This window comes from Liolophura sinensis, chromosome 7 (genome assembly GCF_032854445.1).
Source record: "Liolophura sinensis isolate JHLJ2023 chromosome 7, CUHK_Ljap_v2, whole genome shotgun sequence".
Lineage (NCBI taxonomy): Eukaryota > Metazoa > Mollusca > Polyplacophora > Chitonida > Chitonidae > Liolophura > Liolophura sinensis.
In genome coordinates this window covers 27986269-28097295 of record NC_088301.1, presented here as the reverse complement: position 1 = coordinate 28097295, position 111027 = coordinate 27986269, and the positions used below count along the sequence as shown (strand labels likewise).

The 111027-nt window shown below is 39.4% G+C and overlaps 8 protein-coding genes across 9 annotated transcripts in view; 3 read left to right on the top strand and 5 right to left on the bottom strand.

Moving 5' to 3' along the window:
- The first annotated feature begins 10263 nt into the window (after positions 1-10263).
- On the top strand, positions 10264-12074 carry LOC135471606 (glutamyl-tRNA(Gln) amidotransferase subunit B, mitochondrial-like). The gene has a single exon (XM_064750897.1). The coding sequence runs from the start codon at positions 10357-10359 to the stop codon at positions 12016-12018; it is 1662 nt and encodes a 553-aa protein (XP_064606967.1). The 5' UTR covers positions 10264-10356; the 3' UTR covers positions 12019-12074.
- Positions 12075-15340: 3266 nt separating this feature from the next.
- LOC135470807 (large ribosomal subunit protein eL37A-like) lies at positions 15341-18807 on the bottom strand. Its single transcript, XM_064749850.1, has 4 exons — positions 18748-18807; positions 18090-18225; positions 16521-16605; positions 15341-15570 (listed from the first exon to the last, which is right to left on the bottom strand). Exons 1-4 carry the CDS (start codon positions 18805-18807, stop codon positions 15489-15491), a joined length of 363 nt encoding a protein of 120 aa, XP_064605920.1. The 3' UTR covers positions 15341-15488.
- A 3614-nt stretch (positions 18808-22421) lies between these two features.
- LOC135471413 (F-box only protein 4-like) lies at positions 22422-28764 on the top strand. Its single transcript, XM_064750642.1, has 6 exons — positions 22422-22896; positions 24116-24327; positions 24743-24966; positions 25762-26025; positions 26803-26969; positions 27416-28764. The coding sequence occupies exons 1-6, from the start codon at positions 22528-22530 to the stop codon at positions 27494-27496; spliced, it is 1317 nt and encodes a 438-aa protein (XP_064606712.1). The 5' UTR covers positions 22422-22527; the 3' UTR covers positions 27497-28764.
- Positions 28765-31712: 2948 nt separating this feature from the next.
- Positions 31713-47399, bottom strand: LOC135470510 (general transcription factor IIF subunit 1-like). Of its 2 annotated transcripts, XM_064749493.1 has the most exons (13): positions 47365-47399; positions 43896-43945; positions 43324-43396; positions 42568-42779; positions 41123-41293; positions 39559-39688; positions 38379-38466; positions 37907-38060; positions 36871-37043; positions 35496-35584; positions 34057-34144; positions 33374-33464; positions 31713-32424 (listed from the first exon to the last, which is right to left on the bottom strand). In XM_064749493.1, exons 1-13 carry the CDS (start codon positions 47380-47382, stop codon positions 32217-32219), a joined length of 1545 nt encoding a protein of 514 aa, XP_064605563.1. In that variant the 5' UTR covers positions 47383-47399; the 3' UTR covers positions 31713-32216. The 2 variants fall into 2 exon arrangements, with proteins under 2 accessions (XP_064605563.1, XP_064605564.1); XM_064749494.1 differs by lacking the exons at positions 43324-43396; positions 43896-43945; positions 47365-47399 and adding an exon at positions 43133-43317.
- Positions 47400-47610: 211 nt separating this feature from the next.
- LOC135471476 (uncharacterized) lies at positions 47611-56264 on the top strand. The gene is made up of 5 exons (XM_064750727.1): positions 47611-47677; positions 48539-48573; positions 50510-50584; positions 53259-53439; positions 53886-56264. The coding sequence occupies exons 1-5, from the start codon at positions 47611-47613 to the stop codon at positions 54422-54424; spliced, it is 897 nt and encodes a 298-aa protein (XP_064606797.1). The 3' UTR covers positions 54425-56264.
- Positions 56265-58874: 2610 nt separating this feature from the next.
- On the bottom strand, positions 58875-97550 carry LOC135471359 (arrestin domain-containing protein 3-like). The gene is given in 10 exon segments (XM_064750568.1): positions 58875-61438; positions 61887-61998; positions 63126-63326; positions 64766-64945; positions 66292-66339; positions 66341-66522; positions 66895-67017; positions 68654-68784; positions 93247-93496; positions 97501-97550. Coding segments are annotated over 8 exon segments (1821 nt in total). The 5' UTR covers positions 68766-68784; positions 93247-93496; positions 97501-97550; the 3' UTR covers positions 58875-60575.
- A 577-nt stretch (positions 97551-98127) lies between these two features.
- On the bottom strand, positions 98128-99150 carry LOC135470806 (uncharacterized). The gene is made up of 3 exons (XM_064749849.1): positions 99108-99150; positions 98670-98897; positions 98128-98573 (listed from the first exon to the last, which is right to left on the bottom strand). Exons 1-3 carry the CDS (start codon positions 99148-99150, stop codon positions 98128-98130), a joined length of 717 nt encoding a protein of 238 aa, XP_064605919.1.
- An 8098-nt stretch (positions 99151-107248) lies between these two features.
- Positions 107249-111027, bottom strand: part of LOC135469580 (CYFIP-related Rac1 interactor B-like) — a 26176-nt gene continuing 22397 nt past the window's right edge. The window contains 4 exon segments of the mRNA XM_064748068.1: positions 107249-107846; positions 109564-109634; positions 109867-109932; positions 109934-109994. Of these exon segments, the coding sequence (XP_064604138.1) occupies positions 107783-107846; positions 109564-109634; positions 109867-109932; positions 109934-109994 (262 nt within the window). The 3' untranslated portion in view covers positions 107249-107782.

Genomic DNA, 111027 nt, shown 5'->3' with positions numbered 1-111027 from the left:
TGCTTCTGTTATATCCATTTTTCGTTTAGTCCATATGGACATAATATCGTGGATCTTTCGTCAAACACAGAGATGCCTTTGATATGTTTGACAGACAAATTCGTTCTGTAAAGTGCCTTGTCGAATGGACCTATCGCGTTTTGGAATTCAACGATTAATCGTTGAGGCGGGTAAATATCAGAAATGGTTGAAAATAGACCTCAACATTTAATTTAACTGAACTAAGATGTACTGTTTCGGTGTACAAAGTTTCGGCGGAATGACATAATTCAACCACATTAAATGTACTACCAGTACCTCCATATTTTATATAAATCATTTTTTTTAACAGAAATGTCGCGGGATCTCGCATTACACGGGAACTGGATGCTAATTTTCACTCAACAGTCTGTTTTAACCTAACGGCAGCATGCTTGCTACATTAAATAACTTAAATTCTGCATGGGAAATCGTGTGCCCATTTGCAGTAACATATAGTAAAAAAAAAATGGAAAAACTGAAAACACTATGTAAAAAGTGTTACTTTGAAAGCTTGCCGTTTTATTGGCCGTGAAAAGCAGAACTTTCAAAGGCCACTGTTCGTAAATGGGTGCTAATTTGATAAAATCAATAAAATAATTTGCGAGTGCATTAAGGTCCTTGCACTGATAAATAAAATTACGCTACTGTCGAACGACAAAAACTCGGTACCCAACGGATACTGATATAGGGCCTCTTTTCTACTTGTAGATAACACGTCGCTGTTGTACTGTCTTTCCATGTACCGTGGATTTCGCGGCTTTGTACTGTGCCATTTGATTGGCTCAATGGCGTCCAGCCCTACCCTGTTTGTAAGATACGATCTGATTGAGTTCAACAATTTGTGGCCAATCTACTAATAGGCTCTCATACACGGAACGCTTAGGGTCTTATAAAAACCTAAACCGAAAAACATATACCGAAAAAAAAACCTCTATCTGTACATGATTAGCTTGCTTAACGTATTTAATTGTTTATTTTTCTTATCGAACATCGCTGAGTATTGTTAAAAGTTCACAGTAACACTCCTCTGAAAGTAACCGAATTTAGTGATGTATCATCTCTTGATTTGGTCAACAGTATTCGTCAGCCTACATCCACGAGGGGAACGGAAGTACATTCACCAGGAGAACGGACATCCATCAGGAGGACGGTGTAGAGCGCATGACCACACATATGGTGCGAAATGCAAAGTAGTGGGAAATAGTTACACATTTGTGTTCACTAAAAAGACATACGGATTATATCACTGTATATCTCATACCATTAACTTAAATTTTATTAACTACAGCTCTTCTCAAAATTATCGAACTATCGACAACAGATGATGAATAAGACAAGGTATCTTATAAATTATCGGTATAAATTATCGAACTATCGACGACAGATGATGAATAAGACAAGGTATTCTATATCATAAGGATACAACAGCCCACGGTCTCTCCAGACCCTTTTTCCCGACATGGGGTTCATAGGCCTATAGGACTATACAATATACAGGTACTTGGTATGTTGTGCAGGACGGTGGTTTTCCCCCGGCATCTATACAAAATGTGCCTGTATTTATCTTCATATAGGTATAAAGTACAATATCCACGAGGAGGACGGTTGCTAATTTACCTTCCTGCAGGTATCAGGTACAACATCCACGAGGAGGGCGGTGGCTGATTTACCTATCTATAGCTATACAGTGCAACATCCGCGAGGAGGACAGTGGCTAATTTACCTTCCTGTAGGTATAAAGTACAACATCCACGAGGAGGACAGTGGCTAATTTACCTTCCTGTAGGTATAAAGTACAACATCCACGAGGAGGACGGAGGCTAATTTACCTCCCTGCAGGTATAAGGTACAACATCCATGAGGAGGACGGTGGCTAATTTACCTTCCTGCAGGTATAAAGTACAACATCCACGAGGAGGACGGTGGCTAGTTTACCTTCCTGGAGGTGTCAGGTACAACATGCACGAGGAGGACGGAGGCTAATTTACCTCCCTGCAGGTAGGCCTATAAGGTACAACATCCATGAGGAGGACGGTGGCTAATTTACCTTCCTGCAGGTATAAAGTACAACATCCACGAGGAGGACGGTGGCTAGTTTACCTTCCTGGAGGTATCGGGTACAACATCCATGAGGAGGACGGTGGCTTATTTAACTTCGTGCAGGTATAAGGTACAACATCCATGAGGAGGACAGTGGCTAATTTACCTTCCTGCAGGTAAAAAGTACAACATCCGCGAGGAGGACAGTGGCTAATTTACCTTCCTGCAGGTATCAGGTGGAATCTCCACGAGGAGGACGGTGGCTAATTTACGTTACTGCAGGTATCAAGTACAACATTCATGAGGAGGACGGTGGCTAATTTACCTTGCTAAAATTGTGAAGTACAACATCCATGAGGGGAACGATGGCTAATTTACCTTCCTGCAGGTATAAGGTACAATATCCACGAAGAGGACGGTGGCTAATTTACCTTCCTACAGATATAAAGTACAATATCCACGAAGAGGACGATGGCTAATTTACCTTACTGCAGGTATCAATACAACATCCACGAAAAGGACGGTGGCTGACTTACCCTCAGAGGTATAAAGCACAAGATCCACGAGGAGAACGGTGGCTGATTTACCTTCTTACAGGTATAAAGTATAACAATAACGAGGAGGCCGGTGTGTAATTTTCCTTCAGAGGTATAAAGCACAACATCCACGGGGATGTCGGTGGCTAATTTACCTCCCTACAGGTATAAAGTACAATATCCAAGGGGAGGACGGTGGCTAATTTACAATCCTACTGGTATAAAGTACAACATCCACACGGAGGACGGCGGATAATTTACCTTCCTACTGGTAAAAAATACAACATCCATGAGGAGGACAGTGGCTAGTTTACTTTCCTACTGGTATAAAGTACAACATCCACACGGAGGACGGTGGCTAATTTACCTTCCTACTGGTATAAAGTACAACATCCACAGGGAGGACGGTGGCTAATTTACCTTCCTACTGGTAAAAAGTACAACATCCACGAGGAGGACGGTGTGTAATTTACCTTCAGAGGTATAAGTACATCCATCCACGGGGATGTCCGTGGCTGATTTACCTCCCTACAGGTATAAAGTACAATATCCAAGGGGAGGACGGTAACTAATTTACCTCCCTGTAGGTATAAGGTACAACATCCACACGGAGGACGGTGGCTAATTTACCTTCCTACTGGTATAAAGTACAACATCCACACGGAGGACGGTGGCTAATTTACTTTCCTACTGGTAAAAAGTACAACATCCACAAGGAGGATGGTGGCAGGTTTACCTCCAGAGGTATAAAGCACAACATCCACAAGGAGGACGGTGGCTAATTTACCTTACACTGGTATAAAGTACAATATTCAAGGAGACGATGGTAGCTAATTTACCTTCCTGCAGCTATAAAGTACAATATCCACGTTGGTTAATTTCCCCCCACAGATGAGTGAAGCCCAACATCAACGAGGACAAACCCAGTTTGCCTTTCTCTACATAAACGTATATGAGAAAGGATTCACAGTACCTTAGAATATAATCCTAGATTGGATATATGTATTGTAAGGAGCCCTCGCGCAGTGTCATAACCCACTTCCCAAGGAGAGTTTGCAAACAGAAACTCTAATTCAACAAATTCCCTTCCCTATAAATGATTACAGCATTGTATTCTTCCGGTTTGCTAAAACCTTTACAGAAAAACTATTATAAAATGAAAAACGAATGCAACAGTACCCTAGGCAAGTTCATTAGTGTATAAACTCTCTTGTACATTCTAAGATTCTATACATGCGTAAAGGAAACAATGAATGGTATGGAGGTGGAATGCAAAATACATTATAGGTGTAAGCTATATGTACAAGGCATAAAGCCATGATAAAATACACACTGTGAACCCATCAGTCATCTATTATTTACGTACACAGCATGCCAGTTACGACACAGTAATGCTGATTAAGCGGTCTGCTCTTCATTGTTCACTTATTTTAAGTGCCCTGTGTAACGATGAATGTGCAGTCTGACAGCATTTTCGCCTTGCTTCTGGTAAAGATATGTGCAGTTTGTTGGATACAAGTAATACAAGTAGTATGACTACATCCAGAACCAAAGCTTCCTTACATTTCCTATTCCCAACAGTCCCTTCGTACCTTCAAAGAAAAAATGTGAACAGAATGTAATCCTGTCAAAGGCTTCCTATTCATTTGTAAAAGACTGAAATCTGGAAATGTATACAGATGACTACTAATTAAAAATATATGCCCACGCACTTTTTAGCAAGTCACGCGCGGAACAAAATTATGAAATTATAATGATAAATAATTAAACACACATCTAAATGTAAATGACTATATGATGACTTCAATATTAGTTACCTTACTTCTTTTTTATGGCTTAAGTCTTGTCAAATGTTTATACACATTTAAACAATCTATAAATAGACTAATTGAGTAACATTCCGTTATTAATCCATGTATAACTGGAGCTGTAATAGCCATATCTAATTATACCAAAAAATAAAAACAAGCAGATAAAATACAAGGTAAATACAAACCCATCCACATTTAAAATCCTTTGAATTCGCTCGGTTCCTGGTAGCTGGACTAGCTTGTGTCAGATCCAGATGTGGCGGGCGCCTGAAGCAATGTTTTTACACAAGAATATAATCACAAAGACAGACATAATCATGGTCCATTTCCAATGCAAATATACAGAAAAGGTATACAAAAGCATATACAGATTGTTTCACATAATTTAATCACGCTCCATGTAAGCAGCAATGAATAAGTCACTTTCTTCTTCACTCTTGAACCAAAATAAGCTGTGACAACAAACAAACAGAACATCCCAGTTCTGTGCTGTAACAAAAAACCCTATAGACATGATTATTTGAAACATGCATGGAGTAAACCGCGATTACTGGTAACCATCCTAGCTATATGTACCTATACGTACCTTTTGGCCCTAAGCTTCAATTTGAAGGACTTTTTTTCACATAGGCATCGAGATATGTTTAAGCCTAAAAGAGAAAATCTTATGAAGTACCATACATATACCCATTCCAAATAACACCCTGAATAACCAAAATTTACTCATAAAACATTTATAAAATTCCAAATTCTTGCAGCCTTGTTTGTGGTACGTCAAACATATATAAATACAGTAGCAGGATTTATACACCGAAATCACACCTTTACGTACCAAGTCGAGGATATAACAGAAACCAAAACCCTTTAGAAATTCCCTTCTCGGATTTGTCAAGAAAATCTCCAGCTCAGAGCTCTCGGGCCTAGATAAACACATAATTATGTACACAGTTGTACGAGGAAGGGGTTAGGATAAGATATCATCATAACACTGTGAAACACTCTAAAACACTCTTTTCAGATACATAATAAAAACCCCGGGCGATGAAGAACATGGAAATCTTTTTGAAATCACTCGCTACCATCAGGTCTGGCTATATGATGTAAAACAATACATTAAACTATATGTCATGTAACAGATTAATTATTTGTTCCACAGCATCTATTCTTCAAATAGCAGTGAAATCTTTCGAGTTTGTGTGATATGAATGTACAGGGGTGCTGCACGTCACTACAGAAGAAAAGAGAAATACAGATATGATCATATATTTAAAACTACTGTATATAGTCAAATACAAGTGTGAATTAAATACACTGTGTCTGTAAATTATAACAGCGCAAAAAATATGTAGATATTCCTAAGCTAATTGTTGTTCACACAAGTGACTGTGCGAAACTTCCACCGAGAATGCGCGTATGCATATGTGGAAATATAGAAAAATATGTAAGATACAAAGAAAATAATTGAAGTGTACAGATTTAAGCTGTACATACCACTTTGAGCCTCTCTCTGTCAACAAGCCTTCCAGATACTGGTCTGTTACACCAACCTGAAATTTCAGCATTATGCGGCCTATATATACAATCCAAACATTGTGTTTAATTCGGTTAAAAATCCAGTTTAATGGTATTTTTTCTACTGATGCTGAATTCATTTTTAAGTTTTCTTTCTCTTGAGGCTTAGACCCACCTGTTATTTCTAAACATTTTGAGTATACGCGTTAATGTCACCTGCATGACAACTGCTCCCTTATCCATATCTGTGAAATGACATCAGATACACAAATAGACATGTTGGAATCCTGCTCCTCATTGTTGAGTTTCTCGTCCGCAAATGGAATAATCCTGGACACCAGTATGTCTTCTGACGAAAACCTGCAAAATCAAGAAATCACAAAAGTTGAACCTTTCTTGAAAACATACAGGAAATGACTGCAACACCTATCATAATCGACGCCCACATCGTTACACATTCTAAAGCAAAACGCATTAGAAAGAATGTGGTCAAGACAAAGACCGTAACCCTAACACATGCAACAATGTTCAGTCATGCCCAGCATTTCTCTCCCCAAGCACCACAATGCAGATATACACAAGTATATTATTCTATTCAAATTTGAAATGCATCTCTTAAATTAGTGGTCAGAATTGAGGCACTCTAGGCGGACGGGTAGGATCATAGCAACGGTACTTGTTGCTGCCTTGCTTGGCCCTCAGCACTGAGAGGTTAGAGCAAGGAAACAGGACTGTTCGGCCCAGTGTCAGTATAATGTGACTAGGTGGGGCGTCACGTCTGGTGTCTTCGGCATGATGTTCCAGTGGCGGCAAACTTTGGCGGCATGGGCTCGCCCTACCACAAGAAGACACACTATATATGCACACACCATAAGGACTCCTCGTCGTCATACGACTGAAAAATTGTTAAGTACGACGTTAAACCCCAAGCACTCATTCGCTCACTCCGCGTGTAGTAATATTTATTTATTTATTTACTTGTTTGATTGGCCATTTACGCCGTACTCAAGAATATTTCACTTATACGACAGCATTATGGTGGGAGGAAACCGGGCAAAGCCCGGAGAAAACCCACGATCATCCGCAGGTTGCTGAGAAGCCTTCCCACGTACGACCGGGCAGGAAGCCAGCATAAGCTGGACTTAAACTCACAGCGACCGCATTGGCGGAGGCTTCTGGGTCATTGCGCTGCGCTACGTGTAGTAATAAGGTTACCCTTACTGTGGGAGCTCTTCGTGTAGCACGTGATGCTATTTTGTCATCTTCTGTTCTACAGGGCGTCTGTGTAACAAATAAAAAACTGTCAAAAAAAACCCTGCAATATGCAACTTTGCTCTTTGTCATCTGTTATAATGTGCATAATTTTTCCTCAGTAAGAATTAGTTGGAAATGATTTGCATGTGAGAGCTTGCATTGTGGAAGTCTCAATTACAGTCGACGTATGTATGGAGGAAGGTTCTGTAATAAAATTATGAAATATATGAGAAAACTGAATGAGAGTTCCATACAGTAATATGCAGGAAAGTAAATGAACCATTGAATGTAGGCCTATACATACTTGCACTACTGCAGACCTACTAATCTTTCTCGTCTGTCTTGTTTTTTTTTAGGGAGATTGTCCTGAAAAGGTAGAAAACTTTAAACGACGAAACGCGGAATACAATGGTTCTTTTGGCATTGACGATATTGGTGGATTGGGAGAATATTTTCATGAATTATAGTCATGCATGAGTTTATAAAGTAAGTATAGTCACCAGACAAGTATTGCAGACGAAGTCGGTAGGGTTGCTGTCTTCATTGTCGTCCATAGAGCCTGGGTGAAACCACTCTGCACAGCCCTTACATTGACAATATGTTCTGAAGAGCAAACATCAATAAACAGATCCATAACTGCGAACATTCTCTCTCTTCACCATGGATATCTGTTTTGCTTAAAGAACTGATATCTGAGTAATCAATGTCATAAAATGAATTCAGAATGGAATGTTGCCGAACAACTTCAGAATTGCTCTCCGTCAAAAAGGTTGGGATGTTGTACCTTATACCTGCAGGGAGATAAATTAGCCACCGTCCTCCTCGTGGATGTTGTATGCTATACCTGCCTGAAGGTAAATTAGCCACTGTCCTCCTCGTGGATATTGTACCTTATACGTGCAGGAAGATAAATTAACCACCGTCCTCCTCGTGGATGTTGTACTTTATACCTGCAGCAAGGTAAATTAGCCACTGTCCTCCTCGTGCATATTGTACCTTATACCTGCAGGAAGGTAAATTAGCCACCGTCTTCCTCATGGATGTTGTACTTTATACCAGTAGGAAGGTAAATTAGCCCCCGCCCTCCTCGTGGGTGTTGTATGCTATACCTGCAGGAAGGTAAATTAGTCACTGTCCTCCTCGTGGATGTTGTACGCTATACCTGCAGGAAGGTAAATTAGCCATCGTCCTCCTCGTGCATGTTGTACCTTATACGAACGGGAAGATAAAATAGCCACCGTACTCCCTATGGATGTTGTCCCTTATACGTATGGGAAAGCAAATTAACCACCGTCCTCCTCATGGATGTTGTATTTTATACCAGTAGGAAGGTAAATTAGCCACCGTCCTTCTCGTGGGTGTTGTACTTTATACCTGCAGTAAGGTAAATTAGCCACCGCCCTCCTCATGGATGTTGTACCTTATACCTGCAGTAAGGTAAATTAGCCACCGTCCTCCTCATGGATGTTGTACCTGATACCTGCAGGAAGGTTTACTAGCCACCGTCCTCCTCATGGATGTTGCACTGTATAGTTATCGATAGATAAATCAGTCACCATCCTCCTCATGGATGTTGTACTTTATACCACTAGGAAGCTAAATTAGCCACCGTCCTCCTCATGGGTGTTGTACTTTATACCACTAGGAAGCTAAATTAGCCACCGTCCTTCTCATGGGTGTTGTACTTTATACCTGCAGGAAGGTAAACAAGCCACCGTCCTCCTCATGGATGTTGTACTTTATACCTGTAGCAGGTAAATTATCCACCGCCCTCCTCATGGATGTTGTACTTTATACCTGCAGGAAGGTAAATTATCCACCGCCCTCCTCATGGATGTTGTACTTTATACCTGCAGGAAGGTAAATTAGCCACCGCCCTCCTCATGGATGTTCTACCTGATATCTGCAGGAAGGTTTACTAGCCACCGTCCTCCTCATGGATGTTGCACTGTATAGTTATCGATAGATAAATCAGTCACCATCCTCCTCATGGATGTTGTACTTTATACCTGCAGGAAGGTAAATTAGCCACCGCCCTCCTCATGGATGTTCTACCTGATACCTGCAGGAAGGTTTACTAGCCACCGTCTTCCTCATGGATGTTGCACTCTATAGTTATCGATAGATAAATCAGTCACCATCCTCCTCATGGATGTTGTACTTTATACCTGTAGGCAGGTAAATTATCCACCGCCCTCCTCATGGATGTTGTACCTTATACCTGCAGTAAGGTAAATTATCCACCGTCCTCCTCATGGATGTTGTACCTGATACCTGCAGGAAGGTTTACTAGCCACCGTCCTCCTCATGGATGTTGCACTGTATAGTTATAGATAGATAAATCAGCCACCGTCCTCCTCATGGATGTTGTAGGCCTACCTTATACCTGCAGGAAGGTAAATTAGCCACCGTCCTCCTCATGGATGTTGTACCTGATACCTGCAGGAAGGTTTACTAGCCACCGTCCTCCTCATGGATGTTGCACTGTATAGTTATAGATAGATAAATCACCCACCGTCCTCCTCATGGATGTTGTACTTTATACCTGCAGGAAGATAAATTAGCCACCGACATCCCCGTGGATGTTATACTTCATACCAGTAGAAAGGTAAATTAGCCACCGTCCTCCTCATGGATGTTTACCTGATACGCGCAGGAAGGTAAATTAGCCACCGTCCTCCTCGTGGATGTTATACTTTATACCTATAGAGAGGTGAACTAGACAACGTCCACCTCGTGGATCTTTAATATCTTTTTTTTTTCCAGTTAGTGATGGGGAATTATTAGGTTATTAATTAACTATGACACATTAGAAAAGGTCTACAGGGTTATAGTAATGTCTGTGTTATCTGATATTAAGGGGTTGAAAGTGTTGAGAGTTTATCTGCTCGGATATAGGCCCATATAAATATACAGGCCTATGGTCTCGTACCTTGCCGAGTTATTTGAAAACGAACACGTTACATGTTCCGGTCTGCTCATGGATGTCCGTTCTCCTCGTGGACGTGATGCCCATGTTTATAGGCAACGATTTGGGTAAGAGTATTGCAATGCCGGCTGTATTTCCGGTAATAACCGAGTTGCGGAGAATGTCGTGCAGAGGCATACTGCAAGATTAAGGCGCGTGTACTCAGTTGTTTAGATCCGAGGTGATTAATGTTGTTTATGATAATTAGACGACTATGACAGCAATGTTTAGAGGTTGTACTGGTCTTAATCCTAGCGTAACACAAAAGATTTATCAGCAAGTCTTCTGTGGAAGACGCGGGCTGAAAAGCCAAGCATGTGTGCACCTGAAATCTGAAAACGAAAGTGATGCAAGGAAAAAGACAGTGGATGTCAAACACAGTTCGAAGTTGAAAGGCGTCATTGGGTTAGAAATTCACGCCCAAATAGCCACCAAAACAAAACTATTCTCATCGTCTCGTAACGAATTTGGGGGTGCAGTGAATACACAGGTGTCCTACTTTGATGCGGCATTGCCGGGTACTTTACCAGTGCTGAACAGAGAATGTGTGATAGCTGGGGTTAAATCTGCTCTGGCTTTAAACTGTAAAGTGCAGAAAGTTTCAAAGTTTGACAGAAAACATTACTTCTATGCTGATCTTCCTGCAGGCTATCAAATTACCCAGCAGAGAATGCCTTTAGCTGTTGATGGCAGGTTGGATTTTATAGTTTATAACCCAGCAGTTCTCAAGATGCCATTTGAGAAATCTGTGCGTATAATACAGGTTCAGTTGGAACAAGACAGTGGGAAGAGTCTACACGATGAAGATGGGGGTTATAGCTTAATCGATCTTAACCGAGCTGGAACAGGTCTCATGGAAATTGTTACACATCCTGATCTCTCAAATGGAGAAGAAGCTGCTGCGTTCGTGAAGGAATTACAAAGCATCCTTGTGGCAATTGGGGCATGTGACGGGAAAATGGCAGAAGGATCAATGAGAGTGGATGCGAACATCTCTGTCCATCACCCTGGTGAGGCTTTTGGGATCAGGACAGAAGTCAAAAACATCAACAGTATAAGAAATGTTGCCAAGGCTATAGAATTTGAAATTGCACGGCAGATCATGGTGATAAGCGGAGGTGGGGAAGTGACCAATGAGACACGCTCATTTGACATGGAAACAGATGAAACTGTGCCAATGAGGGACAAAGAAATCAAACAAGACTACAGATTTATGCCTGAACCTAACTTACCCACATTGAGACTGTATGACAATACAGATAATGTTAAGGGAGTTAACCCTGAACAGGTCATAAACATCGACTCTCTGCGGAGTTCTCTTCCAGAATTACCTGGGCAGACCAGAAGGCGTCTACAGGAAAAGTATGCCCTGTCTGTGGAGAACAGTGTATTTCTGGTGAACAGCGAAGGAATGGTTGAGTACTTTGAAGATGTTATGGAAACTTCTGCTAAAAATGCAAAAACTGTGTGTGATATTCTCAAGATTGATCTTACGTACTACTTAAAAGAAAGACAGATTAACGTGAAGGACTGTGGTGTAAGTGCAGAGAAATTTGGAGAACTTTGTGCACGAGTTGACAATGGGCTGTTATCTAAGAGTATGGCCAGTAAAGCTCTGCTCCTAATGCTTGAAAATTCTGCAAAGAGCTTAACTGAAATAGCCATTGAGAATAACCTGTTTTTGATAACTGATGCAGCTTTAGTGGAAAAATGGTGTGTTGAAGTAATAGAGGAATACCCAGGGCTAGTTAAAAAATATAAATCTGGGAAACAGAAAGTTTTCCACAAATTGGTGAATTTAGTTGTGGTGAAATCTGAGAAAAGAGCGAGTGGAAAACATGTAGTTGAAGTGATGACTAAGCTCCTGAATGGTTAACAGCTGGAGCTCATAGTATTGTACATTGGTCAGATTTGCTTATATGATGTTCTTTTGGTAGGCAGTGACATTAAATCTTTCATTTGGTTTTCATATGAATAGTCACTTTGATTTGTTTAACAGTAACAGTATTTAATTATTTATTCGTATTTATGACTTAGTGTGGAAAGTTGGTCAAGACGCCTCACAGTATGGCACCTAATTGCCACAAATTACATGTTGACTGTCAAGGCAACTTAAGACTGTCCAGCCAACAGACCTCAAGGGCTTTAATTTTGAGTGAGTGAGTGAGTGCTTGGGGTTTAACGTTGTGATCAACAGTTTTTCGGTCATATGACGACGACTTTAATTTTGACCCAAATGCTTGAATATCTGCCAAGAACTTTAAGCCTCTTATAGACATTTGATATAGTACCGAATTAGGCAGTGAGTTATGATTTTATCATTAAAGGTGCCTCTCCAAGACACACAAAATGCAGGTTAAAAATTGGCCTGGGCAGGGAATTTGGCGATTCCTCCACTGTTTGTTGGGGTGACGATAAGAAGTCAACAACCCTTTTGTGGATGTTTGGGCTGTCTGAGGGGTTGTTGAAACCACTTGCTGTGCATATCTCTGTACATCCCCGTAGAAAAGTGTGTCAGAAACTTGCTAATGGTCAGTGGTTTTTCCAACTCCCTTAATTAAAATCGAAATCCGGAAACGTTTCTGGATTAGGACCTAAGTGTCCTATACAGGAAACTTTCATGAATTTTATATATTTGTTTGTAAAATGAAAGATAGTAAAGTTTGGTTGACCTAGTACGTACATTTATTTTTATAACTTTACATGTATTTAGGAAATATTAGAATTCTGACAATAGGCTGACTACATAAATGTCATTATAAAAATTCGGTTTCATTTTTCTCCACAATGAACTCTTGCACAAAAGTAGTCACGTATATACTTGTTATTATATAGCACGTGTCTTTGTCGTTAGCCTTCGTTAATTTGAGATATTTAATTTTTTAATGGCCGTTTCCGAAATTGGACACATTCCATAAGCACAGACATTTCCTCAACAGGAAACATATCGCATGTTGCCTGAATAGGAAGCACACATCGAAAAGTTGCCTATTTAGTAAACTCTTTAATGTTTCCCACTTAGGCAACAGTTATACGTGTCCAATTCAGGAAACAGATGCTTGGGTCCATTTCAGGAAATAATGAACACAGTTTCCTGAACTTGAAATATGGGACCAAACTGAGACCAGTATCGCCAGTTTTGGACTTGGCTCGGATTGATAATACGGCCCGCCTTTGAATAAGTCAAAAACTCTAGAGCACAACATTAAACACCAGTCAAATAAGTATGACTGAAATATGACAGTCCAGAAATATCATCTCCATTAAGTGTCTGAGTATCTTTTTTTTTTATAATTTATTTATTTGATTGGGGTTTTACGCCATACTCAAGAATATTTCACTTATACGATGGCGTTCAGCATTATGGTGGGAGGAAAGAGCCCAGAGAAAACCCACGACCGTCCGCAGGTTGCTGCCAGACCTTCCCACATATGGCCAAAGAGAAAGACAGCATGAGCTGGACTTGAACTAACAGCGACCGCATTGGTGAGAGGCCTCTGGGTCATTACGCTGCGCTAGTGCGCTAACTAACTGAGCCACGGCGGCCCCCTTTTTTTTTTATAAGGCTGTACCACTAATTAGGATCTCCCCATTGACATCATCGACAACTATGTGAATGATTCCCACTGCGTGCCCATAGGTTCTATTTATTTATTTGATTGATGTTTTACGCCATACTCAAGAATATCTCACTTATACCGCGGCGACCAGCATTATGGTAGGAGGAAACCGGGCAGAGCCGAGGGGAAACCCACGACCTTCCGCTGGTTGCTGGCAGACTTCCCCACATACCCAGACCTGGGTTCTAGGTCAGTGCCTTGCAGAATGGGATATCTCCTCTGAGTGTCAAGGAATGTGATTATCAGAAGGCTGTACCACTGAAAATGACCTCCCTACAGATTGTCCATGGCTATGTTCTCTGCAAGATGACACCACTTGCTACAACATTCATAAATTTGATCCACTACAGTGACTGCAACACACCGAAAACAGGCCAGAACACACTGAAAGCAGGCCAGAACACACTGAAAGCAGGCCAGAATATACTGTGATTTCCCTTAAAATGGAAACCAGAGGGAAAGCAGATAGAGCCCTGTGAAAACGAGGGCCATGTTGATAACAGGCCGAGACCTGTCGAAACTGGATACAGCCATGTCAAAACCAGGTACAGCCGCGTGGTGTTCAGGTACAGCCATGTTGTGATGTTGTTACTGGTATAGCCATGTCGAAATCAGGTACAGGTATGTGGTACAACCACGTTGCCATCAGGTTCCACCATGTTGTATGAACCAGATACAGCATATAGTAATCAGGTTCAGCCATGTAGTAACCAGGTTCAACCATGTAGTAACCAAGTTTAGCCAGGTACAGCCATGTCTGAACCATGTACAGCCATGTTCTAACCAGTTACTGGCATGTGGTAGAAGTATAGGCATGTGCTAGTCAGGTATAGCTATGCTGCCAACAGGTAAAAGCATGTTGTAACCAGATACAGCCATGTTATAACCAGGTACAGGCATGTTATAACCAGACACAGCCATGTTATAACCGACTAGAGCCATGTCAGAAACTGACACAAGTATGTTGTGACTGGGTTACCATGGACAGCCATGTTACAGCAATGTACAGGCATGTTATAACCAGATACCGCCATGTTGTATCCAGGTACAGCCATGTTAAAACCAGATAGCCATGTTATAGCATGGTACAGGCATGTTCTAACCACGGACAGCCATGTTCTAACCAGGTACAAGCATGTTGTCACCAGGTACAGGCATGTTCTAACCAGGTACACGCCTGTCGTCACCAGGTACAACATGTTATAGCCAGGTACACGCCTGTTGTCACCAGGTACAGCATGTTATAGCCAGGTACAGCCATGTTATAACCAGACACAGGCATGTTGTCACCATCGTAGAAACCAGGCAGAGGCATTGTGGAAACCAGGCAGAGGCATTGTGGAAACCAGGTATGAAACTGTCTTCTTTTCGTTCAACAAACTGACTTCAACTAATCTCACAGTGTGAATGCGGCTTTAGGAATCAGGCATTGAAAAAACGCCACTTCTTTGGTGAAATGCTAGTTGTTGTGGCTTTCCATGCTAAAAGATAACCGATCCAAAAGATCCCAGACGTCCACCCTACTAACAAGGCAACCCTGCCATAGGTAAAAACAAGAACAAGAAACACAATAAAAAGCATTTTTGAGATTTTTCACTTTTTTTTTTCAACTGGATTTGGGCACCATACACAGGTTCTGGATGTTTAAAACGAAACAATATCAAGTCTTTTATAACACCCAGAGTCTAGTTCGTAAACGTATGAGCATGGTGTACAGTAAGGGATTTTATTTCGTGGCCACTGTAGCACTGGGTGCAGCTGCTACCCTCTTTCGTGGTTTGGCGACTGTGCCTTCCCGGAATCCATTCCTACAGCACAAAAAGGAATACAATGTTGAAATCCTGTAATCTTGAAAAGGTTCACCCTGATCCTAAACATCAAACATCTAAATCAAAAAAATAATAATAAAATAATGTCCTGCAATGTTGCAAAGTGAAGTCATGATGCAAGGGATTTAATCTCTTTATACAGAAATCATGTATTGAATGTAAACCATAGAGGTTTGTTTCAAAATTGTCTAAGTGTGCACTAAGCTACTGTTATCATTCTAATATTACAGCAATGAAAGAAAATGTAACATCATAATTTACCTAAAAAGTAAATTTTTGAACCATTACAACGTGATTTGGACAAGAGGGCGTAATTGGAACCTGTTAACTGCCCAACAGTAGGACCAGCTCCTTGACGCAATTTTATTGACATCAATGTTCATTTCCCAGCTCATTACGTCGTCACCATAAAAACAGAGCCGTGTTAAAGTAGAAATACACTGCAACATTGTAGACATTTCGCCACAATCATTTTTGGACGTAACAAAGATCGTGGCCCTGGTTCACATTAACACCATCTCAAAGGATTAAAAAAATATTCTGCCTTCAGGGTTTGCATTAGAGTTAACAAGATTAATGCATTAAAACTTTCTTAGAGGCGACTGCTTTGTTATTCTAGAATTGGACAAAGACCCTGGTGGAGAATAGTTTAAAAAAACTGTTAAGTAAACCTCAAACTTACCAATATGCTGATGTCAGCAGCAAACAGATTCTAACCAAGAACCTAATATGTAAGACCCAGCCTCCTGTCAACAGCTTAACCTAGGCCTCCTCCCAGACTTTTCCCACAAGAATTTATTTGATCTTAATCTTTTAGTTACATCGTACTACAGAATTTTCGTTCATACAAAGGTGGTCAGTATAATGGGTGGAGGAAACCGAAGTGTCCAGGGGACTTGTATGTGTACATTTCATTTTCTCAATCTTACCGGAATTTCCTGAAGACAATTTTGAGATGTCGCATTCTTCCTGTACCAGTGGTCTTCCTTCTTTTGGCCTTGATACTCCAGTTATCTGCCATTACAAACAACAGCAAGCTAACAATGAATTAATTTACAATAAATCCTTCAGGAGATAGATTTAGAATTCACTTAGTTTGATTGCTGTAATGGCATACTCAAGAATTTTTCAATTATGCGCCACTGGTCAACTTTTTATTTAGAGGAAAACCCTGAGCGCCTGGAGCAATCGACTGGAACCTGACAGTTACCTGATAATCCTCTCAACTTAAAGATGCAGCAAGAGCTAGAGCCGGATTCAGGCATTTAGCTAGACCTTACTTGTCTCTTTAGCTTCACTCTGTGCTTTCACTACTGGCCAGAGATAACCTGCTTGCTTACCTCTTCCCTTGAAGTTGGGATCATTTTCATCCCACCCCTAATCAATACTGCTCTCCGTACAGAGACTCAAACCAAACTTTTATCCTCTTATTAGCCATCATTAGGAAGGAATTACAAATCCCAGAATACACCTTTTCATGAGCAAGGGAGACTATTTCGGTGATGCCAATACTCAGATGATGTTGGAGGCAGCATAAAAATATACCTCTGTGCATTAATGTTGAAGTTTGATTGCTTGTAATGAGGAGCTTGAATGTATGTAATGAGAAGTTTGATGGCATGTAATGAGGAGTTTGATTATGTGTAATGAGGAATTCGATTGTATATAATGAGGAGTTTTGATTGTATGTAATGAGGAGTTTGATTTGTATGTAATGAGCCAATTCCTGACCGGATGCTTGCCCCTGAGTCTAGGCAGGGTACACATCAACATTTTTGTTACAATTAGAGTCAGACAAAATGCTGTGGACTCGGTATGAACAGGAAAGCAAGCAGTCTTGAGTGTGTTCTGTGGATAGTACAAGCACATACAGGGGACTCCCATTTCAGGAGTCACAAGCTCAAATATACGCATGAGCCAATACTGTGGTTGCAATATGACAAGGGACCTGGGGATACAAGTCATAACATTCTGTAAGTGAGGGAGTTTCACTGACAGAAAGTAAACTTCATTTGTACATTAAATACTAAGAACCTTAGTATGTTTATTCCTTGATAAAAATACATTTTTTTTTTCAAATCATAAAGGAAAATCTGCATGTAAATTTCAAACCACATGGAAGACTTTCAGCCCATGTGTACATTATTCCTGATAGTATAGGGCCGTACAACCACTCCGATTCACTCGACTGATCTGATTGCGGTTTTACAAGTGCTCAAGAATAGTTCACTTACATAATAGCACTTACATACTTACACTGTTTTGCAGAGCTGTTTGAGTGCACAATGCACCGATGGTGAGGCAAGTTACTGACGTGCCACGAACAGACTTGCACCCCCTACTGATGGGAACAAGTTTTTCAACAAATGCCCAAACCTTCCCTTGAGGACCGCCAATTGCTCTACGAACGAGAGCAGGGTAATCTACAAATTCCTGGTCTAGGGCCAGAATTGATCCCGTACAACCAATCTGAAGCGAAGCTTCGAAAACATACTTACAATGCCTCAGCCTGGGGCTTGGGTAACCGCATGATGCGCAGACTTTCTTCTGGATGTGATAGGAACGGCGCCCACACCGCCGACAGTGGCTGTGGGTCTTCTTGTTCCTCTTACCAAAGCTGGATGTACCCTTGGTCTGTCAACAAAACAGTGTTTTTATTTAGTGAATATTTATTTATTTATTTGATTGGTGTTTTACGCTGTACTCAAGAATATTTCACTTATACGACGGCGGCCCAGCTTAATGGTGGGTAGAAACCGGGCACAGCCCGGGGGAAACCCACGACCAATCCACAGGTTGCTGACAGACCTTCCCATATATGGATGAAGAGGAAGCCAGCATGAGCTGGACTTGAATTCACAGCAACCGCATTGGTGACAGACTCCTGGGTCATTACGCTGCGCTAGAGCGCTAAACCGGCTGAGCCACGGAGGCCCATTAATTACTGAATAGGTTTCTTGCATGGCAACATGTTTTAATTACGCAGCAGACAGCCAGACCCCTAGCAAGAAATCAAATTATACATTTCTCAAATTAGAGCCCAAGGCCTATGAAAAGGGTCTACTGCTCTTCTTCTAATTTCATTTTTCATGCAACTACATGTAAAGAACTACATGTACTGTCTTCCAGTACAATTAGTTGGTCTTCTCCACCCACAGAGTGCCTATCAGTTATTCTGTCTGCAATCGAGGACCCGGCAGAAGCACCTAACACCATTTTATCTCAATCTCATCTTTCCCAGTCTCGACCGTGGAGATCTACGTTCAGGTACGTATGCCATACCTTTCAGGAACTGCGGCATACACACCAATCTTCGGCAAATACAGTACACTCTGTTCTAAATTTAGAAGTGTATCATTTAATATTTCAGCGCATTTAATTCTGCACAACACTTATCTGTAGCACTGAGGTCAAGGTCAAACGGTCATCAAACCTGCCATCAGATAACTTCAACATTATTCCTTATTTTCACCATTTTGATGACTAAGCGACAGCCGTAAGGTAGGCCCCATGGTTACTTGCTACAGAAGACTGAAGCTGTCACAGATGGCAACTCTTCCCTAAAGAATCATGTGAGCCTGCCAAGTCTGATAATTTCCTCCCTGAACACGGACACGATAAATCCCATGTACATTCCTCAACATAACTGCTAGTCCAATATAGCAAGTCGCTATGCACAGCATTCGCTGCGATAATGGCTGGAAGTTATTTGTTGATTTAATTTTTTTCTATGCACTGATGAAAAATAGGAGTGACGGTTTTCCTCAGTGCCAAAACTGGCCACACTTGCATGCTATATTTAAAGGCCATTGCCTTTCAGTCTGTCATCAATGGCCAGTCCCACCATAATTAGGGTTCCCAAAGCTCACCAGGGGGCGCCATCAGTTTGTTTTGTAAAATGGCTGAAAGCAGAACCCATTATACCTGGTTGCAGGACTTTTTTTTTTACACCACGTTTTTCTGTATTATTATTATTATTATTATTATTATTATTCATTGGTCAACGATCGACTTTTAGGGAGGATTTAAATGAGGACCCAAGTGATTTTAGAGATGTTTTTGATGGTTGTGGTTTGACAGCAGAGAAGTAACAAAATGCTAAGTTTGCATGCGCTGAAACCGTATGTTTAAAACTGGAGCACGATGTCCAGAGCATTGCTCAAGGATCGTGTTCAGTTGTCTGGTTCTACATTCACAATGGCATACTAACTGCGTGTGATCAGATCATATAATCAGCTTATATTGAAACAGAATTATGTGAGATAAGCAAATGCTTGTGATTATATGAGTAAAATAAATTTGAATTGCAAAGGATGGAATTCATATGCCTTGAGAAGCAACTGAACTATATAGAAATACTTGACAGCTGATTATAAGTGAAAAGATTACGTCATTTGCTCGGACCGTGTAATGTGACATTTTACATATGAATAATTGTTAATATTCAGGTAAATAATTGATAAATATGACACCAACACTACTTTCTTTCAGGGCAAATATTCACAGGGTGGATTTCACAAAAAAAATGTCTGGCTTAATTTTGAGTTAAAAATAAAAACTTCAAAATCATCAAAATAATACTTTATTGCTGGAGGGAGATCAAGTAGTTACAAAACCAATCTTCCCCGAGTCCCTCATGCATAGACACATTCACACAAAAAGTTATTTACGCGGGTATACAGTATATATCATATGTAGATGAACCTGTTAAAGGATGATATCCGCCTATATATAATGTAGTGCATCACAGACCATTGTACACTTAAATCAAGAGGCATATTTTGACATAATAAAAACTTTCATTTTTTTTTTTTAAAAAAAAAAAGACATTGTGATTTTTTAAAATGTATAGGGAGTCAGGTCCACAGTGCCACCCCAGAATACAAGTTGTGAAACAAAACTCTTAAATCGAGCAACACAAAGTGTTTGGAGATTTGTGGAGAGAAACTGCTTCTAACGTGTCGGATTGACATTATGGAACACTTACTGCATCTTCACACGCGCATTAAAACTTCCCTAGCGTAAATCTATGTCAACCGAGTGGTCCCAAAATTTAACTAACTTGTTGGAGTCTCGCCGAACCGCCATCTCTGCGATGCATGACAACCACAGAAATTCACAAAATAAATATATTTTCAAACACTACACCCACTGTGGCTGTAAGCCGTCTGTCTTTAGTGTTTAAATCCGATTTTGTATACTTTACATTCAAAATTTATGATTCACTTTGTGGGGTAAGTCTACTTGGAAAACTGCCACGGATCTAGGCTGTGATCTTTTAATATGGGGTTAGGCATAGATCACAGCCGAGTACTTTTCCAGGTTAAAATATTGGTATTTAAGAACAGTTCCGCATGGAGAAACTCTCCGCAACAAAAATCCATGTAACATAAAACAATACAAGCATTACACTAGCAAAACTCCAATTAACTATGTTCACAAAGACATTCTCTGCTCCTCTGCCAATTCTTTCCAATTTCTGTAGCCTTTACGACCAGTAAATCCAAGAAAATTCACAGTTGTGACTTAAGTCTCACATACCATGTTGACATCATGACCAATAAATTGGGTTGTTCCTCCCACGCATGCGTAGTTGACCTTTAGCGATGTCACTATGTTTTGACAGACAGCAAGCCATGTGACCGCGGAGACGTGAATTTGTAAAAACCAACTGATTTGAAGCCTATGGTTTAGAATGATGGACACCATATTTTGTGTGCAGTCAAATTAAGTTTGGCAGTATAAAAGGGGATTATCTTTGACATTCATTCCATTCCAAAATCAAAACAAAATCAAGAACAAAATCACGCAATGTCAAAGCATTGGAGCAAACGTCACTTTCAGCCACTTCGCTGGCAACCAGTAAGTCCTAGTTGTACAAAAATAACATTACGAAAGCTCTGCAGAAATACTCAGGCTATCCGGAAAGCTGAAAATGCTAAAAATCCAACGGATACAAGATTGCTGTCAACAATTCAAAAATAGGGAATTTCCTATGCAATAACCTTGGGAGGACCGTTTTTCTTCACCCACACCATTAGTTACTAAGTAGATCAGGTGAGTATTAATGTGGTCTCTAGCTTCCGATCCGTCCTTATCCCATTCTGATTCAGTACACAGTGTGTGTAGAGTCTGAAAATGTATTTAGTTTGTGATTGTGCCGTTGTCATGGATTGTTTTTAGTTCGGCGAGACTCAAAACAAGTTAGTTAATTGTGGGGATCACTCGGTTGACATCGACTTACGCTTGGGAAGATTTACTGAGCGTGTGAAGATGCGGTAAATGTAGCTTACTGCTGATCCAACACATTAAAAGCAGTTATACTCCGTAACTCTGACACTTCGTGTTGATCGATTTCAGAAATACATTCCGCAACTATGATCCACTCATTCAGTTGTTCATTGTGAAAAGCAGCTTTTCCACGCAAGTAGCGTCATATCTTCAACCACATGACCAAAACAGCACCTTAATCTTTACAACACCCATGTTGTTGTTTTTTGCACTCGTACGTATCAACGTTGCATGCTGAGACACTTTGTAAAAAGGGTGTATTGAACATCCGTGCAATCATTCTATCCAAAACGTCACTGGACATATTTACATTGATTGATTTCACTCTCAGAAACAAAATTTATTCAAATTTCAAAATACGAGGAGATGTTGGTCGATTTTTATCTATGACACCTCCGCCCTCACCATTGTAAATCCAGCAAGATGGGGAAAAGACCGAAGCCTCGTTGTGGTAACCGGAGTAGCAGTCTGTCAAATGTTGCGTGGTGATTGTAAACAGTGGATCTCGGCCACGCTGGAAGTTTTCAAGTGTCGTCTGAGCTGTCGTCCAATTCCGCGCATCAAAAAGAAGAAAACTGACTCAGTGTAGGTTATCTGAAGATAAATATCGAAGCGGCGACACACAGTTTATGTTTGGTAAAGAAGATGGCAATGATTCCAAACTACGAACAGCTTGTTTTCTCACCGCCTCCATGTGAAATATTAAAGATTGTTTCGGAGAAGGAAAATGAAATTTGTGAATATGATGACGGGTTGGAAGCTCGTTTTGAGGGAGATAAGTGTGCGTGGCTTTCTGACAGAAAAAAACTGACTTTACCGCCAGAATTGTGTTCGAAACTGGGATGTTCCGCGGAGGAAATGTCATTTGTGACAGGTGGTGTTCAACAATATTTGAACAGACATCAGAAATTCACTAAAACGATGGACAACAGCAGCTGTTTTCAAGTCGATGCTCAACCAAACTGTGCTCAACCTCGTCGATTAAACTCACCAACAAATTTCAGTTCACTGCCTGTAAGTATTAAGTAGTATTACCAAAAGAAATCTGAATAAATTACATATAGAAACAATAATGGTTCGAATTATAATCTTCATAAAATCATGATGTACATGTATATATATATATTTATGTTTTTGTAAAGCACAGAATGCACATGTTTTCCCATTGTCTGTTCTTTAAAAGGATACTTTGGCTAATGAAGAGAAAATTATGCTGGTATAATGTGACATTTAATTTTGATTGTTGTTTAAAGACCTATGGTCACTCTAGTATGTCTTTACTTACTGGTTAAGTGTAATGGTTGGTGGGTTTATAAAATTGGTCAGAGGAGTGTCCAGATTAAATTACTGACCTTTGGCAGGTACCTGGTAAATCTTCTTGAACTCTTGTGTTGCAACAGCTTTGGCAGGATCTGAGTTATTCATTCTCTTAAATCATTGGCCTGATATCAGAATTACAATAATATATCACAATAATCATTATATCTTTAGCTTTATTTAAGTAAAATCTAAATTAAGACTTTTAATATTAAAAAGGCTTTCAACCTCTTAATTCAGCAGTTGTAGTCTAGGATGATCCTTTTGTTAGTCAGTGAGCCCCTTCTCAGTTTTTCATTGTGAAAAGCTATAGTTCGCGTATCTTCAATGAATTGATGTCACTCTACCCTGGACAGCAAGCTGAGCTTTAAAATTCTCCTTAATTCTTGTGATTGTCAGGTGGTTCTAAGGGATCAGTGTAAAATTGTAAAAGAAACAATTACAACCAGCATTGACGCTGTTGATATACGCCATCAAGTTTCTGTCAAACTCATGCATGAAGTCATTTTCTGAAGATCTGAACTACATGTATTATCTATATCGATACTGTTTATCCTGATGATCATTGTGATAAAGTAGCCCACCAAAGGGAGTTGAGAATATGGGCCACAGAAATAGCAGCTGAAAGTTGTATATGTAAATACGCATATGTACAATGCAGACATTGTTTGTAAGTATAAGGACATTTTAAGCTTAAACCTATATATTCAAGACATTAATAGGTGGAGCACGGATAAATCTATGAAACTTATTGACTTTCTGTTGATATGGGCAAAATGACCGTGAAATAGACCATTCGAGATCATGAACCTTTCTAAGTGATCCTGCGGTACCAAGACATGTAATCTTAACAGAGGTGGTAGGTACATTTCTATTTTAGAATGTGAAATAGACATGTTCATTTTTTCTTTTTCAGGTGTATGTAAAGCTACACATTTTCTCTTTCCTGGATGCTCAGGACCTGTGTCGTTTGTCACTGGTGAACAGGGAATGGTTGTCATTAACCAGTGATAGTGTTCTGTGGAACAATCTACTAGAGCAAGATATGGTCACGTGGTCAGTGATTGGTCACATGACCAACCCAGCAGTGTACAGAGAAGTGGATTCTGATTGGTCAGATAAGGAAATGTAAGAATTTACAAAGAGTGAACTCCTTTTTCTGCTGTTTTAATGGAGTTAATTTAGCTATGACAGATAAGTGAGTATGGATAAAGTTACAGTAAATATAAAATTGTTGATCTACTATGTTTTTGGTAACATTAACAGTTTTGAAGTTCAGCTGAACTCTGTTGTAGAACACATTCTAGAATTTGTTCCATTTGCTGATGCTAAAGGCTATTAAATGGATTGGAATATTACACTGTCTTTCTTATTTAAGAAGACTGCGCACCAACTACTTAACATAAATGCCTTAATATTTCCAAGGTAACTATAAAACATTTCTAACAGTCAGATTGGTGTTTTAGTGTTTCTGTTGGTATATATTGTTTGAGGTGTTTGAGCGTTAAAATAAAATACATCATTTCTCTGTTCTGTGTTTTAGCTATCTACAATGTTGCCCAAAGATGAGAAAGTTGATGAGACAAGAAAACTTTGCCTTTATGAACATCTCCACCATGCTGCGTGCATTCCTTCCCAAAAAAGTTCCCAAGATTGCCATGTTTGGCCCTGGTTTAGAGTCTAGCACCAGTGGGATAGTGAGGAAAATTCTATATGAGAAGAACAACTTATTCGACATCAAACAACTCTTTCCAGGACAGTTTGAAGGTAAGATGAGATTTATGTTTGTCATTGATCAATTTCACTGTTCAAAATTTGGGTAAAGTGAATGAAGGCTAATATGTTTTAGAAGCTAGAGAGTAGAGGATTTTACGGAAAATATTGTGGAAATTACACGTAAAGTACATCAGTAAGTGATTTAGAATGTGAAATTTGTTGAATGCCAGCTGTGTTATTTAAAATTATCTTCAGTCATTACATCAGGTGGAAATTCAGCCTCTAGATATTGGTGTATCCTTCCTGCCTGACTTGAACTGGTATCAATTAGAATCACCCAACCTTTGGATATTTGATCGGGCCAGAGAAACATTTCAAAACTGCAACAATTTAATATGCATGTTTCCAGAATTGATGTTGCAACAACATAGCAATGTTGTTTTTTTTTTTGCAATGTGATGTCGCTATCGACACTTTCGGACAAATTTACCAATTTTAACATGTGGTTATGGTGGAATATAGAACATAGAAAACGGGTTGAACTGGTTTAGATTTATCTTCTGAGTTATATTCATGGTTGGGTTAGGTATCAAATTTTGCAACAAAATGAATACTGCCATGTTAAAGTATACAGGCAAGTAACCCTACCGTTCCGAAAACAGAGACGTCATTTTGAAGTATTTGTTCACTCTGTTGTTGTAAAGATGTACACATATATCAGTAAATGCATATTGCTTTGAGGCATGGCTATATGGTATTTTGCCTCCTTTTCATCATTGTCTCGAACCTAAGGCATAACTTTCATGTGACAGTTCAGATAGTGTACGTCATTTTTCTTCCTGTTAGGTGTTGGCTCTGGAATGACGCTTCAGATGAGATCTGGCCTGAAGTTTGATCTCACTGTGCTGTATTCGGCCACAAGGATGGAGAGAGAAAACGGAGGCATCAATCGCATGCAGCGCAGTAGGTTGGTTCAACGAAACCTACATCAGATGGAGGAGGGCCAGAGCGAGGCTGCGGGATATGAGCTAACACAGGCTGTGCGCGACCTCTGCCGGACCCTGGATGCATTTATCTATGTTGTAGATGCAACAGTGGAGTCATTTCCAGGTGTGATATTTAATGCTTTATGGTATTGAGAGACTTCTTTTGGAACAGATTCTGTTTTAAGGGGACGTTATCTTGACTGCTCCATTTATTTGTATAATGTTACTGAGTTTAAGGAATAAACTGTCAGATCAGAGCAGTGCATCTGAAAATACATAACAAATAACTCCAACAGGTTTTAAGTCCAATGCTGAAACCCAAAAAGTTACAGGTAAAGTTAAGGAAAAATACAAACAATATGGGGCCTCCGTGGCTCGGTTGGTTAGTGCGCTAGCACAGCGTAACGACCAGGAGCCTCTCACCAATGCAGTTGCTGTGGGTTCAAGTACAGCTCATGCTGGCTTCCTCTCTGGCCATATGTGGGAAGATCTGCCACCAACCTGCGGATGGTCATGGGTTTTCCCCCAGGCTGTGTCCGGTTTCCACCCACCATAGTGCTGGCCACCGTTGTATAAGTGAAACATTCTTGAGTACAGCGTAAAACACCAATTAAATAAATAAATAAATAAACAAACAATATCTAGTGAGTATATATGTTAGGTACATACATGTAGGCCAGGGAAGCCTATGCTCCAAAATATACAAGCTAAGCAGCATTAGCCGCAGAGCCCCAGATTGTCTGCATATTAGCTATCAGGCCCTATAATGAAGATGATTTATCTTCCATCATATGAAATTGTAAAAATTGGTCGCTCATTGATGATAGGTCAGAAGAAAAGAATAGATTCCTAAATGTTTTGAGGAATAATCCACATGTTACCTGTTTTTTTTTTTCTTCAGAAAATGTGAATAATACCGAGCTATGTGCCATGGTGAATGAGCGCTGGTCAGCCACTCATGTTCCCGTGTTGGTATTGTCCTGTGTGAGAAACGCTTCCATCCAACGTACGCCCTGCGTAAAAGTCGTTGACCAATTACAGCTGAGCAGACTCGACAAGCCTTGGCAAGTGAGTATGGTACTTAAAGTGTTAAAATTATCTGCTAGCCTTAAGTCATTATACATGTAAGGGTATTTGAAAGTAAGTCATTGACAGCTTCTCAGCGATGCCTGACCACTCACAGGTATGTGTGACGTCAACTCAATAGGTCGTGCTTGGATATAGGTCAAGTCCCTTCGTCAAACATGCGTTCTTGATGTAAGAGGTTATACTGAATAATATTGGTCGAAGACAAAGCAAAAGTTTTGTGAAATTCCATTACTCTGGTAATGACATGCATATGACCAAATCATAAGGATTAAAACTTTTCGTCCAAAAATTGTTGCTTTTTCTGAGTTTTTTTATTTTTTATTTTTTTGTTATATACTGACACAACCATGTGTAGATTACACACACTATAAAGAAACTGAAGTCTATACTGTGTTTTAATATGACTGTTTTCTCTGCATTCACAGGCACATGACGTTGATGTGGACACACTAGATGGCGTTGTTGATGGTGTGCACTGGCTAATAGAGCAGTCCCATAGACGGTGATTCTGTGTAGTCCACATAAGGTGTTCTGATGGTGTGCCACAGATGGGTCTACCTGAAGGGTTGAGAATGTCAGTGAGCACACATAACACAGGAAAAGCTGTATACGTGCTGATATGGATGTAGACTTGCTGGATGGCAGTTCTTTGACTTGTTCACTCAAACTTGCCTCCCTGAAGTCTTGAGAATGTCAGCAAGGACACATTGCCTAAGACTGGCCGTATCAACTGGGAATGTGATAGAAATGCTGAATCAAGGTTTAGGCATGTAGCCTAGAATGGGCTCTACTGGCATTATGTATGTATGAATGGGGCTTAATGTGGTACTTACTTTAAGCATTTGCTCCTTCATTTGACGACCAGGAGTCATTAGGTGTGTGTACATAGACTGTGTCTTCTTGTAAGAGGACGAGTCCATGCCGCTAAAATGCTGCCAAGACTGAAGTATCATGGCGAAGACACCAGACGTGACACCCCACCCAGTCACATTGTACTGACACCGAGCAACCAGTCCTTGCTCTAACCTCTCAGCGCTGAACGCCAAGCGATGCAGCAACAAGTCTTTAGCATGACCTGATCCGGGTTTGATCCTGAGTCTCCTGACTTTGATACGGGCGCCCTAACCACTAAGCCCCAGAAGCAATCTACTAGCATTACATTTTTTTTGTTGCATTTAAAAGTCAAAGATGTGCTACATTTAGGGTAGTTTATTAGGGTACTCTAGTGAAAAACAGCCATTTGGATTAAGGCATACAATATGGTGGTGTGATCAGCAGTTGTAACTGAATATTTCATGACTATAATGGGACACAACTCATGTTCTTTAAGATAAGTGCATATTCATGATTGTAGCCTAATGCTCAGATCCACATGGACTCCTCCATTCAGCATAATACACTGACAATACTGGGCTGTCTGTAAACCTTAACACAGGTGTACCTTAGTATTTATTTGAAGATTGTTGTTCAGTTAGTGGGTTTAACGAGCACTCTTATATGCCACCAGGGGGCCTCCGTGTCTCAGCTGAATAGTGTGCTAGCGCAGCGTCATTGACCCAGGAGTCTCTCACCAATGCGGTCGCTATGAGTTCAAGTCCAGCTCATGCTGGCTTCCTCTCCAGTCGTACGTGGGAAGGTCTGCCAGCAACCTGTGGATGGTTGTAGTTTTCCCCTGGGCTCTGCCCGGTTTCCACCCACCATAATGCTGGCCACCGTCGTATAAGTGAAATATTCTTGAGTACAGCGTAAAACACCAATCAAATAAATAAATATTTGCCACCATATCCCATGAATAATGATGGGTATTAAAAATGAATGTTCGACCCCGGAACTTATTAATGGATGTATTGTAAGTACACGTATTTACAAAATGAGCTTTATTTTCTACATTTGTCATATTTTTGCTACTTTATTAAATATGTGAACTGAACGCTCTTGTTTCTGAGTTTCTCAATTAAATAGTATACATGGTATTATCTTTGCCTTGCACAACCCCAGATTTTCAGGTCATATGTTCTAATTGGTGAAGTTGTGGTTTCTTATTCAAGATTATTTCAGGACTGTTGTGCATCGGTTGATGAAACATTGGCACACTTTTACACTTGCAAATCTCCCTCTCCCAGATGTGAGAGAATTATAAACATTGCCTTCATAGAACACTGGTAGATCGCCTGCTTGAGCAGTTCGTTAAACTGCATAATGTTCAAGTGAGGTGATACATTCACACTTTGACCTTAAACCAAAATAATATTGAATCAGGCTGTCAAAAACAGATATTATTCTCTAATTATACAGCATTAAGATCTTGCCATTAAATCAACATGAAAGGTCAAGAGTATTATCCTGTCACAAATATGACCGTTAATCATATATGCATGCATACAGATTGCAGAGCAGTGACTTTGTGTGGTATAGAGTTTCTAATAGTTGGAATGGTAAATGATGTCATTGTGAGAAGCGGTCTTTGATATGCAAAATGCATTCAACATTTCATGTACAATGGTCGGCAGTTACAAACCTGTGAATGGCTGAGCAAATGTTGAGCCTTGGTAGTACAAAAAAACTTCCTTGTGCGGAGTTAGAGCACCAACTCACTGGACTGGTCTCTGATGCGGACTGGTCTCCGCCAACACTTACACTTTTCCTCATCTCAAAGTTCCTCTCCATACTTCGTACAGGCCAGCCAAAACCTTTTTCTTACCCGGCTTTCCATCAGCCTAACAACACTTGCTTTAGAAATCCGGAATCTGACTTACCGTTAAGCTGAGTTTTAACTGTAAATACTTTGATCCCCAATTGAGCGAGTATATCCAATTTGGAATCACAGTGTAAAACAGTATGATTGCAGTTGTGTTCACGTTGTCGAAACTAGCTATTTTTAAAAGAGAAAAGCTAAGTTAGCTGTATGATGGGAATGACTGATGCCATTTTATTCAAATGCAGTCTACCGATGTGTAGAAATCAATTAAACAAATGGTGTGAGGTGGGAGTTTGGACAATGTATGAAAACAATGCAACCCGCTTTCACCCAGCATCTTGTTTTCATTGAAATCTTTTCTCATACATGATATAACCATACACCATTCCTACACAAACCCATTTTTTGAGAACGTAAGCTTTGTTGGGCACTACTGACAATTTCCTTCAGCATGTGGCTGCTGATTATCTCTGCTACAACATCAACATACGTCACTTTAGGACCGGCAAAATGCATTCAGTCTTCAGAAAGTGAACTCAGATATACATGAAAATCAGTTTTAGTTTTCACAATTTATGAAAACGTAAGCTTTGTTGGGCACTACTGACAATTTCCTTCAGCATGTGGCTGCTGATTATCTCTGCTACAACATCAACATACGTCACTTTAGGACCGGCAAAATGCATTCAGTCTTCAGAAAGTGAACTCAGATATACATGAAAATCAGTTTTAGTTTTCACAATTTATGAAAACGTAAGCTTTGTTGGGCACTACTGACAATTTCCTTCAGCATGTGGCTGCTGATTATCTCTGCTACAACATCAACATACGTCACTTTAGGACCGGCAAAATGGATTCAGTTTTCAGAAAGTTAACTCAGATATACATGTAAATCAGTTTTAGTTTTTACAATTTATGAAAATGTAAGCTTTGCTGGCCACTACTGACAATTTCCTTCAGCATGTGGCTGCTGATTATTTCTCCTACGACATTAACATACGTCACTTTAGGACAGGCAAAATGGATTCAGTTTTCAGAAAGTTAACTCAGGTATACATGTAAATCAGTTTTAGTTTTTACAATTTATGAAAACGTAAGCTTTGCTGGCCACTACTGACAATTTCCTTCAGCATGTGGCTGCTGATTATCTTTGCTACAACATCAACATACGTCACTTTAGGACCGGCAAAATGGATTCAGTTTTCAGAAAGTTAACTCAGATATACAAGTAAATCAGTTTTAGTTTTTACAATTTATGAAAATGTAAGCTTTGCTGGCCACTACTGACAATTTCCTTCAGCATGTGGCTGCTGATTATCTCTGCTACAACATCAACATACGTCACTTTAGGACAGGCAAAATGGATTCAGTTTTCAGAAAGTAAGCCCAGATATACAAGTAAATCAGTTTTATTTCCTGATATCTGATATCGCAAATTATCTCCCCTATACTGTATATTTGTGTATACATAGTTAAAGGATACCTGAAAAGGCACTACACTATGGTTTACAGGGAAATTAAGAAATTTATGTCCCCCAAAAATATTTCAATTTTGAGGGATATTTTAAATCTCTTAATAACCCTTTTATTTTAACCATATATTTTCCATCAGTGGCGGAAATTTTCAGAAATTATGTCATTACCCTCCAACTCCCCACGAGTTGGCAGTTATCAATAATGACGTTACCACTTGAGGCTATTTCATTTCTTGACTGAACATGGGGCCTTAGGAAATGCATAATTCAAAAACATTTTTACGAAATCAAGAAGAAAGTTGAAAGCTTTTCTATGCTTTTAAATTATTATGCTGGGAGAACCTAAAACAAACCATTTCAAATATCCTTTAATTTTAATGGGAAAACTCTGAATTTTGACACTTTCTTAGTCAGATAATATTGGTGAGTTGTCACAAATGTGAAAGGAAAAACAATTTCTATAACAATGTTCAAAGCGCTGAAATATGATGCAAAAGATACCAGACACAGTGTTCCACTCAAAATACAATATAGGCTGACCCATTCAAGCACTGTCCCATTTTCTCATGCAGCACTTTCTAGAAGTGATATTGTATACTGTCTAACACGGCCACCCTGCCAGAAAGTGGATTATATTCTCACATAATGGCCGTATCACATCCAGGTTTGATATAAATCGTACACAAAATCAGTTCCAGAAATTGCTTCATGAGAATAGCCTTTAACACTTGTAAATATTGAGCATTCAAGTATTTCCGAGAAAAGAGCCATGTGCATGCATAAAAACAAGAGTGTAATCAATCCAGTAATTGCACCTCAGACTTACAGTACGCGATAGCTGATTACAGCAGGCAATAGCTGATTACAGTAGGCAATAGCTGATTTGCTGCATGTCAAATACGTAGGTAGGCCTAGAAGACTTGATGTATGGTTTTTGATGTTATCAACAAAAAAAGGTCAAAACATCTGCAGACTTTTCCAACGGTAAAAATGTACCACTCAGTTCATCTCTACATGACAAAAGTTAAAATCTTCAGCTTAGTGCCTGATGTGTCAGACTGGAGTTTTCAGTGACAGATACAGCACATCATTGACATATTTGGTCTCTGGGCTAATCCTCTTCAGAAGCTGTGCTATAGTGCTGGCCATCTGTTCTGTGCTCATACTAATCTTCTTGGACTTGAATTTGGACAGCAAGTCTTTGGTTGTCATGGGTTTCCTTGTCAGGTAGCGCCGTATTGCATCCTCTGTGATGCCCTCACTGTAGAAGAAAAGGTAACTACATGTATTACACCTGACTGGTCTTGTATGCTCAACTTAAAGACTACTTGACGGTTGTTGTGGTAAAGTATAGGCATATGCTTCGCCAATGTGGGGTCACAATATGTATTTATTTATTTGATTGGTGTTTTACGCCGTACTCAAGAATATTTCACTGATACGACAGTAGCCAGCATTATGGTGGGTGGAAACCGGACAGAGCCCAGGGGAAACCCACAACCATCCGCAGGTTGCTGGCAGACCTTCCCACGTACGGCCAGAGAGGAAGCCAGCATGAGCTGGACTCACAGCGACCGGATTGGTGAGACACTGCTGGGTCATCACGCTGTGCTGGCGCGCTAACCAACTGAGCCAGGGAGGCCCGTGGGGTCACAAAGTTACATACAAATTAGAACAGCAGAATACTATGTCGGAATCAATGAATCTCAGGTCAGTGCTGAGGTTCAGTGCGGTGAATTTATCCTGTGCCTGCCCCTTTGACCAGTCAAAGCTATAAGCGCCCTCCGGCGATCAAACCAGCCAGCTGGCATGTACATGTATGCAAAGAACTTCTATCAACAAGAGTGGAAAGGTCTGTCAGCAACCGGCGGATGGTTGTGGGTTTCTCCCGGGCTCTGCACGGTTTCCTTCCACCATAATGCTGGCTGCCGTCGTATAAGTCAAATATTCTTGAGTACGGCGTACAACACCAATCAAATACATAAATAAATCTGTCAACGAGAGAATATGACACAGCCGGGGGAGATAACCTAATAACGTTAGCACTGTGAACTAGAAGATAAAGATGCCATATCATGCAGTATTCAGCTGTGTGAATAAACAGCTCCATTTGGCTATGTGAATGTGAATATTTGGCTGTTAATGTGAATATCTGGCAGTGGTAGATTCTGACTGTGTGAACACCTGGCCGTACCAAAAGACCGACTTACCTTGTGAAACCTTGTGATGAGTTGACAGGGCTCTCTGTCCGTGAACGTTTGGCTGAACCAGAGTCATTCTCTAGTTTTCGCTTCCGCGCACCTGAAAGCCAAGCAAAAAGCTTTCATTCTTTATTCATTACTATAAATGCTTCAATCAACAACAATACTCAATACTGATGTGGCTAACATCAGCTATCCCTGTGTGCAATGTTACACACTGACGAACACTGAAATTGACATTCGCAACAAAAACACAAATCTCTGTTGCCCTTAAATTAATATCCAGGAAATATTTTAACTATTTTAAAGAGATGCTTTTATTCTGGGCAAGTTCGAGACTGTAACCACACTGATCAGGGTAGATCAGCTACGGCCAAATTAGTCCTTAACTTTTGAAAAAAAGAAAAATAATCATAATAATGAATGTAATATATTTGGTATATACGCTTTTCCGGCATTGATTTAATAATGTGATTGCATTTTAATGTTTGTTCTCAAGAGTACTGATAGCAGTGAGGTTTATCTGAGGAGCAGACTGGAAAGTTTTGCACTTTGCCTGTGCATTTCACCATTATCAAACAAAAAACGCAGCTTGACAAGAACTAAATATATGCAGCTCACTTGTTTGTGACATCCCTATTACTAGTAAATGCCCCTTGCAGATGTGTAACTATGGTTTATGCTGTACTTACTCAACTTATCCTCCTTCTCTAAGGTGTTTGGTGTGGCAGATCTTGATGAGGGTTTATCCCCTTTCTTCTTATCTCCACCATTCTTCTTCTGGAGGAGACAAAACAAAACGAACTTACTTCTGGACAAGGTACTCAAGATTATGAGACAACTACCATCAGTTGTGTGGGACAAAAAGACCCACTATTTACTAGGACGCTTTTCGACAAATAACGAATCAAACAGGCTGCATACTGTAGGCCATCAATCCACACATGAGGAAAGAACCATATTTATAGGTTACTGGATTGCATGGTCCTGTATGGACTCGTCCTGGGCGCCGGAAAGCGACTCGCAAATTCGTCCAGGACTCGTCCATACAGGACTATACAATCCAATAACCTATAAATATTCCTGCTGGATGCTCAAATCTTGAGCAGACTTGTGCGAGTAGTTTTACCCATTAGGTTACATACACGCCTCTTCGTCACTGAAGTACTCTTGGTAGGAGACACACCTACTTACCATGTTATAAGTGAAGCCTGCTATATGAAGTTTGATGATAGCCTGTGACTTACACATTTATTAATCTATTTGCATGGTGTTTTATGCCGTACTCAAGAATATTTCACTTATACGACGGCGGCCAGCATTATGGTGGGAGGAAACCGGGCACAGCGCGAGGTAAAGTGACATAGATAATCCAGAAACATAGTATGATGCTGGAGGTTAACTGTATGCCAAATCAACACAATATCATGGTTTTCATTGAATATGTACATGATAACTAAGCTTAAGGGTGTAAAGAATCAGAGAAAATCTGAGGGTTTTCTTCTTGGAAACATTTGAAGGTGTATACAGATGTATGCAACAACTGTGACAATATGTAAAATTCAAACATATGAATACTAGTTTAGATGAATAATACTCTGGATAGGCACTACAAGTTAGTTCTTGAGACGCATCAAGAAATAAACATCACGTCACTGTCAAAGTGTCAATACACTAAATGTACTTCCCATCCACTCTATTCTGTGACGGGGCCTCCGTGTCTCAGTTGGTTAGCGCGCTGGCGCAGCGTAATAACCCAGGAGTCTTTCACCAATGCGGTCGCTGTGAGTTCAAGTCCAGCTCATCTCCGGCCGTACGTGAAAAGGTCCGTCAACAACCTGTGGATGGTCGTGGGTTTCCCCCGGGCTCTGCCCGGTTTCCACCCACCATAATGCTGACCGCCGTCATATAAGTGAAATATTCTTGAGTACGGCGTAAAACACCAATCAAATAAATAAATAAATACTACCCTGTGACACCCATAAGGTAAATATGGCTTTGATGCCTCTGAATTTGATACATGCACCTCTGATATTGGGCACCTGTGAAGTTGTGCATCTGTGAGCTGGAGAGCCTCTGCTTCAAAGGTTTAGAACTTCAGTATTGTTAGTCTACTGTAACACAATATTACCTGCATAAACAGAGCTGATGATATGCTCTCATCCTTCTCAATATCGGACTCACTGTCTGATGAGGAGTTACTGCTGTCACTGTTTGAGGCTGAAATCAATGATTTATTTACTTATTTCATTGTTGTTTTTTCAGTTTTATGGGTAGAGGAAACCGGAGTGCCCAAGGTAAACAATCAACCTTTGGCAATAACTAACTTTCCAATGTGTGACATACAGATATGTGAATTTACTCTGTCAGAGACAAGTGGTCTTTCTCAAATATTAGACTGTGTAAACAAACTCCCTGTCCAAGGCCAGTTTTTCACCAGCACCTGTGTCCTAGCAACTGAAAGGAGAGTACTATAAACCTAATAAAAAAATAGATTTGCACACCACACTAGTAGAAGACAAGTGGTCTTCAACAAGCGTTAGACTGCACAAGTGTTTACATGTACAACTGCTTACTGTCACCAAGACCCCACTATTGTTTACATCTACAACCGCTTACTGTCACCAAGACCCCACTAGTGTTTACATCTACAACCGCTTACTGTCACCAAGACTTCACTAGTGTTTACATCTACAACCGCTTACTGTCACCAAGACCCCACTAGTGCTTACATCTACAACCGCTTACTGTCACCAAGACCCCATTAGTGTTTACATCTACAACCGCTTACTGTCACCAAGACCCCCGCTAGTGTTTACTTCTACAACCGCTTACTGTCACCAAGACCCCACTAGTGTTTACATCTACAACCACTTACTGTCACCAAGACCCCACTAATACTGAAGCCCCTGTCCATGGTCAGGATTGAACTTGCATTTTGTATGTCCTAATGACGGGAAAGGCAACTACCTTAACTACTTGGCCACAACACAGTACCTAAAATGATTGAGGGACACATGATTTTTTGCTTGATTCAATCAATGACTCCTAGATATAGTGCTTCACAGACTGCTTGACTACTGGACAGTTTGATTACAGTAAATGATGTAAAAGGTATTTTCAGGTTCGTTTGCAAGGCAGGCTGGTCGCTTACTGGAAAAATGTAAGTTTTCGTCACCAGAACTCCATGTTAAATCGCCATTTTTTGGAGAGGACTTTAAGGTCATTTACTGTAGTTGGTTAGCTTAGTTTATACATATGAATTGTGTTTGAACACAGATGATTACTTAACTTCAGCAAAACCACTTGGGAATGGAGAAAACCAGGCCCTTTTGGACCATGACAGTGCATCCAAAAAAAAAACAAAAAAAAAAATTTTTTTTAACAAACAGTCACAAACCACTCATTAGCAAGATCTGGATTTGACACATCTGTTGTAGACAACTAGTTTGTTCTGGCACAGGCAGTTTATACAATGAAGGCATTTCATTTCATACAAATCTCACCATTTCCCTCTTCTTTGGGCTTTTCTTCAGCTGTCTCCTCATTCTCATTCTCTTTCGTTTCCTCTTCACTCTCTTCCTCAGAGTCTATCAATTTTCTAAGTCCTCGTTCCTCATCCACTCCCTTCTCCTCATATTTGTCTGCTTTGTCCCGGTCCTCCAAGTCTGACAGGCTACTGAAAACCAGAAACAGACAAACTAGAGAAACAAGAGTTTTTGAACCTCAAGATGCACTTGTCAATGCAGAAAGAATAACAGAGGGGTATTTATGGAAACACACCTCTTTCAGGCTTTTAAATGAAGACTTCTTCAAATATAGTGTTGACATGAAAAGCTATTACAACACAAAAAGGAGCACTTTAAATTTTAAAGCAGTGTGTTTTCGGTGGTAGCTTCAGCATTTCTTAGCCTGTATGTTCCATGCAACATAGTCAACCATTTTGGCAAAACTTTCTTTCAACAGGTTCAGAGAACGTTTCACAAAATTAGCCGATTAATGCGCTACTAAACTATAGATTATAAAAGACAAAATGGCAAAAAGGGCTTCCGAGGTTAGAGTGCCAGAGCGGCGCTATGACCCAAGAGCTTCTCACCAATGCGGTCACTAGGAGTTCAAGTCCAGCTCATGCTGGCTCCTTGCAGATGGTTGTGGGTTTCTCCCAGGCCCTGCTCGGTTTTCTCCCACTATAACGTTTGCCCCCATTGTATCAGTGAATTATTCTTCAGAAGCATGTAAAACACCAATCAAATAAATAACAATGATTGTTTATGCAATATTCCATGAATTTCCTTCCGACACGTTCAAAGATCACCTCTGCAAAACATCAGAAATACATGAACATGTATAGCTGTTACAAAATGGGGACAGACAGACAGACAGGGCCACAACAATACTAAAGGGTTGTAGAGTAAAAGGTACAAGATGTTTGAAAATGTAAAACAAACTGGATTATGACAAAGAGAAAGGAGAGCTGACAAGTTATTGAGAAGTCAAGTGGATAGGCACTATAGAAAGAGTGTAGAGATGCAGATTTCTCACCTTTCAGATCCGGTCATGTAATCCACCTCACGGTCATCAAAGTCCCCTTCATCGCTTTCCTCTATTGCCTCGTCATCAGAATTACTCTTGGCATTCTTCTTTTTCTTAACAGAATCTGGGCCACCTTTTTTTTTCTTTTTTTTCCCCTTGGATTCTGAAAATTGACAAGTATGGAAAAGGCTCATAAATCAATACGCTCGCAGAGAAAATTGTAAAATTGTATATATCTTAGAAGTTTGGAGAGCAAAATATAATTTGACCTTAACGACATGTTAAACTGCTCAATGATCAAGCCAATGTGTAAATATGAACTTGACTGGAGCTTGGTTGAAACTTTTTTGAGAGACAATATCACAGAATTGTCGATCTGATAGCTTTTGAGCTCCAACACAGCAAGGGATAAAAACATTGCTGTAAAAGACATTGCTGCACAGACAAACATGTCGACAAACTGATGTTCTAGTACAAATACCTTCATCTTCTTTTTCTTCTTTCTCTTCCTCATTTTCTTCATCATCCTCATCTGACAATGCCACCCAATCATCCATGTCAGTGAGTAACTGAAGAAATCAACCAATTCATTTGATGGCACTACATAATTTTCGAGGGGTTCCATGGCTCAGTTGGTTAGTGCGCTAGTGCAGTGTAATGACCCAGGAGCCTTTCACCAATGCGGTCGCTCTGAGTTCAAGTCCAGCTCATGCTGGCTTCCTCTCCAGTCGTACGTGAGAAGGTCTGTCAGAAACCTGCAGATGGTCATGGGTTTCCCCCAGGCTCTGCCCAGTTTCCACCCACCATAACGCTGGCCGCCGTCGTATAAGTGAAATATTCTTGAGTATGGCGTAAAACACCAATCAAATAAATAAATAAATAAATAAATAAACATCATTTTCACTGTACTAAAGACTTTATGTATTTCAGGTATAGCCTTGGGCAACTGTCAGGCAGGAGTTCATATGTCATATTTCTCGTAACTTTTTTTGTAAAAGGTGGCCATCACTGTACAGAGAGGGTAAAACTAATGCTTATAGTACAATATGTCCACAAAAAAGCTGTAGTGGATGGCATTAAGCGAGGGTTGCGTTACAACATCCAGATCTGACCGTATTAAATTTATTTTGTTCTTTTCTAATAGCTACATGTATTTTATTTTATATATAATGGTTGCCAATTTTCAGGGTGGAGGAAACCACAGTGCCCAGAAAAAAAAAAAACAACATTGGTAAGTTACTGCTGTATGACATTCATCCAACTGGTGGAAGGCAGGTGTTCTCCGGTAAATGTCACGAAAAACAACCCGGGACACCACTGTCTACCAACAATTGCCATCACAGCGCCAAAAGCAATCTAGAAATCTCGAACCTTCACCTCGTGTGACCTAGTGATTGAATTTGATTTATTTATTTGATTGGTGTTTTACGCCGTACTCAAGAATATTTCACTTATACGACGGCGGCCAGCATTATGGTGGGAGGAAACCGGGCAGAGCCCGGGGGAAACCCACGACCATCCGCAGGTTTAGTGATTGAAAGACAACCACCTTAACCAATCAATATGTTCCGCCTTAGAGCCTTCAACATTAGGATACGGCTAGCACGAAGTAAAGTTCTGAAATACTCTCAATATCAAGTAAATACGAAATAATTACTTACAAAATCTTTACTTTTTTTCTTGGATTTGTTTTGTACAATTTTTTCTGCTTCTTCCATCTCTACTTCCTTGTCGTCATTCTTTATCCTCTTCTTCAACATGACATTGAAGTAATTCATGATCCGGTCTCTCCTGTGCAAATAACAGGGACAATAATGATGGCAAATGAAGCATTAACCCTATTGCCGAAATGTAATGGCAAAAACATCAAGATTAATGTTTGGAGCTTGTTTATATTTCAGCTGGCAAAAATGTTACAGACCATGACCTAAGAACTATTGTTTAGGCTGAATTAAAGCCACTGTCTGTGGCTAATAGTACAAGAAGAAATACAGAGCCACAGAGATGCACAGGGCCTAGAATTAGGCTTGACTGTCAGGGAATAGACAACATCTGTTGTAACACAGGCACAGGCTCAGCTAAGACCAGGCAGTCTGGAAACAGAACACTGAGCAGTTTGATACGAAATCACCTCACTTTGTAAAAAAAAGTGCAGACATCAAATAAACTCATTTATCACACAAATCTATACATACATTGCACAACACAAGTTAATTTTCTCATATACATTGATGTTATAACACCAAACAGTCATTCAACAAAATCAACTCACTCATTATTCAAGTGCAGATATCATTACACCAAACCAACTCACTCATCACAACAACCAATATATCATAATTACTCAAAACAAATATTCCCGCCAAACCAGACGTCATAGTACCAAATCAACCCACTTATCTTACACATGATATATACTAGAAGAGTTTCAAGTCCAAAGTCATTAAAGGTACAAAAAACAGTCCTAGTGTATCATATGACTCACTGTGTGGCAGAGGCACAAATGAGACCCATTTCCTTTAGAAACAAAATGCTTAGCTCCTCAATATTTTCCATTGTTCTAAATTACTTTTTGTGACACTTTTTCCAGATGCCCATGTTTTAGCAAAATATAATTACAAATAGTTGCCTAACTGTCTATTACACAAAACAAACCGATGTTTATTTATTTATTTGATTGGTATTTTATGCCCTATATCAGGAATATTTTACGTATACCATGGCAGTCAACATTATGGTAGGAGGAAACCAGGCAGAGACCTTCCGCAGGTTGCTGACAGACCTTCTCACCTACGGCGAGAGAAAATCTCAGCACGAGGTGGACTTTGACTCCCAGCGACCGTACTGGTGAGAGGCTCCTGGGTCATTGCGCCGCGATGGCGTGCTAAACACCTCAGCCACACAGGATCAAGAAATCGCTGTTCAAACAAAACCAGACATCATCACATCAAACCATACATTACATAGACTGACAGAGGCATTACTTATGGATAACAACTCCTGGATTTATTGTGTTGGTGACGTTTCGATGTAGGTTCTTAAATCGTTATCAAACCATATATATGGTAGTTGTTATCCATAAGTAATGCCTCTGTCAATCTATACCATCCCAATTCCTAAATGCCTCTGAACAAAAACCAATCATTACAACTGGATAAAACAAACCAATGTTGACACATATACATTGTACATGTATTTATTACGTAACAGCACACCGGCTCTCACTTGCTGAACTCCTCTTCAGCCTCATCTGAATTGAGGTACTTGTACTTGATGACCGGTGTGAAGTTGTACCACTCTTCCACTGGTGCGGCCTCAAACGCTCCATCTGGGCACTGGGTGAAGATATAGTAAGACGTATTCTCCGATACAGTGCCCTCACGCACACCTTTGAGCCTAGGAGAGACAGAAATCACTTACATGTACTTTTGGATTTTATTAGCTCTTTCAAAATAGTAGATTCAAACCAGAACAGTTAACCCCAAGCTATCCACCATTTTTAATGTCTTTCAAGAACAAACGTTTACATTTACATTCAGTTTAAATTTTTGTAAATTGAATGAAAGGAAGCCTTGAGGGCTCACCTGGTGTTATAAATAAACTACAAAACTGACTAAAATAAAGTAACCTCATCAAATTCACCTTATTCAAATGAAATGGTTTTATTAGGTTATGTTCCCTTGTACATCAGCTGCTCTGCAGCCGTCATAAAACTACATCTGACTACCCCTTCTGTGACTGCATGACTTTTTTTACTCCCCGGGAAAGCAGTAAGGGAGGTTCAAGTTCAAACTCTTTTTTTGTTGAAGCTAGTCCTCCTGTATTATGTGACTTTCAAAAAATAGACAATCTTTGTAGACATGGCTTTACCAGCCACTTGTCTCACTGTGTTGCAGAGGCACAAATGAGACCACTTTCCTTTAGAAACTTCCCAACTTCACAAATATTCAGCTACTCTCCATCATCTGAGTACTCCAAATAACTTTTTGAGAAACTTTTTCCAGACACCCATGTTGTAGTAAATGTGATCTTACAATAGTTGCCTAACATTTTTGACAGGTCACATGATACAGTATGACTTTTTTTACCTTTAGTGGTAAAAAAGTTCGAACTCGAAACTCCCCGATTGTCACATCATGACTTCGCAAAAAAAGATAAAAATTTTACAATCCATGTGTGGTATATCTGCTTGACCTACTTGCAACAACAGTGAATATGATTGGTCAAATGCGTATTCTTGATTCGCAGTTCCAAAATGTATTTATTTATTTGATTGCAGTTTTATGCCACATTTAAGAAAATTTCACTTATACGACAGTGGCCAGCACTATGGTAGGAGGAATCCAGGCAGGGCTCAGGGGAAACCCACGACCATCCGCAGGTTGCCGGAGACCTTCCCTTGAATGAACGGTCTTTCAGCAACCTGCGGATGGTCGTGGGTTTCCCCCGGGCTATGGCCGTTTTCCACCCACCATAATGCTGGCTGCTGTCGTATAAGTGAAACATTCCTGAGTACGGCGTAAAACACCAATCAAATAAATAAATAAATTGAACGAATGGAGAGCAAGCCAGCATGACCTGGACCTGAACTCACAGAGATCACATTGGGGAGAGGCTCCTGTGGTAGGAGAGTTCGGAAAAATTGATCTAGAAGACTTTTAAGAACTTACTTCTTCGCCTGTTTCCCAGTCCCTATCTTCATTAGCCATGGCTGATTGTTTGGGTTATACTTTTTACGTATTATACCATATCTTCTTCTTCGAGCTTCTTCTTTCTGTTCCCTCCCAAATTCACTGCCAGCTCCAAACTTTGGCAGAGAGTCAATGTCATATGCAGATTTGTATTCTTTGAAATTATTTTCTCGTTCTAACTTAACTGGTGTCTACAAAGAAGAAATAACATTTAAACTGAAATTATTAAACACTTTGACATTTAAAAAATGAAAATGGTGTCTACGAAGAAGAAATAACATTCAAACTGAAATTATTAAAAACTTTGACATTTAAAAAATGAAGACATTCAATAAAAAGAAAAAAGATGTAAATTTTACAGTCATCATTAATAAACTGTATTTCACCTAAAAATTTTCATTAGAAATGTATATTTAAAGGCAAATAATATAAGGTCACAAAATATTACTTTTAGTGATAAAGCTCACGTTTTCTACAGATTCTAGGTCAATTACGGTATATAAATTTATCTTGACATTATCTGTAAAAGAAAAAAACTACTCACATAAGTTACCTTGAAACAGTTTATCTGCATTTACCTCACTGTTGTTCAATTAATAATACACTAATTGGAGGCACCCAAGTGAAGAACACTGTAAAATTTGAAACTACGAAATGGTCATGTTCAAACCGTAACAAATATTCAACAAATCAACAAGTTTGTTTGTCAATGTGTGTCGAAACTCAGTCACAAACCTCTCCCATCTTCTGAAAGTCTACATTCAGACTGGCAGCAAACTTCAGCATGCTCAGCTTTTTCTGTCTGTCTCTGTAGCATAAAACAGATTTATTTATTTATTGGTGTTTTACTCCGTACCCAAGAATATTTCACTTATACAACGGCGGCCAATATTATGGTGGGAGGAAACAGAGCTAAACCCATGACCATCCACAGGTTGCTACCAGACCTTCCCACTTACAGCCGGAGAGGAAGCCAGCATGAACTCACAGTGACTGCATTGGTGAGATACTCCTGGGTCATTACGCTGTGCTAGCGCGCTAACCAACTAAGCCACGTAGGCCCCTAATATAAAATAGAGCATTCATGTGCATTTCTGTTCAAGCCAAATCATTCCCATATTTTACAGTTAGTTACATCCTCAATGGTTTTATACATATCGGTGTTTTATACCATGATACTTAAGATCATTTCATTTACCATATGCTTCTACTGTATTATAAAGGCAGCAGCCAAGGCAGTGAGGTTTAATATACAGTATAATTTAATAGTGAAGGCCTACAGGCATTCTGTGTGTATCTCATCTTACCTGGGCACCCTGACAACAAACTCCTGGCTTGAGCCAGCTGAAGTCCCAGCCTAAAAATATGAAGAAAGTTACATGTACATTAATAATAAGGGTGTCCAGATCTTATCAGAAACCTGCCAATCTGTATTGCACTGTATATTTACTCCCTCATCACACATTACAGCAACCAACACGTCAAGGTAAAGTAGCAGCCCTCCGAACTGAGAATGAACATTAATAAAATCCTTTTGAAAAACTTATTTCTTATTTTGCTGTAAGACAATAGTGTTGGCTAGAATTTTACATTTCCCACTCCCAACCCAAGACTAATGCCTGAATTCATTATTTATTTGATTGGTGATTTACCCCTTACTCAAGAATATTTCACTTATACGACGGTGGCCAGCATTATGGTAGGAGGAAACCGGGCACAGCCCGGGGGAAACCCATGACCATCTGCAGGTTCTAATGCCTGAAAACAAAGCTTTTGCATTACTATACCTCTACAGCACCGTACCTTCATTTGTGGAGATTTCTAGCGATAACTATGCAAAATCATTCATTCAAACTGAAAATTACTTGTTTATTTCAGTGACATGGTTTTAGATATTCAGGTGGTATAAACAATAGAATTTTCATGGAACACGGGTAAGGTAGGTACCCTAGAGGATTACAGTATGGTACATTATGCAACATAATTTACGACTTCACATCAGTTTATTTATTTATTTATTTATTTGATTGGTGTTTTACGCCGTACTCAAGAATATTTCACTTCTATGAAGGCGGCCAGCATAATAGTGGGTGGAAACCGGGCAGAGCCCGCTGTCAGACTTTCCCACAAACAGCTGGAGAGGGAGCCAGCATGAGCTGGACTTGAACTCACAGCTACATCAGTTTATATGAAAAATGGAAACAGATCTGTAAGCTTTAATCCTCTGCTTTAGTTCGATTGCACTGACTGCTGGTTAAGGAATATTCAGTTGTATATACCCTTTTCAGGGATGTTCAATCTACAGTCAGAGATCAGTGCCCTTGTTTAATGGTAATTAACAGGCTCCAGCCTGAATAAGCTCTCCACTTACCTGTAGATGGTCAATTCCAAGTTGTAACATCTCCCTTTCCCATGACCACACACAATTTTGTATCAGCAATCCGGGCACCACAGTGTTTTTCAAGACAGTCGCCATTGTACTTAACGAATGAATGTAATTTTAGGAACATGCCCTTAATCTAACTTTTGTGGTTTTTCTTTTCTAAAAGTAATATTCTCTGACTGTAATAGTCTCTTGCATTATTTGTGCAATGTACTTTTCAATTTTTGGAATTGGGTTATTTACAGCATCATAACTTTGTAACTTTCTATCTAAAATAAAATCAACTATAAATTATGGAGTAAAGAATTTGACTGTTGGTGATGATTCAAATGTTCATGTGCCCTACTTTAAACATCAAGGCAAATAAAGGCTGTCTTAAATCACTGGCGACATAGCCTGAAGGCTGTTTAGCAAGATATGGATACTTTACTGGATTACTACTACAAAACTGTGTGTGGCGATGGGAAAAATGAAGTGGAGTGCTTATTTGGAATGCCACCTGTTCTTCACCATTTAAACAAGGGCGATTGTCTCTGACTGTAGATTGAGCAGCCATGAATATGGTGTATCCAAATATTCCTCAACCAACAGTCAGTGCACTCAGACTACTTTATCCCTAGTTGACTAATATCTGTACTGTCGCTCGCATAGTCATGGCTGGGTCCCATTCACCCCGAAAGGAAGCATCCTAACATTTCTGTAAACAGTTGATTGCTAAACTCCCTTATAACAGTTACTCCTTTACAATGCTTACGGTCTATACCGCCAGACGGATAAAATGCCAAGCTGTTGATCATCCCAAAATAAAATATCCATCCATATTTCATCAAGTTCAACTTCTCCACTCGCCTGAACTTTAACAAAGATCATCATATCCACCATCCAGGTTCCTGGGATATACGTGCAAATTGTTTGCAATCACGAGGCTCGGGAACCAGCAGCCATTTTGGGAACTTGGAATCAGGGAACACGTTGAGCTTGGTAAAATATGGATGGATGATCCACACCATGGGATTTTATTTGTCTGGCAGTCTAGAACCCTAGGCAATGAAAAGGAACAACTGGACAAGCTGGGGTAGACCAAAGTTAGGCTGAAAGTTCCTACTGTAACACCCAGCTTCGCTCATAGAGACTTCCACGTGGATAATTTCACTAAAAAAAACTGCTCGAACCCTACTTTATTTTCGCCATCCAGAGATTCCCTAAACTGCCAGAAATGTAATATGTCCAGGCCATCCAACTTCCACGCAGACAATTTCACTAAAAAAAAACCCTGCCAGAAGTTGAATTCCAAACATGGCAGACATTGATTTGAGTTGTCCAATTCAAAAGTTAAAATGGCTAGATTACTGTTGAAAGATGGTTTACCAATGCTGGCCTTGACATATTACATTCCCGGGCATTTTAGGGAATCCGTGAATAGCAAAAATAATACAGGGTTCAAGCTGCTTTTTGAGTGAAATTGTTTTCGTGGAAGTCTCTATCAGCGGAGATTTGGGCCAGGCTAGGGAGGCTTTGGCCGGGCTAGACTGGGGAGGTGAGTGATCAATGGTTTACGAAGCTTCTTACGAGGGGTGAATGGGATCCAGCCATGACTATGCAAGTGCCTGTAGTTCTAGAAAAAAACGACATGTAGTCGATCTATACTCTGAACATCAGAAATTGTTGAAAACAGACATCAATGTTTAATTTAATGGGGAACCGGCAAATTTTCCTCTCACAAAAGGTATCGCTAATGTGACACAGGCCTTGCATGTAACAAGTCCCCTGTTGCCCATTGCCAAACATGTTGCTGCGGTTTCATCTATGACATATTTGGCCTACCCACTGCGACGTTGCGCTGTTGAAGCTGCAGTGGAATATCGAGCGTCACTAGAATGACATAATACGTCCCACTTCGGACTTCTGCCCGTAACCCATTGATTTATTTATTGATTTATTTGATTGGTGTTTTACGCTGTACTCAAAAATATTTCACAAATACGACGGCGGCCAGCACTATGGTGCGAGGAAACCGAGCAGAGCCCGGCAGAAACCCACGACAATCCGCAGAATGTTGGCAGACCTTCCCAAGTACTGTCGGAGAGGAAACCAGCATGAGCTGGACTTTAACTCCCAGCGACCGCATTGGTGAAAGGCTCCTGGGTCATTACGCTGCGCTAACCAACTGAGCCAAGGAGCACCCCCCCTCCCCCCACTCCCCGTGTCCCATTGAACGAGGATAAATAATGTACCATAAGAGGATCAATATTCGATGCCTGGATTATTTGGTTTCAAACGAACCGTTGAACGTTGTAAATCCCAAACATTTTCTACGCAAGTAACTATTAATAAGGGAAACTTTATACGTCGAACATGCCATTTATCAGCCTTTGTATCCACCACATCAATACCTGACTTGTTGATGCCATCTTCTTCTGTCAGCTTCCGCGAAAAACGTAAATAAACATATTGATTGCTTTATCTTTAGCCGCTTTTAGTATCCAAACTTCAGTTTAGTTTTAACTTTAATTTTAGTTTATTGTTCTGCTTTTCCAATTATTTTTTAAATATGACAAAAATAATTATCATGGAAGGAGACAGACTATCTTTAAAGAGTCATACTAAAGAATACGAAACAGTGTCTAGAGTTATCACCAATGGCACGAAACGAAGAGAAACAGGTCACTCGCTTGAATCGTCTGCTTCTACAACAACAAAGAGAGGGTAACATACCAACAACTCCTTTAATTGTTATACACTGACCTAAAAATAGAACTTCCAGTTGCAAACAGCAGTTAAAAACAGAAAATAATACTCTACCGACTGGACATGGATTAAAATTGTAGTGTGTAATTTTCAATAACAGTGTTAAAGCAAGTAGCCGCAGGTCTCAGGCTCAACTGATCTGACGATGTACTAACATAGCAAGCAGTACAGACCTGCCCCTGGATCACGAAGCAATCTTAGACTGAAGTCAAAATTTCAGATCGCGTTAAAATTGTTGTTTCTTATATTACAAGGTCAGAATTTTTCTTAAATTCAGGGTAAGTTATTATACAACAAAATGCAGCTTAAATAAAGGAAAAGACCATACATTACCAAATTTAATGACTGAGGTTTTGACTTAAGTGTAAGATCAAAGTCTAAGATCGCTTCGTGTTCCCGGGCGTGGGGCCCATTTCACAATGAGTAATGTGCTTATCTTCTATGGTAACCTGTACTGTAGTTATTGCATCACCATGGTAGTTACAAGGGTGTAGTGCTACGTGCGCTTTGTAAAACGCCTCTCATCTCAGTGCGTTAGTACATTGTTAAATCTTACGTCAGTGTCAGTCATGGAGCGATAATGCAAGTGTGAAAAATGGATCAAAATTCAAAGTTAAATTTGTTGTTTTGATGTATTGCATGCAGATTGGTCCCATCTTGGTGCAGAGAGGGTCAAGTTAGTTTAAATGTAAAGAAGGCTGACTTAATGTTTAATGGCTTTTAATCTCTTCGCTAGCTAAGGCTGAAAAACGACTTTACTTTAACTTTAAATCCATGATAAATAATCAAACTGCTCTTTTTTTTTTTTTTTTTTTTCAGAAGAAGAAAAGAAAAATCCTAAAAGGCCAAAGCTTGTAAGAAATAACTTCTTTCAATTTAAATAGAAACTTAGAGAAATAAGCTAGATTGAAAATGGGTAGTACAAGGTAGTTAATATTCTTGTTGGTGAATACCATAACGGCCAGGTCTAACGTAACAAATCCGACCATTGCAATTGTGAAAACGCCAACCTGCACTTTCAGGCTGGCCAGCTGTGGGTGTTGCACATATTGTGAGATACAGTAGATGGACAATTCACAAGCTGAGGACAAGTGTGCATTAAATGGCTACAACATCTGATCGCCCCAGATCAGGACGGCCACGTATGTGTAATGACACATGTCGAGGACAATCAGATTCGGCTATGTCATTTGCATAATCATCTTGCGATTTGAACATGAACCAGTAACACACTGTTCAGAGATCACATTAATACCAAGACTATACAAAACCACTTGCACGCTGGCCGTCTTCCAACGTCCTTATGTTGGGCCAATTCTGACTCAGGTAAACAGTAATTCAGCATGACAGTGCTATGTCAGCTGTTTTGACTCAAAATTTCCTGCAAAATGCGGGTATTGAGGTCAAGGAGTGGCCATCGAGATCACCAGACCTGAATCAATCCCATCGAACACATATAGGATGCTCTTGGAAGAAGTCTTCATGCCTTGAGACATCAACCTCAGAATGTTCAGCAGTGGCTCAGGTTGCCTAATGCTGTGTTCAATGAGGTGATCAGGGATATTGCTTTGCTGTTGTGTTTGTGAGTCCAGTCCCTGTGAAATCAAAACGTGACCTCATCATGCTACTGTTGACTGGAGGGTGCACCAAGTGCACCTTAATACCTACATGTAATCCTGTTTTAATATATGTTTATTACGTTCATAAATCTGATTTATCCACTATCAACACACCTGGTTTTATATGGGTATATTTGCAACATAAAGTGAAGTTCCTTTTTTGTTTAGTACATTAAAACAACTGAACACAGCAAAAATGTACGTTGGGGGTGGGTGGTGTTGGGGGAGGGGGGTTGTGTGGAGGTGGTGTTGGGACCCGAACATGGCTAAGTGTAATACAAACATGCCACTTGAGGGCTTCGGTTCTAGTTCTAGCTTTGCATTTGAAAATACTGAGAGGAGACTCAAGTTTTAGAAAAAGATGTAAAGAAATAGAGCTCTGACTGAATTACGTAGGCAAATGTATTTAATGGAGAACAGTATAGTAAGTATTCTTTTATTGAAGTTTCAAAGGCACATGGTATTCAATCCAGCTTCAAAAAGTTTTGGAATTCAATATACCTTTAACATTTTCAAGTGCAAGGCACCCAGGCTAGAACAAACCAAGCTCTCAGGCAGAACATTAGTATGACAGTTCTAGTCAGAGTACTCTGATAGGTAATAGACGTGACTACAACCGAGAGGCAGCGCGGTTTTGGGGACATGACCTACACCGTCTTATGTGTGTTGAAGACAACTTCTCTTTAACAAAAATAATGTGAATTTGTGCAACTTTCCGTCATGTGAGCATAAGGGAAAGCTTTGTCAGTAACATGGCAATTTTAAGGTTTCCTGTTTCTGCCAAGTTTTCCACTTTTCGTTCATCTTTGAAACTGACCAGCATTAATTATGCAGGTGTCTTTTTTTAGTATGGCTTTAGGTCAGATATGAGCCCTGTGAAATCAGTTAGAGTAACCAAGGTTGTCATGTACATGTGTATCCTTATTTCTGTTTGTCACAGCTTCTGCGTTCTGTGCTGGTCATCTTCATACAAGTCATTTCAAGTTTAATATACACCTTATCTTGTCTCCTGGATCCAGAAGATCTTGAAACTGTCACGAATACCAAAATTTGCCTTGACACAATTTCTGGTGACAAAGATTATTATAATATTCAGGAATTATCCTGAAATCTCTAAGAAACCCAAACCAATCAGCATTTTTTGTTCATCTGTTGTTGTTGCTCATTACAGAATACCTTGAATTCCATAGCTGATATACAGAAATGGCTGCCCAGTTTGAAGAAGGACATCGATTTCTACCTGATGGTGAGCCACCAAAATTACATATGCATACATGCTGCACATGCTCCATTTACATCATATTGTCCAAAATGAAGTGGTCCTACACTCCTCATATAATTGTCTTTTGTTTTTTTAAATTTTGTTACAACCTTCTCAGATACTTGTAACAAGCCAACAGGATTTTCAGTTGGGTACAGTGGTGGAAGTTTAGGCTACGCTCTTAAGGCTGTTGGTTCTAATGCCGTTGTGGTTGCCCTGTCACATTTGGTGCTGTGAGTGGTGTGTGTTTGGTAAGTTGAAGTGCAGGTTTTGCTGCTTTTAAAAGACCCTGTACTTTTTCTTTGGGTTAATGTAATGGCTTGAGGGCAGATAGTATGAATGGCTATCTACATGTAGGCCAGGAGGAAATAGCCTTTGGTCTAGTGGTAGAACCCTAGGCTGTAGCCTGATTAGATTGCTGGTTCAAAACCCTATCACGAGAAGTGACATGCTAGTCCACAAAGAAAACAGAAGAGTTTATTCTGTCTGTCTGTACCTCAGAGCAATCACAAACTTCTGCCATTCTAGCCCACAAAGAAATTAGAAGAGTGCCTTGTCTGCTTGTACCTCACAGCAATCACAAGTGCCATGGTAGCCCAGAAAGATAACAGAAGAGTTTGTCTTGTCTGCTTGTACCTCACAGCAATCACAAACTTGTGCCATTCTAGCCCACAAAGAAATTAGAAGAGTACCTTGTCTGCTTGTACCTCACAGCAATCACAAGTGCCATGGTAGCCAAGAAAGATAACAGAAGAGTTTGTCGTGTCTGCTTGTACCTCACAGCAATCACAAACTTGTGCCATTCTAGCCCACAAAGAACTTAGAAGAGTATATTGTCTGCTTGTACCTCACAGCAATCACAAGTGCCATGGTAGCCCAGAGAGATAACAGAACAGTTTGTCTTGTCTGCTTGTACCTCACAGCAATCACAAACTTGTGCCATTCTAGCCCACAAAGAAATTAGAAGAGTACCTTGTCTGCTTGTACCTCACAGCAATCACAAGTGCCATGGTAGCCCAGAAAGATAACAGAAGAGTTTGTCGTGTCTGCTTGTACCTCACAGCAATCACAAACTTGTGCCATTCTAGCCCACAAAGAACTTAGAAGAGTATATTGTCTGCTTGTACCTCACAGCAATCACAAGTGCCATGGTAGCCCAGAAAGATAACAGAAGAGTTTGTCTTGTCTGCTTGTACCTCACAGCAATCACAAACTTGTGCCATTCTAGCCCACAAAGAAATTAGAAGAGTACCTTGTCTGCTTGTACCTCACAGCAATCACAAGTGCCATGGTAGCCCAGAAAGATAACAGAAGAGTTTGTCGTGTCTGCTTGTACCTCACAGCAATCACAAACTTGTGCCATTCTAGCCCACAAAGAACTTAGAAGAGTATATTGTCTGCTTGTACCTCACAGCAATCACAAGTGCCATGGTAGCCCAGAAAGATAACAGAAGAGTTTGTCGTGTCTGCTTGTTCCTCACAGCAATCACAAACTTGTGCCATTCTAGCCCACAAAGAACTTAGAAGAGTGTATTGTCTGCTTGTACCTCACAGCAATCACAAGTGCCATGGTAGCCCAGAAAGATAACAGAAGAGTTTGTCTTGTTTGCTTGTACCTCACAGCAATCACAAACTTGTGCCATTCTAGCCCACAAAGAAATTAGAAGAGTACCTTGTCTGCTTGTACCTCACAGCAATCACAAGTGCCATGGTAGCCCAGAAAGATAACAGAAGAGTTTGTCTTATCTGCTTGTACCTCACAGTAATCACAAACTTGTGCCATTCTAGCCCACAAAGAACTTAGAAGAGTATATTGTCTGCTTGTACCTCACAGCAATCACAAGTGCCATGGTAGCCCAGAAAGATAACAGAAGAGTTTGTCGTGTCTGCTTGTACCTCACAGCAATCACAAACTTATGCCATTCTAGCCCACAAAGAAATTAGAAGAGTACCTTGTCTGCTTGTACCTCACAGCAATCACAAGTGCCATGGTAGCCCAGAAAGATAACAGAAGAGTTTGTCTTGTTTGCTTGTACCTCACAGCAATCACAAACTTGTGCCATTCTAGCCCACAAAGAACTTAGAAGAGTATATTGTCTGCTTGTACCTCACAGCAATCACAAGTGCCATGGTAGCCCAGAAAGATAACAGAAGAGTTTGTCGTGTCTGCTTGTACCTCACAGCAATCACAAACTTATGCCATTCTAGCCCACAAAGAAATTAGAAGAGTACCTTGTCTGCTTGTACCTCACAGCAATCACAAGTGCCATGGTAGCCCAGAAAGATAACAGAAGAGTTTGTCTTGTTTGCTTGTACCTCACAGCAATCACAAACTTGTGCCATTCTAGCCCACAAAGAACTTAGAAGAGTATATTGTCTGCTTGTACCTCACAGCAATCACAAGTGCCATGGTAGCCCAGAAAGATAACAGAAGAGTTTGTCTTGTCTGCTTGTACCTCACAGCAATCACAAACTTGTGCCATTCTAGCCCACAAAGAACTTAGAAGAGTATATTGTCTGCTTGTACCTCACAGCAATCACAAGTGCCATGGTAGCCAAGAAAGATAACAGAAGAGTTTGTCTTGTCTGCTTGTACCTCACAGCAATCACAAGTGCCATGCTAGCCCACAAAGAAATGCTGTTTGTTTGTACCCCACAGCAATCACAAGTGCCGTGCTACCCTGCACGGAAAATAGAAGAATTTTCACACGAAATTGACAGATTGAAGAGAGAATACCAGGCATTTGTCCGTAAGCTGAGACAGTTGGATCCAAGTGTAAAGACAATACCATGGACAGAACGAGGCTACAGTGCCCGAAAAAGACCAGTAGATTCAACAGGTGACTTCTATAATTTTTCTTCTTTGTGTGTAGATGTGTGATGAATTTTTTTTTTTTTTTTTTTTAATTTTAGTGGATAGTTAACTATTCTAAGGCAAACTTATTATGCTACCATGATTCAGGTATACTAGCGGAATCAAAACCTTGACAAAGATAACCATCAGGCATAAGCGCAGAAGGCTTGCTCTCAAGTATACTGATCAGTGCATAAGAATAACTGCTTCAGTGAGTAAAAGATAATTCAGAGTGGGTTGACAAAACAAAGGATTTGGATTCATATATATATTGTTCTGCTTTTACCGATATACATATACCCCTCTTGTTTTTTATATGGTGAAGCTAAACAGTATTTTTCGTCTGTTAAGCTGTTATCCTACAGTCATAGAAATGAACAAAGTAAATAAATAAGTCATAAATTTATAATGCTTACATTATTGTTGTTTCAGTGGCAGATGATGTGACATCAATCAAATTGCCAACAGTTGGCGAGTTCAAAACTACTGATACCAGTGCCAGCAGATCACCTGACAGGCATGGATATGCAAATGCTAGTCATCATGGAAATAGTGCTCAAGCTTTTGTTCCCATAGTTACGCCTATTTTAGAAAAAGAAGAAAATTTTCGAAACTTGTATGGCTATCAAGATGCTCGCGCTAAAGTCACACTAGATTTTCCACAGTTCGACTTGGAGGACAAACCACTCCAATTCGCAGGAGTTTCAGATCAGACTGTTTTCTCAGAGACATGTCAGCCAAAGAATAGTAAACTGGAAATAAACAACCCCGCAAAGCCAGGCAATGTGCAATTGGAGAATGCTGCCAGTGCGAAAAAATGGGAAGTACATGTATCTTCTGGCCACTCCTCAAGTGTTGAAACATTGAAGGGAGATAACTCTCCTCAGAAAAATTTTCTTTTAAACCTGGCAGATATGTATGGTGGATCATCTTCAGAGTCTGAGGACTCCAGAGAAAGTTCAGTAATCTGAGCATGATAATTATTATAGACTGTTCTTTATCACTTGACAAAGATCCCAGCTAGAAAATCAAAAGTTCTTGTAACCTTCATGAAATTGACTTGATTTCTTGACTTTCTCATTATGATGATTATTGTTCTGATTGGTTGTCTTTTGCCTCTTTTGCTTGAATATTCATAAAAATTCTTAAAATTCCCGTCCCTTAAACAGTCAAGAAGTTCAGGACTTTCTGTTAGCCAAGGAAATGTGACCATGTTAAATTCTCACCATATTTAGTGAAACAATTTGACTGACTGATGTTATATGTTTAAAACAGAACTGGGCCTGTGAAGGCTGAGTGGTCTAGAATAGCTAAATTCAGATTAATAACTCCTGAATATGTTTGTATGCTTGGGTTTTTAAGTCATACTTAACAGTTTATCAGTTACATGACAACAAGGAGTGTAAAATGTGTGTACATAATGATATACTTGGCCGTCCTGTGTCAGAGTCACTGCTGCCAAAGTGCTGCCACCATTGAAGTATGATTAAGACACAAGATGTGACATCCCAACCAGACATGTTTCCTTTTTTTTTCTTTGTAAGAAATTGTTCAGAGCAGTTGGCAAGATGATGTGATGTTCTTGTGTTTTCTCAGACTCTAACTTAGAAATCCAGAGCCCACATACTTCCATTTCCTAAACTAATCCATTTTCAGGAAAGCAGAGACTAACTTCACATATAAGGGTATGAGAGCATGTCAAATTTGGGCTTGGTCAACCAGGCAGCAATTTTTGTAAAGAAAAAAAAAATGTGCTCAAGTAGTTTTTGGCTGGATTTTAACTAGTTCATTGTAACTACCATAACATATGTTTTTGACATGTCTCCATGGTATTACAATCAAGGTAGCCCCAGGACTACAGGTTGCATTATATACATGTGATTGGTGAAGTTGGATCTCATATGGCCTGTGGGTGAATAGAGTGCACCCATCCAGAACTAGAGCTAGTTTGAATCTTCGCCTAGGTAAACTTTGTGAACCTTGCTCTACAACACAGATTCTGTTTTGTCCATTGAAAATGGCCATCACAACCCAAATTGCATATTTTACTTAGAAAAGAAAAGTTTTATTTTTTTTTTTTCATTCAAATTATAATGATAAGGATGAAAATCGCTCGACACACACACACAGGCAACACACAAGCGCTAAATCATGACATTTAACTAAACATGTATAAAATGCACATGTGTAACAGATCTAAACATAACACACATTTAAGCACAATGATTTATTATGTTCAACAAATGTTTGACAGCCATCCATCAAACGACATCAAAAATGTGCAACTTAAAACCCTTTAACAAAAACAACCTCTTATACCCAAAACATGTAGCCTAAATTTCCTTTCCAAGGGTATTTGTTGATATTTGGGATATAGTTGAAGTCAAATTAGAATTCCTGATCATCTAATTGTGGACAACGATTGCTGTGGCTGAACAGTACCACACATTTATAAATTTATAGCGTAGTGCCATCCAGGGAAGTCGCCAAAACGGGTTATTGTACGGATCAGTTGTTTTAAGTACATGTATTCCATTCTGATTTATTTATTTATTTATCTGATTGGTGTTTTACACCGTACTCAAGAATATTTCACTTATACGACGGCGGCCAGCATTATGGTGGGAGGAAACCAGGCAGTGCCCAGGGGAAACCCACAACCATCCGCAGGTTGCTGACGGACCTTCCCACGTGTTCATCCTAATGTTGAACCATGTACTTAGCTGTAACTCAATAGTACGGTATTGTTCAGAGTTGTACATGTGGGTGAAGAATAAGACAATGAATTCGGTGTAGTAGACCTACCTGGGTTTTTTTCTTTTTTTTTTTTTTTTTTTCTCTTTTTTTTCCTTTTGTTTTTTTTTTTTTGTTTCTGTGTACCACAGTAAAAACCAGCTCTGTACGCCTTAAGTTAACCTTATGTGTGATCAGTTTTAAAGTGCAGAATAAAATCATCTCAAGTCCTTATAAACGAGGGAAGTTGCGCTGATCTCTGTTCTGTAAGTATTCCTGTACATGTATTTGACTTTGTTCTACATGAGATATTATACTAGTTGTATACACATATTGTGTATTTTACTTCTTGCTACAATACAAGAAAATGTATTTTGATGTCCAGAAACGAATGATTTCATGGAATGAATGCATCCCAAGCCGGCGTTTTGTGCCACTAAGGGTTACAAGATACAAGCAAACAGCAAATGTTGATATTATTAAGAAACAAGCTGCAACAAGTTGCTTTTCAACCATGCATGTTACTGTTAATGAGTAACTGTACTTTACAGACAAAAACCAACAGAACATAGATGTGCTGAGCAGGGATTTTTCTTTGAAAAATAACATGTGAGGGTGAAATTGTTTACCTTCCATAGATGTCCCGAGATTTATTATGCTAATTTGATTTGTTCATGACCAATGAACCAGAGTAACTGACAATCAGTGATGAATGGAGTAGAAATTTGCAGTTATATATGATATGTTATTGTATCTGATGTTGATTGTGGATAATAATTTGGCCTCAGAAAAAAAAAAAAGCCAATGCCCCAAATTTCTCTTGTGTGGAGAAAGCTGTACATTTTGTGCTTCTGTTGATTCATGACATTAACTGTTTAATGATTGCAAGTCACTGACATAGCGCCATATACTTGCATGGTCAATTTATCAATTATCATCTGTCTAGTCTATATCACGGGTTAAATTACTATCTAAACAACCCTTATAGTAATAAATTACTGTTTCCCAACATATCAATGCTTTTAAAACAAAGTTCCAATATTAGTAATGCGATTTTCACAATTCGTCATGATCTGTAGTGGCCTTTTATAGTTGAATAACCAGTTTTGCCATTCTTCTAATATGATACCACCATTATGTCTTCCTGCTGATGTGATATCACCAAATAATGTCATTATCCTGATATGATATCATTAATGTCATTCTGCTAATTTAGTATCACCATTAATTTCATTCTGCTGATTTAGTATCACCTTTAATTTCATTCTGCTGCTGTGATAAAAAAAAATTGTCATTCTGATGAAATGATATCCCCATTAATATCTTTGTTGATGTTATATCACATTTAATGTCATCCTGCTGATGTGATATCACCATTAATTTCATCCTGCTGATGTGATATCACCATTAATTTCATCCTACTGATTTGATGTCACCATTAATTTCACCCTGTCAGCACCATCCTGTGCAGGTTTCATCACAATGAAATTAGCTGATGTTTTATTACCATCATTGTTGTAAATGTTAAATGCCCCAACCTAAATGAGCCTACTACAAAGGCTTTAGTGTGTGCCGTCTTCCAGTAATTGTTAATAGCCTAACGATTCACAACAATCACACAAGCAAGGAAATAACAAATTCACAGTAAGGCAGGGCTTACATAAATCTTTTTAACATTTTTCAAATAATGGGAGTTAGATTTTTCTCATGCGGCACCAGGAATGCGTTTAGAAATCTAATTAATGTGTTGAGCATAAATTCTTATCTCGACTGCCACGTGAGCGAATTCATACTTAATGCGAATTCCAGGTACAACAATATCAGTAAATTAAGTACGATAGAAAATTTACACTATGGAATAGATTGTCTTTAGTGGCCAAGCTCCCTTTCGTGGCTTATGTTTTTCTTTTTTAACTTTTCTTTTTTATCCGATTTGTATATCCGACCAATGTGGCACAGCAGTTCTTATCTACCCGTTCTCCAATCTGTTATGTGTTGAGAGATCAGATTGGAGTACTGGTAGACAATGCTAGTTTCCCTGCTAGTAACAAGTACTAATTGTTATTGGAGCACTGTAGTTACTTCCTCAACCCACGTAAACCCGACCACTGACGACGTTTATCCAAAATAAATCTCATTAGAGGCGTAAAACAACAACCAAACAAATACATAGACGTAGCATGGACTTAGATTTTCAATGGTCAGTTTATCGTAGAAAGCTACCATTCACATTTTTAAGTACTTTTGATATATATGTCGCCGTATGATACAGAAATGAACTACAGGTTTGTAAGTTTGTCTAAAAGATGCCTACAGGAAAAACTTGTAACTGAAAATGAATTTACGTCTATACTCTTACAAGAAAAGTTATGCTCTTTTTCTGAAAACAATACGTGACTGATGAGAGCTGATAAACTGATGATGAGTTGTACATGCTTTAAGGCCCATTGTACATTATTGTAAGCTTATAATCCATCCAAGAATATTCGGCAATAGCGTGCTTTACGATTTGAACGCTAGCCAAAGCTGCAGTAGGCCGTTTCTCTGCATTATGTGCATAAAGAATGCCGTGAGCCCTTTGCGTCACCCTCTTGAACGTACAGCTTCATGCAATCATTATTACGGCCGATACTTGTAGTTCAAGGGCTTGCATTGTGCAAGATTTAACTCCCCCTTCCCCTCCCCCTACACTGTCTGCTGGTAAACCACAAAATTTAGTCATCTTCAGAGTTCGTGCCGATCGAGACTTCAATTTGAGCTATAGAAGATCACAGACAAAACCATGAATAAAATGTGAAAGGAATGAAGACGATTATATAGTGTAATTGAGCTTATAGAACTATAACATTGTCGCATCTATATAATACATGTGTATTAACCATCAGCTCATGGAATCCCTGGTTGAAAATGCTAGTGATGCTGTACCATGATAAGTTTCTACTGTATCCACTTTGTCACAGAGTTCCAGTTTTCTAAATAAAGAGCTGTAGGCCAATAAGCCAAACATTTAATATTCAAATAACAGTGAGCTTGACAGATTAGTCGCATGTAAACAGAACTGCTTGCCAGGTGACTGAAGTCCGAACGGAGTTTGGACAATTGTAGTTCGTTAGCCATTTGACTCGCATCCAGCTAGGTGTTGCCCGCCAGATTAATAATATCCGAACTGCAGTTTGGCTTTTCCATCAAAGACATCTAAGGTGCGGGCTGTTCATCAGATAAACAAACTTCAGTTTATCCTCCAGATTAGTCACACCCAAAACTGCACCTTGTTCGCTGGATAGACAATGTGAAAAACTTTGGTTCGTTTGTTTATACCAGGTAAACGCCACCCAAACTTCACAAGAATGGATAGATGACCTTCCGCCAAATTTTTGGGATGAACTGTGTGATTATTAAACCGCGTCTCTGATCAATTTGATGTAGATCTTAGAAGCACACGTGCCTAGACGTCTGGATCTTGTTTCAGTTTCCCCTAAATCACATATAGGAACACCGTCTTAAAAATATCTCTGTCACAAACATAATTATCAACTGAACAGAGCATTGTGATTGATTTTCCTTTGTGTTGAATCAACATGGTACCAATGTTCAGGACGTCACAGCATTGGTTTCGAGCAGTATTGCCGCAACAGTATTCCCCGGCATCAGTTCGCTTTACATTGCACAAAACGTACGCACTTATCGAGGTGCTGAAGTATCAAATTCACACTGCAGTTGAATACGTCATGGCAAACGAGCAAAGCGTTATTATATTCAGGGCTGGCTCGGCCCCGGTGGCACGAACCAAGATGAATCCTCTACCCACATTGGACAAATATATAACTGTTGCAGTCCTACAGACATTGGGTTTCCCTGACACGAGAATTAACTATATATGGTATTGTTCTCTCACCCTAGATGTACCTTACGGAAAATGGTAACAGTTCTGCTTAATGAGGGATGGCATATCGCGGTATTAATCGCCCAGGAACTCGTAAAAATCTATGCGAAAGACAGCAATGGGAATTTCACAAATTTAGCATCCAACAAAATGATGACGCACCAATCTACCGGATTTGCTAGAAAATGGTCCAAAACGCTAAACATAACTGTATTGTTCCCACGCGAAAATATATTGGATAAACACAATATTATAACTCAATTTTTATACGTGCCATAAGCGCGCCCTGCAATGTCTGGTAACATTATCAAATTTTGTATCAACGCAGCATAACCATTCCAGTTTCCGATGGACACATGCGGCATGATAGGGTACAGTTTCCCAAGTTCTGGATAAACGCACAATTACTGATGCATTTCCTCGAACCATGCATGGTGAAACGAAGCGTCCGAATCCGATACCACTTCTGGCATTACAATAAACAACACTTACTCTGATGAGAATAGTTAAACGCTCGTAGTCTTGGTAGAGGAGGCATTGGGTTCCGACGTTTCTATGGACCTACTCACAACAGTTTGTTTAAATTCCTCATTCGCACTACTGAGTTGTTTTTCGGAAATTCTTTCCACAACCGTGGTGGAGAAAGTTTGAACGTGTTCCTCTACGATTGTGTCCACGTGTTCCGCCGCGGTCGCGATGTCGTCGGCGGGAGAAACTTTCCTACACCTTTCGACTGTCTCTTCGATAACCGTTTCCACCCTTTGACTACTTTGCAGTTTACACTCCACTTTGCATTGTTCCACCTTCACGTTAGCGTCCGTGATACTAGTGGACTTGTCCACAACGAACGAACTGTCGGAGTGACTGTCTGCTGTGTTTCTAACAGACTTTGTTGTAACAACTGAGGATGAGTCAGGACTGTCCACTACCACAGTCTTTGTCTTTGTCATTGAGGAAGAGGCCGGTTTTTCCACATCCTCATCTTCTGAAACAACCTCTTCGATGGCCATGTCCTCAGGCTGCACAGAGCTTCCGGTCATCAGTGGTTGTAACAACCTTTGCTTCTCGGGCTCCACGTCCTCAGCGTCGTCAGGTTCCGCCGCACGGAGCTCCTGTCCACGACGCGGGTAATCCGAATCCCCGTTGCTGTCGCTCTGGTGTGACCTGTCACCGTTGCCTCTTTCAGACCCGGCCTTGCCAGCGTTGTTGGTGTTGGACACGTTGATTTTATCGTGAGGCACGCAAACGTACACGGGCCGATAGAGCACCGTCTCATCCACGTCGTCGTTGTTATCTCCCATGTACACTTGGCCAAACTGGAATTCGGGGCTGATGTAAATACCTCCCTCCACATTGTCAGCAGCACACTCTGGCATTGAAAAGAGATCAAAACACATTCATATTTCATATTTACATTTGGTTTCCCATAAAATATAACTTTTTATTCGAATGAATAATGCAAGTGGGAAAAGTATGTAATCATTCACATATCTTTAAATTTAGCGAGAAAAACAATTCTGAAACATACATTAACCTTATGAAATATACGCCATGGATGGCAAATCAAATACATCTAGCGTATTAGGAACAGTTCTGACCTAAGTACCAATCAAAAGCGTTGTTTCAAAACACCACTAAATGAACTTTACGAACCAAAATTCGATTGGATAAATGGCGGATGGGTTCAGATTAGGCTAGGTGTGTCACCAAGTTGAACGCCTATTCTATTAATATCACTTTTGTAAGATAGAATCACAACTTCTGTCTCTGATGACAAAATGCTGCCTGCGTCCTTGCACTCAAATGACGTTTCTTACCGTAATGGAGCTCCGGTGAGGGGGAATTGGGTATCCGGAATGGAACTGTGGCTACTGTTATAGGATGATCTATCTCCAAATCTTCTCCAGATTTTTCCATTCCCAAGCTCACCTATCGGATAAAAATATCTTTTTTTGTTTAATTTGGTTTGGAATGTGTCTTTGGTATTATACCCTAATACATGGCCGTCTCTATACCAGACAGTTCGAATGAAGTTCGGATGAAGTGCGGATATAGATTTACTTTGTTATAAGCGACTTGGGCCAGAAAGGAGTGGTCCTGTCAGAAAGAATTACAAGTATTTACTAACCACAGACCTACTACTTTTAATCTGTTACGCAATCTGTAACACACTATAAGCACGGTAAGGTCCTAATTTCAAGCGAAGAGTAAAATATGATTAGCGAGAGCTGAATTCAAGCTTGTTATCTTAATTACCAATCTTCTGTTACGAAAATAATGCCAATGGGAAGAATCAAGCAGAAACGTTCACAACAATAGTGAAATAAAATATCTCAGCTTAGGATTACTTTTTTTTCTATTTATTTATTTACTTATTTATTCATTTATTTGATAGTTGTTTAACGCAATTAGTTTTTACTTCTAAGTTGTTTTATTGGTGGCGGTAATTGGAGTACCCCGGTAACACCATATACCTTTACTACAGATGACTACTGGTATTTTTAGACTCTTTGAACATGGATGCAACGAGGTATCCATTCAACAATGGATTCTATGTAGTTAAAACTGTAGTATAAAAATAGCATATTGTCACGGGAGACTTAGTAGTTGACAATCTTAATTTATATACTGATCCATATGTAAAAATCATAGAATGACGTTTAAAATTTCGGTTTCGTCGAAACTTATTTTGTGGATTAAGTTCCCATCTAAACATTTAGGGTCTCATAGATCGCTAAATGCAATGCCCGTGTGGTAGAAAATAATGATGTCCGCCGTGGAGCAGACAGTTTACTGGATATTTAACGTCTTAACGTCGCCCAGTGATAGAATACCGATATAAAAGTTCATACCATGACGAGTACAACAACGGTAACGACGACATTGTGATAGTGGACAAGTGTGCATACAAAATCACTGAAACTCGGCCTCCTGCCAGTTTACCGCAGTTAGACACCGGGCTAACTAGTATATAACATAACATATATTCCGTTAAACCGAGCAAGAGTGCAGGAAATTACCAAGGTTATACCCATTATGAAATCTTCGAGATTTACCTTCAAAACATAATATATGTTGATAAGACTGCAGACATCCAACAGTGTCGGTGGCATGACGGGTACCTGCAGGTGTTCTTGAAGGTCATCAAAGTCAACAGTAGTGTGCGGACTGACGGTCTCTCCCTGGTATTCCCACACCTTGTGGGACAACTCCTTTGTTAACCCTAACACTCCTTTGTTAATGAAATACTCCACGTACTGAAATGCGAAAATGTGGAAATTCACAGTTTGGTCTACAATTATAGGCCGTTTCCTTGGTACTACAACCATTATATACGTGTGAATGTAAAGCCAATTTTCAAAGTACTATACCAGCCCCGATAGCACAGCTGGTAGAGCGTCCGCATCGAGAGCGGTAGATTCAGGGTCAATCTTGGATCGAGTCACACCTGTAACCTTGAAAGAGGAAGTTGTAACTTCCTCGCTTAGCGTTCAGCAAAAAGGGGATAGTGCAAGGACGGGTTGACCCGTATCAGTATAATGGCTCTGGCTGGGCGCCTTACTTGCCTTCGGTAAGGCGTCTAATTGAAGCAGCGCTAGATAAAAGAGCGATGGAAAATCGTCCTGCAGCAAGGAGGCACATTACATGCACTCTAACGATTCCTTCCTCGTCATATGACTGAAAAATTGTTAAGTACGACGTTAAAACCCCAAGCACTTACTAACTCACTCAAAGTACTATATCTAAGTAAATGTAAAAATTATCATTTGAACGTAGGTGATTACAGTCTGTCATATAATACTTCATATGGTCCTACAGCTTCAACTTTAAGAATTCAACTTAAAATTTTTGAATAAATTGATTCAACGTCAAAGCAGTACAACAAAATCATCGTGACGATCTCATTTTATTTATGCAATATGACCTCACACTACTGCATTTTTTATTGCACCCAAACCAACCCATAGTGCGCCCAAACCAACCCAAAATGTATATGGGTAACATATAACCTAATATTTCTATGTAACCAATTTCTATTAGTCCCCTATAGCAAAATCACCAAGTTATAATATAATCAGATTGACAGGTCAAGATTGGATTGCGAAACGAATGAAGTGCAAATTTGGAAAAACTATACAGGTTTTTTATTTATTTATTTGATTGGTGTTTTACGCTGTACTCAAGAATATTTCACTTATACGATGGCGGCCAGCATTATGACCATCCGCAGGTTGCTGCCAGACCTTCTCACTTAAGGTCGGAGAGGAAGCCAGCATTAACTGGACTTGAACTCACAGCGACCGCATTGGTGAGAGGCCCCTGGGTCATTACGCTGCGCTAGCGCGGCTAACCGACTGAGCCACGGAGGCCCCAACTATACAGGTGTAACATCACACTACAATATGTTTTCAGGTCACACTATACAAAGAATCTGGTTCGTTTTCGCCCTTCATTCGAACTAGTTTCGGACGATTTGGGGCAGGATGACTGAGACAAAACGACTGAGATAAACGTGTTCCATGTTCATCACATGACGGACAATGTGCATGGCCTCATCTGAACGTATGCATGCAGAAATCTTCAACTAATTTACAAACGGTTCCCATAACAAAACTTTTTAAAAGGTCCAATTTATTTTACATTCTCGTCAATTGGTAACTGTTAAGACGTAAAAAAATTCCTCTACCCAATTTACCTGCATCAGTCTAAAAATCAACCAGACACTTTGGTCACTACCATTCTGGACTTCAGCCTTGAGCTTGATGTTTTCACCGCAGCAGTACGCGGATCGTGCTAACGTCGTCTGAACAGTCACTGGGCCCTTGGCACAACACAAACAACACACCCTTTTCTTGTCCTCGAAGTGACATGGGGTCTGGAATGAAAATAACCGTAGTCATTATATAGTTATAGATTACTATATCCTGAAAAGATCCACACACAAGGTTATAGGAGAATACGCGCTGTTCATTTTCTTTAGTGTGGCGATGGTTATGAAAGAAACTACAGCTACGTCTAAAGCACGGAATATCACGAGTTAATGTCTTCTGGTAACAATATGGGCAGTTGTCAATTAATTTGCAAGAAAAACGAATCGGCACGAAAGCACGCAAAGGTCAACTGTCCACAGGGTTCTCAAGGTCGCTGCTCTCAATACGCGTTGTCAGGAACGAGGCAAGACCAGATACTAGTTTTAGAAGGCTCTGTATAGGGAAGTTGAACAGTTTGCCAAGTACTTTGCCAAAAATGATGGTTTCGTCTAGTGTTGCCAACCGGTTGTCTATCACCCATTGGTGGAAAGAAATCTTTGATAAGCCACATCTTTAACCTGTCTGAAGGCGATAAACAAGATGTCTAGGAACCTGTCCGGTTTACTTAAACTGTCCAAGATGTCGTTGTCAGAAAAAATCTTGTGTATTCCAGAAGGTCAACGTTAATTGAACCAAAATTTTTCGGAACTTGTGTAGAACAGTGCGAACATTAAACAAATGTCATATCAAAGACTACAACAAGGATGGTAAAACCACAGCAGAGACGACAATGTGATAGTTGACAAACAGTTTGGTAAACCTATACCGGTCATGAGTAAACTTTTACTGAAACGTTTACTCAAAAAGATACAGCCTAGATTTGTAGTCCTCATTCATACATGCTGCAGTAGACTTGTAGCCCTATTTGCTTTAAGAATACAGCGATTTAATGCACATAATTTAAATAAAAAAACATGGCTAAATGTAACCGTTCAGCTAATTGTAGAATGCGATATACCCGTGCCTGAAAATGTACTGCTTTACTGACTGTTACTATCGAAATGTAAATGATTACCACTTCAAGTAAAAGGCAAACATTTACACAATATGTGTAAAGATATACAGCAATCACGGAACTTTTTCTGGGAATTTCAACAGTGTAGTCACACGTATATAACCAGAGAAATCCGACATCTTGTCATTTCCCCTCATAGGTGTTTTATGTATATTATAACCCTTCATGTAAATACATACAATAGTAGCAAACTTTTACGCCAGTTTAGCATCATAGCTTAAGCAGAAGTAGGTGAAAAAAGAATGTGAATGTGATGTGAATTGTTAATTATTGGACGTCACTGTTTAGAATTTCTCAAAATGCTGAAATTACACGGAAACAACGCAAACGGATCACGCATTTTTCAAATTGAGACAAATCCATCATTTATCATCAATCTAGACTGTGCTTGCTCACCAAATAGCGCTCATCCATACAGTCGATGTGCGGGCCAATGAGGGTGAAAGTACTTGAGACCCTGTGGAGGAGAGGCATACGGGATATCCAGGATGATCCGTAAATAGTAGCGTATACGGCCGATCTTACTCTCGAAGGAGCAGGGGATCGCGCTCTCTGGGATCTGGAAAACGACTGGTAATCGGTGAACTCCCCTTGGTAAGATGGGCACTGGACCTTCCTCGTTCTTGTCTGATAGAGAAGAAGATTACTAAAGTTGAGCGGTCTCAATTACCTCAGCTATACGGTATGCCCTCGCAAGATCATTATGTCGAACATACAAGACAATCATAACCAACTTAAACTGATTTTTGTTGCTCACTTTTTTAAAAACCCATGAATATGAAATGTGATCTTTTTAGTAAAATTTCCAGATGAATATTTCAGTGAACATGTCTCATACTGCAGCGAAAAGAAACTCCTTCTGTATGAATACATAATACGAAGGAAGATATCCTACCTGGCTGTCTAATAATATCTGATACGTTAACTACCGCTGTGGAACATGGAAAAACAGACACTGGGCACTCCTGCCATATAGTTGCCAACGAATAGACCTTTTACCTTTTCCCCAAACAACTTTCTTATCGTCAATATAATATTCGTCTTCTTTCACAGTTCTCCTCTCTCCAGCGCGTGTAATCTTCCATTCCGTGTGCGCCTTCCCCCTCAGGAAAATCCGTATCCCTGAAGTCAACATATGGGATGGTTAACTGATTGACTGATTGAGTTGCTAGAAGGAGGTGGTGTTGTGTGCGGGAAGGGGAAAGGAGGGATACTGGGGTTATAAAGTGACCCGCTGATTGGCCAGGTAATGGTAAACGCTGGAAGCCAGTAATGCCTGTTGTTTGTCTCATTGGTTATTAGCCTGTACTTAATTGTATAGTGGGTCGTTCTGTTTTGACAGGTTGTTTGTGTGAGCGGTTGGACTTTTGTGTGGTTGATTGTTTGTGTGAGTGGTTGATCGTTTGTGTATATAAATGATCATTTGTGTGAGTAGCTTGTGGTTTGTGCGAGTGGCTTGTCGTTTTTTTTTTTTTGCTATCGCGGTTGGACTTGTGAATCGTAGATTATTTGTGTAAATGGTTGAACGTGTGTGTGAGTGGTTGAACGAGTGTGTCAGTGGTTGAACGTGTATGTCAGTGGTTGAACGTGTGTGTGAGTTGTTGATCATTTGTGTGAGTGGTTGATCATTTGTGTGAGTGGTTGAGTGTTGGTGTGAGTGGCTGAGTGTTGGTATGAGTGGTTGGTCGTTTGTGTGTGCGAATGATCAATTGTGGGATTGGTCGTTTGTGAGTGGCTGATCTTTTGTTTGAGTAGGTGATGATTTGTGTGTGGTTCATTTTTCGGTTGGATGGTTGCCCGCTAATGTTTATCACTGATTGCTTGATGAAACCCCAAAACATTATTATTTGTGACCTAAAATGAGTTACGGTAAATAATAAGTTATCGCAAATGCTTCATCACGTTTGCAACCTATATATCGTTCCCTTCCATTTCTACATTCTTCGTGGGGCAGACGGAGCACCTACCCTCCCGAACGTTCAGCCATATGAGCGTGGGGTGCTAGAGACGCGACATTGTGTTTCTGGTTTCCCTCAAATGGCGTATCCTTTAGTGTCATAAGAATTCCATATTAAAGGGTGATTTATAGAGTTACCTAGTACATCAGAGCTTAGGGCTTAGGCTTAGGTTTTCTCCACCCTTCTTCCAAAATACCTATATATTATTTGTTATTACGTTATTGGTGCATGTACTTTAAACACTCTGAAATTTTATGCTAAACTCAATAATCACCTATTCTCCACTCCTGGGTCATGAAAAGACCGATAAGAACCATCACCAAGTTGATTAACTGATTACTTGGTTCAGTTAACCTAGGAAGCCCCGTATAAACTGTTAAATATTGAATGATGATTGAGGGGTAGCCCGGATTGTATCATTAACCGATTGGCCATTTCGAACAATGGTTAACTGACTGCTAAATTGATTACAAAGTCTAAGTTAAAACATGAAAATGATCTAAATATCAGATGAAACAGCGTAAAAAGTTGTTTGCAGATATGGTTTTTGATATATTTTTTTTCCTTTCAGGAGAAAAGGGTATTTGAAAATATTTTTGTATCGTGGGTATTTGCTTTATATTGTTTCATTAAAGAAAAATACAAAATATTTAAGACCATATATATATGACTAACTTTACAAACTCTTTCATCTCATCTTCATGTAAGTTTTACATGAAAAAAATATAAAAATATTTTTCAATTCAAAACTTCAGACTCAAACTGTTTTGCAGAATCGATCGAATATAAAGAATACTGACCTTGTACTTTAATATTTTCTATATTCTCCACTACTACTTGTCCAGTCAATTTTTCACCAGCATAGATCACATCCTTATCTAATTCCAGGTCAAACTTTTTAATGTAATCCATGCTTCACTTCCGGCCTTGCCTGAAACAAACATATACACATATTAATACAATATTAATTTACTTAAGTTAGCAACTTCTTCAAAAATTCTTCCCCTGTCGAGGGACACGACCTAAGATTTGCAAGATGAATTCTAATCCAATTGTTAATTTGCTTCGATGGGAATAATAAATACAGTGTTTGAGTGACTGTACACCATTTTCTGCGAAACACAACGAATTAGAAAGATACGCGACAAACTATGAGGCTTGCTGAGAGCAGTGGATATCCTAGTAGTCCACATCAGCCATACAAAATCACATTTCGCTCCACTGCATAGCTTATTGGTGAGATCAAAGTGTATCGCCAGACTTGTGTTGTTTTCGGGGAGAGTCTCCACGAGTTTCTGGTGGGTGGGAAGCCCATAAATATATACAAGAATATTTCTTTTAATGTGTTGGCCATATATTTGTAAGCATCTTATAAAAATAGAGAAATCAAGGGTAATAGCAAAAATAGGCGTCAAATGGAAGGGAGCTGGCATCGGGGAACTGGATAGGAACTCATTACCACTGTACTGTACAAATAAAGAATACGTTATTTTATTACACGTGAGTAACGCGGAAATCCGTTTTTTTGTCAACTGATCCTCTTTTTGGATATACATTTACATTTTCACATGTCACGGACGGGTATACCACTGGATGCGAGTTACAGGCCAATCATAATGAAGCAACGAGATCTGAATTTCTGACTGGAGTAAAGGTACTGTGACGTCACATGACGTGCACATACATGTACGAAGGTAACCCCGCCCCATCCTCCCCCACACCCCTCCAAAAACCAATTTGGAAACAAGCTTATGAGGTCTTATGCTGTCTTTTTATTTGCATTCAATATTTTTTACTTGCAATCGGTATTTTAAAAAAATGTCTCTCTTTATCCTCGCGCAAACATCAAATATTCTGTAAGACGGATCGGAAGCTAGAGACCACGTGATCTCCTTAGTACCAAACAACGTGGGAGAAGAAAACGGTCTTCCCAATGTTATTGCATAGGAAATTCCCTATTTTTGAATCGCTGTCAGCGATCTTTTATCCCCTCTGGTTAAACTGTATAATTTTCAGCTTTCCAGATAGTCTGAGTATTTCTGCAGAACTTTCGTTATGTTATTTTGTACAACTAGGCCTTACTGGTCGCTAGTGAAGTGGCAAAAAGTGACCTTCTCCCCAGTGCTTTAACATTGGGCGGCCATTTTGTTTTCGACATGAAAGAGTGGTCACGTGACCTCCAACTTCCGCCCTGTCTTACAGAATGTTATTCCCATCATCATATCACCTAGCCTCGTACCCACTGACATCGTGGCGCATTCCACAGGTTCCAACTTCTAAATATAAATTGCATATATCAAGGAATTAAGATGCATATATTGCTGAAAGGAAACCCTGTAAATGTTCACACAGTCGACAATTGATTGAGACAAAGGAAATGGCTTTTACTAATAACCCGGAAGCGAAAGAAAATGACAATGTAGGCCTACTTAAACTGGAACATGTTATTTTTTGCAGTCTGTAGATGTACATGTACGTCTTGTCATTGTCAGATTTTCCACCAATTGCCTTCTACAGACAAATGGCATATATTTAGAAACTGTCACACGGCGGTAATAAAGTAGACGGTGTTTTTTCTCTTGAGGTCGAATTGTACTGTATGTTTCCTTCAAGTTTTCAATGCACGTTGCCTGTACGTATACTTACCTACATGCTGCTGTACTACCCTATTCCCGTAGCTTCAGTTGCAGAGAATTTTACTGAATAATATTTTTGAAATTATTTAAAAAGATCAACCGAGTTGCTGTACTTCGATGGTTGAAAACAATTTTGAAGGTATAGAGAGTTGTCTTATGGGTGAACTGGAGGTGTAGACTGCCATCTTGTGAAAGATCTGATGGTATAGACTGCCGTCGTAGGAGACCTGAAGGGTATAGATTCTCGTCTTGTAAGAGAACTGAAGGTACGGACAGCCTTCTTGTGACAGAACTGAGGACACATACTGTCGTCTTGTGAAAGAGCTAAAAGTATTAACTGTCGTCTTGTGACAGAGCTGAAAGGTATAGACTGTCGGCTTGTGACAGAGCTGAAGGGTATAGACTGTCGTCTTGTGAGAGCTGAACGGTATGGATTCTCGTCTTGTGAGAAAGAGTATAGACTGCCGTTTGTCAGAGAACTGAAGGCACAGACTGCCGTCTTGTGAGAGAACAGAGTGGTATAGATTCTCATCTTAGGGGAGAGCTGAAAGTGTATGGAGTGTCATCTTGTCAGAGAGCTAAAAGTATAGAATGTCATCTTGAGAGAGAACTGAAGGTAAAGGCTATCGTCCTGCGGGAAAGCTGAAGGATATAGATTGTTGTCTTATGAGAGAATGGGAGGTACAGACTGCCATCTTGTGGCTGGGCTGAAGGGTATAGACTGACGTCTCGTGAGAGAGCTTAAGGTATGGACTGTTGTCTCGTGAAAGATCTGAGGATATAGACTGTCGCCTCGTGATACACCTGTCTTGCGAGAGAGCTGTGGGAGAAGCTGTGAGCTATACACTAACGTCTTGTAGGAGGGTGTGGGGCATTGACTAAGGTCTTGTGAGAGATATATGGTACAGTCTAACGTCTTGTGGGAGAGTTTTGGGGTATAGTTTTATTCAAAAAAAGAGCTGCGAGGTGCTGACTAACGTCTTTGTGGGACAACTGTGAGGCATTGACTAAGGTCTTGTGGGAGAGGTGTGGGGCATTGACTAACGTCTTGTGGGAGAGGTTTGAGGCCTAACTTAGCGTCTTGTGGGACACGTGTGAGATATAGCCTAATGTCTTGTGGGACAGGTGTGAGATACATCCTAGTGTCTTGTAGGTGAGGTGTGAGGTGTAGCCAAGCGTCTTGTAGGTGAGGTGTGAGTGTAGTCTAACGTCTTATGGGACAGGTGTGAGGCATAGTTTTACGTAATGTAGGAAAGGTGCGAATTATAGTCTAACGTCTTATGGGAGGTGTAAGAGGCATAGTCTAACGCCTTGTGGTAGGCGTGTGAGGTATAGTCTAACGTTTTGTGAGAGGTGTGAGAAGTTTTTCTAACGTCTTGTGAGAGAGGTGGGAGGTAGAGCCTAACGTCTTTTGGGACAGGTGTGCGGTCAAGGGATACAGATTAACATCTTGTGAGCGAGCTTTGAGGCATAGTCTTGTAGAAAAGCCGTGGGATGTTGACTAATATCTTTGTGGGCCAACTGTGGGACATGGGCGTCTTGTGGGAATGTTTATGGGGAGTAGGCTAACGTCTTGTGTGAGAGCATTAAAGTATAGAGTAACGTGGAAGTGTTGTGGGGTACAGAGTAACGTCTAGTGGAAGAGTTGTGGAATATAGACTAACGTCTTGTGGAACAGTTGTAGGGTACAGACTAACGTTTTGTGGGAGACTTGTGGGCTATAGACTAACATCTTGTGGGAGAGTTGTGGGGTATGGACTAACGTCTAGTGGAAGAGTTGTGGAATATAGACTAACGTCTTGTGGAACAGTTGTAGGATACAGACTAACGTTTTGTGGGAGACTTGTGGGCTATAGACTAACATCTTGTGGGAGAGTTGTGGGGTATGGACTAACGTCTTGTGGAAAAGTTGTGGAATATAGACTAACGTCTTGTGGAACAGTTGTAGGGTACAGACTAACGTTTTGTGGGAGACTTGTGGGCTATAGACTAACATCTTGTGGGAGAGTTGTGGGGTATGGACTAACGTCTAGTGGAAGAGTTGTGGAATATAGACTAACGTCTTGTGGAACAGTTGTAGGGTACAGACTAACATCTTGTGGGAGAGCTTTGGTGTATAGAGTAACGTCTTGAGAGACTGTGTTTGACGGCCAAAAGAATGGTTTGGAGGGAAATTGATGAAGTTGTTCCAGATCAATACTGCGTCGATCTTGACCTATAACTCTGTTGTTGGACTCCCCATCTGTTGACCTAGTGACCTACTTTACGCTAACATCTCCGCTCAATGCGCCCTAAGCCAGCCGCCATGCAGAAGAGCGATCGATCTGGTAGCGGTGACCGTTTAGGGCACAGACGATGATATAATCAGTGCTAAACTATCCGACTTGCTCTGGCAGCCTCGACAGGTATAACTGATTCGGCGAGGACAAAGCGCCAGTGCACGCAGATTCCTGAATAAAGGAATGAATAAATGAATGGTCAGTCTGTGAAATCATAATAATAATAAGTCGCGAAGGCTCTGCATGGATCACATATCCACGTCGTAATAGTGCAGCAGAAATTTGTACGCAAAACAACGGTATACCAATTAGTGAGTGAAGGGCAGGGCCCAATGAAATTTGCTCCCGGTTTACTATAGAAGGCTTAATCTGTGTATTTATTTGATTGGTGTTTCACGCCGTACTCAAGAATATTTCACTTATACGACGGCCGCCAGCATTATGGTGGGAGGAAACCGGGCACAGCCAGGGGGAAACCCACGATCATCCGCAGGTTTCTGTCAGACCGACGTATTTTAAAAAAGAAGTCAAATGTCAAAATAAATCAGATATTGCCAGGAATACCTTCAGAAAGTTAACGCCTACCTTCTGGTTTTTAACATAGTTTAAGTTTCTATTGATTTAGTCTAAATGCTGTCACGCTACAGAAAACTAGATCTGTATTGTCGATTGACCTACGTTCTGACATGACCCTTCTGAAGAATAATCCAGACTCGTACCTCGTCTGAGTTTTTACATAAGCACGACAGAAATGTACTGGTCTGCAATTGTTGTCTTCTTTGGAAATATATATTCATCGAAACGATCTAAAGAATTTGGACGATGGAGAAGGCTCCTAAATACAGGCTGCACCAAGTTTTTTCCAAGAATTCACACATGTCAAACGTTACTGAAACTGGAACTGAATTGTGTAACAATTATATGCAATTTGAATGATCCATCATATTTCTAAAGAAATATTGCTATAGTAGGGGAAGTAGGAATGTTGGTTAGAATTATGATTTAAACTGAACGCTGTTCCAGTTACATTTAAACGACACTGATTGGCAATTTCCAAACGTAACATTGCTTAATAAATGGTACATGCGTCGAATGTTCAAGCGTGTGACCACATATTTGGTAGGGTTTTCATTTTCACATAGGAGGCAGTAAAAAACCCATTTTCGTTGGTAATCTCCGTCTATCTACGTGACGCCTCAAATGCAGACCGCAACAATACAACCGGGAAGTGTTTAGTGCCAAAGGCAATTCACTTTTGCGGATGGTTATAGTGCACAAAAACTGCTCATAGTGCGTTTTGTTATCTGGCAAAGATTGTGCCTCTAAATTCATGCTAAATAGAATAATATTCAGTTTGAATTTGATTTGTTTCCGTACTTGTTTATTTGAAGTAAAATGCGAAGCAATAATTCCTTGCATACCCTTGACATTGTAACACTGACAGTTTACAGCTGTTACTGACACTGGCGGCAATCGTCACTATGCTAAAAAAAAAGCCCACACACCTGGCCAGTGACGTCCTCAGGCAATTCAAGATAGTATGGACAGTTCCGACATGTCCAAACTCCTGCTAATAAGAAAGTGCCATTACATGAAGTCAGCTCTTGGCGTGTGGATCAAGTATCACTTGTACACGTGCAACGTGCGAAAAGTAACACGTAATTAGAAGCTAATCTCGTGTTCACTCATGTTCGTGTCATAGTCCCTTTTGCGTGCGATAGTTCGCGTTTTCAATGGTCATTGTGGTCATCTACATATTGGCAGTGACCCATTGTGGCAATTTTGCTAATTGTTTTTCTGATTGCTTCATTTCGCTCTTCACTCATGACAATTGCGTGGATATATAGCACGCTTCTCTGGAGTCACTGAGTCTAAAAATGTGTCACCGTATGAGACATATACCGACACGTTACATAAGCCGCCATACGCTAAATTCATGCGGCCATACCAATGATCTTGTGCACAAGTACGTGTATCTGAGCCCACGATGCATTAGTTTTTGCAACAGATTTTTAAATGCCTCATATTGTACATAATATAATGTAAAGTGAGTAAACAGGCCATGTTTTGATCCTACAAGATCCATAGAAACTAATTGGAGTATTCGAGAGAGGGGATTTTTGTTGAACGCGACATACACATATTTAAATGAAGGAAGAAGCCAGTTCTTGTAAGGATGACATGTTAGTGTAAGTTAGTGAAGTATACGATACATTAACACATCAGGCGATTATATAATCTGACATACTTGTATTAACACCATTAACGCAATTCGACTCGCGATATGCCATGCACTACAACTATGACATATTTATAGACGCCTACATATTCGTGTGGTTATATAATTAAAGCATGAATTATAATGTATAAAAGAAAGCATGAATTATAATGTATAAAACAAAACATGAATTATAATGTATAAAACAAAGCATGAATTATAATGTATAAAAGAAAGCATGAATTATAATGTATAAAACAAAGCATGAATTATAATGTATAAAAGAAAGCATGAATTATAATGTATAAAACAAAACATGAATTATAATGTATAAAACAAAGCATGAATTATAATGTATAAAACAAAACATGAATTATAATGTATAAAAGAAAGCATGAATTATAATGTATAAAACAAAGCATGAATTATAATGTATAAAACAAAGCATGAATTATAATGTATAAAACAAAGCATGAATTATAATGTATAAAACAAAGCATGAATTATAATGTATAAAACAAAGCATGAATTATAATGTATAAAACAAAACATGAATTATAATGCATAAACAAAGCATTCAGAGAATCACGCATACAATTCGTCAAGTGACTAAAAATAATCGAGGGATATTATAAGCAAAATTTGAACACTTCGTTCGTGTAAAGATACATGCAGTATAATGACCATTGTATTACACCTTGAACACTGCAACACGATGTGAGCGAATAATGAACGGCAGTTGTGTGTGTACTTGTAGCGGTAAGTATGAAAAAGTTATCAATAGGGGCTTTACAGGTGAATAATTGAATATTTATGAGGAAAGATCAATGATTGGATCAGGTATAACACAAGGTTACTGTAATCAGGTCACTGACATGATTGATATGAACATTGAAGAGGCATGATGTCATTGACAAACGTAGATTTTGCGACAAGGCCAATCAGTTTTAAGAGTATCTGAGAACAAAGGAAAATGCAGAAGTATTGAATGTTGAGTTCAAACTCCTGCAACATGCAAAACCCACATAAATACAAGGGAACATGGACAGCCAGTAATTCAGTGAGTGCGAGTGCTTAGGGTTTAACGTCGTACTTAATAATTTTTCTGTCATATGACCCAACCATGCAGGTACTGTTATTTTCAACGTAGGTTGATTGATTGTGGTTTAACGTCTGACATTCGCAAGAAGTTTCCACTAGTGTACCTTGGCAGTCAGTTTTATGGTTTAAAGAAACTGGAATGCCCGGAATATTCCACCGTCGAATCCGCGACAGGTTGGATGCGACACGATCAAATTTATAGATGTTCTCTGTATCGATGCCTTGCATGCGACGGTACTCACATTTTCCACTGCAGGTGACGAGAGTTACTTGAACAGCTGCATACAGTTAGCCAGCCCCACAGGTGACATCGCTGTTAGTTACTCATAGCCTATGTGATAACGTGAGCCCCACAGGTGACATCGCTGTTAGCTACACATAGCCTATCAGTCCATGTGACAATGTTAAATCATCACTGTATGAGACTTACATTTATCCACGTGGCGCATGCGCTTATGAACAGTTGCACAAACGCTCAAGAATATGTATAGAATCGAATGTAGGCCCATACTTGATAGACTACTTTATTGCACTTGAGACAACTATGCCTGCTGTACTTCACTGGCATTATACAGGTGTGGGTATTTGAACATTTGCATACCGAGACCTTGAACACCAACACGGTGTAGACATCATTATTCATTACTAAAGCAGCACCGATTTGTCCACCTTTCATAAAATCAATTGTATTGAGCCAATATAAGCAGAAATCGTCATTAAAGTTGCATTGTTCATATGTCACTGCTGATATATATTGCCAGTCGCTTGCATACCGGCGAAAATATCGTAATAGAAACACCATGCTTAGACGTTACATCGAGATGGTGCGTATGGTCACGTGACTAAAAAGTTGCACATCAATTACTAGTGCGTTTACTCGCACAATAATATATAGATCACATGTAATTTTCTTTTCATAGCCCAAATGGCACCAGACGAATATCAGCACCTTGCACATATGCAAATTAAATCATTTATTCATTTATTTATATGATTGGTGTTTTACGCCGCATTCAAGAATATTTCATTTATACAACGGCGGCCAGCATTATGGTGGGAGGAAACAGGGCGGAGCCCGGAGGAAAACCTCCTGCTGGCAGACCTTCCCAAAGGACGGTGGTTTTCTCCTGGCTCTGTCCGGTTTGCTCTCCTCAAGAGCACCACGGATGACCGTCTATAAAGCAAATTGGCTCAATATATATATTCAATTTTCGACACAAACAAGTATATGTAGTGAAAATAATGGCTCGAGTGAGACTCGAACTGGTATCTTTTGTTGTCTAGCGCCACCGCTCTCCCAACTGAGGTGCCAAACCAGATGGGGACGACTCGTTTGTTAAAAGTCCAAACAAACTCGAGATAGTTATTTAGTGTCGGGAATTCAATATATATTAATGTATTTCATGATGAATTAGGCAGTAACTTCACATATGACATACTGCTAAGACCGAAACAGGTCTCATAACAGGCAAAGTTTTCGTAAAAATCAATTCGTAAAACATGCAAAATTAATTTGAAAGAACATTATTTAAGTATTTTCACGGATTTATTCTATATTTTAACACATTACTTAAAAATTACTTCAATCAGTAATTTTATGTTGTATCTTGTCTTTGTGTTTCTGCTACAGTTTTAAATCGTATTCGGAATTAATAGCCTACATGGTTTATACCTATCCAGTCTGTCCGGGATTAAATGAAACCGATCATCGCTCAAGCATGAAGCATAAGCACTTAATTGCACCCCTTGTACCGCTAATTATATGTATGCTTCGGTTTTTTAAGTCGTGCTTTTTACAATTTTTCATATGAAGAATTTTTCAGAAGAATCATTATATGTGCGTGTGAATATACCGTGTCTTCCTGTGACAGGGCGAGTCCTTGCCGCTAAAGTGCTTCCGCCACTGAAGTATCATACCCACGATGATTTAGTCACCATAAACAATGCAGGGGACAGAAAACAATCTTAATAGTCTTTGCTGAATGTTTTTAATCTCGGAAATTCACAACCAGTCGATTATGTGGGATAAATTATTAATATATTCTACGTCTTAGTAAAAGACGGTTTGTTCCCCGGAAGTTCGTTTCCTGTCTTCCAGGTATTATTGCTATGTTTTACACTTAACCTTACACTTAACCCTCTCTCTCTCACTATATATATATATATATATATATATATATATATATATATATATATATATATATATATATATATATATATATATACATATATATATATATATATATATATATATATATATGGAAAGTTCGTCAATAACTTAACTTATATATATATATATGCTAAAGCCGAGTTAACTTTTTTTCCTTATGTCCTAACATGTGTAATTGTTTTCTAAAGAACATAATCAAGAAAAAGAGACCTTATATTAAGAGGGTGGTTTAAACGACATTGGTATAGACGTGTATAGACGTGTAGAACGTTTGTACGGTATGGGGATATTCGTGATTTTGCTAGAAAAAAAATAAGGTATGAGTCAACAAAAGTATTTTCCAATGTGGGTATAGGATACACCTACACTATCTTGAATGAATTCACACATGCGGAAACTAAGCTATGTTAATTAAGTCAAATGCATATATTGAAAGCACCATTGTTTGTTTATTTGCTTGTGGTTTAACGTCCCTTTCAACGTCCCTTTCTTGCATTACAAAGTCTCCTTGTACAGCAGGCTGGTTGCAGTGTAGATTATCAGCGCTGTCTCACTAGACAGCTAGGTCACAGACACGAGACATGTTACTCCAGCCAGCCACGCCAAGTCCTGACACCGAGACGAACATGTTAGGTGATTTGCTCTATGTCAAAGTTACCATTCTTTTTTGCGCCTGTGCTGGTTTGTATATTCCGTTTCCTTCACCTGTAGTACCATTATAAATACATTTTGTTCTTGCGTAACGTGGTCCCGTGTCTTCCATCAATATATATGCATGGTTTGAATATCTCTACACGTGGCACATGGAAAGTTCGTCAATAACTTAAGCTTCAAATGTCGGTGGTCCATGTCGGGTATTCCGACATGCCTCTATTAATAATAAGACTGACCGCCGTCTTCAACAGTAAATGGCGTTTTATCCCATAATTTGCACGTGTCAGTGATATAACAACAGTGATGTAAATTTTCAATATCACAAGCATTATATAAATAACCCGAACTTTTGATTGGTCACCTGAACTTTCATTGGCAAGCTTCATGAAAAAGTACAACCGCATACCGGACTTCTAGTGTTTGTTGCCGTTGGGTTTTTTGGACATTGAATAGGGATAAAATTTATCTTCATGAAATGTGAAAAATATCATCAAAGGTTGGTGAAAGGAAATGAAGCGCTTGACGCTGTAAGCCTAAAGAAGGTACCGGTACTCACAAACGATGAACTCAAGTTCAACCCTCAAAGACACAAGCATGCTTCGGTATCAGATTTTCACGAAATTAAAAACCTACAAACTTAAGTTACTACATTATAGAGCACCAAAGGGTTGTCTCGTGTTTATGAACTGGTCTGCAATTGATGTACCTCAAGATTATTCTTAGATCTAGTCCATTGTATTTGCCACATCGCACACGATAATTGGTGTCACAGTGACCCTTTGATTCCACATCACGTCTACCATCAAACAGTCCAAAACAGAACCAAAATCAAGCCCTTTGAAACATCGTAGACGCTGTTTTGTTGCATTCTCTATGTTCCATGATGGTTAGTAAGATCAGCAAACAAGTCTTGAGGCGAATTTTTCGCGTTAAAAGCCGATATTTGCATATTTCGTTCAGAATGATTTTCGAAATTTCCACTCATCCCACTCTGAAAGTCATCGCGTGACGTCATAGAGATATGAACTAGATTTAGGTCACAGTTTGGACCCAAATGTTTTGATAAATGAGCAGTTATGAATGCTGATATTTCAAAGAAAAGTTAAAGCTCGACGTCTTATAGCACACTAAAGGACTGTGTTATGCTTTCTGTTTACAGAAATCACAGATTATATATTTAGTTAAATGTGTGGTTCGGCTCCAACCGTTTCACATATATCGATATCAGTACGCATCTCATTTACATACTTGTCCAAACAAACAGACGTTGTCGCCTCTATCAACCACCTAAAACCGTTCAAAATAGTTTATGGGATAAATAGGATATGCAATACGTGACCAACTATATCAAATTTATCACTCTCGTGATGTAATTTTCTTTTGTTCCTCGCCAAAGGCTCGGAACAAACGAAAATTACACCCCTCTTTCAATAAAACTGATATAATAGGTCACTCCTTGTAGGCCTATATCCTCTATACAAACAAAGATCAAATAAATAAATAAACAAATAAAAGAAGACAAAAATTATCGGGTGGTCCATATGGAGCGTAGTGTTTCAGTATATCCCCACCATCACCTTGATCCAACCTCCATACCGGCTTTCCGCCACACGTACGCAACTCGCCCAGATTAGACCGGTTTAGAACACACGTAATTTTCCCAAGCAATGGAGCGAGGCTACTTCCGGTTGGGGGCATATTTATAAAGATGGCTACCCCGATATAGATCCGGCCACTTCCCGTCGACACAGCCAGCACAGACAACGTTAGCTGCGCACCGACTAATTCAGCGAACGCCAACTGCGGCAGCTTCAAACAGACTCAAAGCTAGATCGTCAATGGCAGCAACAAAACCGATATCGATGTAGTTTATTTTCGGGGCTATCCTACTGAAACATGACCACGTGAGCACTGAGAATAGTACATACCTATCGACGACTGATCATAATAAACCGTCTCTGAGACTCTGCCATTTCAAACGCGTCTTCTAAAGCTTGCTGTCAGGTACCGACAATACTGTACATTCTATGAACACCCTGCACTATATGAAGCTATCACGGCCACTTCTTTAGTGGTATTTAAAGCACTCCATTTCAAAATCCAAATTTCATACATGGCTAGTTCAAAGGCATCTTAATATACATTTTATTGTCCCAGTCTTAAAAGATTTACGGTAATATTGGCTATTCGATATTTTCCGTTATGTAATGCAACCCAAAAATGTATATAATGTTCGAAATTTAAGGAAATAATTCTTTATGGTTGGATTATTAAGTCTGTTAAAAGTTTATCAAAATAACATTTCCAAAAAAAGGGGGTATTTTCGTGTTTTAAATTTTAGAAGCTTTACGGTATGCGTATCTATTTATGTACCGCTATCTCCGCCTGTTTTTGGCCTCCTGCACTTGTCGCATCCGCCCACGCGTTTTATGGGTTTCCAAATTTAGAAATAAATACAGCCAGGACTAAATGGCTGACAGTATCGGTCTATGGGCTCACCAGGACAAAAGTCGTTTTTATTAACAGCCTTGGGTTTCACAGCCATACCAAACAGGCACCCAGAACAGTGTAGATGCCAGATGAAAAATAAACGGGCCGATTTAATAACTGCTCTATGCTTGATTTCGTACCTGATTTGGTAATTGATCGAAGTGATTTTGTGGCTGATTGATTCATAGATTGATTTCTGAAGTTGTTTTAATGGGATAGATGGGGCGATGGTGTAATTCACTGACAGATTTATCAATAGATTTATTGATTTTTCACAATGACTAACAGATAAGCATATATACAAAGCATTCAGGGACCTGTCCCACGTTTATGTAGGTTACGGCTACCACTCGATGCTTCTGCTCCTGCATTCTGATTAACACTGAAGTCACACCATCGACAGAACCACCCTCTTAAAAGGGGACGATGCCTTATCAAGCCGAATTAATGATACATAATCAGCATTAAACATAGAACAAGCCACAGAATGTCTAACTGAATTAAATATATAAAACCTTATTGACACACTGGACATACCGGCCTACTCGCTTACGCACAATTAAAACGCAAACTGTCTGATACTGATACACTGCACCTTACTGACACACTGCTCACACACCCCCTTACGCACAAGTCAATACAAACTGTCTAAGATCTTACTGACACACTGCTCACACACCCGCTTACGCACAATTTAATACAAACTGTCTAAGATCTTACTGACACACTGCTCACACACCCCCTTACGCACAAGTCAATACAAACTGTCTAAGATCTTACTGACACACTGCTCACACACCCGCTTACGCACAATTCAATACAAACTGTCTAAGATCTTACTGACACACTGCTCACACACCCCCTTACGCACAAGTCAATACAAACTGTCTAAGATCTTACTGACACACTGCTCACACACCCGCTTACGCACAAGTCAATACAAACTGTCTAAGATCTTACTGACACACTGCTCACACACCCGCTTACGCACAAGTCAATACAAACTGTCTAAGATCTTACTGACACACTGCTCACACACACCCTTACGCACAAGTCAATACAAACTGTCTAAAATCTTACTGACACACTGCTCACACACCCCGTTACGCATAATTCAATACAAACTGTCTAAGATCTTACTGACACACTGCTCACACACCCCCTTACGCACAAGTCAATACAAACTGTCTAAGATCTTACTGACACACTGCTCACACACCCGCTTACGCACAAGTCAATACAAACTGTGTAAGATCTTACTGACACACTGCTCACACACCCCCTTACGCACAATTCAATACAAAATGTGTAAGATCTTACTGACACACTGAACACACACCCCTTACGCACAATTCAATACAAACTGTGTAAGACCTTACTGACACACTGCACAACACCCCCTTGCGCACAATTTAATACAAACTGTCTCAGACCTTATTGACACACTGAACACACACCCGCTTACGCACAATTCAATACAAACTGTGTAAGACCTTACTGATACACTGCACATACACCCGCTTACGCACAATTCAATACAAACTGTGTAAGACCTTACTGACACACTGAACACACACCAGCTTACGCACAATTCAATACAAACTGTGTAAGACCTTACTGACACACTGCACATACACCCCCTTACGCACAATATAATACAAACTGTCTCAGACCTTATTGACACACTGAACACACACCCGCTTACGCACAATTCAATACAAACTGTGTAAGACCTTACTGACACACTGCACATACACCCGCTTACGCACAATTCAATACAAGCTGTGTAAGACCTTACTGATACACTGAACACACACCCGCTTACTCACAACCGAATACAAACTGTCTAAGAAAACGCATCCACACATGCACAAATGAATGCAAAATATAAACCTTTATACTGTTGCACTGAACAATGGCACTCAAACAAAGCTGAATGTAAAAATAATAGTCGTCATACTCGTACACCGAGTGTCATACACTCGTACACCGAACAAACGCACACATTATGTACTGAATGTAAAATGTATATAAGGCCTTACTGTTAAATACTGAACAAAAGCACTACGCATTTGTACACTACGCACAAATGAATGTCAAATGTAAGACCTAACTCATACATGAACAATTCCATCCATGGACAATTGCATGTAAACTGTTAGACGTTAAACACAGAATGAACAAACCAACCCTGAACAATAGAATGTACTCATATTAGCTATAGCAAGGCCGTAGAAGTCACATGAATGCAAAATTCAATGCATAAAATACTGAAACATTTACCTTTACACATGGAAGCTAAAGAAGAGAAGTGAAGGTCAGCAATTTTGTAATTTACCGTAAATGACACGCATGCAAGGCATCAATAATGCAGCATCCCCTGTTATTGTTTTTACCTATATCACTTCAGCTAAATACCTGCAGTACATTTTTTTAAATGCCATGCCTAACATGTACCTTAACATTGATTCTAGTACACAGAAGTCGTGAATGTAACATCACAGCTCAAAACATAAAGTACTTTTTGAGATACCACCTCTAACATATACCTTAACAGCGAATCTGATACACAATGCACTAAGCTGGGAATTTTGTAATTTGGGGTAATGAATACTTAATATGCACACAGCATCAACAATGGAGTATCGCCCCCCTCCCCCTCCTCATTCGTGTCATGTGTTGTTATATGTATGCAAAACCTTTTTCCAAGATACCTCCTACCCTGTTAATGGACGTCGACACCGACATATGGCATGAGTTCTAAATGTAAGTCGACACAAACACACTGAACCAACTCACCCACGCACAAATGAATGCAAAATGTAAGACGTTACAAAGACATTGAACCAACTCACCCACGCACAAATGAATGCAAAATGTAAGACGTTACAAACACATTGAATCAGCTCACCCACGCACAAATGAATGCAAAATGTAAGACTAAAACCGCCCACGGACAATTGAATGTAAAATATAAGGTCTTACTGATACAATGAACAAAAGCATTTATGTACAATCGAATTATAAATGTAAGAACAGATGGGCTGAACAAACGCACCCGTGTACAAATGAATATAAAATGCAAGTCCTTACTGATATATTGAAAAAACGCATCTATGAACAATTGGATACAAAATATAAGTCCTTACGGATCTACTGAAAAAACGCACCTATGCACAATTGAATATAAAATGTAAGATCTCAGTGATACTGTATTGCACGACACGTGGACGATTGACGATACGTGGACGATTGAATTATAAAACGGATAAGCAGTGTAAGTAGTGAGTACAGACTTGCGGCGTCGTTATGCAGTATGTTACACACGCACTGTCTTTAATACTGAACGGAGCCTCCGTGGCTCAGTTGGTTAGCGCGCTAGCGCAGCGTAATGACCCAGGAGCCTCTCACCAATGCGGTCGCTGTGAGTTTAAGTACAGCTCATGCAGGCTTCCTCTCGGACCGTACATGGGAAGGTCTGTCAGCAACGTGCGGATGGTCTGCCAGCAACCTGCGGATGGTCTGCCAGCAACCTGCGGATGGTCGTTGGTTTCCACCGGGCTCTGTCCGCTTTCCCCCCACCATCCCGCTGTCGTATAAGTGAAATATTCTTGAGTACGGTGTTAAACACCAATCAAATAAAAAATAAATAAATTTAATACTGAAAATGTGGGTCTTGATGTTCTATTAATTGTTAACGACACCTGGATGGTAGTTACTGGCACCCAGCACAACGTGCAATTTGTAATAATCAATGGGACACGTTTCACTGAGCGCTTGTAACGTTGATCGACTAAGTTATGTATGAATACGCCCAACACAGACTGTCATTGTAGCTATGGGTATGCAGACGCTATACGTGGACAAGACATTTTTATGGAGTTTCAGTTATAATTAGCTCTTGACGTTTTCATGTCTCTCTGCCTGTCTGCCTGTTGGCCTGTCTGCCTGTCTGTCCGTCATCAAGGCAGTTATACTTTTAAAGCCACTGCAGTCAAATAAATGGGTGCTTTGCTACAGATTTCTGCCTTTATAGGGGGAATTTTCACTGTATTTACCATATTGATATTTCCTTCCAAAGCTGTGTGCTGTACCGTCCAGGGTGTATACGCAATCACGTGCAAGCAAGCAGAGTTTACCCCGCACCGGATGCAGGTATATATACTGTGAACAGCCCACTAGGGGAGACACAAGCATGCATTTAATGGACAAAGCTCTTTGATGGATGGTGGGTTGTATGTTTATAACCGACTATCTACAATAATACCCTTGAGCTTAGGGCACACATTCATACACCGACTACCTCATGATGATGTATATTCAACGATTTACAAATACACAGCACACTAGCAGAGAATACTAGTCAAAGGCTACATGTTCACACATTTGATGATGCACCATAGAGGCTATATACACTGAATTACTGAAGGTCATGTTTACTTTCTCTCTCATTCTAACGAATATATTGTATTCTGATCATACCCAGGGTACATGTGGGTCAGTTGAACGAATGTATACAATAACAGATGGCTTAGAGCAAATCTTGGTAAAGAATTGATTTTTTTTTGCTGGCTATTATACATTTAATTGAACGTGACGTTGTTAAAAACGATTCACCCATGCATAACAAACTGAAACTGTGGCGAGGTTGGAGGCGGGTAGATGACGGGGGTGCCCCAGTTTGTGTAGATGGATGAAGGGCTATGGTAGTCAGCATACACGGCTTAGGTGGTCCATGTTTTCCATAATAGCCAGGTACTATAAGCACCACATTGTGTAGATAAAGAACTGCAGCTCGCGAATGCTGATGGACGGAGAATACAAAGAAAGCTGCAGACATTGCTCGGCTCCAGTTCAATCCAAAACGAGGCTATATGGCAATATGGCGGTTCGAATATTCATTTCGAGAGGGGGGTACCTAGCGTGGAAGAGAAATATTAGCAGTGTCTTGAAGCAGTGGTGAATAACCATAAAACACGGTGCAAAAACTTTTTTGAAAACATAGGGTTTGATTGAGTGGCATGCCCTTACTTTCTTTCTGTAAGGAATATATGTCTGAGCAGCTAAGTTACGCGCCCATTTCCGTTTGCTTTCACTCTGTAGCTCTCACTCCATCAGCATGTATAAAAAGGAGAGCTACACTGTATATCTACATTTTGGGAATACGGCGCCGTCCAACATAGATAACTTCCGCGCCTTCCGCGGATTGTCCAAACAGGCTTTCATCTTTTCCGTCTATCCACGAGTAAGTTCCATTGGAATACTTGGCACCCTGGTTTTCATTAACACATGTTAATAATCTTTCATTTGCGGGCCTTCCATTACTCACTTTCATTACACACTTTGGAAATAGAATGGAACAATGGATGCGTAGTTACGTAACTGATTGACACTAGGCCAACTACACAGTAAGACTGACACTAAGCCTGCTATGGCTTCTATCGAGGGATCTGGTACCAGTTATTAAGAATAACTACTCCCCACTCCATTCACACTAATGGATTTCTAATATTAATGGGTTTGTACACATTTACTACACTACAAAGATGAAATAAGTAACCAACACCCCATCCCATTCAGTCTTCAATCGGCATCGTGCATCATGGTGTTTGGGGGTGTTTGGGGGAGTATTTTACTTGTGGTCGTTCTTCTCCCCTTCGGTGACCAAGTGCACCTAGTGTAAAAATATCATGTTGGCTAGACACGTGACCTGTCCATAGGTTCGTGCAAGTACATTAATATTTCAGTCTGCTGCACAATTAAATGTCGACCTATATATTCATATCCCAGTACGTCGCATTAGCTTATACTACGTCTGGACTTATAATTAAATGACGACCTATATGTTCACATCTCAGCACGTCGCATTAGCTTATACTACATCTGGACTTATAATTAAATGACGACCTATATGTTCACATCTCAGCACGTCGCATTAGCTTATACTACATCTGGACTTATAATTAAATGCCGACATATGTTTACATCTCAGTACGTCGCATTAGCTTATACTACATCTGGACTTATAATTAAATGACGACCTATATGTTCACATCTCAGCACGTCGAATTAGCTTATACTACATCTGGACTTATAATTAAATGACGACCTATATGTTCACATCTCAGCACGTCGCATTAGCTTATACTACATCTGGACCTACTCAGGTTTACCCAAACTCTGCGTTTATATGGAATTTCGAATTCCGCAATCATATGCTTCCGTAATTCTGCATTATATCCTGGACGTATAATAATCTATTCCATAAGTGTATCCACAATGGCTACCTCAACTAACACTGTGCGCATGCAGGTGCATGCGGTTACGACACTTCACTTAACCCGTCACAGAACACACATTCTCCAATATTTTTCTTCGTTAACATATTTAATATAAGGTTCTAGAAATGTACAGATGCATTAGCTTAGGTTAGGCTATATGCATTCACATTCAAACGTATGCCTGGCATTTCAAGATTCTACAGCATAAAATTGATGTCATTGTCTTAACACATATATAAAGACAAGCATGGATATACAGCTTTCCACAATGAAACTCAGCTTGGTTGTCTTGAAGATTTCGTGTTTCCAGTGAAATCGTGTTTAGGTCTTCTTTACTGTTTATGACGTTTTGAATGGAGCTACATAAATTTATTTATTTATTTATTTATTTGATTTGTGTTTTACGCCGTACTCAAGAATATTTCACTTATACGACGGCGGCCAGCATTATGTTGGGATGAAACCGGGCAGAGCCCCAGGGGAAACTCACCACCATCCGCAGGTTGCTGACAGACCTTCCCACTTACCGCCGGAGAGGAAGTCAGCATGATCTAGCTGCATGTATATATGTATACCCATGATGCTTTCTAACCTGTTATTAGGGAATGTCAGAATGTTCCTGAAGAGACAGATCGCGTGGTTTTGTGGAGTAACATGTACACAGGCCGATTGCAAAAGCGCTTTTTAACTTACGTCAAAATTTAAAGCCTCAATATATAATACATAATTTATACACCCACAAGCCCTAATTTCGATGCATGTATAACGTCATATTAGCCACTCGAGTTTTGAATCATCGTTTACTTCACTAACTTCGGCTCAGCAATTGCAAGTCATTCTCTTGGATATGCCACACGCTTTCAAGGACTTTTCCTTTGTGTTATAAATACCTTCATATTTAGGCCTAAATATTGTGTAATTTCACGTTGTATAATTATGATGATCACCCAGAACTCAGTAGGAGAAACCCGAGCACATTTGCTGAGAATCTGTTGAAAAACACCGAATCACTGAAATTCGGTACCTGAATAACCTTCTGACGAAAGACCTTTGTCAAAACATGTCAGATCTTTGTTCTAGGTCATCTACGGTCAAGGGTCAGAAGGGTATCAGAGGATATATATGACATGCATACGAGAGTAAGTGCGGCATACCGAGCTATACTGTCAGTCAGTGAAAATACAGAATTCAATAAGACACGATGTCATTTTAATAGAAGCGTATGTACACGTCAATTACGAGAGTACGTTGAATGAAACATAGAACGCACGCATGATGCCTTCATGGTTCCACTAGTCAGCTTCGCCGGAAGATCTGGAACTAAATCTCATGCAGGCTTACATGTGCATACATGCACTCTGGGATTCCGCAAGCAGTGTCAGAATAAAAGCAAAATCTAGCTTTTTTAACTGAAAAGGACACAGGCATGATGACAGAGAAGGGTTGTGCAAACACTGCAATCAACTTAACAGAAGCTTTTGTTGACATGATGACACTAAAAAGTTGTGCAAAAGTGGTAATTTTATTTTGACAATGACTCTTGCCTCCATAGTTGTAGACACAGGCATGATGGCACAGAAAGCCTTTGCAAATCTTATCTTAGCGTGACGTTTGTTTACACGATGACACAGGTATGATGACACAGAAGGGCTGCTCAAACGTTGCAATCAACTCAACAGTGCCTTTTGTTGACACGATGACACTGTCACCATGGCACTAAAAAGCTGTGTAAACAGGGCAATGCTATTTCGCCAATGGCTTGTGTCTAAACACGGATGATGGCACAGAAAGGCTTTGCAAACGAGGCTATCTTATTTTTACAATGGCTTTTGCTTCCACGATGATACAGACATGATGTCACCGAAAGGGTGTGTAAACGTGACGATCTTATTTTGACAACGGATTTTGTTCACACGATGACACAGGTATAATGTCGAATAAAGAGTGTATAAACGTGCATTGTTTACACACGCATGATGGCACAGAAAGGGTGTGTAAACCTGACAATCTTATTTCAACAATGGGTTTTGTTTACATACACATGATGGCACAGAAAAGGTGTGTAAACCTGACAATCTTATTTTAACAATGGGTTTTGTTTACACGATGATACAGGCATGATGGCACAGAAAGGAGTTCGCAAACGAGGCTATCTTATTTTCACAATGGCTTTTGCTTCCACGATGATACAGACATGATGTCACCGAAAGGGTGTGTAAACGTGACGATCTTATTTTGACAACGGATTTTGTTCACACGATGACACAGGCATGATGTCGAATAAAGAGTGTATAAACGTGACAATTTTATGTTGACAATGGCATTGTTTACACACGCACGATGGCACAGAAAGGGTGTGTAAACCTGACAATCTTATTTCAACAATGGGTTTTGTTTACATACACATGATGGCACAGAAAAGGTGTGTAAACCTGACAATCTTATTTTAACAATGGGTTTTGTTTACACGATGATACAGGCATGATGGCACAGAAAGGAGTTCGCAAACGTAACTATCTTATTTTGACAATGGGTTTTGTTTACACGATGACACAGGCATGATGGCACAGAAAGGCTGTGTAAACGTGGCAATCTTATTCTGACCATGGCAAACATAGCAATCTTATTTTGGCAATGGCAAACATAGCAATCTTATTTTGACAATGGCAAACATGGCAATCTTATTTTGACAATGGCAAACCTGGCAATTTTATTTTGGCAATGGCAAACGTGGCAAACTTATTTTGGCGATGGCAAACATGGCAATTTTATTTTGGCAATGGTAAATAGGGCAATCTTATTTTGACCATGGCAATCGTGACAATCTTATTTTGACAATGGTAAATAGGGCAATCTTATTTTGACCATGGCAAACGTGGTCACCTTATTTTGACAATGGCAAACGTGGCAATCTTATGTTGAAAATGGCAAACGTGGTAATCTTATTTTGACAATGGCAATCGTGGCAATTTTATTTTGACAATGACAAACGTGGCAGTCTTATTTTGACAATGGCAAACGTGATCACCTTATTTTGACAATGGCAAACGTGGCAATCTTATGTTGACAATGGCAAACGTGGCAATCTTATGTTGACATTGGGAAACGTGGCAATCTTATTTTAACAATGCAAACGTGGCAATCTTATTTTGGCAATGGCAAACATGGCAATCTTTTTGTGGCAATGGTAAACACGAAAATCTTGTTTTGGAAATGGCAAACATGGCAATCTTATTTTGGCAATGGCGAAAAGGGCAATCTTTTTTTTGGCAGTGGCAAACACGGCAATCTTGTTTTGGCAATGGCAAACATGGTAATCTTATTTTGGCAGTGGTAAATATGGCAATCAGAACTCAAGATAATTACTGTTTCCTGCTTCAAAGATGCATGTTCTGGTCAAGATACCGCAAATACATGTATAGCCGATGTGGCGTTAAGCCATAATCATTCATTCAATAATATTACCAAAAGCTAAAGCCTGAGTTCGTGCTGCAAGAATAAACATAATAACTGTTATTTTGATATGTTAATTGTTGTATCATACAATTTAGCTTTAACATGTAATACTAGAGTCAGGTTCTAAAGGGTATGTGAAGGTCTATACGGTCAACGTAAGCAGAACAAAACTAATGTATATTATGTAATGCTGTTGTGGCAAGTCGGTGGACAATCATTGCTGAGCATATATACATGCAGGGTAAGATATGATACATAAATTGCGCCTTACATATCAATGTTTATTAACCATGTTTGCTATTCAGATACTAGTATGCGCGTGTAGTGTTTTGAGTGGTTAGATCTACAGTAGTGTATACCAAGCCCAGTCCGTATCAAACTCTCGTTGAATCGACCATGGCTTCAAGTAGGTTGTGAAGAAAAGTACGAAAGCTGAATATTTTGAGACAGCAAGGTTCCCACCACGTAATATAAGTGAAAAATTCTTGAGCACGACCTTAAATCACCAATGAAATAAGGAAATAAATACGTGTAGTATACTTAAGGTTATCTCCCTTACACGATGGTGGCAAGCATTATGGCGGGAGAGAACCCAAGACCACTGACAGACCTTCCTATGTACGACCGGAGAGAAGCGCAGAGCTGGACTTGAACTCATAGCAACCGTAGAGAGCTCCTGTTTCATTGTGTCGCTCAAGTACATGTAAATATGACGATATTATGCCAGCAGCGTTATACATGTATAGGTCTACCAACATATGACAGCAAAGCAAGGGTATACTATAAAACTGACTACATTAAATATCATCTGTATGGGTAGGCTAAATGGAGCAACAACGCCCCCCCCCCTCCCCCGCGCATGCTGTTCACCCAATTAACGTTAGAGCTGTCCACAACTAAACAGGAAGCCAACAAACAAGAAAACCCAACTTATGAGGCTACATATCCTGTAAACATATAACAATAACTGCTTCTTTTATGATACACAATATTCTACAAATGTGAGATGTTACAGAATTTGAATATACAATCAAGTGGCATTATACATTCAAATCAGCATGTTCAGAAGGCACATATTGCAAGCTTGTAGCGTAAATGACATGTTATAGGTACCAGATAATAGCCTTAAATTTCAATATATAGACACAATATGTAAAGTTTATAGTGTTGACTATAATAGCCTTAAATTTCAACATATAGACACAATATGTAAAGCTTATAGTGTTGACTACCTAGGTACCGAAAACAAACGCAAATCTGTTGGTAAACCTGAATACGAACTGTTTATATAGAGCTTATAGTGGATATCACATGTGAATAAAGAAATTTGGTGCCTTGCTTTTTCGGATATCCCAACAAAGATTTAGACCTAGATCAGTCGTACAGTGTTATGTACAACTTCGATATACTTCACACGATATAAATCATTGCAATGCTATGTAGAGTTAAGGTTTAAGTTGGATGACTTGATTAGACCACAATGTAGGCCTATATGAAGACATCGCATACATGTACCGAAAAAAACCGTCATCTATAGGGCCTTGATGGAAATATAACAACACTTTGTTTGATGTCTTTATTGTATACGAAAACATATCGTGTACTTCTAAATAATCTGGATTAAACCAATGATAGTCGCTGTTGCACATGCGCAGGCACCACTATATCGCACGCTCATTTTGACGCCATAGCCGAGAGTTGATTGTGCGTTTTGCAGAGTACTGACTGATCGACCGTAGTACAGCTGACTCGAACCCTCTGTCTGGCGGAATTAGGGTAAATCTGAAAATCTGAACCGGTGGCTGATAGCGGAGGCCATTTGTACCGTTCCCCAGCGAGTCGGTACAGCATACCGGGGAAGGGGGCAGTTTGTATAGCGTAGTATAACGGGAACACGTATCAATTGACCATGCGGTAACTGTATCAGAAGAGCTTGATTAGAAGGAGAGTTGGTGGCCGGGGCATGACCCTAGCGCAGTAGCATCTGCGATCGGAGTGGAGAAGGAAATACTTAACGCACAGCCTATACCGAGCATATATAACGCCTTGTAGTGCGAATAGGCAGTCGGCTGAATATGTTAATATCGTGGAAACAAACAGAGTCTTACCTTTGCGGCCTCAATTGTGCACCCGTTACTGTAAGATTGTTACCAGTAAATCCTCGTAGAAGCATGACATCGGCCAACCTTTCCATGAGTACAGTACCAACAATTTCCTATTCGGCCATTGTCAAGACGCATCATTATTCCGACGGGGCGATTCCATCTCGGCAGTGGGTGCAGGGAGTAGTAGGTTGCTGTAGCCTGCCATCGACGCGTCGGGGAAATGCTATAGCGTTGCGATCGATTCTGCAGCTGCCTGGGGATAGGAAAGCTATCAGCTGTGAAATATGACAATTAAAAATGCTCCCGATAAGAGCTGACCAGGTTAGTGATTGAAACACAGCCAGACGGCTGGTACCATCACCCAGCCAGACGTCACTGGGGAGAAAAGGGGGAGAGTGAACTTATGATTTTAAAGGAGATCGAGTGAGATCGAGAGGTCAGCTTTTAGGCCTAGAAATATATTCTGTCTGGTATTATAATTGTATAAGACTTTTCAGTAAATAAATGTTCATATGTATAAATAACCTGATATATGTTCTGTAGACGACAATCAAATTGAGCACTTGCAGGCGTGAATATTTCTTTCCTGGCGATGTAAAAAAAATGAGGACTTTGTTTTCACCTTAGAATCCCCATCAACATTTTTGGACTATTCAGTATACGTTCACTGAAGACTACCTAACTGTACAGAAAGTCGCGCATGCACCAATTTATTAAGAACTTGAGTGAACCCTTTTTGTATGAATTAAAGGTGGTTCATTCGTTTTACCTAATTTACCCGTACATATGCATGTATGCCATTATGTATACGTAAAATAGGTAAAACGAGTACACGTGCAATACTGCATAATAGAATCATTTTTTGGCAAGAGGCATGGGATGAGGCCTTTTAATGTCTGAAATCGCTGATCACACTCAAAAAATTAATCTCTTAATTTTAATAGAAAATCTGTTGTCTGAGTGATGCTGGAATGTATTCTGCTTTTGTAACAGATTATTCTGTTAAACATAACACATATATCTTATTAATTCATCACACAGATTCTGTTAAACTAAATAATTATGTTGAATATTGTGTTATGGTCCCAGAATACATTCTATCCTCATTCAGAAACTTTCGGTTAAAATTAACAGATTAATTGTATTTCGGACTATAGTTGTACGAAAGTACGAGTAACAGTACGTCCCTAAAAAGAATCGACGAGGCGTGAAATACTAGTACATTAACAGAATATATGTGCATGGCACGATCGAGTGGATAATGAGTATAACTGTATCTTGTGCGTAGCACGATCGAGTAGATAATCAGTATAACTGTATCTTGTGCGTAGCACGACTGGGAAGATAATGAGTATAACTGTATCTTGTGCATAGTACGATCAAGTAGATAATGAGTATAACTGTATCTTGTGCATAGTACGATCGAGTAGATAATCAGTATAACTGTATCTTGTGCATAGCACGATCGAGTAGATAATGAGTATAACTGTATCTTGTGCATGGCACGATCGAGTAGATAATGAGTATAACTGTATCTTGTGCATAGTACCATCGAGTAGATAATGGGTATAACTGTATCTTGTGCATAGCACAGTCGAGTAGATAATGAGTATAACTGCATCTTGTGCATAGCACGATTGAGTAGATAATGAGTATAACTGTAACTTGTGCGTAGCACGACTGGGAAGATAATGAGTATAACTGTATCTTGTGCATAGTACGATCAAGTAGATAATGAGTATAACTGTATCTTGTGCATAGTACGATCGAGTAGATAATCAGTATAACTGTATCTTGTGCATAGCACGATCGAGTAGATAATGAGTATGACTGTATATTGTGCATAGTACGATCGAGTAGATAATCAGTATAACTGTAACTTGTGCATAGCACGATCGAGTAGATAATGAGTATGACTGTATCTTGTGCATAGCACGATCGAGTAGATAATGAGTACGACTGTATCTTGTGCATAGTACAATCGAGTAGATAATGGGTATAACTGTATCTTGTGCATAGTACGATCGAGTAGATAATAAGTATAACTATATCTTGAACATGGCACAATCGAGTAGATGATGAGTATAACTGTATCTTGTGCATAGCACAGTCGAGTAGATAATGAGTATAGCTGTATCTTGTGCATAGCACGATTGAGTAGTTAATGAGTATAACTGTATCTTGTGTATAGCACGATCGAGTAGATAATGAGTATAACTGTATATTGTGCATAGTACGATCGAGTAGATAATCAGTATAACTGTAACTTGTGCATAGCACGATCGAGTAGATAATGAGTATGACTGTATCTTGTGCATAGCACGATCGAGTAGATAATGAGTACGACTGTATCTTGTGCATAGTACAATCGAGTAGATAATGGGTATAACTGTATCTTGTGCATAGTACGATCGAGTAGATAATAAGTATAACTATATCTTGAACATGGCACAATCGAGTAGATGATGAGTATAACTGTATCTTGTGCATAGCACAGTCGAGTAGATAATGAGTATAGCTGTATCTTGTGCATAGCACGATTGAGTAGTTAATGAGTATAACTGTATCTTGTGTATAGCACGATCGAGTAGATAATGAGTATAACTGTATCTTGTGCATAGCACGATCGAGTAGATAATGAGTATAACTGTATCTTGTGCACAGCACGATCGAGTAGATAATGAGTATGACTGTATCTTGTGCATAGTACGATCGAGTAGATAATGGGTATAACTGTATCTTATGTGGCGGTAAATTATAAACTGAATCAATCGTTTAACAATTAAGCAGCTTGAACTTATAGATGGGCTTATATTCTACATAGCCCAGTAGCGCCAATGTTATTCAAATCGTGTAATGGGAGCGCGCCGTGGTCTAGTGGATGGAGGCGTTACCTTTCAGTCACTAGGACGCGTGAGAGCCCAAAGCACTGGCTGAAACAGGGGCTGAAACACTCCCTGCTCTCTTGGTCGATGGTTCACACCGCGCACTCAGGTTTCCTCCACCCATAAAACTGGTCGCTACCATATGTGAAAGAATCTCGAGTGTGGCGTTAAGGAAGGATCAATCAAATGTCTATAATATTGTGACGTTAGCAATAAATAACCGTCTGCTTTACTAAACTAACAAATAAGGCTCGAAATGCATTACATCACTGCGTGATATATATATATATATATATATATATATATATATATATATATATATATATATATATATATATATATATATATATATATGACCGGTAAAGCCGTGAGGTGAACGTCTGGACAGCTGTCTCCAGTTAGCACGGAAGCTGCTTTTACACGGAAAGAGAGCTGAACAAAAAATCTACACGCAACTTCAAATTTGCACCTGTCAAGTATCAAATAACGAAAACAGTTCTCCTGTGATCTTCATATACTTGAGTTAATATACGCAGCTGCTGCAGGCGTTAGGCAGTGCAGCAATGTACAGCGCAGCCCCATAACGCAAGCCTTGTATACGACCTATAGCTAAAGCAGACTATATCTTCGAGAGAAACAAGATAACTATACACTTGAAAAGCTTGCACAATATAAACTAATAACACTTGCTTGAAATGCAGAAAAAAATCTTTATCCTTTTGAGTTAAAGAGGCAAAACAATGCCTAATACACGCAAAGCTTTGTATGTTTTTTCCTATCCGAACTACGAGCAACTGGCCTATATACGTAATGTTATTATATAGTGGTGCTCGAAGTCGTTCATGATGAGAGCAGCCATTTTGTAAGCGGTTTACCACGCCGTTAATGCGTTACAGTTACGTGCATGTACACAAAAGCGACGAATACTTTGTGGCTCGTGTCCTGGAATCACGAAGCTGTGTTAGGCTTAAGTCAGAGTTAGTCTCAAAGTGTAGTACTATTCCTGAACAGAATTGAGTTTAAAAGATAATATTGAAAGAATGAGGTACCATCCCCGCTCCATTGGCCACTCGGGTCCAAGCTGAGTGTGGTTCTCTTGTAATGCACGAGTACTATACGTTACCATGCAGTTTGCCCACAAGACGTCATCGCCAAGGCATGGAACAATAGACTATAGACTATCCCTAAATATTTAAGCCCCGAATCCTCTAGCCTGCTGTTGAATGACCTGTGTGCATCTACCCGCCAATGCAATGAAGTTTCAAGTAATACCAGCCAAAACACAAAGCACCGTAAACTTCAAAGCCCGTCCTACAACAAGAGACACAGCAAAGGGCAGAGAAATGAAAAAATAGCTAGACCAAAATATTACCTCAAATTAGTGCTAAAACTAGCAGGAAAACATTCGCAGTGCATCTTCTCTTGAAATGCTTTTGGGTCGTCTTTGCCCAGTCAATCAGTTGCTTCCGAACGATATTTTCCTTGAAAATGGGTGGATTGATGTCAGATTTGGTTCATGTATGGGACTCCCTTGCAACAAAACCTTACCGGGGATACTTCTCAATTCAGACTTGAAGAACGGATCCTGATATGGTATGAGAATCTTAAATTGATAGCTTGTTCATAGCTTTATGTTTGTACGTTTGTTCATGATTTCTTTTCCGCACGAAATCTTAATTCAAATTTGACGAATTGTTCCCTTGATTTGGTATCAAGGAGTACTCCTTCGTCTTGATACCTCGTTTGGGGTTGCCTTTTTTGTTCAGGTTTCTCCATCCGTCTGTGAGTCCGTTTCCTCTATTTAAATTCAAGTCAGACTTGTGATGTGAATCCATCGTCACGATGCCTTGATTGAAATCAGTTTCTGTACAGATTCGTCTGTACGTTCATTTTGAACAATATCGTTCATAACTCTAAACCATCTACACCATGACGTTCATCCGTCACAGAGAAGAGGGCTTCTGAACAACACACACCAGCTACATCATGACTTTCAGTATCAGAGATCCGGCAGTTCATCTGTCACAGAGAAGAGGGCTTCTGAACAGCACACACCAGCTACATCATGACTTTCAGTATCACAGAGATCCGGCAGTTCATCCGTCACAGAGAAGAGGGTTTCTGAACAACACACACCAGCTACATCATGACTTTCAGTATCACAGAGATCCGGCAGTTTATCCGTCACAGAGAGGAGGGCTTCTGAACAGCACACACCAGCTATATCATGACTTTCAGTATCACAGAGATCCGGCAGTTCATCTGTCACAGAGAAGAGGGCTTCTGAACAACACACACCGGCTACATCATGACTTTCAGTATCACAGAGATCCGGCAGTTCATCCGCCACAGAGAAGAGGGCTTCTGAACAGCACACACCAGCTACATCATGACTTTCAGTATCACAGAGATCCGGCAGTTCATCCGCCACAGAGAAGAGGGCTTCTGAACAACACACACCAGCTACATCATGACTTTCAGTATCACAGAGATCCGGCAGTTAATCTGTCACAGAGAAGAGGGCTTCTGAATAACACACACCGGCTACATCATGACTTTCAGTATCACAGAGATCCGGCAGTTCATCTGTCACAGAGAAGAGGGCTTCTGAATAACACACACCAGCTACATCATGACTTTCAGTATCACAGAGAGCCGGCAGTTCATCTGTCACAGAGAAGAGGGCTTCTGAACAACACACACCGGCTACATCATGACATTCAGTATCACAGAGATCCGGCAGTTCATCCGTCACAGAGAAGAGGGCTTCTGAACAACACACACCAACTACATCATGACTTTCGGTACTGCAGAAGTGTGATTGCGTAGGTTTGATTGGCACTAACAAAACACTAGGCCTTGGTGACAATAATCCATATAGTAATAGTCCATCACCGAAGACCACTTGTTTTCCACAAACATGGTGTGCATATATACGTCAAAAATTCGTCAGTAATTTGCGAAAGGACGGTGGTTTACTCCAGGCATATTGGTTTCCACCACCCATAAAACAAGCCGCCATGGTATAGGCGTTAAACAACAATAAAATAAATAATTTCGGTCAAGAACGATGATGTGTCCGGTATAAACCACCAACCTTTGTCACGTACATGGCGACCTTTCCCATGGAAGAGCGACCCTAATGTGTGTGTTATATTCGTAGAAGACATATAAAGATATAGGTGGTCGTGAAACTTCATGTACGACCAGCTAAACCCATCTTAACAAGCACTGTCGGTTGACCATTGCCAATAAAATCCAAAGAACAATGGAGGCATGCACGGAAAACGAATTACCACTGTAAATATTGATCTCTCGGCATTCGTTATCGGATGTAAGCGGAACTTTAGCACGTAGCTGTCGAATACAATGCGCTTTTCATTGCAAATCGACTCGATTTGGGCATTAAAATAAACACCAAAGAAGCGCATGAAATACATGACCACACATTTATTCACATGCTGACAATTATGTTGTTAACACCTAGAGAAAGTTGCTGACATATAATACACCTATACATGTGTAAGTCTATATTATAAGCTCTACTAGTATAACACACAAACACATAGCTGTGCGTATATGGGTAAGGTATATGGAGAACAGAAACGAGAATTAATAATTCACAGATAAACTAGTTGACAAAGGATGTGTTAAAACGAACAAAATCAGCTTAACAAATAATAATAATAATAATAAAATAGAAACAATTTTTATCAGGAATGCAAATTAAACAACTCTCACACCCGTTACTAAAAAATTTCAGAATGGAGCTTCATAATGCATAATTATACACTGACAAAAATCTTTTTTCAGTGTAATGGACTTTAGTTTTCTCTTCAATCAACATTTAGTTCCATTCCTACAACATCAAATCATGAAATTTCTTTTCATCCAAATTTTATAATATTAAGAATGGTATTCGTCAATTCCTTCGAAATTTATATTTCAGATCAAAAATATTTGACCAATGAATTGCGTGAGTTTCCTTACTGACGTTTTAGATGATTCTGTCATAAAACTTTCCAAATAGTGTACAATACAAAATTCAGTTGCCCTTGTTATGTTGATCAACTGATCTACGAACCTTACACAGAGTGGCTCCAAACAAATAACTTTTTCAATGTATAACTAAGCCGTCAAGGATGATTTCTTCACGATATGTTAAAAATTTGTATATAAGTATAAAATTACTGGCACAAAATACTGAAGACACTGTAATCATTAGCCAGTTCAACTTCTCGTTCTATCCTTTGGCGTAACAAGACTGACCAGGATAACGGTTTGCATTACAAAAAGGCTCACAAGCCCGCCACAAAAGGAAGCAAATCTTGTAACTGATGGAAGCCCCATTCTTGGCGTGCATTGTTCACAGTTGTCGAGGCGTATGCTATAACAGGATTCTGGTATGGTTTCTGTCACAATATAGTTGTCCAGCCATAGTGCATGTAAATTGCTGGTACAGTGCGGTGGTCAACTACTTTTATTGCACTTGACCTGCGCATACTAATCCAAAATGGGAATTTTGACATATTTTACCATTCATCTATACATAAACTGACCTATATTCTGAAGAAACCACAAACCGACAGACTCAACGTAAAACTACCACAGAGATATGGTATTACATAGTACATGCTCTCTGTTGTAGCTGCCAATCTTATAACGCAAAGAGAAGTCGCGATTATAACAAGCATATATCCCATCGTCTCGTATATCTCTTCCTCAGTAAAACTAATTCAAACTTTGCTTGTTAATTTCACGTGGTGTAATATACAGTTCTCACAATACTATTTTTAACACAGAAATATAAAATATCTACCTTTAACATCCACATAGCTCAACAACATGTTATATATACCGATACAGAGTCCATACATGTACAGTATATACATATTATATACATATACTAACATAGAAGATCTAGGGCACCTTCTACAATTTTTCGTAACTTTTCTCTTAGATGACATCGCCTTATGGTGCTATCACCCAGACAACGCCTTTTACGGAAAAAGTTACGAGAAACATGACGAAGTTCTGTGAAAGTGACCCCTACTCTGTACGCTTACAATGTACAGGATATACACATACACTAACAGGTGCCAATATACCAATGCTTACGATCCCCAGATCAAGTATCATCGCATGGAAGACAATGCTGTCATTAGGGAATCCACGTAGATTGCGCATACAATTAAGTGCACAGCAATGCAATGCGTCTGCATCATGTGTTCTCCCTTGTCTTTTTTCGACTTGTTGCAATAATCATCTATGATTTACAGGCTACTAATTAAAACTAGACCAATTCAACCATCACATGCTTAAAGCTTGATCGAGGAAAATTATAGCACTGTTTGATCCATTTGTACGAAGACATTGCATTACAAAAGCAGCTGTACTCCAAGTACAGGAAATCTAGCTAGCGTTAATTGGTGATGGCGTTGATGGAGAGAGTTTTCACGAGATGCACGTTTTATAATTTTTTTGCCAAGACATGGCTAAAACATTGCCATTATCGTGACTCCAGTAGTAACAAATTTACAAATTACACAATTTCTGACAATGGTCAATTATGAAGTTACAAAGGACATCTTCGAATTAACCAATACTCTTTGGCACTAAATCAATTCATTCTTTGATGGTTCGTCAACGTGAAGTTATTTTCGGTCATTACTGCAATCGAATGTAATCCGAAAACATGCAATGATACCACTAGAGCACTGACCAAAACAGCAAAAAGTATCATTCAACCAAACATGCTGACCTCAAAATGTATACAGAAATAAGGCACACTTGAAATTGGCAGTTCCAATGATATTAAAAAAAAGAGCTCTGTATGGCCTTAATGAATCCTGTATTTTCAAACCATCTGTTGATCCCTAATTACTTCAAACATGGCAATTTCACAGTAAACCAATCACTCAGAATAGTTTATAAAATTTACCAAGGTTTGAACGTAAGCAAGGCTTTGATAAGGTATTGCATGACGGTGTAATTATTAAACTGAAGCAATTTGGAGTAGATGGAGCATTGTTACTATGGGTTAAGAGCTACTTAAGTGGTAGATATATTAATGTATGTGCTAACGGAGTCAGCTCGAACAGTGAGCGTATTTTTACTGGTGTACCGCAGGGAACCGTTGTGGGTCCGCTTTTATTTCTTATATACGTTAATGATATCAGTATAAAGATCGAATGTGACATTAACATCTTTGCTAGATGATACATCACTAACTGAACAGGTGCAAGATGTAACCACTTCCTACGAAAAGGTCACCAGAGACTTCATAAGAGTGTTCAATTGGGCAAAACAATGGCTGGTGACTTTTAATGCCCTTAAAACTGTGTATTTATAAATGTCCTCGATGAAAAACATTGTTTAACCCAAACCCTACATCCAAGGAATTGAAGTACAGAGGGTAAAATCTCACAAGCACATACGCATTATCCTACAACAAAACGGGAAAGGAGATGACCTCGTTAGGGCTATGGTTAGCAAGGCTAGTAAGACATTAAGTATTACGACTGGAGTGAAATATACTCTTGGACGCAAATGTATTTAGACGTAACTGTTCCATTAGACCTACTCTTATGATGATGTTTTATTTGAGTGAGTGAGTTAGTGAGTGCTTGGGGTTTGACGTCGTCCTTTTATTTGATAACTGCAGTATGAAGTTATCGCAACACATCGAGCGGGTGCAGCGTTGCTCGGCACTGGAGGCTCGCGGCGTACATCTTACACTGCTTCGATGAAGCAATTGCACTGGGAGCCCATGTATTCAAGCCGAAAATCCAAAGAGACTTATATTGTTTTACAAAATAATAATAAATATTACCCCACCGTACCTGAAAGAATAATACACTACTAGAAGTGTCAATGGAAATTCCTATTACACTCTACGAAATGTTAATAACTTGAACACCTCTAAATGCCGAATCAGCCTGCTAAACGGAACCTTAAATAATTTTAAGGAGTACATTTCTCCTACTAAAACCAATCACCTCACAACATGGTACAATTTTTTCTGTAATTATGCCTCTATTAATCAGTGCAGAATGAGAATGGGCCTAAGTACCCTAAACAGTGATTTATGTACCAACAATACTGTAAATGATAGAACTTGTTCTGTGTGGATTTCATTATGAAAATATGCAGAATTATTCACTTTATTGTCCCGTGTTCGCCACCCAAGGAAAGCACATGCTCTTCTCAATGGTCCAGATAATTTACCCTGCTGCACACTATTCTGTATTTTGGGATTGTTCCCGACAGCTCACGTGCGAAATCTTAATCAGCGGATCTGACGGATTAACTACAGACGATAACGTGTCTGTCTTTACACGTGTGCACCGTTTCATCGTCGCAACAAAGCTTTTTTTTTTTCTTTATAAAAAGATTAGCTTTCTATTCCCATTTATAGTCCCACATATTTTCCTCCTGTATTACTCATATTTAATATGTTTTAATATGTTTTGTATGCATACACTTGCATATATAATCACATGTATTTATCTGGAAATATAAGTGCAGCATTATGTAACGTGTTCAGGCATATATATGAATATATTTTCCCGATCTAATTGCCATCGTATAAACATAACAGTTGTATTTATATTGTACTTACTTGTGAACAAATGTATGCCAGAGGAGATCCCCTAGTGGCCAATTGACTGTGGGTTATCCTCATTAAATAAATAAAGAATTAAATTAAGTTTATTTGATGTTATTGAACATTACACTAATTTTTTTTTTAATATTATTTATGTGACGACGACCAGTATTATGTGATGTGGAAGGAACCGGAGTACCCGGGGGGAAACCACCAACCTTTCCCAAATGTGACATACAGAATATGCACAGCGTATTGGTGGAAGACTGCGCAAAAGGACACCCTAGCATCGTCAACAGCTGTCACCAATGCCCCACAGGGAATGTGGACCCTACCATTGGGCAAATCATTTAAATATACAATAGATTTCTTACCAATAAAAATGATTTTCTTATAATCGTTGTTTCTGTGAGGTATTTCGTCGCACGCCTATAGTTTCAATCCCCTATCTTCTTAAAGACTACATATATATAAAAGAGCTGGGACATAGCCTCAAAGACAAACACTCAGACGTTTAACAGTTGGCTTGATAATATATTATTTAATAAGCTATGTTCAAGATCCTGTCTCTCCAAAATTCTAGCAAGGTTCTGTGAAAGTCTTTGGTAAGTTTAACCGAGTCGCGACTACATCGTTATGGCACACAGCAAAAGCCTTGCTATTCAAATAATCGAAGAAGTTTGATAATCCTAATAAAGTACAGAGCAAACTACTGAGATCAATGGATGACAATCACTGGTCCACTAACCTACACGTTTACTTTGGCCATTAAAAAAAATCGACAAAGGTCGGTTCAATGTTGGTCCAAACTGCATGGCAGGCAGCAATTTATACAGCTTTGGGATTCACGCAAAAGGCTATGCATGCAAGGTTGCCGTTTTTGATGTAGAAAACACGAAATAGTTACTAATACATGGTGAATTATGTTCCCTTGATGCATCTATTAAGTCTTCTCACAGAAAATACTTATACTGTATTTAGAAGAAAAATAAGACAAAGTTTCTGAATAATACAATCCGCCAAGAAAAGATCTAGCTGTGTGAGTTCTACAGTTCAGATAGGGCCTTAATGGAAGAATAACAGCAGGACGTTCGCCACCGTACTACTGCTATGAATTCTTAACAGTACATTTTCAGATCTCTCTGCATCACATTTCTAGATCCACACACTCAAAATACGCACACTTTTACAAGTATTTTATAGTGGGTGGAAAAGATTGTCTTCAAAACTGCATCATGCTTGGATGAAAATATTCTCAATGGGAAACCTCAGTAAAGTATATCAAAAGGATGCTGAGCAACGCATATTCTTCAACTGACTTGTTATTTGGACAATTGGCTTAACATCAGATATATATAATCAATGTCTGTTATACAACAACAACAACAACAAATATTACAGCCTTACCAGGAAGTAATGAATGATGCTGCTTACTATATTTGTCAGTGAATGATAAGTGTCCGTCACCATTCCAGACTGTCATTATCTACATACTGTGCACATGAACTGACCATTCCTGACGAATGAATTAGCAGTGTTTGTCTATAGTTAGAACATTAAATATCTCAACCTTCCCACCCCCCCCCCCCCACCATGTAGATTTATGCTTACATGTAGATTCATGCTTATATAGAGTGTCATATACACCAAACAAAATACAATACAGTCTTTCTCGGATTGAGCAAAGAATTAAATTTTCCACAAATCTGATACTACTTATGGTGCGAACATTTAGATACACACGCTTTACAAATCTATATATCCACATCAATATATAATACTATGGCCACTTGTATACTTGTTAACTTAACAAAGCAACAATCCTGGGAGTGGGGGAGGGGTTAAGTAACAGCAGAACCTTATGAAATTTGCTTAATCTTTCTCTTTCAATAAACTGCTTTCATAAAAGTCTTTCTGAGAATGGACATTTTTCAGATTTGGCAAAGGAGAATACACTTTGACTACAATCACAGATAATGCAATTTTAAAACAATATCAAAATTCAATGGGTGTCGAGTCAAATTAAAAATTGGACTTTTCTGTTATCAAAAGGGTAACACACTGTAAATAGCGAACATCATGCACAATAAATGCGTTGCAAAAAGGCTTCCATAAGCCATTTCACAATGATATCCTTTCAATGGTTTTTATAGAATTCTGAAAAAATTGGAGTCAGAAATTGCTTTAGAATAGACATAGTAAATTACATACAGCAATGCTGATATAAAAGACAAAGGAGCTCCCAATAACTGATTTGTGTACAAAAACAGAACAATTAAACCCTGAATTTAATGTAATATTCCCTGCAAAAAAGATGCAAATGAAGATTTTACCAGAGCATCTCAAATGTTCCACACCATCTGCCAATCAAAATCGAGACATATTCTCTTTTACCACTGCTGAATCTTGTGGTGAAGATTTGACAGTAAGTAATATACTAAAGATTTTAACATGTAATATACTAAAGATCTTAACATGTAATATACAAAGATGGGATTGTATTGTCAAAAAAAAGAAAGCTTTCTATCTTTACAAACCAGGGTGGGAGAACGTCAACAGATATATACCACTTATATTCCGGCGATGACTTCACTATGTTCAATTTTAGTTTCATTTAATAATTTCACTATGAAATTGGAAACCCAGCCAATGAATGCACTTTATTACATCAACAACACTAACTTATAGCCAAATCAGTGACAGTCTTTGACCTCTTGCAGATGGTAACATTACTGCCTTTGCCATAAATCCATTATGAACAAAACCTCGTTATGTTCTTTTTATGTCAATCGAGCCACAAGATATACATATATCATGCTCCACAATGATCCTACTTTTTGGGGGTACGTAACCACAGCATCAATACTGCCGTGTTTTTCTTTCATCAGTTATTTGACTGAACAAACTGCTTGGACACAGACTTCATTCATAACCAGAAGTCAAAACATTTTTTTTTGTTTTTGTTTTTAAGAATACTGCATGTGTTGTTCAAATAATTAACACTGTGAAGGTGGGAAGCTTTAATGTGAATGACTTTGTTCTCTTTTAACGAACAGTACAGTGTGTACAAGATAATAAGTAACATAACATCTAAGTGTACAATTATATTAATGTAACAACAAAATATAGATTTTACACGCATAACAAATATGGACATCTAATGTAAACATATGTAACCATAATGATACATTAATGATACAACCATATATTAATGTCTACATAAGCATTAGAAAACAAACCACCACACCACCCTGTCACAAAATGAAAACGGAAATATCAAGTGAAGACGACCTATCGCACAATGGCTATCCATGTAAAGCATTTAAAGTTATCTCCCCCTACTAGTGTAGACTCCACCTGATAAGATCCTAGATGCACCAGGCAACAGAAGAATCAATACACGAAAAAAAAAGACAGCTTTGTTAAAGCACAAGAGGAATATTGCTCGTTTTGGATTTCAAATGAGTACAGAATTTCACATTTTCACAACATAGAGGCACAACAGAGAAAATTTGCATGTGAATAGCACTGGACATGTCCCAAGATGATGTGAGCAAAAATGGCTTGTGTGTACGGTATGTCTCTATAAACTGTTGTCTGCATTCCACGACTCTAACCCAATCTAATCAACGTGCCTGGGACTGCTCTTAGGTGTTTCAATCAAACCTTAATCCTCTCCATCCTCTTCAATGTTTGTGAGATATTTTACTTATATGACATATATACCATCAGCAGCATTTAACATTGTCATTTGAACCAAAACAACAGCCTAAACAGATACCTGCTGAAACTCTCTAAGAGTATTAGAAGCCACATAAAACTAGAAGCAATATTATTCAATGGGGTACCTGTAAAATTTTTTGCCAAAAAAAGTACCTCAAATACTGTCTCTTTTATAAGTAAAATTAATGTCCAGGCACATTAAGCTGATTCATACACTCGTTTTAATGTCACAATCTAAGAATCGACAACATGTCAAAACCTCTGACATAGACATCCAGCCCATTCTGTGGGCACACCCTATTGGTCAGTTGCGATGATTGACAGCTCACCCCAGTAGAGTCTTCACAGCTTTGGGAGTTGTCTCATCATGTAAGTGTTTAGTCGTATACCTGGTGGAAAATAAAGCCACACCCCAAAAACTGAATTTAAAAGAAACTTGAGTTTACATAAGATGTTTAATATGCTATACACTTTTCATACTTTATACATTATTTCACCTTAATGCTGATGGATTATGGGTGAATAAAGGTGGGTTAAGGTTGCAGATTAATCAAATCAGTGTCTGAAAAAGGTCAGTCATTGTTAGGACAGAATAACCCTGAAGAAACAATATCTATTACTCGACTGCCCAATAAGCAGTAAATGACTTCCACAAAAATCTGACGAGAGTCATAGGACTGCATGAAGTTGTAACAGAGGGCTAAAAGGCCTGTCACTTTACAAGGGATTTCTCACGAGAGTCATGGGACTGCATGACAAGTTGTAACAGAGGGCTAAAAGGCCTGTCACTTTACAAAGGATTTCTCACGAGAGTCATAGGACTGCATGACAAGTTGTAACAGAGGGCTAAAAGGCCTGTCACTTTACAAGGGATTTCTCACGAGAGTCATAGGACTGCATGACAAGTTGTAACAGAGGGCTAAAAGGCCTGTCACTTTACAAGGGATTTCTCACGAGAGTCATAGGACTGCGTGACAAGTTGTAACAGAGGGCTAAAAGGCCTGTCACTTTACAAAGGATTTCTCACGAGAGTCATCGGATTTCGTGACAAGTTGTAACAGAGGGCTAAAAGGCCTGTCACTTTACAAAGGATTTCTCACGAGAGTCATCGGATTTCGTGACAAGTTGTAACAGAGGGCTAAAAGGCCTGTCACTTTACAAAGGATTTCTCATGAGAGTCATCGGATTTCGTGACAAGTTGTAACAGAGGGCTAAAAGGCCTGTCACTTTACAAAGGATTTCTCACGAGAGTCATCGGATTTCGTGACAAGTTGTAACAGAGGGCTAAAAGGCCTGTCACTTTACAAAGGATTTCTCACGAGAGTCATCGGATTTCGTGACAAGTTGTAACAGAGGGCTAAAAGGCCTGTCACTTTACAAAGGATTTCTCATGAGAGTCATAGGACTGCGTGACAAGTTGTAACAGAGGGCTAAAAGGCCTGTCACTTTACAAAGGATTTCTCACGAGAGTCATCAGATTTTGTGACAAGTTGTAACAGAGGGCTAAAAGGCCTGTCACTTTACAAAGGATTTCTCACGAGAGTCATCGGATTTCGTGACAAGTTGTAACAGAGGGCTAAAAGGCCTGTCACTTTACAAAAGATTTCTCAGTTTGACACAAGTGTACTGAACAGCTATGACCTGACATCCCAACATAAATCATCCTTCAATGTGTCTACAAAGTACCCAATGAATTTAAAATAGAAATGGGTGGTAGATAGGTGTTAAGTATAGAATAATGAAAGGTCCATGTAAATCCAGTGCGAAGCGATAGGCCCAATTTGTTACACATACATGTACTTGTACAAATCCTGTTTAGCACTTTTGGCAGGAATTTGAAAAGTCGTGAAATAATATTTTTCAGATAATAAAATTTTTAAATCAGGAAATAATTTTGTATGCTGTAAAAGTAAACTGGATCTAAACTGGTGGAGGTAAGAAGCTTAATACAGTTTTTAATTTTTACACAGGGTTTCATTTAAATCAATGTAACTATGATGTAAATCAATACCTCAAATCAGACTGAATCAGCTATATCACCATCAAACTTGTAACATAATTTTGTTACTTTTCAGAAATATGCTGAGTTTGATCAGAAAACTATACCTCAAAGCATTCATTAATCCCTCCACACGGCCTGGTTGTTGCTCTTTCAGTAGTTTAACCGAACTTTTCATCTGAGGAAAAAATATGAAACACTAATTACATAATCATTCAATCACAAGGCTTTTAAAGGAAAAGACAACTAAATTACTTCACCTGTGTATTTTGCACACATCAATCAAGGGATGAAAATCAGCATACTGGTATGGATAGTTATTTTCAGATGACTTCAACCTAAGGGAGACAATTAGTACGGACTTGAGATGTACCAGGGGAGACAATCTGATGTGATTTATATCAACTTACATCAATGCCAGACTGTTTTGTGAAAGCCCCAACAGGGTGAACATGGTCAAATAATATAATCACACCCGACCATGACTCGTAGACAAAACAACTTTGTCTCTTCAGTCTTAAACCTTGAGCAGTAATTTCTACAACACAAAAAATGTGAATAATGAAATACAATTAAGAACACAACATAGTCCAGTTAAGATCCATCTATGTTGCTATACCAAAACCCACATTAAGAATAATATTAAGAAAATAATCCTGACAAAAGAAATCATTATCATTTATATTTAATTCAGCTGGCCCTTCACTTAGCTATCTAAACTAAGTTGGCTAATGGAAATTAAAGGAAATGGCAGCATCTAACATTTCATTAGAAAGCAGGATGCTCAAGCTTTCTGAAGAGTATCATACTTTATTTTTCCGACGTGACTGCATTGAATAATAGGTAAAGTAAAATGACTATACTGAAATAATGGCTGATGTAAATCGAGGCAGCCATCTAGACGATTTTATCCAATCAAACACATTGCATTTTGATTGTGCAGTCTAGCCTGTAACGTTGCCTAGTACCATTCACTCCATGAAGTGACAGGTAATAACACAGAACTACTGCATAAGACTTCATTTTACAATGACATAACCATGTGTACAGTAATTCAATTTATTTTACTTTATTTTTATTTTTATTTTTTTTGATAGGTGTTTTACGCCATACTCAAGAATATTTCACTTATACGACAGTGGCCAGCATTATGGTGGGAGGAAACCAGGCAGAGCCTGCAAGACCTTCTCACGTACAGCCGGAGAGGAAGACAGCATGAGCTGGACTTGAACTCGAAGCGACCACATTGGTGAGAGACTCCTGGGTAATTACGCTGCGCTAGGGCGCTAACCGACTGAGCTATATATAGTAACTCAAGTGGATAGAACCATATCATGGTTCGTACAAGAAAATATGAATGAAATTCCAGGAGTTTTCAAGAAGTTTTTCTAGGACCAAGTTGGAATTTCCAAGGAAAGATTTTATGTAGTTTTTAAAGAGTTTAATGAGATTTTCTATAAAAAATTGATCAGCACACATCTAGTCAAATTTCTGCACAGCTTAAATCTTATCACAAAAAAGCATTGTCTGAGCACATGTTACTGTTCAAAATCAGTTTATTAAGAGAGTCG

What these genes read in the sequence shown, in the direction of transcription:
- LOC135470510 (XM_064749493.1), bottom strand. An exon ending in TTTGTTGTCAGGGTGCCCAG is followed by an intron (nt 43,397 to 43,895) that starts GTAAGATGAGAT and finishes TTTATGCTACAG; the next exon opens with AGACAGACAGAAAAAGCTGA. An exon ending in AGAAAAAAAGTAAAGATTTT is followed by an intron (nt 38,467 to 39,558) that starts GTAAGTAATTAT and finishes TGATTTCTTCAG; the next exon opens with TTACTCACTGACATGGATGA.
- LOC135470806 (XM_064749849.1), bottom strand. Translation starts at nt 99,150, where the DNA reads ATGGCGGCTTGTTTTATGGGTGGTGGAAACCAATATGCCTGGA. An exon ending in TGGAAACCAATATGCCTGGA is followed by an intron (nt 98,898 to 99,107) that starts GTAAACCACCGT and finishes TGTGTTGTTCAG; the next exon opens with AAGCCCTCTTCTCTGTGACG. An exon ending in TGAAAGTCATGATGTAGCCG is followed by an intron (nt 98,574 to 98,669) that starts GTGTGTGTTATT and finishes TGTGTTGTTCAG; the next exon opens with AAGCCCTCTTCTCTGTGGCG.
- LOC135471413 (XM_064750642.1), top strand. Translation starts at nt 22,528, where the DNA reads ATGGCAATGATTCCAAACTACGAACAGCTTGTTTTCTCACCGCCTCCA. An exon ending in CAAATTTCAGTTCACTGCCT is followed by an intron (nt 22,897 to 24,115) that starts GTAAGTATTAAG and finishes TTTCTTTTTCAG; the next exon opens with GTGTATGTAAAGCTACACAT. An exon ending in GACTCGACAAGCCTTGGCAA is followed by an intron (nt 26,970 to 27,415) that starts GTGAGTATGGTA and finishes CTGCATTCACAG; the next exon opens with GCACATGACGTTGATGTGGA.
- LOC135471476 (XM_064750727.1), top strand. Translation starts at nt 47,611, where the DNA reads ATGGCACGAAACGAAGAGAAACAGGTCACTCGCTTGAATCGTCTGCTT. An exon ending in TCTACAACAACAAAGAGAGG is followed by an intron (nt 47,678 to 48,538) that starts GTAACATACCAA and finishes TTTTTTTTTCAG; the next exon opens with AAGAAGAAAAGAAAAATCCT. An exon ending in ACATCGATTTCTACCTGATG is followed by an intron (nt 50,585 to 53,258) that starts GTGAGCCACCAA and finishes TGTACCCCACAG; the next exon opens with CAATCACAAGTGCCGTGCTA.
- LOC135470807 (XM_064749850.1), bottom strand. Translation starts at nt 18,807, where the DNA reads ATGGTGTTAGGTGCTTCTGCCGGGTCCTCGATTGCAGACAGAATAACT. An exon ending in AAGCCCCAGGCTGAGGCATT is followed by an intron (nt 16,606 to 18,089) that starts GTAAGTATGTTT and finishes TTGTAATGGCAG; the next exon opens with ATAACTGGAGTATCAAGGCC. An exon ending in ATTGTCTTCAGGAAATTCCG is followed by an intron (nt 15,571 to 16,520) that starts GTAAGATTGAGA and finishes TTTGTGCTGTAG; the next exon opens with GAATGGATTCCGGGAAGGCA.
- LOC135471606 (XM_064750897.1), top strand. Translation starts at nt 10,357, where the DNA reads ATGACAGCAATGTTTAGAGGTTGTACTGGTCTTAATCCTAGCGTAACA.